Genomic DNA, 139,549 nt, shown 5'->3' with positions numbered 1-139,549 from the left:
TGTGCTTAGAACTGATTTTGGAACTTGGTATGCAATATATGAGTTAAGTATTAATGTTTTAACTCCTGAAGGTAAGAGTTTTTTTTCAGACATAGTAATCAACCAGTAAATATGAAGAAACCACTAACACACATCAATTTGCTCGTGTTTAGCTGAAAAACAGTTAAACACAGGTAAAAAAAATGGAGATAAAAACACAAAAAGGCTGAAAACAAAATAGTGGGTCCAATAGAGTAAACTAAGGGCATAGATCAATGAAGACGATAGGGTGTTTGAAATACATCTTTATGTTTTGCAGTCTATTCCTTTATTCTTGTCCAGGGCCCTAAGTAGAAATTCAAAGATTGTAAGCATTCAGTTTTGGTATTTAATTTCAGTTGGCATATTAACCATTCCCTTTTGGATTTCTCACAAATCGTTTTCTGTTTGCACACATTTCCTTGGTATCTCAGTATCAGTGGGCACCATGGAATTGCCTTGAAAGGCTGCATTCTCCAGAAGAGAAACAGATGATCTCTGTTCACTACAAGGGTCTTGGGAAGTGTATCACAGTGTTACTGTCCGTGGGGGGTCCTCTGCTCACTGCAAGACATGTCAATAGTCAAGAGGCAAGGTGGTAGGAGAGAAAGTGTTTCTTTATTACAGCTTTCTAGCAAGAGGGAAAATGGTTAACTAATGCCCAAAAGAATCATCTTACAGAACAAAGACTATAGGCCAGTTATATAAGAGGTTGGTCTCCAGGTAGGGGAGGCAGCTGGTCTCTGGGTGGGGGCAGACATCTGGTCCCAGTTCCTGAAAGTACTTTGTTTTACTGGATATACATCAGAGATCAGAGCAGCTGCCCTACACCCTGATCCTTCAGTTATCATTGGTGATAGCTATCAGCATAGGCCCGGAGGTCATCACATTCCAAGAGAACTCAAAAGAACAAAGTTATCATTTTATTGCAGCTGGGAGGGGCCATAAAATCTACAGAGCCTGCCTGGGATACTTAATCAGAGATCATTTAAAGTTATGATACGGTTTCTTTCTACAATATGGCTTCCCTTATGTCACCCTTGTGTTGAGCCGGTATCAATAGTGCAGGTGTTCCATGAGTCACTGATGCCACTCTGGACATGTCCTTCCCGCAGGCTTGCTTCATGTCTCCTTTGTCTTCCAAAAGTAAGCTATGGGCTTTGATTTTTTCTATACATTAGAAAACCCCTTTGGAAAGCATTCTTCCACATCATTTTTATCCATGCACAATTTACACCTTATAATCAACACTCTCATATGCTAACAATAAGTGTCTGAAATCAGACACTGGCTAAGGTAAAGTGAATGATGAATTTGTGGACACTCTGTTGCACTTTATTGTGATCTGAAATGTCTCAGCTAAGAGATTAATAAAAACTGATGAAATAATATTGGAAAAAATCTCTTGTTTAAGCTAGTATTAGCTACTATTAATAATAAACACTTATTACATTGGCTTTGAATAATTTATCACAAACGTAATAGAATGTAGGTATTCCTACATGTTTTAACTTGGGAAAACGCTCCTTCTTTCATGTGGACCTGCCATGCTAACAGAAATTAAAATAATCAGTTTTCAGCATGCCGATAAGAGAAAAATATGTGGAGAAATCTTAGCCTCTTTTAAAAAGTATTACCTGAAAGAAACATACATTATTTCTACTCATTCCATTGGTGAAATAACTAGTCATGGTCACGGCTGAATTAATGGAGTGTGACTGGGAAATATTTTTCATAAATGCGGATTCACTTTTCAGTGCAAAATACACATTTTAATAGTATAGCTACTAATTTCTTCTCTAGGTAGACTTGTAAATAAACAAACTCTACTATATATTTAGAAGAAAGGAGAATATTGAAACCAGAGAGAAGGCAGCAAATAAATTCAAGAGTAGAATACTTGTTAGAGATCATATTATTTAATTTAGCATAAAAATAATTTTAAAAGGACCTATTCTAACATTTGAAGAAATCAGTACTTTGGTAAGTGTCATATGAAGGTAAACCTACTGTTTGTGAAGATAATGTAGCTTGAAGAATAGAATGAGAATCTGTGATGTTCTGCTCATGAGGACTAAAGAGAGCTATCAGTCATTCAAAATTTATTGATATATTTCATAATTCAATTTATTTACTTACAAGCTCATGTTGTAAAGTAACTATAAACTGATATGTGAATAAATAAATAATTACAAAGAAACATTAAGTAAGAAGTATTAAAAAAAGTAAGAAAATGCCTTTCCAATTTAGCAGCCATTGTTACCTTTGCAAGAGCAGTTTTGCAGTTCTTGCAAAAAATGGGTGTGATTGACTAAGTGGGCCAAGGAATGAATGCTAGATGAGGAAAGAGGATGAGATGAGGTTGTCAGATGACAGGGAAGTCAGTGTGATCACAAAAATGTAGTGGGAATTGTAACTGGAACAAGTGAGTAGTAAAATAGACAGGTTAACATGATGAAAACAATTTAATGTGTGCAAATTTTGAAGTCATTCAAAGAATAACAGGAATTCAAATGGAATTATAGAATGTGAGTCACGGGACAAAACCTTTAACAAACTTGGAATTGAGATCCTTTGAATTTGACATGACAATGTTAAAGAGAATTAAAGTTAGGAAAATGATATGGGAATGTAATAAGAAAAAGCACAAGAAAGAATATTTATAGGAATAATAGCACACGACAAACATTAGGAACATCCAGATTAAAGAAAAATATACAAAAGATATTCAGACATGTAGTGATTTTTGAGTGAGGAAAGGGACTTTGAGGGAGACCACAAGCATATCTCATTTTATTGTGCATCACTTTATTGTGCTGTGCAGACATTACATTTTTTATAAGACTTCCCAGCAAGATTATGACTCATTGAAGGCTCAGAGGATGCTTAGCATTTTTTAGCAATAAAGTACTTTTTTAACTGTTATGTGCATTGCTTTTTTTAGACATAATGCTATTGTACACAATAAACAACAGAATAGTGTAAACATATGTGGGTTTTTTTATGCTGAAGAAGACTAGTCCTGAGCTAACATCTGTGCCAATCTTCCTCCACTTTCTATGTGGATCACTGCCACAGCATGGTTGATAAGTGATATAGGTCTGCGCCCAAGATCCAAACCCAAAAACTTGGGCCACTGAGGCAGAGAGCACCAAACTTAAACACTACACCATGGGGCTGGCCCCTAAACATAATTTTTATATGCACTAGGAAAACAAAAACTTTGAGCGATAACTTTATTGTGATACTCGCTTTACTGCGGTGGGCTGGAACTGAACCCGCAACATCTCTATGGTATGCATGTGTTTTAGACTGAAGATGAGTGTGTAGTAGCAGTAGCAGTGGCAGTAGTAGCAGTAGTAGTAGTTAGTAGTAGTTGTATTTACTATTAGGGTGGAGGGAATTGATGTTCGTACAGAAGAAAATAAATTTCTGCTGAAGTTTTGCACATGAATAGTGCTTATTTAAGACACATGGATATTTTAGATGAAATTTTCCTCATTTTTTATTGCCAAATGTTCACACTCAATATCCTAGCTAAGTTGAAATCAAATACAAAATTTAGTTTGTCTCTCTTCATCATTATTGAGTACCTATATTGTCCCGCATTTACAACTTGGGCTGACTTTTCAATTATATTATCCATTTTCTTTATTGATTTAAAATTTTTCTCTCCTTATTATATTCAGGATATGTGTCTTTTTTGGATATACATATTAGAAATATTTTTACAAACCATGAATTGCCTATCACTCTGTTCATTATGTCTTGATGACAGAAATTTAATTTTGATATGGTTCCAATTATTGTTTTTTTCTTTTGTGGTTAATGTTGTCTGTATCCTATGATAGAAATATGGTATCCTACAAGATTTCTTATATTTTCCTCTAAAAATTTTATTTATCTATTTCACCTGTTATATTTATCTTTGCAGTGCGTCTGGAACTAATTTAGCACATATTGTGAGAGAGGAGTTCAGACTTTTTTCAAGCAGAGATTTAATAGACTCAGAAATGTTTCTTAAACAGATCATCTTTTTCCTTCTAGACTATCCTACCATTTTTTTACAATTTAATGTTGGTTATAGACATATAGAGAAATAAGAAAATAGTGAGATCTCATCAAGATGTCAGCATAGGCAGCCTCTAAATTCACCTCCTCCCATGAACACAACTAGATTACAGCTATTTTTGGAAAAATTACCCCTGAGAGAGAACTGACAACTAGATAAAGTATCCCCAAAACAAGGGACAGTCCTGATTGAGGTGGAACAGGAAGAAATTGCTTTCTGAAGAGAAAAAAGCCACCTTTGCAAGCCATGGGGCTTCACAGCCAGCCAGCGGGGACAACTCTAAGGTATATAGCTTTCCCTGGAGGAGAGGGGGACCTGAGCAGGGGCGCAATGCCACTAAAAGCATACTTTGGGTTCAGCACAACTAAGATGAGCGTCATTATATCTTCCTTCACTGGCTACTAGCTACAACAAGGAATAACCCCAGAACAGTTACCAGACATGAGCAGAAAAACCCAGCTGTTAAAGGGCCCACATATAAATTCACCTGTCTCAGAAAGCAACCTAAAATAACAGAAAGAAAGATGCACAGTCCTTTGGTGAAAAGAGATTCACCTAGTAGGCTCTGGGTGTATCTCAGTGAGGGGTGAGACCTCTCTGGGGCCTGAGACATTGGCAGAAACCAGCATTGTGACCTAGTACAGGCATGATGACACAGATTCTGGCAGATGCCATTGGAGTTATTCTCCTGGCCTGTTAGCCCAGGGATCTGCCACAGCCACTAGTGCATCAATTTAATCCAGTTCAGCCAGCGTGGGCAGCCCTCTCTAGGGACTGGCCCTAGCCAACAATAAGCCCTCAGGCTACTTGTTGGCCTACATAGATAGGGTGCCTTGATCCTCTCCAGGCAGACAGATGTGTCTGCTTTGGTGGGGCAGGACCAGCATGAAGAGTAGGTGGAGTGTAGTGGGCGTTGGTGGAGAGTGTGGGGGCCTCTGCAGTGGGGTGACTGGGTATGCTCCAGGGGTCAGGGGGTGTGCATGGGCCAGGAGTGTGTTGATGGTGTCTATGGACTTTTGGAGGGTGGGGCTTATCATTGGCAGCAGACTTGTGCTTCTCAAACAGTCACAAAAGGGATTGGCCACACTTCCCAAAGCCTGTAACCATTAGGTGCTCCTGTGCCTGGGGCCAGCTCCACTCAGCTGTGATCCTAAGAGAGATGATAACAGCCTTGCAGGACTAAGGCCTACAGCAATTGTCAGCCCCACAGCCTAAGAACCAGCCACACTGAGTACCTACTCACTTAACAGAAAAACTGCAGTAGTAGTGTGTTATTAGACCTTGAAGCCAACTCTGCTGGGGCTTATCAAACCTGATTTACAAACAGCCAGCCAGAGGGAAGCCTAGACTCCCTGGGTACCTGCAGCAAAAGCAATCCTGCTTCAGCAGAAGGACACATGGAGCCCACACAGGGGTCACTCCTGGAACATTTGGACTGGTGATGAGAGGGAATCATACTGTTAAGCCTCAAAATGCATCACTTACATAAGGCCACTTCTCCAAGATCAGGAGACATAGCTGACCCACATTATACATAAGTAGAAGCACAGGAAAAGAGGCAAAATGAGGAGACAAAGAAATGTGTTCTAAGTAAGAGAACAAGACAAAATCCAAGAAAAAGAACTAAATGAAACTGAAATAAACTATCTACCTGACAAAGAATTCAAACAGAAGGTCATAAGGATGCTCAATGACCTTGGGAGAAGACTGAGTGAAAACAGTGAGAACATCAACAAAGAATTGGAAAATATAAAAAAGAACCAATCAGAAATGAGGAATACAATACTGGAAATGAAAAATTCACTACAGTGACTCAATAGCAGAGTACATGATACAGAAGAGGGATCAGCAAACTGGATGGCAGACTAGAGGAAAACATCCCAGCTGAACAGATAAAAGAAAAAAGAATTAAACAGAACAAGAACAGTTTAAGGTAACTTTGGGACAATATCAAGAGCACTAACATTCATATCATAGATGTCCCAGAAGAAGAGAGAGGCAAAGGGCCAGAGAATCTATTTGAAGAAGTAATAGCTGAAAAATTCCTAATCTAAGGAAGGAAACAAACATGCAATTACGTGAAACACAGAGAGCATCAAACGAGGTAAACCCAAAGTGGCCCACACCAAGAAATAATATAATTAAAATGTCTAAAATTAAAGATAAAGAATGAATCCTAAAAGCTGAAAGAGAAAGGCAAGAAGTGACATACAAAGGAAACCCCAAAAGCTATCAGCTGACTTTTCAGGGGAACCCTACAGGCTAAGAGAGAGTGCCACGTTATATTTAAAGTGTTGAAAGGAAAAAACCTACAGCCAAGAATACTCTACCCAGCAAGGTTATCATTCAGGATGGAAAGAGAGATAGAGAGTTTGCTAGATGAGCAAAAATTAAAGGGGCTTATCACCAAGAAACCAGTTCTACAAGAAATGCTGAAGGGACTTATTTAAGTGGGAAAGAGAAGACCACATATAGGAACAAGAAAATTATCAAAAAAAAAAAAAGGACAATAAAATCACTGGTAAAAGCAAAAGTACAATAAAGGTAGCAGATCAACCACCTATGAAGATAATATGAAGGTTAAAAGACAAAAGTACTAAAATTACCTATTTCAATGATAAGAAGGTAATGGATACACACACACACAAAATAAGAGGTGAGATATGATATCAAAAACATAAAATGTGAGAAGGGGGAGTAAAAGAGTGGAGCTTTTAGAAAGAAGTCAAACTAAAGAGACTATCAACTCAATATAGATTGCTATATGCATAGATTATTATGTATGAACCTCATGGTAATTGCAAACCAGAAACCTATAATAAATACACAACTATGAGAAAAGAACCCAAACATAATACTAAAGAAAGCCATCAATCCACAAGAGAGAGCAAGAGAAGAAAAGAACAGAGAAGAAAGAAGAAAATGCCCAGAAACAAAAATAACAAAATGGCAGTAAGTACATACATATCAATAGCTACTTTAAATGACAAAGGACTAAATGGTCCAATCAAAAGGAATAGGGTGTCTGATTAGATATAAAAACAAAACCCATATTTATGCTGCATACAAGAGACACACTTTAGAACTAAAGACACTCACAAACTGAAAGTGAAGGGACAGAAAAAGATACGCCATGCAAATGTCAAATAAAAGAAAGCTGGGTGAGCAATACTTGTATCAGAAAAAATAGACTTTAAAACAAAAACTGTAACAAGAAACCAAGAAGGGCACTACATAATGGTGCAGAGAATAATCCAGCAAGAAGATATAACTCTTGCACATATATATGCACCAACATAAGAGCACCTAAGTATATAAAGCAATTATTAACATACATAAAAGGGAAAATTGGCAATAGCACAATAATAGTGGGGGACTTCACACTCCAATTACACCAATGGATGGATCATCCAAATGGAAAATCAATAACTCATGGGACTAAGACAGACAGAAATAAAGGGAGAAATAGAAAAGGTAACAATTATCAGTGGAGATTTTAACATTCTTCTCTCAGTAATTGATAGAACAAGAAAATTAGCAACGATACAGAATTTTGAACAAAACTTTCTATCAACTTAACATATTGGAGATTAAGAGAGCACAATAATAAACAATATGTAAAATACATTTGTTTTAAGTTTAGTATTCAAATACCGAAATAGTCTACTTGGTAGTCTTATAAAGAGATAAAAGAAATAGCACATGTAAGAATTGGATGAGAAGAAATTAAGCTGCCATTTATGTGTAATATGTTAACTTGTTTAGCAAAACCAATTCATGCATAGTCAAAATGTTGTAACTAATGTGAGAGTTTAACAATTATTTTTGAGGAGACAACTTAAAAAATATATATATTTAAGAAATATATAATTTTAAATTATAATTAAAAAAATAAGATTCTATTTTAACAGAAACAAATGTTATAAAGTATCTAGAAATCAGCCAAAAAACATTAAATATCTGTACAGATAATTTTTTAGTTTAATTTGATTAACAGACATAGAAGTGATCCAAATGAATAAAATTGTTTTAACGTTCTCTTCTTTTTTTTTTTTTTTAGGAAAATTAGCCCTGAGCTAACATCTGCTGCCAATCCTCCTCTTTTTGCTGAGGAAGACCAGCCCTGAGCTCACATTTGTTCCTATCTTCCTCCACTTTATATGTGGGATGCCTACCACAGCATGGCCTGCCAAGCAGTGCCATGTCTGGACCCAGGATCCAAGCTGACAAACCCCGGGCTGCCAAAGAGGAATGTGCACACTTAACCACTGTGCCACTGGGCTGGCCCCACAGTGAACTATATCTTCAATTGTCTTCTCAGGCATCTCCTTTTCCTGGGCATCATGGAACAGTCTTTCAAGACTGTATTCTCCAAAGGAGAAACACTTGAGTACTTTCCAGATACAAGATCTGAGGAGTTTACAATGTTAACATAACTGTTCTAGAAAGACGATGTTAACTGTTTTGTGCTTAGTCCTGGCTCAGTCCTTTTTTACCTTCAATCTTGTCTCTTGAGAGACCCATCAGCCTTCAAAACAGACGGGCCTCCTGAGCATTGCAATAGGCCAGTACAAAGCAAGCACAACTACCAACACAGTCCTTACTGCTCCAATGGCAACAACTGTCATACTTTTTAACCATTTCCACAAATGCATATTGGTCCAGATGCTGCAGTAGAAAATGATCATTTGCGGATTTGCAGAGAACAATAGTTATGTTTTATTATCGTCTACAATGTATCATGACTTGCGAGATAGAATTCAAGATAAAGCAGATGTAGGAGAGGAAGATTTGTAAATATATAATGTTATAAGAGACATGATGATGGGTGTTTGAGTAATTTGATTCAGTAATGGAGAAGAGGAACCAAATAAAATCCTAAATATATATACAAGTATATATATATTTTTCCTAGTCACTATCTTACTGTTTATGGAAGAACATCTTGGAAATTTCTATGACAGAGGACTTTCTTGTTATGTAACTCATAACCAGAAATAATTTCGAAAGAACATAGTCTAAGTAAGCAGTTGAAATAAATGAAGGGTGGACAATAACGATGAAAAGACTGACCATCTCAAGAAGATCAGAAGCCTTGGGAGTAAGATAAAAATCTGTGAAATTCTTCAGAGATTGTACTGGATGTGGAGAAACATCTGATCTTCCCTCAGAATCTACTGAGATTAAGTACCTTCTTTCGAGTTTTCACAGTCCAGAGAAAGAAACTGACAGAAGAGGAGCTTAAATAGAATAAAGACTGAGTGATTCCTTGACTAAATGAAGAGATAAATAGATAGAGGAAGCAAGGCTAATTCTGAGATTTCCTAATTCATGGCTAGGAGGCTGTTGTTGCCAGCAAATAAGACACAATCGGATGGAAGAAAATGAGAGAACTTAACTGAATTTATTCGGGGGTAACTTTATGTGTTATTATTATGATATCTTAATATAAAATATGCAATGCCTTCCAGAAAAGCCACATAGAAAATGCCATGGTATCCCAATAGAATCCTCTACTCTGAAGTGGCAAATTCCAGGCAAGGGACCTTGCTGACTGACTCAGAACCAGGCAAAATATCAAAGCCCGAAGGTGTCTGAAGGAAGAAGGCAATTATATGGTTCAGAAATAGATAGAATGATAGTGCCAACAGAAAATTGGAGAGGTCTGTGCAGGTATTCCAAGTGCCCTGGCAAACTGTCTGCTGAAGGTAATATAAAGAATGACCTTATTTAAACAAATGGATTTCTCCAAATTTCTTTCAAAATGAGCCTCAGAGAAGACTCTGCAGGTGAGAAACATGACTGTACAAGCAGACCACGATTTGGAGAGAGTTTTCTGTCGCTTCCTCCCCTAGAATGTGTCACAGTCTAGGGCTCTGACAGGAAGCTTTCCTCATTTAAAGGGAAATCACTTTACTTCTCCTCCTTCGGTATAGATTAGACATGTTACCATCTTATAAGTAAATTTGTTAAAAACTATAAGATGATTTTTAAATATTACATATATTTACCATGAGCAGTTATGCTTATTTGTAATCATAAGTAATGTTTCCCAGCTAAAATTTCTATCTGTATTTCCTGGTGGGTGAGCCTTTTGTTTGTTTGATTCTCCCAGAAGCAGATATAAGAATGGAACCTGGCAAACCAAATTTCCAAGTGGAAAACAATCATTTGAGTATTTGTGAAGAACAAAACTTGAACAAATACTTAAAAATCTTTCATACTTTGAATGCTCATTATTTGTAGATTTTTGTCTTAAGTTCTTATCTGTCTGGGGTTATAGGCTTCATTCCTCATGTAGTGATTTCCACAACTCAGGTTCTATGCTGTGGCTAAAATTTATCTGATTTTTTCTGAAATATTTTATGACTGATTTGATATTTTTGAATTCTTTACAAGGAAACACCTCACAAACTTACTCACACAAGTCCAGAGTAGCATATATTTAATAGTAGAATGCAGATACCACAACCAGACAGTTTTTTCCCCACACAGATATTATTTACACATCCACATAAGGAATCATTGCCATTAAGAATACTTATCAATGTATCTTGAGCTTTCACATAAGTGGCGTTCTGGAGAAGAAGTTGAGTTGCAGAAAGCAATTATAAATTAAAAAGCATGGTAAGAAGAGTGGAATGCTTATTCCAGAATTGTGATGCTAAATGTAAACAGAATGCTAGGAAGGATAGAAGTCAGTTATCAAAGTTAAAGGTGGTGCTCACAACAAGAGTCATGAGAAACTACTCTTGCTCTTAAAAACAAAAGAACTGAATTGTACTTACTTTGCTCTTCACCATCATTAGCCAAGATGGATGCCAGAACCAGAGGTAGGGCTGTCTGCAGCAGGGAGTCATGGCTTTGCAGAAAATAGACTGAGCTTGTTAGCAACTGATGTGCTTATTTGCAACAACTTTAAATCATTTGATAGCTTGAAGAAATAAAATCTTCCATATCTTTTTCTGTTTGTATGGTTGTGTTATGCTGTCCATCTTTAGATTTTCTTAAGGAGCCAATCTAAAATAAGTACAAATTTGACATTTGTTAATGATAAGGCATTTGTTTTTAATTTTTAGGAGCTTTGTACTTGTGTTTTAGGATTAGGAGATCTTATTCTGAGTTCCTGATGACTTTGTTATGCTGTCTATGGATATGAGTATTATTAAAATAATGATAGTGTTTTGAAATACTTGTTAATTATTGTGAGTGTATTGATGCATGTATATCCTTACTTGATCCCAGTTTCCTTGAAAAGACAACTTGACTATTTTTCTAAAACTATTTTTAGCACAAATTCAACACTGGCTTTAACACAATGATGAGGTTATTATACTATTAACTGATCCTCTACTAGGAAATAAATATTACAGAGCAGAATTTCACAAAATTTCAAAACTCAGAAAAAAAATCTTAAATAAATGAACTCAGTCTTCTCATTTGCAGGTGAAGATGCTGAAACTAAGAATGTTGAAGCGGCTTACCTGATGATTGACAGAGGTTTAGAAGGAGCCGGCCCTTCAAGTGGGCTATTAAATTGTCTGAATCCCCACATGCAGGGCCACAGAAAAATCACTCTGTCATCCTGCTTTTGCCCATAGGGGATTTGACTGGCTACTTTGTCTCTGAGCGTGCAACTTACTGGTTTTAACATGGCAGACAATTCTACGCATCACTACATTTCATCTTTCTTCCTGGTTGGTATTCCTGGTTTGCAAGATTTTCACTGCTGGATTGGCTTGCCTGTGTGCCTCCTGTTTGTCCTGACCCTGCTGGGGAACAGTGTAATCACCATTACCATCAAATTAGAGCCAAGCCTACACCAGCCTATGTATTTCTTCCTTTGCATGCTGGCAATGAATGACATGGCTCTTGCCTCTTCCACAGCCCCCAAGATGCTTGGCATCTTCTGGTTGGATGCTCACAGGTTTGACTTTAATATCTGCCTAGCACAAATGTATTTCATCCACACATTTTGCATAATTGAATCAGCCCTCCTAGTTGCCATGGCCTTTGACCGCTATGTAGCTATTTGCATTCCACTGCGTTATACCACCGTCCTGACAACAACAATGGTCATTAAAATGGGTCTAGCTGGCACGATCCGAGCTATACTTATGGTTCTGCCCTGTCCTCTTCTCATTAAGAGGCTACCATATTACACCAAACATGTCATTAATCATGCCTATTGTGAGCACATGGCTGTTGTGAAGTTAGCCAGTGCCAACACCCTCATTAACAGAGCATATGGAATCTCTGTAGCCCTTTCGGTGATGGTATTGGACCTAGGGCTCATAGCCACATCCTATATCAAAATCCTCCAGTCAGTCTTCCGGCTCTCCTCCCAGAATGCCCGCTCTAAAGCACTGAGCACCTGTGCTGCCCATGTCTGCACTATACTTGTCTCCTACACACCTGCACTGTTTAGCTTCCTAACTCACCGCATTGGCAAGAAGGTACCTCCAAGCGTCCATATAATTTTTGCAAGTTTTTACCTTCTGGTGCCTCCCACAGTCAATCCCCTGGTGTATGGTGTCAAGACCAAGCAGATTCGTGACCGAGTGGTTGGTCTCTTCTTCCCAAACAAGGAAATTTCTGAAAATTAAAATATTTAAATACAAACACATGTTGATAGAATCTGTTTTTGGAAGTCAAGTTTCATTAACAATAGGTGCAACCTTGTTCCCAACATGCCGCTTCTCAATTCAGCTGTGCCTTTTTGCAGGGATATTTGTTGCTGCACATTTATTTGTTTTTTCTTTCTATTTTCAATTTTTTATATTCTCTCTTTCTTTCCTTAGAAATAAAGTAATGCCTCTTCGTGGGAAGCTTTCATTAAATGTTGGCAATAATTGTTATTTATTACTGACATTATTTCATATTCTATATTAATCAATATTACTTTGTGATATCTACAAATCTGAAATGAGTGTGCTAATTATTGAAACAATTTAAAACTTCTCAATGTTTTGGACAATGCAGTTTATAAAGACAGGCATTTTTTTCATTTTGAATTGTTATATGCTCTGTTTAAAAATTCTGGAGTAAAAAACCACTATTTTGAGGGGTTTTTTTTACTTATTATAAGAGTAATAATAATAGTTAACATTCAAATAGTGATCAGTGTGTGTTTGTCTGTTTACTAAGCCTCTTACATGTATTTATTCCTTTAGTCCACAGAACTATACTGTGAGATAGATGCTATTATTATTCTCATTTTATCAATGAGGAAACCGAGACTCAGAGGGGTTATATAAGTTGCACAAGGTAACTCAGCTAGGAAGTGGCCATGTCGAAGTTGAACCCAGGGATTTTGGCTTTAGAATATATGCTCTGTACCATGCTACATTGTCCACTATGAGAGCAGTCTTTCACTAATTATTCACTTTAAGAATGTTATAACTTATTTCTCTAAATATTTTATATTTTATACCCCTGTATCTCTTCTTCTTTTAGATATTTTGGTAGATTTTTTGAGTCTCCTTCAAACTCCTCATACCTTATAAATTTCATTATAAGATTTTGGCAAACCTGCAAGCAAGAACTGCTTCTATTTTACCAGAGAAAAGTCCAATCGGTGCAGCCAAGGGACATTATGACTATGATTTCCAGACTTGAGTAAAACTGGAAGACGCTGACCATCCCGCTTATCTAAACGCAGTTCCCTTTCTGTTAGCTTCAGAGGATATGAATTTTTTGATCACTTCCCTTAAGTGATGCAACTGAAAATAATTCACTTCTTAATTAAGAATATGAATTTATTATTCATGGATCACAAAGGAAACTACTTTGGGCATATCTATAAATACTCTGTGCAAAACATCCTTTTATTTTTAGATCATTTCCTGGGATGAGGGTTCACTGAGTTGGAAATTGTTGATTTTGGACCAAGGTTGGCATATAATTTTCAAATATTTAATGGACATCTGTGTGTTTTCAAATGAGTTAGCTCCTCAAATCTTTGGCTTTTTATGAATTTCTGCTATAGTCATATTCTGGTTTGTTGATGACCATATATGTATTAACTTTTATATGTCTTATATCACAACTAGTTGTGTTTCCATACAATATGTAGTTCTTCTATTTATTAAATGAGTATATCTTGAATGGCTCTGTCAGATATTTTAGAACTAGAGTTCTGGGGAGAGAAAAGTCAAGTTCAAATACTGCTTTCATCACTAATAGCAGGGTGAGTTTCATTTTTAACTTTGTAAATTTTGAGTTTCATCTTTGATTAAATGTGTAAAATAGCTTTTATACTTTATAGTGTCAGAGTAAGATTGAGATAATGAATGAAACGCAATTATCACAATAGTTAACAAAATCTTCTTCCATATATACCAGTGTCAATGTAATGATAGGCATTGGAAATATGAAGATCAATTAGCAAAGCTATTTTTCCAAATGCCTAAATAGAGATCCCAACTGGCTATTTCTACTAGGAGATCCTATTTCTTTACTCAACATGTCCAAATCTAGACATTTTGCACTTATTCTCCCACCCAAACCATCCTACAATAATTTCATATCTCAGTGATTAACACACCATCACTGAAATCAGTAAAAGAGAATCAGTTAATATCGTAGAGTATTTATTGTGTCAAATATACACCAAAAATATATTAAAAAAGTAAGCGACAAATAATGAATTAAGTAAAAAAAATTTCAGCATTTATCCCAGATAACGTAGAAAAATTCAGTGTAATATAGTTTAAAAATTGTGTAGATGACTATGGAACACCAAAATAACACTGTGTTCGAGAAAAAATTTTAATTAAGGCATATTGGAGGAGATATCAAGAAAAGGCTGAACTGAGTCTTGAAGAGTGATGATAATATTACCAGGTAAGAGGGCAAGGGTTTCCAAGTAGAGGTAACATCACAAAGAAGTGAATAGACATGATGAGAAAAGTGAAAATATATCCAGAATAGAGTGATGTCATAAAAACAAAAGGATAACAAGTCTTCCAGGAAAAACATAATTAGAAAAGCCAGCAGGTACATCCAATAAGGAAAGGTCTGGTTTTTGGCACTGTGAAGGTCATTGGTCAACTCGGGAAATTAAGGACAGTACAAAGCGAATGATGGAAGGTCTATACAATCTGGTATACAAATAAAGACCTTGGCTCCAAGTGATAAATCTGGTCCAAAGCCTGAACTTACTTAATTAAATAGCTACACTTATTTTGCACTTATGGAGCCTAATGCTACTTTTGATCAACCAGGCAGAATATGAATCTGTCAGGCCCATGGGACAACCTATAGCACACAGGCTAAATCCAGCTTGCTGCCTCTTTCTGTAAATAAAGGTTTATTCGGGCACCACCACGTCCATTAATTTATGTATTGTCTGTGGAAGCTTTTGCCCTGTGGTGTCAAAGTTGAATAATTGGGACAAAGAGCACATGATCAAAATAGTTTAAAACACTTACTGTCTGTCCCTTTACATAAAATGTGGGCTGATCTATAATTTAGAGCAACAATTCAATACATTATAATGTGTTAGTCATTATATTCCTACACATTTGTCTTTGTTGTCCTTCCTTTAAGTTTTAAAACTTCTATCAAAATTTTCTGTAAGAACCGTGGTATAAAAGCCACAAAAACACATATAGCTAAACTCTTGATAAGATATAGGTCTACTTTATCATTCTTTATCATTCAGTGTTTTCTGTATATACATGGTCATATATGAAGTTTATTTTATAGTTTAGTTCCAAGAGTATGCATAAAATTTCAGTGACCAAAATGAGCATATATAATACAGGAAAAAGTGTCTCCTTGGAGGAATTAATAGTTTGTCCCTTTAACTGATAATTATAGCCATGGCACTTTAAAATTCATTATATTTGGATATCAGATCTTAGTTCAAACAAAATAAATATGTAAACCACTAATGGGAATTTATTGATTTATTTCATCCATTGTCCACAGAAATTTTATGATGATGGCTCAAATTTATCTATATCTATTTATATAAAGTTATCCATCTATCTATGGTATATATATAGCTATAGATTAAATATACGTATTAAGCAGTCTGGGTATTTAGCAGGAAAATTGGGATTAAAATACATTCAATAATTTTGGTTTCAGTTCTGTCATATAAAAAGTTTGGAAGTTTTTATTCCCATCCTTACTGTAAGAGAAACTGAAAAAACTCAAAAATCAATAAATTTCTTTTGATTCCTCAGAGAAATGAGATTGCAAGTTTAAGTCAGGCAAATACAGACAATCATAACCACTGTCAACCTTCTTAGAACAGACACTGCTGGAAACTTTAACTGTCTTGCCCTGCAGGAATATTAAAAGAAATTCTTCAGAAAGAAGGAGAGCTATATAGGTCAGAGACTCAAATCTACATAAAGAAAGAATATCAGAAAAGACTAAATGAAGATAAAATAGTTTCTTTTTCTTGTTCTTAATTAGCTTAGTAGATAACTCATTGCTCACAGTAATAATAGTAACTGTTGATTATGGAACACGGATAAATGAAATGAATGGCAGGGATATAAGAGATGGGAGGGAATAATTGGAAAAACTCCATTATAAGTTACCTGAACTACCTGTGAAGCGATATAGTGTTATTTTTAATTTGGCTTATATTAGTTGCAAATGTATAGTTAAAACTCTAGAGCAAATATTAAAAATTTTTAAAGGTGTATAATTGACATTCTAAGAGAGGAGAGAAAATGGAGTGATAACAAATCCTCAATTAAATGCAGAGAACAGAAAAGGGAAGGAAAAATAAAGAAAGAACAAATATAATGAATGAAAACAGTTGCAAACATGGTAGATGTTATTCCAACTATATCAATATTCACTTTAAATGTAAATTGTCAAAATGCACCAAACAAAATACAGAAATTTTTGAAGTGGATAAAAAACCAGGCCCCAGCTGTATATTGTGCAGAAGAAATCTACTTTAAATATACAGACACCTATAGGTTAAAAGTAAAGGTATGGAAAATATATGCAATGCTAACTAACCAAAAGAAAGTTGGATCAACTATATTAATTTCAGACAAAGCAGATTTCAGACCAAGGAAAATGATCAGGAGTAAAGTAACCATTTTGTAATGATAAGTGGTCAATCCTTCAAAGAGATAAATATCCTTAATGTGTATAAACCTAATGACACAGCGTCAAAATTTATGGGCAAAACTGCCAGAACTGCAAGGAGATGTGGACAATTCCACTACTGCAATTAGGGACTTGAACTTCCCTCTTTCAATAATGCATCAAGAAGGCAGAAAATCAGTGAGGATACAGGAGTTGAAGAGCACCATCAATCAACTTGATTTCATTGACGTTTGTAGAATATTCTATCCAACATCACAATAAATATTCTCCTCAAGCCCACATTGAACATTTACAAAGACATGTCACATTCTAGGCCACAAAATGTGGTGATAGTTGCACAAATCTGTGAATATATAAGAAACTATTAAATTGTGCAATTTAAATGGGTGAATTTTTATCATATGTGAAATATAGCTCTACAAAGCTATTAAACTATGAACACAGAAATGTATTAATTTTGGTGATGTGGATAGGATTTTGTGACATGCATGATTTGATGGAAGAGAAAGACAAAGGCTTTATAGACCAGTTAGTGTTTGAGGAAAGTCCATCGGAACTAGTAGCAAACATGAGTAATATATGTTCCTCCACTTCGTTGCCCATTAAAAAACTTGAAAATGGTTGTTTTCTGGTAACTGGTAGAAAAGTTGGAGAAAGTAGCCAAAATAATGCTTTTGGTTTTTGCTCTCTCCTTTAGGAGACAGGAGAAATGACCTAAGAATTCCCAATTTGGGCTTCTGTGGGCCCCATATAATCTATTTGTATGTTTGTTGCTCTCCCTTCTAGGCAGAAGGGTTAATTTGTTCCCAAAACTGCGGCAAAGCTTTGGGAAAATCAGCTGATAAACTGCAGGACTCTGAAGAGAAATAAATGTGTCTTGCTCACTGGTACAGAGACACTGTCTCCCTATGCTACAGATACCTGGACTCTTCTTTATTCACATTTCCCCTGCTTTAAAGACTAAGGGTAGGGCTGAGATCTCTGTGCCCTCAAGGAAGACCAGAGGGCTTATCCACTCCTCTGTTTATGCCCGGGAACATCAGGGAGGTAAAGGACACAAATATTAATACCTCTGGTGATTACAGGCATGTAAATGACTGGTCCCCTGGGGAAAAAGGGCCACAAGACAAAGAGATAACAAAGATTCTGAGGAATGTGAAGTAGAAATGCAGGGCTATATGAGGGGATGGAAATAAAAAGCCCCGGAGCCCTGAGCAACCCCAGAAACTGGTTAGTGTACTAAAGCAGACAAAGAGAAAAAAAGATGGGGAGCTGCTCCAGCCATTCTCAGTTGCCTCAGCCCCACCCTTGCATTTGCTCAACCTTGTCTGGAGATAACAGGATCTCTGAGCAGCTGGGATTTTAATCTTGGAGTTAGTAATTTAACTGCAAGGGCTTTGAGCAAAATGTGCTGTTGAGGGGGAAAAAGAGGTTATAAAAAATGACGCTGTATTGTTTTTGTTGCTATAATATCTGAATACGTGGTAGACATTGAGCAGGATCTTCACTATCTTGTCATTTCCCATTTCATAGTGCTAAAGGAGACTACCCAATGGGGACAGCTGCAATTACAATAGTGTGCTAGTGGACAAACCTCCTGGTGATTCTCACCAGTGGACAGGTGAAGATTTAGCCAGGGTTCCTCTAATCTCTGAGATTAGGTCAGATTTGGAAAAATCACTGTTTATTTGACATACGAAATAAAGTAGTCACCAGCTGGAGATACTCTGTTTTGGCATTTTAGAATTAAGGGTATGACATGTCTACTAGAGATGACCTTTTGAAAGATTTTAGCTTGCTAATGAGCTCTTGTTGAATTTGGATGTCTGAATTATAAAGACCCGGTGATTCATTTATGGGCAATTGCTTTCTGATAAATAATATTTATAGGAAAATCAATAATCTTCAATAAACTCTGCTGGACAATTGTTATCTATATACAAGAAAAAAGGTGTATTAAGCCCCTGCATATATACACTATTCCACAAAAGTTTACTTCAAATGGATCACAGACCTAAATGTAAGACCTAACTAAACTGTAAAACCTTTATAAGAAAGCATAGATATAAATCTTGGTGAACTTGGATTAGGCAATGATATTTTAGTACAACACCAAAAGTATGAGCAATAAGAGAAAAAAATAGATGAATTAGACAATGAAAATTAAAGTACTTTGTACTTCAAAAAACACCCCAAGGGTGCCAGCCCTGGTGGCCCCTGGTTAATTTCTTCAGTCTCTGCTTCAGTGGCCTGGGTTTGGTTCTGAGGGCAGAACTACACCACTCATCTGTCAGTGCCCATGCTGTGGCAGTTAATCACACCTACAAAAAACAGAGGAAGATTGGCAATAGATGTTAGATCTGGGTGAATCTTTCTCGGCAAAAAAATAAAAACAAAAAGTAAAACATTATCAGGATGTGGAAGTGATGTGGGGTTGGTGAGCCGAGGAGTCGAAAGAAAGATTTCTTGGACTCTCAAGGTCTGGCAGTAGTGTTCTTGTATTTAGAGAATAGTGTGGAATAGTATGGGGATGGGACCCATGGGCAGTTGTTGCTACAAGCATGGGTTGAGAGTAGGGCTAAATTTAAGGCATAGGTATGCGAGTTATCTCTTTACAAGACAAAGGAAAGAATATGTAAAAAAAGTTGTTAAAATGGTATCAGTGCAGGTGGGATCTGGTTATTGAGTGGTCCTATAATTTTTAGATAAGAATCAAACCGTATTAAGCAAATGGCTGAAGCCACCACCTTAAATATTATTTTTAGCTAAAGACAAAGGAGGATGTTGGGAGTGGAGGGGGAGTTGATCATGGGAGATTACCACACAAGTACAGTAAACAAATGCTGATTTAAGTCCTTGCCTTTGGCATTGATTAAGAGTTTCTAGAGATAAAGTCATCCCTCCTTCTTTCTGGTACAGAGAGGTACAGAGAGGGAGACACGTTTGCAGATGGAGATTTCCTTTACAATGTAAATGTCTCTTAACAAAGGGTAAGTAAATTCTACACCTCAGGGCCTCCTTCCCATCTGCAGTTTTTAGAAGTAACCAGTCTAAAATAATCTTCATCAAAAAGACAACCCATAGACTGGGAGAAAATATTTACAAATCATATCTGATAAGGGACTTATATCCAAAAGATCTAAATAACTGTTAAAACTCAATAATAAAAAAAAAGGGGGGGCTGGCCTCTGAGCAGGTGGTTAAATTTCCACATGCTCTGCTTTGGCAGCCCCAGGATTCACCTGTTGGATCCCAGGTGTGGACCTAATCCACTCATCAGCCATGCTGTGGAGACATCACACAGACGAAGTAGAGGAAGGCTGGCACAGATGTTAGCTCAGGGCAAATCTTCCTCAAAAAAAAAATAAATAATAATAGATGAGACAAATACAACCACAACACCATCAGTTAATAATCATTAAGGAAATGCAAATCAAAACCACCACACCACTCACACCCATTAGAATGGCTACACTCAAAGGACAAAGAGTAAGTGTGGAGGAGATCCTGGAGAAATCACAACCATCACATGTTGATGGTGGGTTTGTAAATATTTCAGCAGCTTTGGAAAATAGTTTATCATTATCTTAAAATGTTAGAAAATAGAGTCATTATATGATCCATTCTTAGGTATCTACCCGAGAGAATTGAAACATATGTCTACTCAAAATCTTGTATGTGAATGCTCATCACAGTATTATTCATAATAGCCAAAAAAAGAGGAAACAATGGTCCTCAGTTAATGACAAGATGACAGTATTGGAGTTAAAGAAGAGAAGCAGTAGAATGCCAGATGGAAATACAACACTGTGCATGCAGGCCCTTGGAGAAGGATGAGAAAAGGAACTTTGTCTATGAGAGTTTCACTAGAAAATGGTTACTGCTTTTGACAGATAAATATTAACCCTTTAATCTTCAAAAAAAAAGGTGTTTCATATACCTAAAATAGCAGACTTTTCAGCAGTAAAAAGGAATGAAGCACTACTAATATGTGCTACAACATGGACGAATCTCAAAAACATTATGCTCAAAGAAGTCAGACACAAAAGAAGACGTCTACTATTTATTCTATTTCTATGAAATATCCAGATTGGAAAATCTGTGGAGACAGAAAGTAGATAAGTGGTTGCCTAGGATAGGGAGTGGGAATAGAGAATGTCTCTAAACAGGCACAAGATTTCTTTTTGGGGTGATTGGGATTTTCAAAATTAAATTGTGGTGATGTTTGTACAATTCTGAAAATAAACTGAAAATGGGTAAAGTCTATGGTGTGTTAATCATATTTAAATAAATTTCATGAACAAAAAAACCACTTAATTCGATGATGTGCTGCTTTCCTATGTCTTAGGGCTTTGAAAGTCTTAAAATGAAAAGTGAGACAAATTCGTGTAAGAGATTTGCCCTATGTTTATGAAGTGCTCTCCAAAATATTTATAGATAACTATTGTTATACTTCACAGGAAAAACCAATGAAAGGAGGCAGATATAAAACAAATGTTTAAGGAATCTAAGTGATGGGTATACAGAAATCCTTTTTTTAAATTTTTATACATTTTCTGAAAAGTAAGTCTGAAATTACTTTAAAATCAAAAAGTTTAAAATAGTCAGTAAAATAGAAAAAGATAAATTACATTGTAAATATAAGTGATCAGCAACCTAATGGTTATCACTTTTGGATCATGAATTTACTTTTCCACTGTCCCTCGTGGCAAGGAGAAAAGCCTTTACTTTCAGGAAGCAGGGAGATGAAAAAAAGAATGAAACTCAAAGTCTATACACTTTCAAAACTAATTTAGTAATATTTCTCTTTGTGGCCCCGTTAATGAGTTATTAATTGTTTCTGATCGCATCAAGGCAGAAGCTCATAGGTAGAAGATGGTAATTACCTACGCAAGGCATTTACTTTTTTGTCCTGTGACCATTAGGAAATGATCCTGAATGGTTAATTTCTCAGGAACATTTATCTTTGGGAGGCAGATATCTTAACATGACAATAACAAGAAAACAATGAAAGGAAATACAATTAAGGTTTAATCGTGTATCTGTTATACAAATAAAAACAAAAAGAGAGAGGGAGAAGGAGAGAGGGACAGGGAAAGAGGACGGCGAAAGAGAGGGAAGGATAAAGGAAGGAAGAAAGGGAAGGTGGGAGGGAGGAATAGAAGGAGAGAAGGAAACAAAAAAGGAGGGAAAAAAGGAGGAAGGAAGGGAGGAAAAAAGGAAGGATGAAGGAAGGAAGGGAGGGCTCTTGATCACCCTCTGACTACTATACTTTTTATGTTCTACCCTCTATGGCCAAATTCTCCAAACAAAATACATCCATTTTATTTTCATCTACCAATTGAACTTTCCTTCGTGAACTTTTAAAATATGGATTCCAGTTCCACCATTTCACAAATACTGTTCATGATCTTTTTTTTCTAAAATTAGTAGTATTTTGTATCCAATCTAAGCCATTCTCACATGATTTTGACATACTCATTCCCCCTTTAAAACATCTTTTTGTTTGGAATCATTGACATTATGCTTCCCTCATATTTTTATTGCTTCCTTTTCAGACTCTTTTTGGTGATTCTATTGTACTTTATTTTATTTATTTATTTATTTATTTTTAGTGGGGAAGATTGGCCCTGAGCTAGCACCTGTTGCCAATCTTCTTTTTTTGCTCGAGAAAGACCAGCCCTGAGCAAACATCTGTGCCCATCTTCCTCTGTTTTGTATATGGGATGCTGCCACAGTATGGCTAGATGAGTAGTGTAGGTCTGTGCCCAGGATCTGAACCCATGAAACCCAGGCCACCAAAGTGGACCACACTGAACTTACCCATTGCATTACCAGCCTGGCCCCTACTATACCTTATTTTAATGTTCAAATTTTTTAATATACCCATATGATATCATTTACTTGATCAAGTCATCTAACCTTATGATCTCAAATACCATGTTTATGACCATCACTTCCAAATTCATTATCCAAGTCCACTGTTCTCATCAGAGCCCTGATACATACATCAAACTCAAGGCTGAACTTCTCTTCTTAAATGTATCTTTGGAAGAACTAATAAATCAAAAAGAACATGTCTAAAACAAATCTTATTAATATCTTCCTTATCTCAGTACATTCTATATGATCTCTGAAGTTTCTCCTTCCAAAAATCTAAGCATAATTGGCACCTCCTTATTTTTACCCCTCGTAGCCAATAAATCACCAAATCTTTTGATCCCACCTATTAAATATATCTCATATGCATCCATTTCTTACAAATCACTGAGCTGACATCTGCTCAAATACTTCTGTATTCTTTTGTTAATACGCCTTTATCTAGTCTTCTGTTGCCAACGCTTGTCCTTTTTATTACTTCTGCAGCAAGACTGATGTTCTTAAATCATATGTTTGGTCTTTTCACCATTCTAATTGCAATTCATTAGGAGCTCCACATTGCCCTAAGAATGAAAACTACATTAAAATCTTATCTTATACAACCTTGTTCTTGTCTGCTTTGCAACTTTTCCACCTGGAGTTTCACAGTCACTTATTCACCTATGCTTTATACAGTCCAATGTAGTCTCAATTTTTCTTTCTCGTCTTTTATTTTGCCAGAAAATTTCTCCTCTTTTATCTTCACCAGGTTATTTACCTTCAGTCTTTAAACCTCAACTACATATCACTTTCTCAGGGAAGTCATTACTCAATTCCTCTACTTGATTAGAGTATCTCTGTTTGGCTGTCAATGAACTTTTTTTTTGTTGGAAGATTGGCCCTAAGCTAACATCTGTTGCCAATCTAACTCTTTTTTTTTTCCTCCTCAAAGCCCCAGTACATTGTTGTATATCCTATTTGGAAATCATTCTAGTTCTTCTTTGTGGGATGCCACCACAGCATGACTTGATGAGCAGTATGCAGGTCCTCACCCAGGATCAGAACCAGGGCAACCTAGTCTGCTGAAGCAGAGTATGAGAACTTAACCACTCATCCGTGGGGCAGCCCCTGCACTCGTTATTAGTTAAAAGTGGCATTTGCCAAATTGTAAATGTAGATGTATACCTAGTAATGTTTGTCTGAATCACCTGGTATACTGCAGGCAAAGTCCTCTTTTGGTTCCCTGTTCTTTTCCTGTACTTTAGCAGTGTCCAGTACTGGGCCTGAAGCCCTGGGGGTACTTACTCAATATTTTCAGTGGATTTTTATAAATGTCCCACAGATACCTCAGCTCAATGTGTTTAAAGTAGGTTCTACTATCTTCTTGTGTAAACAAAACTCTTACTTTATCACTACCTCATTGAATGATACACAATCAATTCAATTTCACAAACCAGAAACCTGAGCATCAACTATGAAACCACTCTATTCACCAACCCACAATCAGTTATTATGGTGTGTTCATATATTCTAAAAATTATTCAAATAACTTTATTTGAATCATTTATTTTTTTTTAAAAAAAATATTCTCATTATATTTCCCTTCTCACAACCATTATCCTAAGAGATTCCACCATCACTTCTCAACTGTGCTTTTACAATTGTTTCTAATCTAAATTCTGTTCCTGTGGACTTTATGAAGAACTTGAAATGCTATAAAGAAATCCTAATGCTATAATATTCAGTGGAAAAGATGCAGAATGAAAAATTTATATGACATAAGGTTACAACTTAATGGAAAGGAAAGAAATTAAGAAAAAAATCTTTGGATTAGAAGGATTATAAATCTATTTATCAAAAGTCCCTTTAATGGACCCCCATTAAAAAAGAATACAGTAGAGGGAGGCTCAGCATCATAGCTTCAGATGTTACTCACCTCACCTCTAGGGAGGAAAGTCTAATTTCACTGTATCATATATTTTGATTTAAGGGTTATAACTTGAACTATCTAAACAATAGATAAGTTTCAAAAATTTTAGGTAGAAGTGTGTCAAAATAGAATGATAATATTGATGATGAATTCAGGGTAACACAATTTTCATATGGCAACCATGCTGCAAGAATATGTCAATAATATGTAAAGACACTTATTGTCATGCTATAATTATCCTACAGCAAAGTTTCAGAAATCTTTTCTGGAATGTGTATTGGCAAATCTTAGTTCTGTTACGTCTCTGGCATTTAGAAAGCCAATTAAGTTTTTTGATATTCAAGTCTTCACAAAAGAATAAAAAATTATAGAAAGTATTATTCAAATCATATCTTGCTGCACACATGGGGACTAGCATTATTATTTTGACCTTAAAATACTCTTACTGATAAAACCCGAGGGTTTCACCCCATTTTCAGGGAAAACCACTTCTTCATCCTGCTTCGGATCTGCTGGGTCTTTACACTGTAGATGATTGGATTCATCAGGGGTAGAAAGAGAATATAGACATTGCCCATAAGGACATGAACCAAAGGTGAGAGATGCTTTCCAAAGCGGTGCACCATGGTGAGACCAATGATGGGAATATAAAATACCAGGACAGCACAGATGTGGGAAACACAGGTCTGCAAGGACTTGAGCCTCTCCTCCCGGGATGCAATTGGCAGCACCGTATGCAAGATGAAAATATAGGAGATAAGAATGAGGACGGCATCCAACAACACGGTACAAATCACCAGAGCCAGGGCATAGAAGCTGTTGAAGCGGATGTCAGAGCAGGCCAGCCAGAGTAGGTCCTGGTGAAGGGAGAAAGAGTGAGAGAGGATGTGGGGATGGCAGTAAGGGAAGAACTTCAAACGAATGATGACGGGAAGAATAGACAAAGCACTTCTCATCAAAATGGTCACCATAAAATGAATGACTCTATTATTAGTCAGGATGGACGTATACATCAGAGGATTGCAAATTGCTATAAAGCGATCAAACGCCATGGCAAGAAGGACTCCAGACTCTGTGCAGGAAAGTCCATGAATAAAATGAGTCTGTGAAATGCAAGTATCCAAACCAATCTCCCGGCTGAGCCCCCAGAGGATCCCCAGTACCGTGTGCACTGTGGACAGCCCCATGCACAGGTCGGTGAGGGCCAGCATGGCCAGAAAATAGAACATGGGCTGGTGCAGGCTTGACTCAGCACCACGCAGTTTCTCAGGAAAACCATAGCATAGATGGAGGAGAAGGGAATTGAAAACCAGGGATAGTACTGGTCTAGGCCAGGGAACACTGTGAGAATAAATATCGAGGAGTTAATAACAGAAGAAGAATAAGTAGACATGAATATTTGAAGGTGATTTCCTAGATTAGATAAATATTTATCTACAGTTTTGTTTACACTGTCTGCTGTTTTTGAAGACAGTGAAATATTGCACGTCCACTCAGAATATAGCACCGGTAAAGTTACCTGTAGAATCCAAGGGAAGTAAGTGTGTAGGAGTAACTATAGCACAAAATGATTTCACAGGAAGTCTCCTTCATATCAGGTCTCAGAGGTTATAGAAGTAAATCAACGTCCTGACCATTTCAGGCAAATTAGATCATTAACTTCCTTCCCTTTTAGTCTCTCCCAGCCACTCGCACCACACACCAGGTGACAGTGACTATAGTTATTGAGAGCATAAGGCTGCTCCTGCTCTGCTCCTGAGTAACCTCTGAACGCTCTCTCCTTCCCCAGTCCTTGTGTACAGGGCGTCAGAACTCTGAGAGTTATGAGGAAGGAATGAAGAGGATTGTGTGAGCTGGTGAACCCGGGCTCCAGGGAGAGCACTATTCTCTCTTGGAAGATGATGCAAGTCAAAGATTCTTCCTGGTTCTTCCAGACCAGCAGTTTCCTGGGATTGTGAGGAATGGATAAATAGCAGCATTTTCGCCAGAGTCCACAAATCTTTTCTAATCTTAGAGGGAGGGTGACGCATGGCATTGACTGAAAATTCAATACTTAATCAAAAGAGGAAGGTAAGAAGTAAACACCCAAGGGAAAAGGAAACACCAATGGGAAATCTGAAGAATTTTTGTGTCCATTTCAGTCTGAAATCAACAGAAATGTTTAGATAAGATTTATTTATTGTTCTCCACTTAAGTAAACTTTTATTTTTCACTGAATTCCTCAGTCAAACTTTCTCCCTGTTCTGAACTCCAGAGAAATGTGTCTCCTTCATGATAGGTGTAATATAAGAGCAGTAAATAGAAAGGTTTCATAAAAATATTATAAAAATGACACATACGATATTGCTAAAACATTCACTGATGTGTTAGTTGTACATAGTTAATTATGTATTTATCTGTGAAATATTTAAAATATTTTCTCCTCTTCATACATATAATTATAAAGTGCTATATATAAAATTATAGATAACTATTTTATTCAAATTTCATTTCTTTTTCCTTTGAAACATGTTCAACAAACTTTTTCTTATGGAACAGTTTCAAATATAGCATGAAGAATATTTTTCCTGAATCATTTGAGAATGTTTCCTACCTGATGCTCCATTACTCCCAAATCCTTTAGTGTGTGTTTTCTACAAAGATAGTCTCCTACACAACTATAATACAATCATCAAATCGTGAAGTTAATATTGACACATTACTACAATCAACTTTTTAGAACCCAGATAACTTTCTCCAGTTGTACCATTAACTTGATAGCAAAAAATATCTAATTCAGGATGATGTATACATTAGTAACCCTGTCTTTTTAATCTCTTTCCCTCTGCAAGTTCTGCAAACTTTCCTTGATTTGTATGATATTTAAAATTTTGAAAAATACAGACCAATATTTTATAGAATGCCCCTCATTTAGGTTTGTTTGATTCATCCTCATGGTTGGATTCAGATTATGCAGGAATGTCATGGAAGCAAGGCTTTGTTCTTAAATTGTGTGTCGTTTGAGTTTGTCCCATTACTGATGATGGTCACTGTGATTATTTATTAAGGTGGGGTATGTCAGGATTGGTCACTATAAAGTTATATATTTTTCTTTGGCATTTATTGTGTGTTTTGTGGGAGAGACTTTGGAACTATGGAAATATTATAATTGTCGTTGTTTCATATTTTATTATGGTTATCAGTCGCTATCATTTTTTTTTTTTTGAGGAAGATTAGCCCTGAGCTAACATCTTCTGCCAATCCTCCTCTTTTTGCTCAGGAAGACTGGCCCTGAGCTAACATCAGTGCCCATCTTCCTCTACTTTATATGTGGGATGCCTACCACAGCATGGCATGCCAAGTGGTGCCATGTCCTCATCCAGGATCCGAACTGGCGAACCCCAGGCTACTGAAGTGGAACATGTGAACTTAACCACTGTGCCACCAGGCCAGCCCCCTTACTATCACTTTTTTAATGTTCAATCTGCTCCAGATTTGGCCCATGAGAGCATCATAATTTGGCTTTTGCGTCTTTTTGATATGTACTATCATTCTTTTAGCACTTATTATCGTTCCCGTAGCATTTCATTCCTTTTTTGGTGCAACAGTATGTTCAATGTACTTTCACCAGCCTGGCCATGTAATCATCCATTTTTCCAAGAAACTAAATCTCCTTTTCATACAGGTTACTACTGAGAGACTAAGCTTTGCATGCTACATGGGTCATTTCTATTGGAGAATCAATGGTCCAGGCTCTCAGAGAACTGAGAACTGAGAACTGAGCTCGAGTCAGCTCAATGATCCCAGCCCAGACAACTGAGCTCGAGTATTACATCTGTAGTTATTTCTCTAACTATCTACATATATCGGATATCTTAAGTACACACTTACACAGGTAATTCTCATTAATTCATGGTAGTTGTCTTCTGTAAAGTTGCCATAAATGCTGAATTAGTGAATACAGAACTACTGCTGCTAGGAAAATATAAGGTTAGGTTTCTACAAGCCTGGGTCACAACATTTTTGCATTTAACAGCATTTTGCATTTAGTAGCATCTAATAGAAATGCTGTTGTAGTCTATAGTTCCACTTGCCAGTGTCCCCATAAAACAAGCCAGTCTCACCAGTGTTGAAAACCTGTGCATGCACAAACTCTTTTCCTCTATAATATTTTGCAGCTATTTAAAAAAAATTTCTCCCCCAGCTCCCTGATCTTTAGAACCTGCCCTGCCTGAAGTTTAACATTTTCCCTGCCATGTCTTCCTTTGAAGCATGTGAGCTAGCCAGCACTACCTGAGAAGGATTAGCATGTTCTTAATGCTGGTCATTGTGATCATAAATTTCTTTGGCTTTCAGCCTCAGAACAGTGACATCCACTATGCAGTTTTTGTCTGAAGTCATCTCATAAATCTACAAATTCAGCTGCTTTTCCATCTTTTCCATAACTTCATCACACACTACAGATGTTACTTTAGCGCTTCTCAGAGAGTCCTCAGATACATATCAGGAAATTGTCTCTTCCTTTCTCTGGATGTACTGTGTTGTTGATTCATAAACAACAATCTCATGTATAGCAGCACTATAAATCATGCCTGAAGGAAGCTAATCTAACACATGCATTTTCTCTGTAAGGTCCATGATAGCCTTTTTTGAGCTTAGGAACACAACACTTCAGTACTATGCCTGGGGGCCATTTCAAAAAGTACAGCTACCACCAAACATACAAAAATGTTTAAAACGTGGCACTAAATAGACCATAAGGACAATAGTTTAAGGTATGAGACCTGAAACAAGAAAGAAGAGTACCACCTTTATTGACCTCAGTTGTGAACATGCATATCAGGAGAAATATTTTTTGCCATTCTGTGCATGTCCACAAATGGCCACAAAAGCTCTGAATATGAATTTTGAGATTACAAATAAATTTCAGTGAGTAGGTGAATTTGCAAATATAGAATCTGTGAATAATGTCAGGTAGACAATACATTCAGAAGGTTTTTGGCAAAAGTTTAAAGACAACTGAATTGAAAACAAAGAGTCTTTTCAAAAAACGCTACCAGAAGACAAAAAATAATCTTGACACCTTATATAAAAAATAAATCCAAATGAATCATAGACCTAAAAGTAAAATGTAAAACTTCTAGAAGAAAGCATATGAGAAAATCATGTGATCTTGGGTTTAACAATGAATTTATAGGTATAAAATAATAGCATAAATCCTAAAAGAAAAAAAGATAAATTGGATCTATAAAAATTAGAAAAAAAAAACAACTTTGCTTTGCAAAAGTCACTGTTAAGAGAAAGGAAGGACAATTTACAAACTGAAAATAACTATCTGCAAATCTCATATCTGCTAAGGGTTTTGTAATTAAAATATACAAAGAACTCTCCAAATTCAACAAGAAGAAAACAACCTTATCACAAAAGAGAAATTTATGTGAATAGGCACTTTACCAAGAAGATGAATATATGACAAATAAGCATATAGAAAGATGGGAAAACAGTATTTTTCATATGGGAAGTACAAATGAAAACCACAATGATACATCACTACACACCTATTAACATAACAAAACAAAAGAAAACACAGAAATAAGAAATCTGGCTATATCAAGTATTGGTCAGGTTGTGGAAGACTTATAATTCTCATACACTACTGGTCAGAATGTCAAATGGTAGAGTTGATTTGGAGACACTTTGACAGTATTTTCGAAAGTTGGATACATATCTACAACCAATATATCCATTCTATTCCTGGCTGTTATCTGACATCAAATATTGGATTAGCACTTTCCAGTTTAAAATGCATGCTATTTATTTTATATAGAAAGATGGAAGAGGTTAAATATTTTGAGAGTCAGAAAAGGTAGAAATAGGGTACAGTATAGAGATGTACGAAAATAGAGAAGAAAAATATAGACTATAGAGAAAAAGTAAAACTGAAATAATTAAATAATTGTACAAAGGTAAATAATTGAGAGGGATGCTAAACAATGTGGGATGTGCCAAAAAGTTCTGATTCCACTTAGTTCGTTTGGTGTCTGTTAGGTAACTTTAATGTTCAACAAAGTTTAAAGATTACCTTAACCAGTTCATTTCCTTTGAGATCTTATGATCCTTTGCAATTAGTGAAACGAACAGCTGTGGTACCCAAGAGAAAAATTACCCATGCATTTCACATTTTCCTGAGGATGCTGCCAGCCATGGAAGCAGTACACACCTGTGATCATACATTATCTTCCTTTAGAGATAAACAGAGATTCCCAGAAGTCCAGCCCCAAATTCAAGTCCCCTGTGCCCATTAACATTACTGTTTCCGCATAAAACTCCCTAGTTTTCTGGCATTCCTAGCAGCTAGTACTGGAAAATCTATTTCTAGATGATGTTTTTTGCCCTAAAATATGAAAAATCAGGTCTCTATTTGGTTAAGTTTATAATGCTAAAGGAAATTGTATTATATTATATTTTCTTCTCAAAAGCAGACAAACAGCACTAGAAATGAAGGGATCATAAACTGATCTAATTTGCAACATCTCTCTAGAAATATTTTTAATCCTGTATTAATGTCTGCTATCTCTACCTTAAATTTCAATAGTTCCAGATTTATTCTCACTGGTTTTCCTGGCTTAGAAGTTGACTACTTCTGGCTCTCCATCCCTTTCTCCTCCATCTATGCTATGATTTTCCTGGGAAACTGCATGGTGCTCCATGTGATCCGGACTGAGTCGAGCCTGCACCAGCCCATGTTCTACTTTCTGGCCATGCTGGCTTTCACAGACCTGTGCATGGGACTGTCCACCATATACACGGTACTGGGAGTCTTGTGGGGATTTATTCAAGACATCAGCCTGGATTCCTGCATTTCCCAGTCCTATTTCATCCATGGTTTGTCCTTCATGGAGTCCTCTGTCCTCCTCGCTATGGCTTTTGACCGCTACATTGCCATTTGTAACCCACTGCGCTACTCCTCCATCCTAACTAGTGACAAAATTATGAAAATTGGTGTGACGATCTTATGTAGGAGTTCTTTGCTCATACCTCCAGTCATCATTCGCCTAAAGTTCTTAAATTATTGTCGTCCCCACATCCTTTCTCACTCTTTCTGCCTGCATCAAGACTTAATTCGAATGGCCTGTTCAGGCATCCGCTTCAACAGCACCTATGGTCTGGCCCTGGTGATCAGCAACCTGTTGTTGGATGCAGTGCTCATACTTATCTCCTATATCATGATCTTGCATGCGGTCTTAGCTATTGCATCACGAGAGGAAAGAATCAAGTCCTTACAGACCTGTGTATCTCACATCTGTGCTGTTTTGGTTTTCTACATCCCGATCATTGGTCTGACCATGGTGCATCGCTTTGGGAGACATCTCTCACCATTGGTTCATGTCCTCATGGGCAACATCTATATCCTTTTTCCACCCTTGATGAACCCCATTATTTATAGTATCAAGACTCAGCAAATACGAAGGAGAGTCCAGAGATTGTTCTGCTTGAAAGGAATGTAAGTCTTGAGATCAACGTGAATGTATGTAAAAATCAACAAATGAAGCTCAAAAGGGTGAGAGTCAGTAAATAATTACACACATATTTAATGACTTCTATTTGTATAATGTTTTACATGTTACAAATACCTTCTATTTTTTTCACAACAATCACAAGTCAGTGAAATTGACATGGGTTATATTGTGATCAATTTTATCAATCAGAAAATACATATATAAATGGCTGAAAGTCATATTAATTTATGAGGGAGGTTACCTTTTAAAATTCATATTTTATTATGGCCAGTTGAGTGAAGATAGCTTGGGATCTACCCATTATGGAAAAAGTAAATTTTGCTGGTTAAAATCTTCAAGTAATTACTAATGGATCAATAATTGTGTTAGTCCATTTTCACTACTCTGGGCAACACTCCTGTTTATTGTTTAGCCGTCATACCTGCTATCTAGATTAGCCACACAGTCATGTAATGGAGTAAGCATCATAGGGAGATTGGACTATTCGGAGCATTTAAAAAGTAATAAAACAACAAAAAACTAATCTTGATGCTAGGTTGCCCACGAGCCAAATGATCTTTCTCCACTCCTATCTAATGAACAGTAATTGAACTGGAGATATAGACAACCAATAATTGCCAAAATAGAAAGAAATAGACTTTTTGTGATTAGTTTGTTTATCCAAATAATAATACATTTAGCAGCTATTTTTTGAAAACCATTTGAATATGTTTCCTATGAGTTCATATCTCATTTAAATCCCTTGCCTCAGTTTGAAAAAGAAAAAAAGAAGTGGTAGCATACAGTCTTATTTTGGTCAAATCCTGTAAATATGTTTCTAATTTATCACCCTATCAAGACTCTGTGGTAGTTATTATTTTCTAATACATAGATGGGTAGTTAAAAATGCACAAAAGTTAAATTATATGTCAAATTTTTAGGAGGTAGTAGGTGACAGGATCTGGATATACTCTCTTAGTTTCAAATCATTGCAGAGCTCTTTCTTTCCTACCTTCCCTTTGTATTTTTTAGTATGAAGTTTATTAAATGGTTATGCAACCATCATAAAGCATTTATATAATAAATAAAAATGGAAAAATCACCAAATTAAATTATGGATGATAGTATACAGCACGCATTTGAATTTGTTGGTATGTGTATGTTTCCTCAAAATATTATTGCCACAATGATATTTACATAATCTACTTAAAACATTTAAGGCAAATTTCTGAGGTATAATTACAAACAGTAATTCATTCTGCTTATATGCACATGCTCATCATTTGATGAGCTTTGAAAAATATTTGCAGTCATTGCAATCACCACCACAATCAAGTATAGAGTATTTCCATTGCCCCCCAAACTGCCCTTTTACATCTTTGTGGTCAGGCTCCTCCCACAACCCCAAATTCCTGGCAACCACTAATCTGATTTCTGTCATACAGTTTTGCACTTAAGAGAAGGCCATATAAATTAAATCATAAATCATGTAATCTTTTATGTCTGGGTTCTTTCGCTTGCAGTAAGGCTGTTGAGATTCATTCTTGTTGCTGTTTGTACCCACAGTTTATTTTCATTGTTGAATCCTGTCCCATACACCTACACATAACACATACAGCAAACTCTTTCCTCTGTCATCAGTTCCTTGATATTTTAATGTTTTATAGTTTTGATTTTGAATAAAGCTGTTATAAACATGCACACGATTTGATTATAAAAACATTTTCCCCAAATTTGTGGAATTTATTTTTAATGTTTATACCATTATCATTAATAATACAACAAACATTACAGTAACAATCATAACAATAATAATCATAAAAAGGATACTTAGTTTGTATTTGTCAGATGCCTGTTGACTGCCAGTCAGCTTGGAAGCACTTGGTATTGATTCTTGCTATTAATTTCCAGAGCAAATCAGTGGGGTAAATCATAATCAATTTTGCAGTTGAGGGAATTGAGGTAAAGGGGTTTTAAATTACTAGAAAATAACAGTGAGGTAATTTAATTTCATAGCATTTTATCACTGTTGCTAATGTTCCATTTTAGATCTCAGTTATTTCCCCATTGTCCATTTGTTTTTGTTGGTGGCAGTGTTCACGGTGTGAGTTAAGAATTTTAAATTGTACCTTGATGTAAATATAGGTTTGCAAATGAGTTATCAGTTAAAACGATGATTTAATAAACCATTCCTTACTCAGGCAGCATTATGATATACCAAATTCCTATGTAATAGATATTGTACTTTATTCTCGAAAACTCAGATGTGATGAGTTTTGTTTTTTAGTGTTATCTTGTTCCAAGAGACCCTATCTATGTCAATTGTTTTCTGAAACTCCAACCTTCCTGTTAAAGGTTAAAGGTCAATTAAAATTTCAATCGTCATCCAGGCCCCTTATCACCTGCATTCAACTGGAGACCCACATGTCCCTGAGGAATTGGATGAGAAAACTGAATGAGCCTCTGGTTGAAGTCTGTAATACTTAGCTGACCCCTGTTGAATGAATCTCATCTTGCCTCCTCGCTCTGCATAGGATTCTATTCTTTCTGCACCCTTTGCCAAATGTTGTCTGATTATTTTCTCTTGAATTCACTTAGTGATCCATCCATAATTTTGGATTTTGCTCTACAAGCCCTGAAACTTAATCCATTTTCTCTAACTTCCTTGACTCTAACATTTGTTTTTATGTCCCTTGGAATCACTTTTTTCTAGCTAAAGCAATTCCCTTGTCTACTTCACTAGTCAGCATTTGCCGTGATTTTTGTGTTCCCCACGTGCTGTAAAGAACTCCTAGATTCATTTGCCACCTTGTGGAAGAGAAATCAACATGCCACATGGTCATTCTTACTCTAATGCAGTTGAGGGGGAGCAGAAAATGCCATCCCAGCATGTGTCATTTTGGCATGTGGATTGTTTTGAGCTGAAAGCCATTAAGACCTAGCAGACTCAGGAAGAGTGTTTTAGTTTTCCCTTAACTGGCTAAAATAATTTAGATAGGATGCCTGTTCCAGGAAAAGAATTATTACCAGAGATAAATTTTTATATCAGAAAGACTTATCCACATGGCATGGCAAACATTTGTTTACCAAAACTTTGCTCTTCCCATCTTCCTGTGAATTGTCTTCCTCCTCTTTGAAGCCCAGATCCTAATCCCTTCTCTTTAGCTCAAGATGGTATCTAAGCCTCAGTTGCCTGCCTATCTTTGAGTTTCAAGTCTTTGGGGTTCCCGTACCTATGAAAGTTGTATTTCTCCTGTTAATCTGTCATATGTCAATTTAATTATTAGACCTGCCAAATGACCCGGAAGGGAAGAAGGGAAAAGTTTTCCTCCCTATATTGTTCCCCCATGTTGGCATCAACGTCTTCCAAAGCAATCTCCCTGAGATATTTAAGCAGGAAATAGAGTATTAATCTCTCTCTGCTTTTAGCTTCCTCCTTAAAACACATTGGGTTTTTATCTTCTTGTGTCCTGACACTTTGAATGAGGGCCAGAGAATGTGTAACCGAACCTGGACCTTGAAGACTATATCTGCCCTTTCCTCCTTTCCTGTCTATGCCCCTTCCCATCTCATGCTAAAAGAGTTCTATGACTCCCCGTTAGTGTCCAAAAGGAAATTCCCCTGCATCCAAAACTCCTTCCTCCCTATGCTAGTTGTGCTTGGTCCCCTCTAACAGAAGCACATAATGACAGTAGGATTCTAGTGAAAGAAAAGAAAAATGAAGAGTATTCAAAAGCCAAATTATGGCAACCTCTACTTGTTATAAAATAATGCTAATACGGTTTTGGCATGATAAAATTTTACCCACTTTAACACATTTAAATGAATTCCCAACTCAACATGACCCTGAAAATGTGCAAGCTAAATTTATCACTAAAATTACATATATATGACTACTAACCTTTACTGAACATTATGTTCCAGATTTTATTATGTGTTTTAATTATACTTTCTGAATTTATTTTAAACAGGATACTTAGATACAATAAATTCCCTAAGATTTTATACTTAGAAGCAGCGGAGCAGAGGTTTGATCATTGTCAGTCTCCCTCCAGAGATTGCCCTCTTAGTCACAAGCCTATACTATGTCCCATCAGGATGAGGGAAAAACCCCTTTTCTTTCCTTGTTAGGTTGTTATAACTGGACAAGTAATAAAATTGATGCAATATCAGATTAACAAGAGAACAACCCAGTTTAATATGTGCATATTGGGGATCACAGAGAAATGATGCTTGGAAGGTGAACACAACAGGCAGTATCTAAATCTTTTACACAAAGAAACAATGTATATCAGGAATGACAGGACAAAGAAAGTTAGATTTGAGGTATGTAGTCAGTAAGGAATTTAAGCAGTGTTTAGCCTTGAGGGAGTAAATTAGCAAGGTGTGTTTGTGCAGGCTTCTCAGCCCTGACTTCCCCAGCTCTGATGATAAGAATGCGAGAGAGCATCTTTCACGGGGGAGATTTATGTCCTGCTTTGAGGGGAAACAGAGACAGTAGGGTCAGGCCCTTTTTATTTCTCAAGTAACTTGAATTCAAAATAACGAGTGTGCTATTATGGGATATTTTGGGGTGGCCTGCCCTGCGCCCCAACATTCCTAATGCCTAAAACTGGCATTTCCTTATTAATTACATGAAAATGATTGCACTCTATAAAATTATTTAAAGTTTTAGTTTTTCCACTCTTAAGTTTTACTGTGATCCTACATATTCTCTGACCTATTTTGTCTTATAATCTCCTGTTGATGCAAATAATCCATAATCAATCTATAAATCAAAATCGAGGTGAGTGTTTCTTATCTTGTAATGATAAAGTCTCAATTTCATATCAGCATAGAACTTCTGTTTTAAAATGATTTGTGAATGGTTTTCTCCTGTACCACTTTCTGAGAAAAGTTTGTGTAGAAACCATATTCTTTTCCTTCTAAATATTTGGTTATATTCACCTAGTAAATCTATCTGGGCCTGAGAAATTCCTCATTACAAGGTTTCCAATTATAATTTATTTAGCAGATATGACACTACTTAGATTATCTATTTTTTCTGGAATGAGCTTTAGTAGTTTTTGTATTCCAAGGAGTTTTCCCATTTTGTCTGGGTTATTAAATATATTGGAGTAAGTTTGATCATAATACTCCCTAATTACATAATTGGAAATTTATATCTTTTTAAAACAATTTCCTAAGTTTTTGATTAAACTTGTCAATTATATTGATCTTTTCAAAGAGCCAGTTCATACTCTAATTCCTGTAAATTCTGGGGACATATGTGTAATATCCAACAGTTAATGAATAGTATTATCTTATATGAATATATATCAACATCGGCCTAAAACAGAACAATGAAACACAAACACAAGTCCCAGAGCAATATTTCGGCCAAATAGCATTTATGCAAGTAAAGAAAATTCACAAACACATTATACAAGAGTATACATGAATACAGATAAGATTTTAAAAGTCTAAAAAGGGGTTTCAAAGATAAAACTTACAGAACTTTTTCTTCTACAGAGGAGAAAGAAGAATAGAGAATTATATGGAGTATAATATATTTAATAAGCTTAAAATATTACATAATCTTAATTTTGTGGGGCCGGCCTTGTTGTGTAGTGGTTAAGTCCATATGCTCCACTTCAGCATCCCAGGTTCTCGGGTTCAGATCTTGGACAAGGACGTATACTCCTCATCAGCCATGCTGTGGCAGAGGCTCACATACAGATTGAGGAAGATTGACACAGATGTCAGCTCAGGGCTAGTCTTCCTCAAAAAAAAAAGGAGGAAGATTGGCAACAGATGTTAGCTCAGGGTGAATCTTCCTCAGCAAAAGAAAAAAAAAAACCCGGAAGTTTTTTATGTGTGTTCAGAAGACAAATGTTTACCATAATCATCTCTCCATACTTTTTATATTTTTTGTCAATTCTTAGAGAAACTAGCACAGAATTTAAGCAAAATTTTGAATATAAAAAAATTGGAGACACTAATCAGTAGTCAGATAAAAGTTTGAAAATCATGATAAACTTAGATTTCTCTTCATCATTGCCAACTTGTAGAATAAAACAGAAATTGTTTTTGTCACATTTGTTAAATACTATACACACACAAAACTGTACTTTTTTTAAACAAAATATCTCATTGTAGACTTAGGGTTACAGTGGAGAGCATAGTTCCTGATGTCATGGAGTGTAAGCAAAAGCTATGCCTCACAACCAATATGCTGCAGATAAACAAAAGTCTCATGCTAAATATGGCATCCCTAAGAGGTTTGTGAACTTTATTTGACGATTTTAGAGAGAATTGTCCAAGAATTTAACTTATGGATAATATAAAATATTCCTGTGACATTTAAACAAGTTAGTTCTTCACAATGTAGCTTCATTGAGGTTAAATACAAAAAAAAAGGGAGGAATCTATTTATTTAACAGATTGAATGATTCTGTGAGATCAATTCCATCATAGATAGTGGGGTATAAAGCTCAGCAAGTTAAACATGGTTTATCCGTATGAAATTTACATTTTGAGGGTGATGGAGAAGATGAAGGAAGGTGATAAACAATTAACTAAATACATAAAATAATTATACATTTGGACCAGTTTTATGGAGGACACAAACAGTGCATTAAGATAAAGTAACAGATATAAACATTGGATGTGAGAGAAGTTCTTTCAAAATATTATTAATTCCAAGTGATTGGCAGGCTGATGTGAGCTTTGTCTCCAGACTATGATAGGTACATTTCAACCAATTCTGCCATTTGGACACTTGAGCAAATTTCTTTCAAGAACCTATATGTAGCATTTTGAAAAAGAGATTGTGAACTAAGAATTCTATAACCAGACAAGTGTTTTTTTGCTCATGCTTGACAGTGACCTGATTATGTCTCAAGCAGGCATAACACTATTCTCTAGCAACTCTACTATAAAAGTGCCCCAAATAGCCTCCATCAGAGTGATAGAAAAATCAGAATAAAGAGGTAAAAAATAATTTCAGGAGAGAGTACAGTGGTTAAATAAAAAGCCTGAATACGTTCTTAAACAATTAATTATTGGATGATAATTTACATAATATAATAATAACTTGGATACAAGATTCTACATTATATAAAGAAAACAATAGAGATATCTGTAGGACAGGTGGAATAATATAAAGTAGTACTAATACTAAATATCTCATCTTCAACAGCAGAGAAGTGATAAACATTATTTATTTTAAATTTTTTAAATTTATTTTTAATTAAAATGTTTATTTTAAAAATTTACGCAAAGTTCTGTATATTCCTCCAGAATTGCTATGCAAACATGCATGCATATATGGTTCTATAAATGAATATATGTGTGTGTGTACATCCACTTATTTGAGATCATCTAACATGTATCATTCTACAATCTGTAGTTTCTCTTTAAAATATTTTGTTTATTTCCATATTAACTTTTTGTCATAAGTTATTCTTAATAACCACACTAAATATTTTTAGAATGTATAGTAATACATTCATCCTGTGCATTTACAATGTTTTTAGTTTTCACTTTCATCATCAATGTTATGACCATATAAATACATGTCTGTGATTTTGCATGAGGACTTGTACAAGTGAACATGTAAAATTTCTTTATTATTTAATTATTATTTAGTTTTGATTAACTATCTATGTTCTCTGACATCCCACTGTTACTTTTATCCCCTGATGAATACCTTTTACTGTTGCCAGAAACAGGAATAATTATTGCCCCTATGGTGAAAAAATGCAGTCCATAGTGCCATCCTACAGGGACCAAGAAGATAAATGCTACTTTATATTCATCCAAGGAGCAGATATGGATTTTTGATCCTTTCTAATGGCTTTAAGTAACATTTATGCTAATAATCCTTACATTTCTATCTCTGCTAAATCTCTCTCCTATCTCCACCCTGAGAAATTAAAATGGTTTGATGCCCCAAGATTACCTAAAATCCTCATATTCCATAATGTCTGACATTATGTGTAAGAAAGAAGAAATATAATAAAAGAAAGAGCCTCCCTTCTCTGTCCTGCAGAACCAGTGTTTGTGGGATGCAGACTGATTAGACTACTGCTAATAAAAATAACAAGAGGCAGCATTCTTTGATTTTCATTGTGTACTATGCACTGTTTTTACAGTTTTATGTAAGTCATTTTATTAAATCTTTTCAACAACCTTTTAAAATATGTAATATTTTTTGCCCATTATAAAGGTAAATTCTGTTTTTGCATCTTTTTTAGTGTATTTGGGCTATTCTTTACTTTCCTTGTTTTAATGTGTTAACATGAAATTAAAATTGATTATTGAATTATTATGCTGTAAGCCTGTTGTAACACAGCTAAATATTATACAGAATATAAGGCGTCCTTGGTCTGATACTGTCCTGAAAAAAATCAGCAAAAAGAGTAAATTTTAACATGATCTCATTTACTGAAAAATTTACTTCTACCATCCTTTCCTAATGCTGGAGTGATATAAGATGAGCAAGATAATTTAGGTACTCTCCCATTAGTGGAGTTATACAGAAAAGTGAAGAGCTAAGCTGATTAGTCTACATCAGCAAAATTTCCTGCTCAAAGAAAAGACCTGGAGAAACTTCTCCTGAATTTGCTTGGTCTTAATGCCATAAATGATGGGGTTGAGAGAGGGTGGTACCACCACATAAAGATTGGCAAGGAGGATATGTACGTGGAGTGGTATATTGTGGCCCCCAAATCGGTGAGCAAAGAATGAGAAAAAGGCTGGGGTATAGAACAGTAAGATAACACAGACATGGGAGCCACAAGTACCCAAAGCCTTGAGTCGGGCGTCTTGGGAAGCAATTCTAAACACAGAACAGAGTATAAAGATATAGGAGATAATGATAAGTACCACATCCAGGCATGTGGAAAATAGGGGCCCAATCACCCCATAGTAGATGTTGACTTTGATACTATCACAGGCGAGCCTGGCAATGCCCATGTGTTCACAATATGAGTGACGAATAATGTTCTTCCCACAGTAAGTAAGCCGATAAACCAGAAAAACCAAGGGGAAGCAGATGAAGAAACTCCTAATCACAGATGCAACACCTATTTTTCCAATGACTGAAGGAGTTAGAACAGTAGTATATCTTAGTGGATAACAGATGGCTATATAGCGGTCAAATGCCATGGCCAACAATATGGCAGACTCTGCCACATAGATGAAGTGGAGGAAAAACATCTGGGACACACAACTACCAAAAGAAATTCCTCCATCTTGGAACCAGAAGATTGCTAGCATCTTTGGTGTGGTGACTGTGGAGAGAAAAATATCTGCAAGGGCCAACATGGAGAGGAAAAGGTACATGGGTTCATGAAGACTGCGCTCAGTGAAGATTAGGAATAATAACAGGGTGTTGCCTACAACAGCAACTATGTACATGGAACAGATGGGGATGGAGATCCATGTGTGTGCATCTTCCAGACCTGGGATCCCAATCATGGTGTACCAGATGTCTCTAAGATTGGTATGGTTTGAAGAGCTTGTCATCTTTTACTCTGTCCTCTGATATTGGATCCTGGAATGGAAAAAAAAAGAGAGAGAGAAGAATGAGGAATCAGGGTTATTTTATTAGGTTGAGTACGAATCTTGGCATTGCAATAAAGTTACTGCCTTAAGAAAGGATTGGTAATCAGTAATAATTCAAGAATGATAAGCCAGACAGGCTTCATTGACATGAATGTTATCATGATTTTATACAGCTAATACTACTGGTAGTGATAACGGTTATAGCAATAATGATAATAAACATTTAATGGGTTTATAGTTTGGTTTAGGCACTTTGGTCAATACAATATACTTATTGACTTAGCATCATACACGAATGTCTCATGTAAGCTCTTGCACGTCATAGTTTTTCTCCTTGTCTGACTGGTATCCAGTGATTATTCACACTCTCTTTCCTGAAGCTCAAGAAATAAAGTGTTCAGAATACTAGTGTGCTCTTAGTGACAATTATTTTTCTTGTAATTTAATATGAAGCCTTTCGTCATCAAATGAAAATAACTTGTAGAGAAAGAGAAATAAAAGTCTAGACAGTCCTTGCTTTACACAGTTCTGTAGTCACTTAATATTGTGCATTTTGGAGCCACATTGTCCCTTTGCATGGTTTCAATATGCATGTGTTTCAGTTAAACCAATACTGTGCCAAGAGAACACTCATATAACATCATTCTAACCCAGCAGTGTCCTCTCCTCTTCCACACACATTCCTCCTTCCATTCTCCATTGCCTACACTGCTTTTCCCTCTGATTTATTATTCCAGCTTGTGTTCAAATGATTTTTTCCTTCTTTTCTTTTTTTTTTCTTTTTTGCTTGAACTTGAATATTATGACCAGAGAAAAGAAAAAGGAAACTCATAGGTAACAAAATAACAACAGAAACAACAACTGAGTTGCAAAATGCATGCAAGAATTAGATAAGTTAATGAACATTTTTTTTAAGGTCACTCTGTGTATAGTACTCTACTAAAGAAGGAATCATATATAAACCAAAAATATCCTCTATTTCAAGGATCTCCTAAACTTGTGAGAATCATGAAATGTGGACACAAACAACCACCCCTCAAATCAGATCAGGATAAGAATGATGCAAGATATCCAATCATATATGTATAGCACAGAAGAGACATTACTTTTAACTAGGGGGTGGTGCAAGGATTCACAGAGTTGTTGTCATTAGATGTGTTTGTCAAAAAACTTTAGCCTTTCAAGAGGTTAATTTTGGAAAGAATATGCAAGACAAGTAAAAAGCTAAAATAAAAATCAAGTCATTTAGCATAGTGAGGGCTTAGAGACATGAGAAATACAATCAGACAAGCAGATTTTACCTTGAAGATTCAGAGATTTAAAAGTCAAGCTAAGGGGCTGGCCATGTGGTGTAGTGGTTGAGTTCAGTGCATTCTGCTTCACGGCCTGGGTTCACAGGTTTGGATCCCAGGCACAGATCCACACCACTCATCAGCCGTGCTGGGCAGCAACCCATGTGTAAAGTGGAGGAAGATTGGTAAGGATGTTAGCTCAGGGTTAATCTTCTATAAGCAATAAAAAAAAGAAAAAAAAATGAGAATTAGCAAGAGATGTCTCAAGCTGAAGGCTTTGGGTTTAGTTTTCTATACTAAGAATAAATTTATTATTCAACAATATTTATTGGGTCTCTAATATTTACCAAAGTTTGAAGGGAGCATAACATGATGAAAATTTAAGATTTATCTTTTCAGAGAAGTTTCTGCTGATGGGCAGTATGCTTATTTTTCATTCCTTATTCCCCAATAACACACCTATATAATGCCTAGTTACATATTTTGTATTATTCTTCACCAATATGTCTTAACTTCCACGATGGTCATGAGTTTACCTTCAGCATGTAGTATAATACATTTTTTTGGGGTAAATATGGTTTAAAAGTCACCACGATGGATTGAAGAGGAGGAAGACAACTTCCTAGAGTTGCTCTAAGGAGCTTTTACAGCAGACCAAGGCAGACCAGGGATATGGCCTTAAGAGGGGAAATAGGGGATAGAAAAGAAATGTGTTTAAAAAATTAAACAAAATGGAGAACTCCAACTGATAGGGTAGATGAGGGATACATGAAAGGCAATAAAAAATAGTGACATCACTAACCAATATAAGGAATAGAGTAGGAGATACAGGATTCAGAGAAAGTTAATGCAATTGTTTTGAAACTATTAATATCACATCTATGGAACTGCTAAGGAAATAAATTTGCCAGATTCTCAAATCTGCATAATACGCTGGAAAGAGAACTGAACTAACTATGAGGCACGATCCGCACTGTAGCCTCAGCTATACCCCCAAGCAACTAGGAACTTGGTAGAGACATTTCAGCACTCTGAACTCTGGCCACGTAGGTTGTAATGGAACTAGTACATAGCTATGCTCTCTTCTAGATACAAAAATCTAAAATTCAATCATAGATCTGGTGCTCAAAGCAAAGAAAAGGCAAAGAAAATATATATATATCAGGCTGTACATTTTAGTTCTACCATAAGTCTATCTATAGGACTCAAAAAAGAAAGAATGAAGAAAAGAAGAGTTCTGGGAATTAAATCTTTTCCTTAGCTGCATCTGCAACACATAGCCTATTTGATCACAGTGACAGCCTTCCAGTCGCTTGGGCTTGTTAATCCAAAGGACACATTTTAATCCCCATATTATTTAGATTGTTAAATTCCATTTTTTGAGCATTTACCATGAGCTATATCCTTTGTTAATCACTTTACATAATTTAATTCTCACTAAATACCATTTACTTACACTAATAACCCAACAAAATGGCTACTAGTATGTTATCCATTTCACACATTAGGAAACTATGGCATGAGTAGGTTGACTAACTTGTCCAAGGTCACACAGTATCTAACGAAGCAGAGATTCAAACTCAGCTCACCTTGCTCCAAAACCCAATGCTTTTAACACACTGCTTCATTTGCCACACAAGAAGCAATCCTTTCTTCAAACTTTATTCTCTTTTGGTTTCCTTGATCGCATTATATTCTTGTCTTCCTACTACATTTTCACAGTTCTGAGTATTTTTTTCAAGCTCTATTCTTTTTCTTCTAATTTCCAGTGCTTTTGTAGTTGTTGCTATTATTCAGTGACACTTCCCAACTCTTGTGCTGAGAATAAGATGTGAAATAAAAATATTAGACTTTCACTAGTATCTAGTACAATTTCAGGGAGTTAGTGATCACAGACTGCAAGATGTTAGATGTGTAACAGCTGAAAACAACAGTGGTAAGCAATTCTTGAGAAGAGTGGCACTGAAGAAAAAAAACAATAGCTAGAAAGATCAAAAGGTACTAGGAAGTTTTCTTTTGAACAAAAGAGATGAACATGTTGGTTTAGGTCAGAGAAGTTTGGTAGTGAAGAAGAATTTGAAGCAAGAAAGTGAATAATTTTTGGAGTTAAGCTCTCAGCAAGACAAAAGACAGTTCAGTCAAGTTATTATATATAGGTGCTCTGCTTCTTCCCTTGAGGCAAAAAATAGCCAGAAAAATATTATGGGGTATATGGAAGATTTTCAAGAGACTTGCATTTGATCCAGATCATTAGAGTAAAAGAAAAGGCAATGTTTGTTAGAGTCAGCACCAAAGCTCATGTGAAAAAAAAAGGAGATCTCTAGAAGAGATATCATTTAGGACAATGTGTGTAGAGCAGAAAGTAAGATGAATAAACAATTGTCTAACAGTAGTGAGGGCTATTGAGGTAAGCAGATAGATGGATTTTATGGTAGAGCTAAGGGTACCCTTGCAGAAGGACAGGCTGCAGATGACCAGAGGGTCAACTGATTTTTCATTAGGAAAGTCCAATTTTCCAGGATCAAAGAATAGTCAAAAAGAAAGAGAGAGGGGATCTAATCACAGGAAGAGCATTGTTGTCCTGCAGTTAAAGGAAATGCTGAATGGATGGGCAAGTGGTTCCCAAAGATCGGTGAGACTTCAAGAACCAAAAGACAAAGAGCGGGCTTAGTCAGGGAGGGAATTTTTCCCTCTTTATCTGATGCCTGTCAAGTAAGAGAGTCTGTCCTTAGCCCTTCCAACCTTTTCCTTCCCTGACTCTATGTCTGTGGTTGAGCTTCCCCATTCACATCTTCTTCTCTTGTGCCCACTCTATTCACTTTCCTTTCAGAGACACTGAGGATTGTATATTTTAAATGAATGCACATTAATATATTAAAATAAAACCCATAAAGACACAGAAATGAACTGACTTGGGAAAGCAGATTTGATATCAACTCAACTGCAGTTTATAAGATTAGCAGAAATGGCATGGTCCTCATAGTCCATGGTCTGGGTTTCCTTTGTCACCTTCAGCCATTCAGTCCTATTCAAAGAATCATCCAGAACCTCAATATCTTCTGTTATACATCAGATCATTTCTTTTTATCCCAAATAGTCATTACTTATCTCACTCCAAACAACATCTCATTGCAGCTGCGGGAATGTATCCACAAACCATGGCAGAAGGAGAGGCCATCAGGAGTGAGCCAACTGATTTGAAAATCCAAAAACCTCTTCTTAGAGATACCCAGAACTTTGTCAGACACATGCAGTCCAACAGGACTCATGGATTTGTTACTTACCAAGAAGGAAGTTTCATTAAATGTTCGCCTTTGAATTTTTTTGCTCCTTCTTCCAAGCCAATTGTATCTCTCTTTCTCATAACCTTGGATTCTGATTTATGTCGTATTTTATTGTTTCATTTTCTTTACTACCATAACTCCACCCTGCCCAAAAGAGGTAGATAAATATCTCCCCCAAAATAAAAAAAAAGCAATAAGTAAAACATGCCATCACACCTCCCCATATTCCAGTTCTTGCTGTTCCGTGAAACTGGCTTTTACACCCACTATGCATGTCTGTGTCTTAACTTCTTTTCTGTTTTGGATGAAATGAGGTAAACCCCTTCTGCCCTAAACTGTCCACAAAAGAGTTTTAACTAGCAAGCTGAAAGTAGAGAAAGAAAACCACACAAAAGACTGTGAGGTAGAACCTAAAAATACTCAGTGATCTCTCCAGCCTATAGGACTTCTTACCTGGGACTGACTATAGTTGGGGCAACAAAACCCCAGGTGTTTTTCTTCTGCTGAGCCCCATTTTGGAATTATTTCAAATTTTACATTGTGAAATAATTCTTCCTCACAGATATTGGCTGTTTCGAGAGCCATAAACCAATCTTCAATGAACCCTTCACTGGCTCAAAAGAGCATAGTATGGCCAGGTAACCAGACGTTCCGATCAGTAAGGTAACAAATATCATTTCACAAGAAAGGACATGCCTCCACCCTCAGTCTTTGATCTGCTTAAGCCATAGCCCTGGTCAGGTGCTACAGCATGGGCATAGATGACAGGAGGAAAGTCACAGGTCCTTTCTTCCATACCAGGAATGCATCTAATGTGAAACCTGAGACACACATGTTAACCCAGCAGTCACCTACTGTCCCACATGGAATATCAGGTGCATGTCACCTCCTCTATTCTGCTACTCTAGACTCTCTGAGGCCCTGCAAGATAGGCTGTTTCTCCTTGGTCTTAGTTCCAACTCTGGCTCAGAGGTTGGTTCTATAGCTTTCTCTATTCCAGGAGCCCTAACACTCAGGAAAATTGACGATTCCTGCAAGAGTCTGTGGTCTTCTGAGCCCTTGATCCTTTTAGCAAGGCCAGGAAAGACCCAGTGAATTGGTAAATAGGCTTGTGGGAAGAGCATAATTCTTAGGCAATCCTGGGAAATTATCAGTGGCAACCCACACTGAGACTACTCTGACAGATACAAACAAATTATAGGAATATGAGATGTAATTGAGATCTGCACTTATCAAATATATGCAGTTTCATGAGTGTTTGATTGTCAGAGCAGGAGGAAGCATGCTCCTTAGGAATCTACTTCCTCCTGAAAAATGCACAAAATCCATAGAGGGGGAAAGATGAGCAATTTATCATCAAATATTTCTAAAACCCTTTTTTCTGTGTCAAATCTGAGTCAAAATATAAGTATATAAAGGAATATACAACCTTGAATCCCTGCTCCTTGTCTAGTACAGGAAGGGGAGTACGTATGTGGGAAAAAAATATCCTTTAATATCAACTACCATTGCCATAGTACTTTTCAAGTTTAAAACATGTTTTCCAATGTATCATTTCTTTTAAATCCACAAAGATTCCTGGTATTATTACATTCCCATTGGCTAGATGAGGACATTGAGGTCTAGAAAGTTGAGTCACTTTGTTCACCTGCACATATAGTAAATGATCAAGCTGAAAATTGAATGCAGATTCCCTGTTGCCCATTTGCATGCTCTTCTTAGACAACACACTGTTAATAAAAATTGAGTGATCAGGTACAAAAAGAAGTGCTTCTCCAGCAGAATCATAAAACCATTCATGCGAAGCCAAAAAGTGCTCAGTGTAATTTATTGTTTTTTGTATGTGAAATGCCGTGCAGAGAGTATAGGACTGTGTGGATTATACTTACACTAGATCGCAAAGATCCACCACTCCATTATGCACCCACCTCATCCACAACTGTAAAATTAAGAGAATGGACCTCAATTTGGAAGGAGTGGGATAAAGAAGTATGAAAATGGATCTATCTATGTATCTTTCTATACGTATTGACATAGATATAAATACAGATACAGACATAGAACACTATATAGCGTCACTCAGGTGTAATGGGACAGAGCTTGTCTCCGCTGTGTGCCAGAACTTTGACTCTGGTTCTTTCTCATGGTCACATGATGTTTGCCCTCAGGAATCCAGTCTATCATAGCAACACAATGGATGATTCAGGGTCACGACTGATGACGTAACCAACATTAAATAGTGGTTTCAGGGAACTGAAAAGGCAGCAAGACCTATAGTTCCTCAATACAAAGAGGTTCTTTAAGAGCCATGGCATTACAAGTTGTAATTGTTTTGTTACCTTTCCTTTTTCTTCTGGTGGAAGATGTGAATTTAGCAAAGAGTGCATGTGATAGTAACCACACAAAGACAGAGTTCTTGGAGCTGGACAGAAAGAGATAAAGCTTAAGCACTATGACGAATCTTCATATGTATTGATGTGGACAATAAACAATATATAATTACTTTTTTCTTTACCCATTATTCTAAGTCTTCACTGATAAATAACTATACCTCAGGTGGGCCCATGGATTTTTATTGCTTCTTTTTTCTTTTTTGTTTTTTTGCTGAAGGAGATTAATCTTGAGCTAATGATATCGACCCTGATACCAGTTTCTCCACATTAAAACCAGCATATATGGGGTTACAAACAAAACACTCATCCCCTGCTTACTCTCTGGCTTCCTGGCTCCAGAATCCACTATCCTCCACGGAGACAGACACTGTCAAGGACAAGCACCTGGACTATCTCGTCCTGCAAAGAGATATGGGCTGGTGGGAAAGCTGCTGACCAGCAAGGTCACGGGCTCCCTCCTCTCTGCAAGTGTCTCAAGGCCAAAGACAGGCTGGTGGGAAAGCTCCCACCAGCAAGGCCATATGCTCCTCCTCCCCTACCTAAAACCCCAAATAAAAACCCTTCCTTTTAGCTTTTCGGGGACTTTGGGATTTCAGCGTTAGCTGCCCTCTCTCCTTGCTCAGCTCTGTGCAAAAATAAAATTCCTACTTTCTTGCACCACCCCCAGTGTCAGAGATTGGCTTGTTGCGCAACGGGTGAGTGAACTCACTTCAGGTTCGGTAACACTAACAACTGTTGTCACTCTTCCTCTTTTTTTGCTCGAGAAAGATTAGCCTTGAGTTAACATCTATGCCACTCCTCCGCCACTTTTTATACGTGAGTTGCCACCACAACATGGCTGATGACTGTTGTAGGTCCATGACTGGGATCCAAACCTGCAAACCTAGGCTGCCGAAGCAGAGTGTGCTGAACTTAACCACTACACCTTGGGGCCAGCTCCTGTGTTGCATTTTTTAAATCAAATTGTTTATACCAACAAAGCTCCACACAAATAAAATGTACTTTTGTAGCAACTTTTATATTTAGGAGTGGCCCCAATGAAGACCATTGGTATGGTGTATATACTACCCTCTAGTGAAAACCAGGAATTCCCTGAACAGAATAATTCTGTATAGTAAGGCCAGAAACATTATGTAATCTGCTTGGCTCCTGCCCGGCTGGCATTGAATATTGTCAGAGATGAGATGAGCCTGTTGAGAAGCTGGATTAAGGTGTAATGAAGGAGAAAGAAAGCTCTGAGTCAATGACCTCAATGATTTTTTACTATCCTTGGACAAGATACACTAACTACAGAAAAATCAGCAGTGGTTGCATTTAATAATCCAAGGAAGCATCAAGCAGTAAAGCTAATATTTTATTTTGGTTTTTTCTTTCAGTGTAATAAAATTTTCAGTTGGAAAGGGTTTCAATATAGGGATCAACTCTGAGTTGATTGAAGCTACTCATAGTAAGACCATGTAAGATAAACTCAGACTTTTTTAACTCAAGGGAGTTGATTTACCCTTAAAAAGGACATTGTTTCACGAAAACCTCCACTTGCTACTTATACCCATATACTGCCGTCAACAGCAGCCAAGTTGAGAACAGTATGATAAATTTTGAAAGAAAAAAATGATCTTTGTAATTATTTGAGATGTAGTTGGACATGTTTAATACTATTCAATATAGGAATTTAGTTTATGATACAATTAGTATTAGACTCTTAAATAACTTGTTAAATTGTTAAACAGTTTGACAAGACAAATTGTTAAACAGTTTGTATAAATTAAGATTTTTAATTTATGCTTTAAACAAAAATGAGACTTATATGCAGTTATAAGGACATAATAAATCTAAGAAGACAGAATATAAAGGCTATAAAAACTGGTTCTGAAACCAGACTGCTTGGGTTAATATTCCTTTACCATCATCAATTAGTGGTTTACATAACCTACCTAGTCCTCAAATTTCTTTTCTGTAATGATACTAGTAAAAACTCCACGAGGATTAAATGAGAAAAAAATGCAAAATATTATAATAACATTTGATATGTAAAAATCATCAATTGATATTTACTATCAATATTAATAAAATTTCTGAACCTAGAGGTTAACTATAAAATCAGTGGACTGTATAGGAGTTTAGTTTTATAACTACTGGAAACCTCTTTCAATTCAGGATATAAGCCCAGGAGCTCTAGTTCAAAAACAACATAGATTTTTATTTCTAAAGATATATGAGAGCTCATGCTTGGTTCAAGGCAACATAGAAAAAATGTTAATTTTAAGGAGATGATTCTCAGAATATATTAGCACATATCTAACACATGATGCATTAATTGCCATAGTTTATACAGTTATTCTTCAAATCAAAATCAATCTAATAGGAAAATGGACAGTAAAATTAATGATGTTACATTTAATGTAAACAAAATTGGTTCTTCCCCTTCCTCTTCCGCTTTTGTCCCCTTTCCTTTCCTTCCTTTTATTCTCTGTCTCATCCTGAATGATTTAGTCCTAAATCCATTGGTTGAAGCACAGCAATGTTGATAACTATGCTGATGTGTATGGGGTTGGGAAGTCTGTATCACCAATGGACCAAAACAGGGTTTTGGACCCTGATAGTTGTGACATGGGTGTCCATGCAAGGAGTATACCAGCATGCAATGTGGGAACAAGGCAACATGAAGAGGATGTTCACATGAGAGTGCAGGTGAGGGTGACAGCCTGGCATGGAGGGTTCCATTCTAGATGTAGTCTCAGTGGAGGGCAAGTTTAGTAAGGAGAGACAGAGCCTGAGCAGAGTGGAAAGGATGTACACACAAGAGGGTGTCCCAAATAAGGTGGCAGACTGGGTGAGGTGTTCCCATATGGGAAGATAGCAGCCTGACGTGAAGTGCTATAACCCAAGTAGAGTAAGGAGTCACCCAGACGGTTAGCAGGGAGCCCCAAGCTGAAGGTCAAAGCCCAACTTGAGTAAGGAGACAAAGGACGTTGGCAATGCTAGGTGGGTTACACGCAGTAAAATTGATCAGATAAGGAATGTTATTAAAGCTAATGGGTACAGTATGTTTCACTGACAGATGAGTCACAAATATGAAGTGGGGAAAATTAGATTGAACCCTATGGTATTGGATTAGACAATGTTTCATCTGTGTGCACTCATGATTTTCAATATAAGTAGATAGATATAGAAAGTCATAGAGATGTACATTTGTGTGGATATGTATCTATTATATACTTATCATTTATCTATCTATATCTATCAATCTATCTACTTATGTGTATCTATTTCTATCACCTTATCTATCTCTACATTTATCAATATCTATCATCCATCTATCTATCTATCTGTCTGTCTAGATCTCTCTACCTATCTACCTATCATCTATCTGTATTTCCTAGCTCTGTTCACTGAAAGTGCCTGGGAACAGTTACACGTCAATGGCAGTGACCCATTTAGCACTCAGATTTAGCTTATAAACTCTAATCTTGTCTATAAACAGCAAGAGCTTTCTAAAGAAATGGCTGATTCCTGGACTAGTTTAGGGAAAGTACAAGATGTACATAGATTATCTTGTGAAAAAAGCAAGGGAGTGCACAAATAATGATGGGCATGTGCAAAACTATGGGCAAGTCAGTCTGAGGGGCTTTCCCTGGCCAAATCTGGTTCAAATTGTGATTGGAAAATAATAGTATTACTTGATAATAAAACATGGAATAAAATAGTAATGGAAAATATATTTACATATTTTTTATTACAGGTGGAAAAACAAAATATCCATTATAAAATCAATGTTTCCTTTGTGTGCTTTTTACCTTTTCATCTCTTAATTTTTAAAAATTTTATTTATTTCAACGATATGCTGATTCGTTATAGTATCTTATGACCATCTCTTCCATTTCATTTCTTGTATTGGTTAAACTTTTAAATGTTCATTTCTCTTTACAAGAAATATCTTGCTTTTGTTTTAGAATTTATGTTCTTCTTAAAATTGCTTTCTGTATTATAAAATCTGATGTGATGTCTTGCATTATTTTCTTATTCTATTTTCCCTCTTAATCTAACCCACCTTTAAAATCTCTTTCAGTTACCCTAAATATTGTTGTTTTGTAAACAATCTGAAATCTTGTTCTTAGAACAATTTCTAAGGCATCTTCTTCTTTGCTATGTCTCTTAAATGTAGTTATTTCTCTCTGTTGTAACATTAATCACTAACAATACTCCTTCGAGTGACCCCCTTTTCTCTAATGTAATTTCAACTATTTACAATTTACCACTTCTGTGTTAATGGTGGATAAAATTTAAATCAAGAAATGATATCTCTTGTATATCTCTGGTAAATGTGTCACAGTCACCTCAAGTTGGCATACTACTCTCTCTATTCTGAATTTTGTCTTTCTTTATGGTCTCCTTTACTATATACACGTATGCATATACAGATTAGATATAGACACAGATATAGATATAATCACACACAAACATATTCACACAAGATAACACTTTCTGCTTTTTCTTAAAATTTTCTTTGTTTGATATATTATTCTCACTCTGAATGTGCTTGATGTATGATGACTCACATGTCTATACATCCAATCAAAATCTCTTTCCAAAGATGATACAAATATAGTTATCAAATGTACCTCTCCATTTGTCCTCATATCTATACTTCAGACTAAACACTACTTCCATGTCTCTATTTAATTTTTTTCACATGTGAGATACAGTGATAACAACTGTTTTAATATCTGTGTCTGCTATTTCTAAAATCTATGTCAGATCTTGGTCAGTTTCTATTGATTAATTTTTCTCTTCATTTGGATCATATTTTCCTTCTTCTTTGCATGCATAGTTTTGATTTGATGGTAGACAATATGAATTTTACCTTGTTGAGAATGAATGTAATTTATATTTACTGTAACTTATTCCTTAATACAAATATTTATATACCTGTTAATATTCTTAAGATTTGTTCTGATATTATATATAAATTACCTAGAAATAGTTTGATCCTTAAGGTCTTCATTTAAAAAATTATTAGGTATGACTAGAGACCATTTACCCTAGGTCTAATTACTAATTACTCCCCACTACTGGGACCTTATTTTTTCTAAATACTCTACTCAATATCCTGTGAACTACAAGTTACTCCAGTCTTTCTTGGAACAGGCACTTGTTCAGTTCATGTGTGAACGCTGAGCCTGTTTCCTCTCATTCTTTTGGACAGTGGTTTCTTTGGCCTCAGTTTCTTTACACACATACAGCATTCAGTACTCTGATGAATATTTTAGGGAGCCCTCTGTAGATTTCCAAGGTTCTCTCTTGGTGTAGTTCTTTTTTCTCCAGTACTCTGTCTCATGAATTCTAACTTCTTTGGTCTCCTTGGGTCCTCAGCAATGGTTCCTCAACTCAGGGAGTTCACAGGCTCTGTCTAGGTTTCTGCTCCCTTTACCGTGGCCTGGAAACTCTCAAAGCAGTGATCTGGGGCAATTGTGAGATTTAATTTGTATGTTTCCCTCTCTCTCAGGCATTCAGCTCTTCTTGCCAGATATTTATTGTCTTTAAAACTGTTGTTTCATACATTTGTCTAATTACTTTGGCTGTGTTAGATTGAAAGCTGAATTCAATCCCTCTTACTCCATTTAGGCCCAATGTGGAAATCCTCGTCACCATTGATCAAGTGTATGCTGAATGCCTTCTGTATATTAGGTATCATCCTAGGCATTTGGGATAAAGTATGAAATAAAGATTAAAATTTTGAAAGGAGAGAAAAAAGTTACAGCCACAGAAAAGACAAAACCTTAAAAGGAAAGGAAATGACTCACAACTAATAGCTTTATAGGAAGAAAAGGAAGATAAAACTAAAATTAAAATAAGGCCATACTAACTCAGACTAATGTAAATGATCTTGTATCTCTCAAAAAACTACAGCATTAAAATGTTGTGAAACAATATAATAATGGACAGTCATAACAATGGTAATGAAAGAAATAGTTTCTCAAATTCTCAAAAGAAAGTAGAGAATTACATTTCAAAATGATTTGCCTAAAAAATGATCCAAACTAAGTCTGGATACTTAAGGCTCACTCATCAGGAAAAATCACTTCTAAAGAAGAGCTTATCTAGTGTTTGTGGTGAACAGTAGAGATACAACTGGTTTCATGGTTGAATGTGTGATTAATTATAAGGACTCTGGAGTATTGAGAAAAGCAAGTTTGACATGGCTTTGCTTCCAAGTAATTTGTTTTTGTGACATGGAATGTGTAAGACATTGAAACCACTATCTCATGAGAATATTTTGAAAATCTCCCTCTGGCACCCTCTGTCTAAGATTCCCTACTTGTTGCAATAAATAACTCTGGTGCCAGGCAGATACCTCTATGACAGGTTTCTAACATCTCATAAGAAATCCCCCATTCTCTGCCTATGACACGGAGAGCGAGACTAAAAGAGAACTGTACTGCTGAACTCCTTTGTCACTCTGTACTGAACATTGCTGGTTTCACGGTGAGAAGATGGCAGAACACATAAAAATGACTGTTGAATTTATTTTCTTTAAAAGAACAGAGATGCAGTATCATCTTTAAGAGCTGCTTAACTGAAGTTTTCCATAGATTAAGAATGACAGCCATGAAAGTTCAGTGTCCTTAGAAAGGGAACAAAAAGGAGAGTTGGTAAAAGATGAGAGTGCAGACACCTATTTGGGGAACCAAGAAGAGTGTTATGAAGCTCAAGGTTAACTGATGGGGGTTCATAGCACATAAGTCAGAGACCAATATTTTGTTTTGGTCTCTGGGGGAAGACTGGAGAAATTATATCTCTTCAAAGGATTTTTTAAGGGGTTGACAGTGGGACACACATACTAGGAGAAATTAAATTTCTTTTTGATGTCCAGGATTAGTGTGTGGAATATCTTTCTGGCTAGGATGGGTAATACACCACAGATAAAAGGAAATCCAGTACTGATTGAGTCAGTGCCAAAAATAGAAGGGAAAGATGCACATAAAGGTGAGCAGAGTGAATTCTAAGACATTATGGAAGATAATTAAAGCAAAAGGAAGAAAGCTGATTATATGTGTTTATATGAACCTGTAGTATATGAATTTGTGTATGTTTAAATGAAGTGCAATGATGTGTTGTGGACAACGCTCAATGTGTTCCTCATGAATTTTACGTTTATAAGAAAGTCTCACATCTTAGTGTCGTAGAATACAGTGTGTTGAGTGACTGTGAGTGTGGGCTCTATCTGTAGTGTGTTTGCATGCCCCAAGCTATTGTGAACCACAATTTTCTTCTTTTTGTTTTTATCAACATGAGTGTCTCTGATACTCCACATGTACATCTGAAAAAATTATATAGAATTTAGTATTCTAAGTCCCTAAGAAGTCAGCCATAAGGAACTGACTCAGTCCCTCAGATAAAAGGACATGCTTGGTAGAACACTCTTTACTAGGCATACTATGAAAGAATGTAGTAAGATATAGTAGCCTTTCACTGTCAAGTGTGTGTGAATGCAAATGAACAAGCATAAGTCTATACATCAATGGATGAAAATGTATACATTGTGATTCATCTAGAATCTGCTTTTCAAAGATATACTTAGATCTATAAAAAGATGAATTTGTTTATTTACATTTACATGGTTTTAAAACAGCACAGTAGTTCTAATTCTGGCTGAGGGAAAAAAATATATATACATATATTTTATTCCAATCCTCCCTGTCTCTATTCTTTTTCTTGAGAAGGAATCCTTCATTAGTTTCTGTTTTTCTTCTGGTGTTTTTATTTGGGGTCACACTTTTAAATAATATGATTTTACAAAAGATTCCATAGTTTTGACTTCATACTCTTCCAGATAAGGGTTTAGCTTGGTTCTATTCCCACCCCTCCTCCCCCATCCCACATATCCAAATGTAGTTACATCGCTATTTTGTTTTTGCTTCAACTTTAAACAAAACACTTGGATCTAATTGTATTCAATCAGTCATATACAATCTCCTCCTACCTTTCTATGTAGCATAATGACATAAGCACTAACACCATTTCCTCCAAATATGCTATTTGTAAGATATTTACTGATATATTCATATGCATTATTTCATAATATATTTGTGTTTTGAAATAGAAATATTTAAAATTTTATTAAAGAAATTATTTATTAATGTTTGATACTATCATAGCATCAGCTAAGATGTAATGACAATACCTACTTTAGTGATTTTATCAGTCATATTTTGAAAAATAAACATATTTAAAAAGAAAAAATCAAACAGCATAGAAATTAATTTTAAAAGTGACGGTATCATGTGAAGTATTTTTTAAATGACATGGAGTTTATGTGAGTTATTGAAATATCTTATGCTTTATTTCTGCAGGTGTAAATAACAGGGAACATGCCTGGGTTTCCAGATGCCTGAATATTTCTAGGTATGGTGTTGACACAGGGAAAGTGCAGGAACTTCTTTCAGAGTTTCTGCTAAGGTCACTAAAAATAAAAGTAGGTGAAAAATTATGAAATAGAAAGAGTTCTGAGAATGAAATTTTTCTAAACATTGGGGTAAAAAATAAAATTATGTGCTTAATTTTCATGTTACTTGATGAATGATTGGAATGTTCTAGGCCAAAAGAATTCTAGTAACTCTTCCATTTTAATAGCAGTTATCCATTGCCCTAACTCCAGATTGTTATTCAGATAAATCTGGAAACATTATAAGGATCAATTCCTTGATGTAAAGATGCCTAGGATTGGGGCTGCCCCCCAGGAGTAAGATGCGTTATATTCTCCTATCTTAAAATCTTTATTTGTCTTCCAATAGGAACATTTAGAAGCTGATCTGGATTTGCTCCCAAGAAATATCCTTATGGGGTTTACAAACCACAGCTGGTTCCAGCCACCCACTGTCTAACAGGCATTCCTGGACTGGAGGCTGTACAAATATGGATCTCTATTCCACTCTGCATCATGTATTTAATCACCTTCTTAGGTAACTGCACTATCCTCTTTGTTATTAAAAGCACTTCCAGCCTTCACGAGCCTCAGTACATGTTCCTGTCTATGCTAGCAGGCACAGATCTGGGTCTGTCTTTATCAACTTTACCTACGGTACTCCAAGTTTTCCTCCTGAATCACAGAGAGATTGAGTTCCACTCTTGCCTAACACAGATGTTCTTCATCCATACCTTCTCCTCCATGGAGTCAGCCATCCTGTTGGCCATGGCCTTTGACAGATTTGTAGCTATTTGCAACCCGCTGCTCTACACTGTGGTCTTAACCCCTCCTCGGATTATTGGGATGGGGATTGCTGCTGTGGTTAGGGGTGTGGTGTTGATGGTACCCTTGCCAGTCCTTCTTCAGAGATTGTCCTTCTGCAAAGATGTTATTCTATCACATTGTTACTGCTATCACCCTGATGTTATGAAGCTGGCCTGTGGTCCTGTCAGAGTCAACATCATCTATGGGCTGTCTCTTGTTCTTTGCTCCTTTGGAGTTGACTCCATGTTCATTGTCATTTCGTACATCCTTATTTTGAAAACTGTGATGAGTATTGCCTCAGAAGATGGTCAGCTCAAGGCATTTAATACTTGTGCTTCCCACATTTTCACTGTCTGCATCTTTTATGTGCCCCTTATTGTGCTGGCTCTAATTCATAGGTTTGGTACATTCACGTCTCCTCTTCTCCATGTCACCATGGCCAATCTCTTCCTCTTCTTAACTCCAGTCCTTAATCCCTTGGTTTATAGCCTAAAAACCAAACAGATAAGGTCTGCAGTGCACAAGGTATTCAAGAGCAGGGGAAACTTGCTCAAGTAGTCAAGTGTGGCTTAGTGAAAAAACACCTTGACTCTCTCTTCCCCTTTTACCTATTTCCCTCTGGGGAATATGTCATTAATTCAAGGTATAATTTTGTGATAGTTCAGGTATTTTCTTCTCATATGCCAAGAAGATGGTGACATTTTGGTTCTTGTCTTGATCGAATTCATTATGCACACTCTTGAATGAGGGATCTTGCTGAAATAATTTTTTCATCTCTTTTGTATTTAAATATTTAAGTTTAAATAATTAAGTGGCTTATAGTTAGCTGCAGGATAAAGATCAAGTTACTAACATATTTTAGAATCTTTTCTGTTTTCTTATCCCTGCCTTCCCCCCAGCATCAACTCTGTCTATAGAATGCCACTTCTCTTTGAACTGGATGATTCAATACATTTGTACACATGTATTCCTGCCTTCATATGACTCCAAGCTTTTACCAATTGCTTGGCTTCAAATTTCAACACCTACCTTAAACACAACTTCCTCTATTATGAATGTTTCCAACATTCTGGTAGAACTGGCACTTTCCTTTTCCCCTCAATATACTCCATAAATAATTTTATTATAATACTCACAGGACAATTTTACTTACGTCTTCATGGCTGTCTTCCTCCATTGACTGAGAATTATTGTCAGCAGCCACTGTGTTGCTTTATTTTCAATCTCTGGTATATACCTTATTCAGCAGCACAATAAATTGCAATCGTTTCCTTTAGTAAATGAATAAATGGTCATGTGCCTAGATAATTACACTTGACAATCACAACTCTTACTTGCCAATGTAACTACTGTTTAATGATCCTTCCCTTCTAAACAATCAGGGACCAAGTGTGTTGTCTTTGCCTTTGCATCTTCATTACCTTATGGAGTATCTGCATATTGTGCACAATAAATGCATATTGACTCATAAATGGGTAAATTAATAAATATGTGAACTGAGAGATGTCATTGGTAATATGTTCTACGTGTAAAGTGTGATTTTTGCACATTAAAATGTAACTATAAAGCAAGTGAGGGGAATCTTTAAAATACTTTATTCTTAAAAGGAGAAAGGAAATTGAGTTGTTTAATGTCTGCCTCCACGTCCAAACTTTCATTACATTACCAAAAATAGCCTGTCTTAAACCAAAAGAGACGAATTTTATTAGCTCTATTTTAAAGGAAAAGAGAGAGTTAAAAGATACTAAGTAATTTGTCAGTATCTCCCCAATCAAAAATGATTAGACTCGGGATTAAAAATCACCACATATTATGTAAAAAATACATAAATTCTGGTAAATCCAACTTTTTTCCCCATATGAGATTTAAAGATATGCAAACACATAGGTGTCATTGAACCCCATTATTTAATTATGGTATTTTAAGCAAATTTTATTTTTACTCATGTTCACTAACATTAAATGCATTATGAATTTACTGATTCCAGCAAACATTTGTCATGTTCAAAGAGATACTAGTTTGATTATCAACCTATGTCTGCATGAAACATACAGTGCCCAAGAAAGCTGCTAGTTGTAGAACTAAGACAAACTTACATCTGTACATCTTTAAGTGTCATGCTCGTAACTCTACTTCATATTTCCTGCCTGCAAAAGCTGAAGTCTAAGAAGAAAATTTCCAAAATTCATATCTTTAGCACATTGTGAAATGAGAGTATAAGTAGAGGCCAAAGTGGAGTACATATATTTTTATTTTGTTTTCTTTTTTAAAGAAACACTTGGAAAAAGTCAAATTCAAAGACTGTAGGGACCAACCGGTTGACAGTCATCTTCTAGAAAACAGGAATGAAACCACAATTAGCCAACACTAGGGGAAAAATTATCTTGTTCCTATAAATTCCTATTTATCTATGAAAAGAATCATTCACTGAGACAAAACATTTTGCTTGGAAGAAATGCAAGTAAAGTACAACAGAAGAAGATATTCTGAGGAAGGGTGACAAAGGACAATGGCAAGGTAATGTTAATCGATATGTTAACATATTGATTATATTAATCAATTAAGGTTACTTAGTCTTCTATTAGCCATTTCTATATTTTTCCAGGGCATTGACATGCTCTGCTTAGGATAAGCTGATGCTGTCTCGCCTCATACTACAGCAATACAATAACTATTTCATAATAGCCAAGGTTACACTCATGATGTGTTAGGAAGTAATATCACATACACCTTTTTGAAATTATTCAGCAATCAGCAGTCAGTAGAGTTCTCATTTTTTAAAGTCCTTGCCTTGAAATGGAGAGGATTTCAGTTTATTATTTTTTCTGTTATTTTTCATAAGTTCTCTCTCTCTCTCTCTCACACACACACGCACGCACACACACACACTCCATGACACAATACTCCCAATGAGAATTCTTTAAATTCAGTATGGCCACTGCATTTCATGACCTCACTGTTAATATTTATTTTCTATAAATTTTATTTGGCAAAATTAATGTATGCAAAGTAGTAGACGGATGAGTACTGTAAATGTTTAGAACAATATTTTTCATTCTGTTATTTTAAATACTGTTAGGGAGTAACTAATGAGTCAAATATGAAATGCCTTTTTTTTCCAACTGCACTTGGTGATTTCAGACAGCTCAACAGAGAAGATGTGCCGTAAAGTTTCATCCACATGCTGGACTTAAGCTGAGAATTTTCTTTTGTATTATGCAGATGCTTTCTTTAACTATATTTCCTGTCATCAACATAGAGCTCTTTTATGTGAATTCTATCTACTGATTCTTACCTTAGGTTTTCTCTATTTCATTTTTCCATAGTTTCTTCTAATGAAATACCCCACAAGTCCATCCATATGATTCGGAGACCAAAACATAATTTATTGATTTACTGTTTCTTCTTGCTGCATGTGTTCATGCTGTGTATCAGTTATGCATACATGTCTTTGTTTAAGAATCCAGTTCCCTTTTGTACCATTAATAAATATATATAAAAAGAAATTGTTTGAATAAGGAAGACTGCACATCCTTAAAGTCATCATTAAATGAGCTTTTTATCATCTTCCACATTCCATTTCTGTACAAATCTTTCTTTATTGCTGCTGCTATTGCATTAGTTAGAGCTTTTTAATCTCTAACCTAGACTGTATATTTATCCAGTAACTCAACTGTATCTCAGAGCAAATCCCCCAAATATTTAGAGGAATACTAAAATATATAGTAGCCATATTTACAACAATTTGGATTCAATAAACAAATTCCAGGCTTACAAGGAGTGAAAATATAGCCTGCAATAAAGAGGAAAAAAATAATCAAAAGTGACCAAGCTGGATGACTGATAGGATGTCATAAAAAAAATATGCTTAGGGATCATTGGTCCAATGAAGAGGTTGGATTCATTGAAATTTTGGATGTTACAGATGGTTTAATATAAGAGATCATAATTAATCTAGTTATTAAAAATGAGCAAAAATTTTCTCAATGAAAGATGAAAAGTGCATATTAGGTACAGGAAGTAGCAAGTCAAAAACATTTTAGAACCAACACACACTATTCAGAGTACTGAAAATTGTCTAGTAAGTCTCGGGCATGGAAGAAAAGTACACAGGTCAGATCATGGAGAGTCTCTCATATCATGTGCATTATATTAAAGTTGTCATACCAAACATGGGTCCAGCCCCGTGGCCAAGTGTAGAGTTCTGTGTGCTTTCTTTTGGTGGCCCGGGTTCATGTGTTCCAACCTCAGGTGCAGATGTACTCCACTCACCAGCCACGGTGTGGAGGTGTCCCACATACAAAAACATAGAGGAAGATTGGCACAGATGTTAGCTCAGACGTAATCTTCCTCAAACAAAAAAAAAGGAGGATTGGCAGTGAATGTTAGCATGTTAGCTCAGGGCAAATCTTCCTCAACAACAAAAACAACAAAAATTCTAAATAAAGATTCAACATGATCATATTTGTTTTACAAAGTTTATACAGCAGTGTAAATAATAGATGGGGCATGGGGTAACATTGCATGATGAAAATGCAGCTACTGTAGTAGATAATAGGGAGATAATAAAAGTTTGAATTAGTGAAGGGCCTATAGACATGTAAACAAATGAACTCGCTTAATACATATTTAGGAGATATAAGTGAATAAAATTAGTGAAGATTAAAAATGGGGAGATGTAAGAGAAATCTATAGAGATTATAGGATTATTTTTTTCTCTATACCAACATAGAAGATCCAATTCATGTACAGAGGGAACTTAGAAGAAAGCAGCTTTTGGAGCAGAAGTTCATGAATTTGAGGACTGCTTTCAAAAGAACAGATGTATGTACACAAGCCTATCTGGAGATCAAAAAGGAGTAGAAAATTTTTCAATGATTATATATAATGTACTCCATAACTGTATCAAAGGTAATATATAAACTAAAAATGGTATAGTCTATAGGAAACTGGGGTAAATATCCTTTTCTACAAAATATGGATTTTCATATATTGGGAGGGAGTGGGAAGAGTTTTCTCGAATATGACTCAACTCTTGGATAAAAAAGTATAATAAAATAAAAAACAATTTAATAATTTACTACTGTAACTCAGGCAGTCTGCAATTTGACAGAGTTAAACTAGTTTAGAAAATATAAATGTTTGTTCTCATGGAGATTTTAATGAAGGAAAGAAGAAAGATAATTAAAAAATAAACTATATAAAACACAGTGGAAAGAAGAGAAATAAACTAGAAAGTTAGAGAATGGGGTGAGAGATTTGTTGAACTCCTTAGACTCTTTGCAAAGTTGCTGAATAACAAACTATATTTGGAAATATAGAAGATATTAGATCTGAATATAACAATGGGATTATCATGAATTCTCTGCCCAAGGACCTTTCATTTGTCCCAATTTTGTTCTCAAGAGGGTTGAAACCACATTGAGAAAAAAAGTGGGAACAAATAATATATTACAAATATATAATTTATATCTTTATTCATAAAACCCATAATTTATAGCATTTCATCCTATCCTTCTCTATATCCACATGTTACATCTAAAATGACAACAAACGTCAACTATTATTAAATAACTATAGAATTGGGAGTTCATTTTTTCCCCTACCTAAATCTCCATTAACTTGCCTAATTCTTCACCTTCTCTGTTTCTTGAAAGATTTCCTCAGAGAAGAACGGATCTGCTTGGTCTTTAAGCTATATACAATTGGGTTAAGCATTGGGGGCATAAAGAGGTACATATTTCCCAGGACAGCATGTGCTAATGGAGAGCTTCTGTGGCTGATTCGATGCATGACAGTTATTGCCAGGAGAGGCCCATAATAAATTAGAACAATAAAGATATGAGACAAACAGGTGTTGAGTGCTTTCCTCTGGCCTTCTCTGGAAGCAATGCCTATCACTGCTTGGAATATCAGAGCATAAGAAATGGCTATTAACAGAAAATCAAACCCAAAAGAAAAGATAACCAAAACCAGTCCATAGAAAATATTAATTTTGACTTGGCCACAAGCTAACTTCATGACATTTGGATGGAGGCAGTAGGAATAGGAAAGTGTCTGGCCCTTGCAGAAAGGTAGCCTCTTGAGCAGGATAGGCAATGGAGTCATGAGTGCTACCCCTCTCAGCAGGGCTGCCAGCCCCATTTTGGTGACTCGTGAGTTGGTGAGTATGGTGGTGTATTGCAAGGGGTGACTGATGGCCACAAAGCGGTCAAAGGCCATGGCTAACAAGATTCCTGAGCCTGTGGAAGAGAACGTATGGATGAAGAAGAGTTGAATGAGGCAATCATCAAATGCAATGTGATAGAGGCCAAGGATAAAGACCTTGAGCACAGAGAAAAGTGTAGAAACAGACAGGACAATATCTGCTCCAGCTAGCATTGACAAGAAAAGGTACTGGGGCTCCTGTAGACTATGCTCAGTCTTCACCAAGTACAACACTGTACAATTTCCCACGATTGTAGTGATGTACATCAGGCACAGGAGTGGTCCCAGCCACAGGTGGGCACCCACCAGCTTTCGGAGGCCCGTGAGAATGAAGAGAGAAGGCTGAAATTTTGTGGTGTTGGACTCAGACATGGAAAACTGTGAGAAGCCCTACTCAAAACATTTTCCAAGAAATGGATCCTAAGAGGGAAGAGAAAATGAAAGATCAAATTCAGGAGACTCTACGGATTTGGCAAAATGCTCCCAATGAATGCTAAAGACTGAGCATTATAGACTTACCGAAAGGAAAATGACATTAATAATTTTTATGCCTGGAAAGGAAAGTTCTCTCTTCTGAAGTTGCGGTGGTATCAGGCAATTTCTTACTATTATAATTAGATTATAACAATATCGCTCAGTGGTGTAACTAAATTCTTTGGACCTTAATAACATTTAATCTTTTAAATTATTTTGTCCTTGCAAAGTTGTCTTTCTTTTATTTCCATAAAACTACCCCTCTTGATCTTTTTTTACTTTCATAGATATTCCCTACATATTTTTAAAAGGTTTGCCATTCTCCATGTGTCAATAAATACTAGTATTATATTTTTCTCACTCTCTGTTCCTCAGGATTGATTATATTTATTTTTTTAATTTTCTTTGCCTTTAAATATATATCTTCTTTCTAGTTCTCTCACATTAGTTCCAGGTACCTCAAGCTTAACACTTCCAAACCTCAACTCACTTTCCACACGTAGTTAGATGTCTTCAATGTCTCTGTTAAGTATTCATGCAATAATCTCACCATATTGTCCTGAGAGAATCAATTTGTCCAGACTAGATTAATTAAATGTATTACTTCTAGTCTTAGATCAATTTAATCTGATGAAAATAGCAATCTCTATAAGCTTAAAAATGTGTATAACATTTGATCCTGAATTTCACTTCATTCTTTATTAAAGAATAAGGTAAGGGCACACAAAATTCAGCAAACAGTATTCTTTTAATAAGGATTATTAAAAGATATTTATTATTTTTATTATTATTAAAAGGATATTTAATCTAATTATCCAAAAATATAGATGGATAAATAAAATGATGTACCGCCTAATACTAGAACACTAAAGAACCTCAAAAATGAATATTATAGAAATTCTTAAGTCAAGAAAGTTGTCTGTACAAAAAAGTTTTTATTTCTTCTTAATCTTTTTTATAACTATATATAGCTCTTTGTTTCTTGTCCTTCCAAAGATTCCAGTAAAATAAAAGCTAATTAACATAATCTAAAAAGTTAAGCAAAAAGGAGAAAGTAAATTAGTTGAAATAGCAAGTTCAACAAATGTCCGGGGCAAGAAGAAATAAAAGCTGTTAAGAGATAAAACTAATTGTGCAATGACCATGCTCAAATACGCATGAGGAAAATGCTGTTAAAAGATGACGTATCTGCTCCACAGAACCTTAGAGAGTCCTCAAGAACAGAATGGCATGCACAAAGATTGTTGAGAGCAAGAGGAGAAAATAGAATCAGAGGCTAGGAGCATTTGAAATTCTGTTTACTAAATTTCCTTGCCAATTGGTTTACTGTATTAATTTCCATTTTCCTCTCTTCCCATATTTCCCTTAGTCTAGTCATGTAGAGATACACAGAATATAAGACAGGGACGGTACTGAAGTCTTTTCTGTAAAGATACACAGAATATAAGACAGGGACGGTACTGAAGTCTTTTCTGTAAAGATATTAAAGAAACTACCTGGAGAGGATTAATAGCACTAATATCTATTGTCATTCAGGCGTAGTAAAGGACTTACGCATAATGGATAATCACTTAAAGTCAGTTTCCACACAGGGAACCCTCAAATTGACTGCTGTCAATCGACTAGATCAACCCTGACACAAAGGGTTCCAATATTGCCTTCTATCCCTGAAAGAGAAATGTCAAAATTAATAGTAAAAGAAAACAGAAATAGTAGAATAAATTTCTGTCACCTACTTAGTAAAAACAGTCCTTTAATGATAAGTATAAATAGATAATAAAGCTTTCAGATCTATCAATAAAACAAAAAGCATAGAGAAGCATATCACTTAACTCTCGGATAAAGATAATCTGTGTACTAAAAAACAAATTTAATAGGTAAATTAATATAACCTGCAATATTTATAAACTTACTGCATTTATAAAACAACAGGTTATGATGCAAAGCAGATGTTCTGAAACTTTGGCTTGCATCAGAATTGCCTGCAGTGCTTCCTAAAACACTTATTGCTGAGCCTCAAACCTGGAATTTCTGATTCAGTAGGTATCAGTGAGGCCTGAGAATTTATAGTTATATTTCTAGCAACTTTCCAGGTGATGCTGATGCTGCAGGCCAAGGGACCCAACTTTGAATACCATTGACGTAAAGGACTAACGTGAGGATAAGAAAAATTCTATAAATTAATCTTTGACAGTCATAATAAAAATAAATAAAATACAAAGAAGAAACACAAGAGAAAGTAAATAAATATTTGGGGGAAAGGTAAATAAAATGAAAATCAAACACATAATAACATGAAGGGTCAAGTAGAGAGATACACCATGTGACACTTGGGTTTCCAAAAATAAAAAAAGGAGGAGAGACATTGAGAGAAGGATTATACAAGAAAGTATGTAATACCTTTTTTGAGGGGAGCTGAAAAGATATTGTTGTCATTAGTTTGAAAGGATACATGGGGATAACAAAGAGAATTATTATAATAAACCCACCCTTATCACTATGCCATTTGAGAACACAGTGGAAAATGAGAATATCTTAACTGCTTATTAATAGACAAAAAGAAAAAAACAAAACAAAGAAAAGGAAAAAGTTCACAAAACAGAGAGGACAAGATAGGCGTTATATTTCTAATTATTAAACCTGGAATGTATAAACAGAGAAACAATGCTACCCTGATATTAAAGAACTATTTTTTTCTTCTTATTTTTGAGTCTGTAACTCCACAGATATCTTAACTAACAACTAAATTCCACTTACAACAGTAGAAAAAATAAAATACTTAGGAATAAATTTAACCAACTTAATTTCAACAAGGATGTGAAAGATCTATACAGTGAAAAACATGACTTTGAAGAATGAAATTGAAGAAAACACAAATAAATGGAAAGATGTCCCATATTCATGGATCAGGAAACTTAATATTGTTAAAATATCCATACTACACAAAGCTATCTATAGAGTCAAGCAATACCTGAAAAAATTCCAATGGCAGTTTTCGTAGAAATAGAAAAAAGAATTCTAAAATTTGTATAGAACAACAAAAGATGCAAGAGAGTCAAAGCAATCCTAACAAAGAAGAGGAAAGCCAGGGGTATCATACTTCGTGATTTCAAAGTATATTATGAAGACGTGGTAATTAAACAGTATGGTATGGGCATAAAAATAGACTCATGGACCAAGGCAACAAGATCAGGAGCCCAAAAGTGAATCATCACATATACAGTCACCTAATATTTGACAAGGTAGCCAAAAATACTCAATGGAGAAAAGAGAGTCTCTTTAATAAATGGTCTTGGGAAAACTGGATAATCATATGCAGAAGAATGAAACTAGACTACTATCTTTCATTACTCAAAAATTAACTTGAGCTGGGGCTGGCCCCGTGGCCGAGTGGTTAAGTTCTCATACTCCGCTGCAGGCGGCCCAGTGTTTCGTTGGTTCGAACCCTGGGCGCAGACATGGCACTACTCATCAGACCACGCTGAGGCGGCATCCCACATGCCACAACTAGAAGGACCCACAACGAAGAATATACAACTATGTACCAGGGGGCTTTGGGGAGAAAAAAAAAAGGAAAAAAAAATTAAAATCTTTAAAAAAAAAAAAAAAATTAACTTGAGGTGGATTAAGAGCTTAAACATAAGACCTGAAACTGTAAAACTCCTAGAAGAAAATACAGGAAAAATTCTCTTTGAAATTGGTCTTGGAAACAACTTTTTAGATATGACACTAAAAGCATGAATGACAAAAGCATAAATAAATAAATGAGACTACATCAAACTAAAGAACTGCACAGCAAAAGAAATAATCAACAAAATGAAAGACAACCCACTGAATGGGAGAAAATATTTGCAAATCGTGTATCTGATAAAGGGTTAATATCCAAAATATATAAGGAATTCATACAACTCAAGAGCAAATAAACAATTTGATTAAAGAATGGGCTGAAGACTTGAATAGATATTTCTCAAAGATGACATGCAAATGGACAACAGATACATTGAAAGATGCTCAACATCACTAATCATCAGGCAATAAATGAGAGATCACAATGAGATTTCACCTCACACCAATTAGAATGGCTATTATGAAAAAGATAAGCAATAACAAGTATTGATGAGGATGTAAACAAAAGGGAACTCTTGTGCACTGTTGGTGAAAATGTAAATTGGTGCAGCCATTATGGAGAACGGTATGGATGTTCTTCACAAAATTAAAAATGGAGCTACCATATGATCCAGCAATCCCACTTTCTGGCATATACCCATAAGAAATTAATATCTTGTAGAAATATTAGAACTTTCCTGTTCCTTGCAGCATTCTTCATAATAGCAAAGATACAGAAACAACTACATCTACAGATACACACATACACACACACACACACACGCACAATGAGATATTATTCAGCCATGAGGAAGAAGAAAATACTATCATTTGCTAAAATATAGATAGAACTTGAGAGCATTACACTAATTGAAATGAGCCAGAGAGAGAAAGACAAATGCTGTATATTACTTATATGTGGAATCCAAAAAGGCTGAACTTATAAAAACAAAGAGTAGAATGGAGCTTGTCAGGGCCTGCAGAATGGGGGAAATAGGGAGAGGTTGGCCAAAGTGTACAAACTTCCAGTTAAAAGATGGATAAGTTCTGGTGATCTAATGTACACCAAGGTGATTATAGTCAACAATATTGTATTATATATTTGAACGTTGCTAGAAGTAGAGTTTAGATGCCCTCATCACACACACAAAAATGATAATATGGGGTTGGCCCCATGGCATAGTAGTTAAGTTCATGTGCTCTGCTTTGGCAGCCCAGGTCTGTGGGTTCGGATCCCAGGGGCAGACATGCACTACTCATCAGCCATGCTGTGTTGTCAGCCGACATAGAAAATAGAGGATTGGCAAGGTTGTTAGCTCAGGGCTAATCTTTCTCAAGTAAAAAAAAAATAAAAAAGGTAATGTGTAACATGATGGAAGGGGTAACTAACCCTACTACGATAATTATTTTGCAACATGTGTGTATCAAATAAACACTTTGTACACCTCAAGCTAACACAATGTTAAATGTCAATGGTATCCCAGTAAAACTGGGAAAATTTTGTTTGTTATCAAAAAGAAGAGCTGAAAGAAGCAACCTAAATAATAGAATGAAGGGCACAATTGGCAGACAGCATCAGGGTCACGACAAAGAAAGTTGATGTTTATTCTTCAACAAGAGGAAATATTCTATTAGAAATTCCACAGAAAATAACTTTTAAAGTACAGATAAAGTCAATGCTAAAACATGAAGCACGCTAAAATATGTCATGACTTTAAGTAACTGTTGGAATTTTAGAAAAACGGGTGATTTTACCTGGACTTTAAAGCTTTCTCCTTCAAGTTGCACAGTGATTGTTATATTAGAACTCCAAAGAAGAAAGTGTATTCCTAGATAAGATTTGGCTGTATCTAGAAGTAATAACGGTTAAAGAGCTGGCTCAGTGGCACTGTGGTTGAGTTCAGCGCACCCTGCTTCAGCGACCTGGTTTCATGGGTTTGGATCTCAGGTATGGACTTACACCCCTTGTCAGCCAAGCTGTGACGGGGACCAATAGGCAAGGTAGAGGAAGATTGGCCCACATGTTAGCTCAGGGTGCATCTTCCTCAGAAAAAATAAATAATAATAATAGTAACGGTTTTAAATGTAGATTCAATCTGGAGATAATACGGAATGCTTCAAAAATATTTATAAAAAATGCAAATATCAGCATTGGCAATACAAAACTAAGATTAAAAAATAAGATGAGTGGGAAGAAGGGTTAAAAGAGGAGAAATGGAAAGAATTTTAGAGGTGAAACCCCTTCTATCTTGGCGAAGAATTAAAATGTACTATTACATAAATAGAACAAGAAATAAAGGTTTGCTTCCGTTTTTTAAATGTATGACCAAATCAATAGAAAAAAATTAAAATATTAAAGATATAAAAATATTTTTGAGAGAAGAAAAGGGAGATAAATCTGTATGTCATAATTTTATGATTCCAAAAGCTGCAAGGTCATTCTTGTCTCCTTGCTTCCTTTGTTTAAATGGAAAATTCTCAAATTTTACTTATTTCAGCTAACTAGTATTAATAGGTTAGTATATTAAAAGAATGATATTTTCCAATTTACAAACAGGGAAGAAGTCAAAGAAAGGCAAACTATTGGGCTGGAGGTGTATATTTCCTTAAGTTCTGCTCCACTAAACTTCCACTTTTTCAGAAATGAAAAATTTGAACCCTTCCCAACGTTCTCCATTCTATAAGAAGCAGGTTTACCATTTTTCTCATGCATCTCAATGTCCCACACATAATCCCTCTCCTGTAAACCATATGTGTCTCTTTGCTTTTGGAATCCATTTATTCATTATTTCAGTCACTCAATAAATTTTTATTGGACACACTCACTACACTATGCAGAGGCTTGCTCTGTGCTCTGGGGATGCATTAGAAAAGTGTATTTTTTGCTTCCAATATAGTGTATATAATATTATAAATCTATTAGAAATCATTTCATCAAATCTATTATAAATCATTTCATCAAAACATCATTACTGTAAATAATTTATATTAAAATCTGGAAGTCTAGTGATATTAATTTTTCCAGAAGGTGAGACAAATGGCCCTTTCTCAATCTTATCTTGAAAGATTTCAAAATCTCTGAAGAGAAAACTAACAAAATTTTCATTCATCATACAATCATTGTCACAAAGAAGAGAAGATTTCTGGCTAGACAAATATGATTATTGTCCTAAAATGTACTGAAAGGCTAAAAGAGAAATTGGAAAGGATGCAGATGCTATTTGGATAATTCCAACAATCTTTAGGAGAAAACCACATATTTTTGTCTCTACTTCAGTATTCCTGGTATCCAAAGTTTTATTAAGCCAACATGTAGAACCGAGATATTGTTCTCACTTTTCTGAAGAGTGTACAGACCTAGATTTTAAGAAAATAAGTACCAACGATAATTTCCAGTCTTTTAATTATGTATTCAATCTAGAAGAACCCAGAAGAACTCACACAGGTGTTAATATAAGTGCGTGGAACAGAAGGGTAAATAAGTGACACAGAAGAGTACGTAGGGAAGGTAAGTCCACTCAAAAGAGAGACTACAAGGGTGGCCTCTGATGTGTGCGTGAGAGAAAAAAATTAAAAGCAAAATCCAGGTTACTAAAACATCTCTATTCTGGTATTTTGGTTGAAATAGTGGTGAAATGTGGCTGGATCTATTTTGCAAGGTTCAGGTGGTGAAGGACCATGGAAAGTCACCAAAGATTTTTAAATACAGTGCTAATGTAATCATATATTCATTTTAGGAAATTCACTCTGGCTACATTGTGAAGAATGGCTTGAAAGGGAAGAACTGGTTGAAAAAAAAAATGTTTTGAGCCTATTTCAGTTTCCCAGGAAATAACCTGGATTGGGGTTGTTTTTGATTATATGAATCAAAGTGAACAGGCTCAAGCTCTATTTTGGAAGAGCATCAACATGATGTTTTTCTTTGATCTCTAGTAAAACACAAAGTTGGCTGTTAACTCAGGAATAGACTAAGACTAAGAAGACGACATTTATGCCTTAACAGTAAAAAGCTTTTCAGTGCTCAGAAAAAGAAAAGAGTAACTTCTGACCATTTCTATTACCTTTTCTTATTAGTGATTATTTATTCTCCATCCATATCCCATATCCGTTCTCAAGCACTCAAATATTTAGGTTTGCCTCGATGTCTAAGGCTGGAGAACTTGAGTGGTGCTGGCACTCTAGTTCCAGTGCCCCAATTTTGATGGAAGTACTTATTTGCTTGGCTAATGGTCCCAGTAGCATTGGGGGGAAAATTTCAAAATTTCAGTTTCTCTGTCCCTTGTCCTCCTCCTCCCCCACATTCTCCTCCTCCTCCCCCACATTCTCCTCCTCCCCCAAATTCTCCTCCTCCTCCTTCTCCGCCTCCTTCTGCTTGTCTGAATTTTGTTGTTATTGTTATTCTTGTTTGACCTCTTCTCATAATCAAGAAATGTGGAGGTGGAAAATGGGGATCAACCTTCTCTGTCAAGCTAAACTGCAGTGATTACTGAGCCCTGTGACTGTCTAAGGCCGATAGCTTCATTATCAGGACTAAGAACAAAGGTCAGCTACACCTACATGATTTAGCTGATTGTTTCAGGAATCACTTACTCTTCCAAACAAGACTCTAAATCAGTAAATTGTTTGTTTGTTTCAGGAACATCCGCAAATCTATTTGTTGAAAAAAACAAAACAAAACTTCTCAATAATCCCCCATCTCGGGACACTAAATTTCTCAATTAGATAAATAGGCCCCTTAGAATAATATATCACTTAACTGGGTGTACCTACTTGCTTAGCAAATAACTGTCACCTCATTAAGGCTCTCGTCAAGACCCTCACCTCACAGTATCTATCAATCCTAATTTATCATATGATGAATTTTGCTCAATCTCAATTAGATTCTTTAATTGAAAGATCCGCTTAAGCCATGTGAAGCAAGACCTCATAACATCCATCCCCCTTGAGCTCCCCATGCAGACATCCTACCAAGTCCCAGTCAAGACGTTATTCTTATTTACTGAAATAAGTAATGTATTTGGGTTTGCTTAATGAACATTTGTACTGCTGGACTTCTGCTGGAGTCAGAAGTTGGTGTCACTATTATGTGACATCTGAGTAAGAAGAGGCCACTCTTCTTCTACTTGGGACCTTTTTCATTTATCCTGTCCCCAGCCCTTCAAATGACTACTTGAATTATTCCTCCACCCAAGGGATAGAGAAACTCTGTGAGGTTATGCAAGTTTTCTCTGTTTATTAAAGCCCTGCTTATGCCCATGATTTATTATTAGAAAATACTACTGGAAAAAAAAATCTGTTCAAAATTATTCAAAACATGGAAGTAAAGCAAAATATGATTTCATGTTCTTTCAATGTCATATTGAATAAATTAACAGGCCTATTTAAAGACTGTTTAATCTCTAGGAAATTGTAACTTTAATTTTGCTATTTACTATTTGACTAGACTTTCAGACCCTGTGAAGTAAAAAAAACATTTGTTGTTGTCCAGTAAGCAATGCAAATGTTTTCTATCTGGTAGAGAAGATAACCCTAAAGCTTAGGAGTTTTGTTGTACAGTACATTAACCAGTTTTGTATCTGGCAGTCTTTTTAGAGTTCTTTCTCAATTGCCTATTAATATGCAGTGCTCTTTGTACACCTTTACAGTCCATAGTTTCCCTCCTCAACAAGTTGCAAAAGCATCAGAAGATTACCGGCTATATATTTGCATAAGATTAATTAACATTAAAAAGTATAATCATTGACAACTTTTTATATTCATGCATATCAATTATTTGTGACGTTGTAATGGACTAGGACTTCAAGCAGTTTCTATTTTCAAGAAAAGCCTAAAAGTAACAGATATTGCCTTTGAACAATGATCACTAACAACGCATTTTAAGTAGTTTTAGCATTAGGTGAGGAAAAATAGTTGAGTCATAGAGTATGTCAGGGAGGGGGTAATTTTACCTTGTTCCTCTTGAGTTCTTCTGGACATACTGATAAAAAAAACCTTGAGACAGATTAACAGGTGAAATACCTGTCTAATATCTACGTATTGGAGATCGTAGAGAAAGGACTCAGAAAGTCAACAAACAGACAGTATACATATATATATATATTTGTTTTACACCCAAAAAAACCCAGTAGGTTTGTGAGGAATGACAGAACAAAAAACTTAGGTTTGGGTTACATAACAAAAGAGGAATTTAAACAGAGTTTAGGCTTGATGTGGAAATTAGCAAGGTGTGTTTATACAGGCTTCCCGGCCCTGACTTCCCAAGCTCTGGTGATAAGGATGCAGGGAGAACATCTTTCACATGGGAGATTTATTTCCTGCTTTCAGGGGGAAAAGATTGAAGAGGATCAACATTTTTCTTTTTGCATTGGCTGCTTCTCAAGTAACTTTAATTCAAAATAATCAATATGCCATTGTGGGATATTTTGGGGTGGCCTGCCCTGGGCCCCAAGATACTCTCCTAACAATTCACACATGCATATAATCACACTCAGACATGACAGTAAATCTTACTATGGATCTAGTTATTTCCATTTTCTGTTCACAGAAGTGTTTTTACTAAAAATGACTGTGTACAAGGAGAATGAAGAGATATTTTACTGGGTGTTGTTTTTCACTTCTAGCTTCCTGACCCCTCTTTCTGAGGGAGACTGGGATCTCCTAAGACGTTGCAAGGCCTGGCCAGTCCTCAGGGAAGGGAGAAGAGACAAACAGCCTTTTAGCTTTTTCAGCTGGTGGAGGAATAAATGCTCCAAGTACTGTAGAGGGTCCCTGTAGATGCTACTGTCTTTCCTAGGTCCCTTGGTCCCAAATGTGATTGAGGACTTTTCTGACAATAGTTTACTTAAGAAGACCTGAAAGAAGTAAGTTATTACAGCTCATAGGAAGTTCATGGAAGATGGATATAGGTTGATTAAAGCTAGAAATAAAAACAATGTTAAAGTGGCTGAATTGAAGGCAACCAAACCATTAAGGTTGCTCACTCTCTGTTTTATCAGTTTTAGCCTATACTTTTCATTTCTTGCCATAACCTGAAGTACTGTTCTGAAGCTGAGGTACTTCCTACTCTGTTTTCTTTCTTTTTTTTTTTCTTTTCAAATATCTCCATTTCCACAGGCTCCCCATTATCCATTTTCTCTTTCTCAAACACTTTTATCTTTCCAATAGTTAACTCCTTACCATGGCAAGAACTGAGTTAAATCATTTAACTAAATTATATAAATGTTAAATGTCGCACAGATTGTTTACAATAGTACTATTTATCCTCTCCTGAAAGTGCAGTGGAGTCTTACGTACTTTATTCTGTTGGAATATTTGAAGATAACACATGCGATGAGAGTTACTAGATAATTTAGTCTTATTGCTCCTCAGGGCTTGTCCACGGAGTCTTCTCTCCCTTCTAACAACCAGTAAAGCCTCCTCTCTAGCCCCCAACCCGAGAGGAATCCAGAGACACTCCTGCTCCTCAGCCCCAAATTGACTTGCAAACAGTAAGATTCCATACCTAAGTGGGTCCTTTCTTGTCAGGCTCCCACAGAGAAAATATATGATATGCTGTGTATTTCTGAAAGTGCAGGTGTACTTTAGAAGAAAACACAGTTCCTGGTATGTGTGTTGTGCAGTGACAAGAAATAGTTCATAACGTTAATAATGCAGTTGTTATCTTGTATCTACAATTGGAGGGATTTTCAGATTTAGAGATTTGAAAGGAAAATATTCCATCATTCCATGCCCCCCTCTTCCTTGCTAAGACCTATCCACCTTACTCCTTTCTTACCGTTCTCTACTGCCAATAGTGCACACTCTGCTTGCCTTTTTAGTTTGAAATCTTCCACTAATGACAGTATGATAGATTCCAGTTGATCCATTTCACAGGAGAGAATACTACGGAACAGAAGCGTTAATTACCGGGTCCAAGATCACAAATTCAGCAAATTAGAAGGGTGATAGTAGCTCGATTCTGATCTGGGCATCTCTTACTCCAAAGCTTAAGCTCATTTCAAATTGTCTTTCTTTCTTTATCTTGTTAAAAATATAACATTGTTTCTACTGTAACTTATGTTTTATGGTATATATTTTTCCACTACTAGTCTCTCACTACCCGTTCACTCCTAGATGCCTCCTCTCATTCTTGCTTTCTGGTGTTCTAGTCTCCTAAAACCACTTTTATCAACAACATTTCTAATCACCAAGTGCAATATGGGGATTTCTCAGTTCTCCAGTTTTAATTATAGAGCATTTATTTCCATTGACTACCTATTTGTTGAAACTCTCTCATTTTTTTATTTCCAGGACAGTCCACTATTCAGTTCTCTCTTTTTTCTCAATTTGCTATTGTATATTCTCTGCTTCAATGCTCTTTTCCCTTCTCCATTAGAGTGAGAATAGCCATTAGAGACAATGCTAGCAAATAAATTAAAATGTTTCCAAATGGACTTTTCTCTGTAACCCTCTCTTTGGAAAGTATGGCTCCTGCTATGAACTGGTTGAAATACCCTTTCATGTCGTTACCTAAGGCAAGAAACCAGGCTTAAAATCTGGGTGTAAAGTGAGAGGTGGGAGGCTTTGTCCCCTTTATCTAGTTAATTAAATCTTGTTGGTTGGTTGCATTTCTTTTCCTTAAAAATGCTCTTGCCTACATCTCTCTCTAGTGAATCAAACCCTCTTGCTTAGATTCTCACCACTTGATATCTTAGTCACATAAGAGTTACCAAAGAGTTTGTTCTGAATCCAAACTGCCTTTCATGCTAATGAGTTTGCCTTCTGACACTTGGTAGAACCTTCATTATACCACTTATATCCACCATTATATCCTTTTACCCCTGACCTTCTTTCCGACAAGGTTCCATACTACCTCTTCCATCTCATTTTACCTTCCTTCCCTTTTACAACACTTCGTTCTATTCAGGAGAATATTCTTAGTGCCCTTCCCTAATAAGCCTTACTCGATTTCCATTACTCTGCTCTTTGAGTCAACCAGCCTGGAATTATTGCTGATTTCGCCTCTTCTAATTAAAGTTTTTCATCACCCAATTATGAGCTCACATTTCATTCTCTCCTTAAATTCTTCAAGACTTTTTAAGTCATCATGCAGTACTCATTCACTGTATCCTACTATTTGTTCATTTATTTTATATAACATCACAAAAGAGTGTCATTTAAAGAGCACAGCAGTAGGACAAAAAATTAGGTTTTAGTACTGGCTGACTCGAAGTTATGTGACCTTAGGAACTTTTTTACCTTTCTAAGATTTTAAAGGCTTCACGTGTTTTGTTTTTTGTTTTGCTTTGTTTTACTAATTAATTTACTTTGGTTTTGGTTTTGACATAATAAGTCTGGCTTCCTTCCTTGATGGGGTAAAATTATGACCAAATGAAATTATATTTAAAGAAAAAATACTTAGTAAAGTTCTGTTATTTGTGAGGTCATTATATAATGTGTTTCCTTATTCATAGAAAATGAATATTTACCTAACACTGCCTTATATGGAGGTAGAAATCATATCTTAGTAGACATCATGTCCCCAAAGTAGTAATGTATATTTGTTGTATTATTTGAGAATATTCCATTCAAGTAAACAAGAAAAGAAATGGAGAAGATGAAATTCATGAGATGCATTAAACATAGTGAACAAACTAGTAGTTTTTGAGATATATGCAGAATGTGTGGTATTTATTAAGGATAGTTGTGAAGGGCAAACAAATAGCATATCCGACATAGGTAACGTTCATAAATTATGGTGAATAGAGATAATAGGTAAGTTGTAGGACATGTTAAAGGATGTGATAAAGATAAAACTTATGAGTTGTATGATAGAATGAACAGCAATATTATTTATAGATAAAAAGATAGAGAAAAACAAGTCTTAAGATATGATAATGCCCTGTATAGAACGACAGCTGTGTTATGCCTAAATCAGTAACCTATTAACGATATAGAATGACAGCTGTGTTATGCCTAAATCAGTAACCTATTAATGATACCTATTGTGGTTTCATTCTGGTCCCACATGTTCTCAGCACAGGAAATATGGGTAAAATGCATTGATGTTCAGCAGTGTTACTGGTGAGTTCGAGATGTGAGCATACACACATGATGCTGTGTGTCTGATAGAGTAAGTGTGAGTATTGGCCCTAGGTACGTTACACCTGTTGGGTCTCCTTGCTCAAACCTCAGCTCTGGTCTTTCTAACATCATCAGAAGAGACAGAACATATGAGTAATGCATAATCCAGCATTCGGATACCATGGTCCTTCCTCCTCACTTGCACACTCTTTTAAGTGTCTGAACCAATCCTCTCTCTGTCCTCCTGCTTCTCACTGCGTGTTTTAAATTTGCTGAGTTAATCATATGCTTTGTGAATCTTAATTTGTTCTATGAACACTTCTGTTCAGAATCCTTTGCTATAGTTTATCTAGAAGTGTATTTGGAGGAACCATTGCATCAACAAAATTGCTCACAAGATAGCAGTTATAAATCACCTAAAAATTATCTATATAAACTTTGTGAATTAAGCTGAATTCAACCGTATTCAGTTCTCTCTGCATGCAACAGATATTTAGTTTGCTTCTGCCTCTAGACTCTCTCTTCAACTATTGAATGAGCTTGACTTGACTTTATTGCTTAACTTTCCTATACATGTTCTCTTTTTTAGGTTTAACCATCATGTCTATATTCAATGGCACCACTACCAACCACCCTTCTTCCTTCTTTCAGGAATCCCAGGGCTGGAGGAGTGTCGTATCTGGATCTCCATCCCATTGAGCACGATGTATGTGATTTCCATCCTGGGGAACAGCATCATCATTCACATAATACACAAGAATCCCAGCCTTCATGAGCCTCAGTATGTATTCTTGTCCATGTTGGCAGCCACTGACACAGGTATGTCAGCATCTACACTGGTTACTGTACTTAATGTCTTCCTTCTCAACCACCGAGAGATTGAATTCCATGGTTGCCTGGTCAAGATGTTCTTCATCCACACCTTCTCTTCCATGGAGTCAGCCATCCTTCTGGCCATGGCCTTTGACCACTTTGTGGCCATACGCAACCCACTGCGCTACACGATGATCCTGACCCATTCACGCATTACTCAGATGGGATTGGCTGCTGTGGCTTGAGGAGTGACGCTGATGGCCCCTTTGCCCATCCTGCTCAAACGGCTTCCCTTCTGCAAGAACATCATCCTATCTCACTCATTCTGCTTCCACCCTGACGTGATGAAGCTAGCTTGTGGGTCTACTCGTGTGAACATTATCTATGGGCTGACCTTGGTTCTCTGCTCCTTTGGTGTTGACTCTGTCTTTATTGTCCTGTCTTATGCTTTGATCTTGAAGACAGTTCTAGGCATTGCTTCCAGAGAGGGGAAGCTTAAGGCACTCAACACTTGTGTCTCCCATATTGTCACTGTCCTCATTTTCTACGTCCCACTTATTGCCTTAGCCCTGATCCACAGAATAGGCAGGTACCACTCCCCTCTCCCCCATGTCACCATGTCCAACATTTTCCTTTTCCTCACACCTGTACACAATCCTTTGGTTTATAGTGTTAAAACAAAACAGATTAGAAATGTGCTATGTAGACTGCAGTTAAGGTAAGATGATAGAACAAAGTGAGAGCTCTTCGAGGAACTGATTGAAAGATACCGGGGATATGGAAAATAGAAGGAGGAACAGACATTCTTTTCCTCTGTGCTAAAGTGCCTCTTTTGGTATACCTCTGTATGGTATTACTACAATCTTTCTGGAAATATAAGATATAAGATTCCCTTCTAGTTTTAAATATTATATCAGGAAAGATATTTCTAAAACCACTTTCACCCTCACTTTATCTTTCTCATTCCTAGAGTTCACGCCACTTACCTATGAGCCCCACTTCAAACTAAATGGTCCTACAAATATTTTCTACACAAGAATCCCTCATATACAGCTATAGGGTTCAAAGTTGATTTAAAATAAGATATTTATATTGTTATACAGACATTTATTATCTTTGGGAACTTTGAGATATTGTAGAGGAAATATTCCAAATTAGAGAAAAGAGGGTTTATTTACATAGTTTTTATTTAAATCTATTTATATTTTATGTTTTTTTTCTGAAACTGTCCCAATATAAGCCTCATCTAACACAAAAATTCAGTGAGATATTAAAGCAAAAGTATAACAAAGCAATGTACCTAAAATTTGTCATTTATGTAATGTATACTAGATTTCCCCAGGTTGTATTAAATTGTACCTCAAATTTAGTTGAAGGTAAGTATGCACTGATTAAACAAAGGTCAGGACTCTGTAACTTATCTGCTATGTTTTCAGGAAACACAGATACTCAGCCTATCTGTGCCTCAATGTCCCCATCAGTGAAAAGCAGTTAATAACGATATCTTCTTTCTAAGGACATGATAAGAAAAACGTGTGATAATTTATGTAATACATTTATAACAATGATGGTATATCAAAATATTAGCCATTATATTACAAATTAAAAGTATAGTAGACAAGGGCTAAGACAGGTTTTAAAGATAAATACAAAAGAATAAATGCTTCTGTCACTCAGATAGTGGTACCAAAGGTGACCACAGAATAATATAGTGGTTCTCCAGTTTGAATACATATTTAGACTTCCCTTTTTATATATTTTTTATAAAATGTATATTTGCAAGTATCAAGAATGTATCATACACCATATTTATCTTCTCAATGTTGTCATTGAAGATCAGGGACAGTCACCAAATTCTTTATATATACTAATGATGCCTCCAAATTAATTACCAAAGAGCAGAGCCAGACATTATTGGCTGAGCCATTTTTAAATGAGCTATTTGGACATTAACTCATGATTCAGTAATTTATTGATTCAATAATCATGTATAATCCTTATTTTTCACCTTTTGCGCTTTGTCGCTCCTTATTTTACATCTTTACACAACTTTTTGGCATTCACTATATGCCATACTGTAGGCGACAGATGAATAAAAAAATGCCATCATTTACAGAGTTACAGTAGTCACCCATTATCCACATGGGACAAATTCCAAGCCCCTTGGTGGATGCCTGAAACTGTGGATAATACCAAACCCAAATGCTGTATATGCAATGTCTTTCTGCTATACATACATACCTATGCTAACTTTTAATTTATGAATTAGGCACATTAAGAGATTAACAAAAATAATGAAATATAGCAATTGTAACAAGATACTTTAATAAAAGTTACGGTAGATCTTAGCAACCTCAACATATGATTTTTCTTATTGAGAACTTTCACCTATTCACTTAAAGGAAGCCCTTTATGGATTCTTTTTGGCATATTCAAATTGTAAGCATCACTACTATTGCTTTTTTGGGGCCATTATTAAGCAAAATAAGGATGACTTGAACACAAGCACTGTGACACCCCAGCAGTGGATCTGATAACTGAAACGGCTACTAAATGACGAACAGGCGAGCAGTGTACACAGCATGGATACGCTGGACAAAGGGATGATTTACATCCTGGGTGAGACTGCGTGGCATGGCAGAAGATTTCACACTACTCAGAACAGTGTGAAATTTAAAACTTGCAAATTGTTTTTTCTGGAATTTTCCATGTAATATTTTTGTCCTACGGCTGACGGCAGGTAACTGAAACTGTGGAAAATGAAACTGTGGATAAAGGAGCATTACTGTACTACTCAGTGAGACAAGATGGGGATAAATTTGCCATACTTTAAGATGGAATTAAATAAATGTTTCAAATCACCTCATAAGAGAAAAAACATCCCGTTAGGTTGCCTCATTATTTAATTTATAAGCAAAGAAATGTAAAGAAATATATCAGAATAGGTCACAAATTCAAAGGGAGGATCTCAGTGACCCAAGTTTAAGGACTCAATATTGTCATGTCACTTTTTCTTTCTGAAGCAATCTCTCTTATCTGCTTCTGCTTTGTTTTGTACTCATTTTCTTCTATGTAGACTGGCATTGCTTCCACGTAACTAGGGAAGATGATGACCACAAGTGGTTTGGGGTCCTTCCAGTGTTCCAAATAGAAAGGGGAATCTTTCACACTAGCTCTACCATAAAATATGAAGGAGGATAATTTTTCTTTAGGTTCTTAATCTCTGCAGCTGAAAGTTCAGGGGAAATTTCTTAGAATTTTGATATTTTGGTCTCGCCCAAACTGTACACCGAAGTAAGGAGTTCCTCAAAGGAAAATTGTCTGCTGGCCTCAAAAAATTAAACAATTGATGAGAAATGGTCCTCAGTTCGCTATACTCATGCTTAGGGAAGTTAAAGTTAAGAAGCTTTTGATCAGAAAGAGTCAGAATAAAGAAAATTATTAAACTGGGCCTTAAAATATGGAGAAACAGTTTAAGAATCAGAATTTTATTTCATTTTTGAGGGTATTCCTTATATTTCTCAAATGATCTTTCAGTACGGACAAAGACCATGCTCTTTTTATAAAAAAAAAAAAAAGTAAAAACTTGCTCTCTCCTGTTGATACCTAACAGATCAAAGCTTGCTGAATAATTTCAGAATCAAAATAGTTTTCAAGCTTCCAGGATCTGTTTCCTCGTGGTCTCCTCAGTGTTGCTGGCAAAAGTTCCTAACAAACACAGCCCTCACTGACTGACGAGCTTCTGAATTCATAGAACAATTCAAAGCAAGCCCCAACCTCACTAATTATATTCTGTGATATAATTTGCTGCTATTCCATGATTTCTACTAGTAAAATGTAAGCTATCTGAAAATTACACTTATGTCTTCTGTATGACTCCGCCTACTAAAAAACTATTTTCTGATTAATTACTTGAGCTATCTTTTAGAAATTTATTTAAACCTTCCCTTAAAGTAGCTTGAAATTTGTGCTAATGCTACCACATGTTTATTTATTGCCATGGGCAATTAAATCTCTCTCTTAACTTGCCTTCTATGCTGATCCCAGCAGGATGATCTTCATTTGCTTCTGACTCTAACTTTATGAGTTGACCCTAGAAGAGAATAAACTAATTCATTTTTTCTTTTGCAAAGTTAGAGAAAAGAGATCCATTCATGTTTCGGAAGTCAAGATATAACGCTATGTATTCTTAGTATGGAATGGGAAACAAAAGAAAATCTAAATAATGTGTGAATGAAGGAAAAAGATGAGTAAGAATAACCATTTCTCAGATCCTTATATATTATTTCTTTTCAGATAGCTCCTTTATCTTTTGTTACTAGCTAGAATGTTCAGACATCAGCCAGTATGGAATTACAAAAAATGGTCAGAAATATTAAGCATACAGTTGGCTCTCCATATATGGGTGTCTACATCCGCAGATTCAACCAACTGCAGATGGAAAGACCTACAATGATTACATCTGTACTGAACATGTACAGATTTTTTTCTCTTGTCATTATTCCATGAATAATATAGTACACCAACCATTTACATAGAATTTACATTGGATTAGATATTATAAGTAATCTGGAGATGATTTGAAGTACACAGGAAGATATGTGAAGGTTATGAGCAAAAATTAATCCAATTTATATAAATGACTTGATCATCTGTGGATTTTTATATCCTTGGGGGCCTGGGAACCAATTCCTCATGGATACTGAGGGACAAGGGTATATTAGTAAATTTATCATCAATTTTGAATTTTAATGCCTCCACTTAAACAACATGGTCAGTCAAGAATCAGGTGACATCTTGTTTTCTCTAGAAAATCAGCTCCTCATTGATCTTTTACAGTCTACAGTCAGACTCCTCCTCCTTTAACAGTTGGAACAATGTGATTTTCATCCAATCCATACGCTAAAACCACTGAGCTTGGGTTTCTGTTGCCGTTTCTCCTTACCACTACCAAACAATCATCCTTTATGAACACAGTTTTGATCATTTATTTAAGCATTCTGTCTCTCTCTCCTTCCTTCATTAGGTTAGGTACTTCTGGAGGGGAAGACCTGAGTATTTTTTATTTTTGAACTTGTGGTGCCTAGCACACTGCTTGGCATGTAGTAGATCCTGAGCAGCACTTTTAAATTGGTTGTCCCTTCTGATATAGAGACGATATCATTCCCCAGCAATGACACGCTGCACCCAAAATCGCTTGCGCAGGGCAGCCTGGATCTGCCGGGATTTGAGACTGTAGACAAGAGGGTTGAGCAGTGGTGTCATGAGGAGGTAGGCATTACTCATTGTGGTGTATACAACTGGGGAGATGTCCTGGGTGTAATGATGCAGCACAGCCAAGCTGATGAGGGGCAGGTAAAAGACAAGCACTGTGCATAAGTGACAGGCACAGGTATGCAGTGTTCTCCAGTTTCTGTCTTGAGTCCCCATCCTCATAATAGTGCCCAAGATCTTCATATATGAAGCTAGGATGAAGATAACATCCACTACAAATGTGCAGAGTACAAAAACCCATCCATAGGCACTGCTGAAAGTGACATCCCCACAGGCCAAGTTCAGCATATCTGGGTAGTAGCAGTAGGAGTGTGAGAGGATATTGGCCCCACAGAAGGGAAAAGTCCTGAGGAAAAAAGGCAAAGGGGCCAGCAAAGTGGTAGCTCGTAGGAGAGCAGCTCCACTAAGGCAAGCAACAGTGTAGTGCGTCAGGATCCTGGTATAGTGTAGCGGAGCACAGACAGCTATCAAGCAATCAAAGGCCATGGCCACGAGGACACCTGATTCCACTGAAGAGAGTATGTGGATGAAGAACATTTGAGTTAGGCAGGCATCCAGGCTGATGTGGTGGACATCAAACCAGAAGATAGCCAAGACGCTGGGCATTGTGGATAATGAAAGGCCGAGGTCAGTAAGGGCAAGCATGGCCAAGAAATAGAACTGAGGTTCATGAAGATTCTGTTCTGCTCTAACCAGGATGAGCAGAAGTGAATTACCCACAAGGGATACAAAGTACAGGAGACAGAAGGGGATGGAGATCCACATATGTGCAGCCTCCAGACCAGGAATACCAATGAAAGAGAAGGTGGGCCGATCAGAGGCAGTGTTATTAAAAGCCAACATGGTAAGAGGTAGGTAGAACTGTAGTCCAGGGTGCTTACAGACCTATAAAAGAGAAATCATGTGTCAGGAAAGTTGAAAACCAAGTGTAAAGTAAATAAATTTTTACTTCACAGAGTTATGAAATTAAGATGGGCAACTCAAAATTGAGATTATATTTTTAACTTCATAATTATTTCTTTTGACATGTGGATGGCATCTAAGCCCATGAAGAGATGCTCAGTATCATTAATTATTAGGTAAATGTAAATGAGAAAAAAATAAGATACCATTAGAACAGCTGGAATTAAAAAGACTGAAAACATCACGTGTTGGGTGAGGATAGAGAGCAACTAGAACTCTCATTCATTTGCTGATGGAAGGTGAGGGGTACGGCCTTTTTGAAAAGCAAGTTTGGCTGTTTCTCATAAAGCTACACATGCACTTACCATGCAGTTAGCACTACCTAGCAATTTCATTCCTAAGAACTTGCCCAAGAGTAATACAACACATGTCCACACAAAGACTTGTACACATTTATTCATAGCCGCTTTATTCATAACAGCAAAAAATTGGAAAGAAACCAAATACGCATCCACTATTGAATGGATAAACAAATTGTGGCAGATCCATAAAATTTAAATTAAAAAGGAAGAAATTACTGATAGATGATACAGCATGAATGGATCATTTATGCTATATGAAAGAAGGCAAATACAAAAGATCAAATACTGTATGATCTCATCTATGTGATTTCTAGAAAGAACAAAATCATAGCAATAGTTGATCAGATGTTTCAGAGGTGAATAGAGAGTTTGAAGATATGGGCACCAAACAAGCATTTTTTTGGGAGATGAAAATGTTTCATACTGTAGCTGATGTACTGATTACATGACTATATATTTTTAAAACTCATCAAATTGTACTACCAAAATTGATAAATTTTATTGTATATAACTTATACCTCAATAAACCTAACCAAAATAGTAAAGGTGTTATTTTTTTCTTTTTTAATTTTTAAGAAGATTATCCCTGAGCTAACTGCTGTCAATCTTCCTCTTTTCACTGAGGAAGACTGGCCCTGAGCTAACATCCATGCCCATCTTCCTCTACTTTATATGTGAGACGTCTACCACAGCATGGCTTTTTGCCAAGTAGTGCCATGTCCGCACCTGGGATCCGAGCTGGCGAGCCCCAGGCCACCGAAGCGGAACGTGCGCACCTAACTGCTGCGCCACCGGGCTGGCACCTAAAGATGTTTTTTTTGTCTGACTAATGGCTTTTTAATTATTCTAAATCTGTACTTCATCAAGATATATCTCTTTAGGATATCTTCCCTAAATCCTTCCTTTCGACTCATTCATAAAGGAATGTCACTGTAGATTGTGACATAACGACTTCCCTGACCAGAAATTCATTATATATGGGATGAGTATGTAAGTTATCTCCCTGTGCTGACTTCCCTATTGGTAAAATGAGAATATTAGTGTCTACTCTCTCTACAAATCTAATGAGAAATAGCAAAGAATAATACCTCACCATAGTAAATGCTGCCTAACTATTAAACCTCACTGTTAGTCTTCAACTTAATTACAGCAACTTTAAAACAAACTCCAGCAATTTCTTATCTGAAAGCTTTAACTCAAGTATTTCTCCATAAATCCACTGTTGATATATTTTTCATAGTGACTTTCTAAAATGTCAATATTACTACATTACACTCTTTTTAATATTTCCCCATAAGCTACCAAACAAACGTAAGTTCCTTTGCGTCCATACACAAGGCACAGGACTTTTATGATCTGGACCCTGCATATTTCTCTAAGCTCATCACAAGTACTAAATGACCTGCCTCTGCTCTATATTTTGTTACAGTAATTCTGAAGATATTTGGAGCTCTATCCTTATATATTGTCATTTTATGTCTTTACACTTCTGCTCAAGCCAAGCTGTCTGACTGGCTGACTGACTCTGACTGTGTCATTTGATCATCCCTCTCTCTTACAAATGTAGTGAATTTCTCTTCAGTCTTCAAAACTTAATCTCAGGTTTCATGTCTTCTAGGAAGTATGCCCTAATCCTTTCAAATAGAATTGAACAAATTTTCTTCTTTGATACCTTTTAATCTTTCTATCACTGCACCCATAAAGTTCTGAATTTTTGATTATTTTTCTGCTCTTTCGACTAGTCTGGAAGTACTTGAGATTACAAGCCTCTTTGTTTCTCTAAAACAGATTTTTTTTCTGAAAAATCTTATGTACTATGATAAATAATTTTTGTATAAGTGAATGATTGACTTCATTAAGAATGACTGAGATGGGGCTGGCCCCGTGGCCCAGTGGCTAAGCTTGCATGCCCTGCTTAGGCAGCCCAGGGTTTCATAGGTTCGGATCCTGGGCACGGACATGGCACTGCTCATTAAGCCATGCTGAGGCAGCGTCCCACATGCCACAACCAAAGAGACCCACAACTAGAATATACAGCTATCTACTGGGGGGCTTTGGGGAGAAGAAGGAGAAAGAAGAAAAAAGAAGATTGGCAACATTTCTTAGCTCAGGTGCCAATCTCTTAAAAAAAATAAAAAAGAATGACTGAGGTAAGTTGCTTGATTTCACTAAATCAGTTTCCTTTTTAGTAAATTTGTAATAATGATACTACACTGAACGTTGCTGTGAGGATTAATTGTATGAGACAGAGCAACAGCACAGAGCACAAGGCCTAAAAGTTATTAATCAGCATTTGTTTCTGAGCTTTCATAATATTCAACTCACATAAAAGTATGCATAAGTGAATTGTAGACATTATAAAATAAAATTCCATATTAACTTAACCAGAAAACACACTGATCATTAAGAAATTTGAAAATATTTCTGTAAAATAATAATATGTTATTTGTATAGTCTAACATTTCACATTAAAATCATATATGGATTTTATTAAAAATCATACTACATGAAAGAAGGTGTATATATATATATACGAATGAGATTATATAAACATATGCACATGCATTCAGATTATATATACATATATGTGCACATATATACATATATAACTATCTATATCTATCAAACCTCTTTCATGTGTTATTTATATTTTTAAAAGAATTATAAAAAAAAGTAAGGGCATAGTTGATCAAGGCAATATTCCAGGTCAATAATAGCAGCTTCAATAATAGCAGCTTAAATATATATTGGATAAAGAAAAGAGACAGCAGAATCAGTGATAACAAGAGAGGCAGAAAAAGACAGAAACACAGAGGGAGGAAAGAAGGAAAGAAAGGAATATAGGGAGGGAGGGAAGAGGAAAAGAGGAAGTACAGAAGAAAAGAAAGAAGGAAGAGAAAGGAAAGGAAGGGAGGAAAGAAAATTTTAGGAAAAGCGACTTAAAGAACAGTTGATGCCCTGCCTATCTTCATGTACCAGTGGTGAAATTAGTACGTGTTTCCTGGACCCTAGCACTTGAATTTCTATAAGAAAAGAAGCTACATTATTAATATAAATATATGTAAGATAATGTTCATCTAAATGATATATAAGTATTGAGTGCATTATATTACGTGTGTGTATTTTGTTCCCCTCGAAGTCTAACCAGAAGATGTGTCCTTATACAAATTTTTAAAAGGCGTCACTTTGATTCACTAAAGACTCTATTGTATACATATATAAATGAGAAATCCCCCTGATAGAGATAAGTTAAAAATACATACATCTTGTTATAAAAATATCCTGCACTTACACAGACACATACACACTCATTCACATACACATATCTGAGTGCAACTTAGATATCAGTACAAAAACTTCTTTCTTTACCATAAATTCAGCTTCAAACAATAAATTGAATATAATCCCTTTCATTCCCACTCATTAGCCCTGCTTCTTTTGTTTTATTACTGTTTTTTAATTTATATTTATTTATTTAATTTCTTTTATTTATTTTTTTGAGGAAAATTAGCCCTGAGTTAACATCAGCCACCAATCCTCTTTTTGCTGAGGAAGACTGGCCCTGAGCTAACATCCGTGCCCATCTTCCTCTACTTTATTTGTGGGATGCCTGCCACAGCATGGATTGCCAATTGGTGCCATGTCCATACCCAGGATCCGAACCCCTAGCCACCGAAGCGGAACATGGGAACTTTGCTGCACCACTGGGCAGGCCCATATTTTTATTTTTTATTGGTCAAGTCAGAGACCAAACTCTAAACCAATTCTTATATCAGCTGTGGGAAGGAAAGTTCTATTTCCCCTGCTTCTTCTTTGAATTTATATTATGTTAGGTTAGGTTATATAACCTAACATCAACTATAAAATTTTTGATGAGAACCATGTTTGTGTCAAATGCGATTCTAAACACTGGAGATTCAGCATGTGTGAGAAATAAAACAGCATTAAGGAAGAAAGTTTATTGTGGTTTAAAAATTAGCTTTGTCACTGTTGGCCCCATGGTTCAGTGGTTAAGTTCTCACGTTCTGCTTCAGCAGCCCAGGGTTCTCAGGTTCAGATCCCGGGTGTGGACCTAGCACTGCTTGTCCACCCATGCTGTGGTAGATGTCCCACGTATAAAATAGAGGAAGATGGGCACAGATGTTAGCTCAGGGCCAGTCTTCCTCAGCAAAAAGAGGAGGATTGGCGACAGATGTTAGCTCAGGGCTAATCTTCCTCAAAAAGAACAAAGAGGAAAAAGAAAAAAAAATCGGCTTTATCACTTCATCCTTATACGATTCAGTCATTTAATCTTTCGGAGAACTAAAATTTCTTCTCAAAATATGAGTAATCATACCTAATTTAACGGATATTTAGAAAGATTAAACATAAAACAGAAAAGAGTTTATTATAATGCTGACAGAATTGAAAAACAAAACTTATATAAAAGTTACTCTAAAGAAATACATTGAGGTCTGATTCAGACGTGCATACCAAATTTATGTCTATATCGCCATCACTCTATATATTTTAACTTGGGAATGTAGGAAAAGGCTTCACTGGTAAGTTGCAATTTAAGGAGAATACCGAAGAAGCGTTAGTTGGGGAAAGGCAAATACATTTTCAACAAGAAAAACGACATCTGCAAAATTACAGTGACTTTAAAGAAAGTCAGTTCAGGAATATTATGGCATCTAGTATTATTAATACAGGGTTGAAATTGCATATCAGCAAGTCTCAAAACAATAGCAGAATAGTTCTTCACTCAGGTCAGTTCTATTTTTTCTATTTGAAAACTTAAGTTTGGATTTGAATGGTTATTTTTTCTAAAACACAAATTCCTATTTGAATATGTTGGAACTTATAAAGAATATGACAAACATTACTAATAGGCATGAGCTAAACACTCTGATTGGGAAAAGCTCTTTTGCTTAATTGGGTGGGGGGACTCTCCAAAATGTGCCAAAGCATTTGATGTTCCCCTTGATTCAGCACTTAAAAACAGAATTTACTGATTTAGTCAAATCTAATGCATGTTTGCAAATGAAATTCATGAGATGTTGGTTTCAGGACTCACAGGAAAGTTATCAAAACAAGAAACACAGTCCGTGAAACTTATGAATCTAAAATCCAGCTGTGCAAACACAATATGCACATATAGTATTAACATATATTCTTTAACCTGGTCATAGCTACAATAATCATTACTTAGCAGAAAACGTAGATCAAATAAAACCAATCATTCAAATTTAAAATGTGCTACTTATCAAACAAGATTCTCTAAGCAAATTAACTTCGGAATCTCAAACATCTGAACTCAACAGCACTGGCCATTTCTGTTGGTCTCTTTACCCTGGAAAGCTGGTTATTATTAAACCAATTTACTTGAATGAACCTTCACAAGTTTACAACAGGCGATGATATTACTTATCTCTGAAATACTTTACTCACTGCACAGTGAAGGACCTTTTCACTTTCAGATGTGTCTGTTGGCAGGATTGTCTTTCCCTGTAAGACACAGAACTCCGTAGCTCAGTGTGGAGTAGAGCCTTACTTCAAGGACGTGGTTCTCTAACAGTGCTTTACAAGCCACAAGAGAGGGTTTCCCAGGTGTCTGGAAGGCTGTGCTGGGATTAACAGAGCCCTGGTGTTTCCCAAATATCATAGGCAAGAACATAAGTTTATTTTCACCCCAAAGGATCTGAGAAAGGAGGGAGCATATCTTAGGTATTATACATCTTAGCACATCATTTTGTACTGGAAAAACCAAAAGCTCTCATTTTATTGAAACACAGAAGGTCTGAGAGATTTTTTCCTTTATTGTATGAAAAGCAATCTAGAATGAAAACATATAAATCAGAACTATGTTTAGACAATATCAACTATTAGAAATGTTAAGATATTTAGCAAATAGAATAATAACTACCTAAAAGTATTTAATACAAATATATAAATGCATGTTATGAAAACTTAAAATATGCAGAATTATTTCATGTAATTTGGGAGCAAAGACTAATTCTTTTTCCCAGAAGTAACAAAAAACTGTGTCTAAATTTATCTTTCTGAATAGAAAATAAAATAATTTAGTGCATGACATCAGATTATACCCTTCTATACCTTGTGTTTTTCTCTCAAGAATTTATTAAAGGCATATTTCCATGACAGTACAAAAATATCCCTCTGTGTTTAAAAAGAAATACTTAATATTGCCTAATAGGAATGTAATAGAATGCATTAAGCATTTATCTGATTTTTAAAATTTTTTGGTGGGGAAGATTGTCCCTGAGCTAACATCCTTGCCAATCTTCCTCTACTTTGTATGTGGGATGCTGCCACAGCATGGCTTGATAAGTCATGTGTAGGTCTGTGCCCAGGATTTGAACCTGTGAAACCTGGGCAGCAGAAGCAGAGTGCACGAACTTAACCTCTATGCCACTGAGCCAGCCTTTCTCTGAATTTTTAGATTGTTTATATTTTACAGTTACAAATAATTATTCCATCTTAGTACATATCACTTTGTATGTGTATTTCTATGGGAGAGAATGCTCAAGTTAAATTGCTGGATCAAAGTATATTCATTTTAGATATTTAATTCCTGTCAAACTTCGAAAAATGTTGAATAAATTTACATCCACAAAGTTGTAAAGATTTGTCTTCTTTTGCTTCACACTTGCCAATGTCTTAAATTCTGACATGCTAGACAAAAACAAACAAGTGCTGGGCCAGCTCAGTGGCTGGTGTAGTGGTTAAGTTTTTGTGCTCCGCTTTTGTAGCCCAGGATTTGTAGCTTTGGATCCCAGGTGTGGACCTGTGTACCACTTATCAAGCCATGCTGTGGCAGGTGTCCCACATGTAAAATAGAGAAAGATGGGCATAAATGTTCGCTCAGGGCCAATCTTCCTCAGCAAAAAGAGGAGGATTGGAGGCAGATGTTTGCTCAGGGCTAATCTTCCTTACCAAAAAAATAAATAAATAAAAAAGTGCATTGCTATTAATTTATATTGTTATAATTGATTATTAGTAAAGACAAAAATCTTTTTTATCTATTGTTGGGCAATTTGTTCATTTTCATTTGTAAATTGACCAACCAGGTATTTCTAAACATTCAAATGGTTATTTACAGAGACAGTCTTAGCTCAAGTCTACCTTTATTTTGTAAAATAGGTGCAACCCAATTCTTTTTCAGCAAATAAGTTTATGTAGGCACTTGTTTAGGGGACAGTATGAAATCCACACTTCTAAACCAGGAGCCCATTCACAGTAGCCCTCAAAACCATTTTATCTCTTTGTATCCTTGTTCTGATTCCGCCTACACTGTGACAAAATATTTCTATCTAAGATTATGCTGAGGAAGACTAGATGGTAAAACTCATAGTATTTACCCCTTTCTTTTGTTTTTATGCAAAGCAGCTTATTGAAGTATAGCAATATAGTAAATTTCACCATTTTTAGGTGTACAGTTTTCAGTTTTAACAAATATGTATACCTTCATGTGAACATCACTAAGATCAAAATGTACATATTTTAATCACTCCAAAAATTTCCCATATGCTGCTTTGAGGAACTCTTTCCCCACCAACTTTAGGCCCTGGAAACCATTTTTGTAATCTCTGTCTCTATAGTTTTCCAGAATGCCATAAAACCCAAATTATACAGTAATAGTTATTGTGTTTTAATGCCTTGACTTAGCATTATGCTCTTGAGATTCAGCCATGTTGTTGCATGTATAGGAAATTCATTGATTTTTACTAAAAGCAAATAGTGTTATGATACAAAGCTACATTATAATTTGTTTATTCATTCACCATTTGATGGATATTTGTGTTTTGAGTTTTGGGCAGTTATGAATACAGTTCATTCAGGTAACAGGTATATCTGTGGACATGATTATATTTTAGTTGGTTAAAGACCTATGAGTAAGGATGCTGCGTCTAACATACCATTTTGCATTCTCATCATCAATACGTAAGTGTGAAAGTTGCTCCAAATTCTTGTGAGAGTTTATTTTCAGATACTCTAAAAGCTTTGTAGGTGCAGACAGGTAGCAGTTTTAATTTGCATCTCTTTGATGATTGATGGTATTGAATATCTTTTCATAAATTTTGTCAGTATTTTTTCTTTGGTAAAGTGTTCAATATTTTCCCTTTTTTATGCTGGTATTTATTTTCTAATTATTACGTTGAGAGATTTTGTTGTATATTCTGGACACGTCTTTTTGGAGATATGCCTTGTGCAAATACTTTGTCCAGTCTGTGAACTGCTATTTCATTGTCTTAACTGCATCATTAGAAAAGTACTTTTAATTTTGTAGAAGTAAAATTTATGGTTTTCTTTTTCTTTCAAGGTGATGTGTTTTGACTAATGAGAAGTAATAACCCTTTCCTCTTGTTTTCTTCTAGAAGTTTTACAGTTTTAGAGTTCATATCCATGTCTGTGATCTGGTTTTAATTAATTTCTGTAAAGACAGTCATTCTCTATTGAATTACACAGCCATCTGTGTTAAAAACAAAATGACCATAAAAGTATGTCTCTTTTGGGAATCTTTATTCTTTTTTATTAGTATGTATACCTATTCTTTCACCATTACTACAGTCTTGATTACAGTATTTAAAAATATTCTTGAAATCAATTAGCATAAATCTTCAACTTTCTCTTTCTTCTAAATTGTTTACATATCTTATTTCTTTTGTTTGTCCATTTAAATTTTACAGCCAGTTTGCTGATTTCTAAAAATTCATCTGTTGGTATTTAGAGTGGTATGTCATTAAATCTGGAGAACAATTTTGGGAGAATTGATTAAAACATTAATAACTCTTCTGATTTATATAGGAAGTATATCTTCTCATTTTCTCAGGTATTTGATTCCTTATATCACTTTTTAAAACAGATTTCAGCTATAAATCTTGTATGTATTTTGGATGCATTATAACTAAAATTTTAATGCATCATACTACTGATGCAATTGAATTTTTATTACAATTTTCAGTTGCTCATTTCTAGTACGTAGAAATGCATTGTTTTTTTAATTTCCCATAAACTTGCTAAACTTACTTATCAGTTTCAATGACTTTTTGTGTAGACCTCTTGAGATTTTACACACAGAAAATCACAACATTATGCGTAGTGATACATAAATGTCAATTAGGTCAAATTGGCTAATAGTGTTGTTCGTGTCTTCTATATTCTCAATATCGTAAATTTGCACCAAGGGAAAGCTTTCTAAGCCAATCAAGTATGAAAGGGTTGCTTAAAAACAAGTGTTCCTCTGGGCACAGCTGGGTGGTGTAGTCATTAAGTTCACTTGCTCGCTTCGGAGGCCAGGGGTTTGAAGGTTGGGATCCCAGACACGGACCTAGCACTGCTTGTCAAGCCATGCTGTAGGGGTATCCACATAAAATAGAGGAAGATTGGCACAGATGTTAGCTCAGTGACAATCTTCCTCAAGCAAAAATAGGAAGATTGGCAACAGATGATGGATGCCCGAAACTTTGGATAGTACTAAACCCTATATATATTATGTTTTTCTCTATGCATACGTATCTATGATAAAGTTTAATTGGCAAGGGCCAAGCTTCCTCACAAAAAAAAACAAAAACCAAATAAAAAAACAAGGGTTCCTCATTCATGATAAAATACAATCTCACTATTTGGGAGCTCAATGTCGACATGAGATTTATCTCACTGTTGCCTCATGGAGATACCTAAGCAGGAGACTCAAGAAACCTGTGTCTCGAACCACAGTGTGAAGGCATCGTTCTTGGAACGTATCCCCTGCAGGTAAGGAAGGACTACTGTATTCAAATAAACTAGAAAATTGGCCAGCTACTGCCCCTCTATGCATTGAATAGCAACCTCAAGAGGGCCTGAAAACTTTGCTTCAGGTATTTTATCTCATATACATTAGTGCCTTCATACTTTCTGAGTACTGTTCCCAAATGGATATAAAAAGCTTCAGGTTGAGAAGAACTCAAGGTGACAGCTGGTCTACCTACATATACACTCAAGTGTTCATATAATTGAATCCCCTGCATAGCAATAAATTAACTGTTTTAGGGAAGAAACAAATTAATTCAAATCAGACCCTATACAACTTATAACTTTGCTCTTAATTTTAAGTACGTTGAATTAGAAGGAGACTATACTCTGGAACCAGAATGACCATTGAATCCTAGATTATTTACCTACCTAGATTAACTGTTTTATTTGAGGTCAGCAGTTTATTTTTACATCAGTTTCTTCAAAGATAAAAGAAGTTAAAACTAGTTAGCTTAGTTGTTGTGAGAGATAAATGCCATAATATATGTAAAAAAAACCCATTTGTAGTACTTTTTAAAATTCCTTAGCCCAAATGTATTTAAGGAAACTCTTCTGAAGCAGCCATAACATTTATTGCTACTTTAATTTGTATTGAAATTTTATTTGTTGTGATAACTGCAGATTCACATACAGTTGTCAGAAATAAGTTGAAAGGAGTAAGATACTGTGAGCACTTTATGCATTTTTTTCTAACAGTAGCATTGAAAACTATAGTACAATATGGAAATCACAATACTATCTTGGATACGTTTACTATTTTATTCAGGTTCCCCAGTTTTACTTGTACTTATATGTGTATATCTGTATTTGCTACTACCCGATTTTTACTTTCATTGAATTTTGGCCAGTACTATAAGTATCTTTGATCTTTGTGTCGTGATCCTAAAAGATTATATTCCTGTTGACAAAACTACATGTCAAAAAAGGCCCACTGCCATATATTTATGTATTTATGTAAAGTAGTGGTGTATTAGGGGGATGAAGGATGATGGCGGGGAAGCAAAGAAGTTTACCATTTCTGAATACTAAGGTAATTTCTATTTATACTGAAGAGCGTTTTATGTCTGAAGCATATTGTATGAATTGCACTAATATTAAAATTTGTTGAGGGGCCTTTGATGAGATAAACTTTTCATATTTTCTTAAATATATTACAGAAAATATGGATGTTCCCAAAGTGTACATAATTAATTTTTAAATTGATTTTGAACAGAATTGAGCTCATGCTATCGATTATTGACATCTACCATGTGAAACTCTGTGTGGATTGGTTTGATTTTCAGCTTATCAGACACAAAAATTACCCAGAACTTGGGCTATTCTTGGAGCACTTCTAGGAAGTAAAAAGGGTTAATGATAATTCTCAGATCCAGAAGAGATGGAGGCCCAGGGGATTCCTATTTTCAGGGGAGAGCTGTATGAATAATAAAGCAGCTCAAATGAGGCTGCAGGCATTCTTGATCTTGGACATGGAAGAAAAAGCTGTCACAGTAGGACTTTAGCAACCATGCTGTCTTAAGATGCCAAGTGAGAGAGAAATAAGGTTTACCTTAACTGAATTTGAAATATAACTCAGATAGAAGAGACTTGGATGAATTAGTGAGTAGAGAAACCATAGCCTGGAATACAAGGAAGCACAGCCATCTTGGGATTGTTTCTCTGTGCAAAACTATTCGTAATTTGTTTTCTTTAAAACCCTGAGATGTTTGGACAATAATACTGAACCACATAGAAGGAAGTGGGCTTAAAGTATTCTTGAATTAGGGAAGTGGAGCACCATCCCTGCCTACGGCAACATGGAATATGAGGTTCAGCCTCATCCCTGAACATGAACATCTCTTAAGATCAGGAGAAATATATTCTGAAAACACCAAAGAAATCGTGGATGGGAAAAGGCATTGAAAAGAACTGGGGCAGCAGACGCTTAACTCTAAGTGGCACAACAATTAGAGTAGGCAGCCTATGCTCTCATCAAATGGAGAGAGAGTTTTCTATACCATCTTCCATCTTCTCTGTCCCAGCTTAATTCTGGATTTAAAAACAAAACAAAACAACCTGTTAAAGCCTCTGAGATTTTACTTTATTTCCCTCATTCTTTTTTTTTTTTTTAGGTTGCATGTAGGATATTAATTAATCACTTTGATCACTTCTGAAAGTCTCACCCAAAATGATCCAGATTGAGAATTTGAAAAGTTGAATATTATTCCAAATGAAAGCCAAAAGCAGCGGACAGGATCCTTATGCTTCCTATCTTTACTATCAGGGCAAGGAGGGTGAGAGTGGGAGGAAGAGTTGTTTATTTTTATTATTTTCTCTAGTACTCTTCTCTCTTCAAGAATTGGACTCAAGGGACATTTTAACTGAAACACTTGGGAAGTGCTTAGGCTACTACAGCTAGAGTCTGTAAGCTTCCACGCAGACAGTGAAGATTTTGAAGTGCCTATCTCGATAAAGATCTACAAAAAATACCAGTAATGACACTAGTGAGTGAGGAGAGGTGAGAAATTGGGATGATTAGTATATACAAACATTTATCGTTTGTGAGGATGACTGTGAATGGGTGTGAAGAGTGCGTATGTAATATTTATTTAGTTTCTTTGTAAAATAGAAATAGAAATAAATTAGTACAAACTAATAAAAATGCACTCAAAATAAAAAGCTTAAATTTTATTAAAGAAACAGATTATGTCAAATGCATATAAAGTTTTCTAAATGATTATATTCAATGTCTGCATGCATCAATTTGCAGAAAAATAGTAGATCACGACACGCTATTGTTCAGGAGTCTGAATCATTGTTGATCAAGGCAAAGAAATTCCATAAAAGAGGATTCTACTATAATTACAGGGTAAGGTGTGATCTACCTTACTTTTATTGAGGATTTCTCTTAAAATGATTTGTTTTTAATTTTGCATTTTAAAACACCTTTATACCAATTTTACGACCTAGGTAAATTACAGGATAAATGCCCCTCGATAAACAGGTGGATAAAGGAAATGTGGTATATACATACACGAAATATTATTCAGCCTTTAAAAAGAAGGAAATCCTGCCATTTGCAACAGTATGGAGGAACCTGGAAGATATTATGCTAAGTGAAAACAACCACATACAGAAGGACAAATACTACATGATACCACTTATTTAAGGAATCTAAAATTGTCAAACTAATAGAAACAGAGAGTAGAATGTGCTTTTTCTTCCATCCACTGGGCTAACACCTGGATTATTTGATCCATAGAGGAAGAATTTTCTAGTTTAGACTCAGATTATATGTAGATGAGTGTTATAGGTCAGTGTTGGTTTAAAATAAAAGCTTTTGTAAGGTTAGTAATCACTTATTCCAAGGTATATACACTCAAAGTGTAAAAATTACAGAGTCAAATTTTGACATCTGTGTCTGGGATAATGCACTTCATTCTAGGAAAGGCATGCGACCCTGGCATGATGCTTTATATCAATAACAACACCTCCGCAATCTCCACCTTCCTAGTGACAGGCATACCTGGGCTGGAGGGGGTGCATGTCTGGATCTCCATACCCTTCTGTGTGATGTTCTTCATTACCTTGGTGGGCAACATGTCCATCATGACAGTGATCTTGCAGGAACAGACTCTCCATGCACCTATGTACCTCTTCCTGGCCATGCTAGCTGCCTCTGATCTAGGTCTGTCCCTCTTCACTTTCCCCACAATGCTGAGGATCTTCTGGCTAGATGCTCGAGAGCTCACCTTCTCTGTTTGCTTCACTCAAATGTTTTTTATTCACTCCTTCCAAGATTTTGAGTCAGCTGTGATACTGGCGATGGCCTTTGACCGCTATGTGGCCATTTCTCATCCATTGCACTATTGCTCCATCTTTACTAACAGTGTAATTGCCAGGATAGGTTTAGCTATTGTTGTGCGCACCTTGACTCTACAAGTGCCCCTCCCCATCCTCTTGAGGAGGCTGTGCTTCTGTAACTCCAATGTACTTTCTCATTCCTACTGCCTGCATCCTGACCTCATAAAACTCTCCTGCTCCAACACTGAGATCAATAGCATCTTTGGACTGTTTGTGGTGCTGTCCACTATGGGACTTGATTTTGTCCTCATTATCATTTCATATGTTCTGATACTGAAAACTGTACTGACCATTGCATCCCATGGTGGCCGCCTCAAGGCTCTCAACACCTGTATTTCCCACCTCTGTGCTGTGATCCTCTTCTTCACACCCATGATCTGCCTGTCTATGTTGCACCGCTTTGGCCCAAAGCTTCCCTCACACATCTACATGACCATGGCCAACATGCATTTTCTCATTCCTCCTCTGATGAACCCCATTGTGTATGTGGTGAAAACCAAGCAGATACGAGACAAAATTCTGAAACTTTTATCAAAAAAGGACAAGAGGAATCCCAAGTTACGTTTATTTCATAAATGAGTGCGTTCAAACAAAGAAAGAATGCTTTCTGAAACAAAAACAAAGTGCCTGATGATATTTCAAATGCACGCAAAGCTTCTGTTTGACCACTGACTCTTCTGAATTGTATAGGATATTAGGTTGGAAGAACTTTAAAACAATTTCTATTCATTTTTTTGCCACAGCATGGCTGCCAACGAGTGGTGTAGGTCCATGCCCAAGAACCAAACCCAGGCCGCCAAACGTAGCACGTGGAACTTAACCACTATGCCATGGGGTTGGCCCAAAACTGTTTCTATTCTATGACTTGAACCAATATACATTGAACAATAAAAATTATTCAGTAAATTAAAAATTTGAAATAATTAGCTTTTTCTTAGCCCAATGGTTGATATATTTTGGGCAGAGAAATTTGTATTCTTATAACTTATCTTGGACAGGGTGAATAAAGTAACTGTTGTTATCATCTGTATATATTTGATAGGGTGATAGTTATTTAGTGAATATGTACTTTATCCTTGACTTTTTGTGGAGCTGGAAATACACAGTGAACTAAACAAAGTTCTTGCCGTCGCAGTGGTTTGATTTCGTGATTTTATTGTTGTTGAAGTAGGGAAAAACAGGAAACAAACCCATAAACGAATGAGTATCTAATATTGCTATTGAAAAGAACTATAAAACCATGAAATTTACAATGTCAATAATCTCTACCTAAATTTGATGTATCAGCATTTCTATTGCCAGACTCGAAGAATCATCATCATCTGGAAACAGTGCAATTTTCTAATCTGGGATGTCAATCTGTAGCATAATGTTCTATCTTTCAAACATGCTCACTCCTGGACTTCACAGTCTCTAACCTTTGTCCTTCAGATCTCCAATCTCGGTTCTCACCTTTCTAAGTCTATGGCAACCATCATTATTTCATTGTCTTTCATATTCACTATCGACCATGCATACTTCAGGAAAAGCTTCATCAGAATTCCTCTTTTCTTGTTTTTTGTACTTTTTAACTCTAAACTTAAGTTTGGAACCAATTTAAATATCTTCACATTTTCTGCTCTAACACCTGTATTTTTGAGTTCTAATTAAGAATAACACTAGATTTTTGAATAAAGGAAATTATTATATTTTTATACTTAGCATATGTGTGTATAAATATGTTATATACGTATAAGCATAGATAATAAGTATATTGAAGAGATTCTAGAACTGCATATTCTACCCATCTCCTCTACATCCTCAGACTTAACTCCAGTCTCTGCGTGAGACCTGATGGAATCATTTCATGATAACTTTTATCCGTATGTATATGACACTCTCATCTCATCCCTTGAATTTAACCCTCATATAGCTGCATACAATTCCTTTTGACCTTCATTCTGCTGTTTCAATCAAATCTTTATCCTCTCTCTTCTTATATCTTTATTTCCTCCTTGGTAGGCTAAATACAGGCCCACCAAATATCTCCATGTCTTAACCTGTGAATAGGTTACCTTATGTGGCAGAAGAAACTTTGTAGATGTGATTAAATTAAGGATCTTGACATGGGGAGACTATCTTGAATTTTCTGAGTGGGCCTGATGGAATCACAGGGTCCTTGTACGAGGGAGGCAGGAGGTCAGTGGGGAGGGAAGAGACTATGTTGATGGTTTTGAAGATTCAGGAACGAGGTCACGGGCAAAGGAACACAAATATGCCTTAGAAGCTGGAAAAGGCAAGACAACAGATTCCTCCCCGTAGACTACAGAAATAACCTGCCCTGTAGTTACCTTGATATTAGCCTGGTAAGCCTCGTTTTTGATATTTAAACTCCAGAACTGTAAAATAACAATATTGTGCTGTTTTAAGCCACTGGGTTTGTGGTAAATTGTTGTAGCAACAATAGAAAGTAAATACATCTCCCTTACTAAGCATGAATTTACTATACTTCTTTAATAGGAAATAATTTTCTCCAGCCACTCTTTCTCCACTAGGTACTTTACAACAGTTTAAAAATTTTCTCAAGATGCTCACTTCACAAAATAAACTCTTACTAACCATATGGCTGTCACTAGGTACTTAGTCTCTTGTTTCCCTTGGCTCATAATTAAGCTATTTGAAAAATTATATGCATTAATTTTCTTAATATTCTCCCTCTTGTAAAATTTTTTTAAAATTGTGGTGAAATATAAAACACACACAGAAAACTGCAAGGAAATAAATGTATAATTTAAAAACTTTTGCAAAATGAACACCCATATAAATATCACCTAAATATTGAAGTAATAAATTACCAACACTCAAATTTCCTTTTCAGACTTTCCTGAACATAACCTCACGATTGCCAGTAATCTGATGTTTATTTCCCCTGAGGAAGATTTGCCCTGAGGTAACGTCTGTTGCTAATCTTTCTCTTTTTTTCACTTGAGGAAGATTAGCCCTGAGATAACATCTGTGCCAATCTTCCTCTACTTTGTATGTGGGTTGCTGCCACAGCATGGCTGAAGAGTAGTGTAGGTCCACATCCAGGATCCAAACCTGTGAACCCAGGCCGGCAAACTGGAGCACTTGAATTTAACTACTATGCCATAAGGCTGGCCCCGGTAATCTGAGTTTTATAGTATTAATTTCATTGCTTTTCTTTATATTGTGATTATGTAGCTAGGCAGTCCTAAAAAACATCATTTACTTGTAATTAAGCTGAACTAAAAATTGCTTCCATTATAATCATTTACCAATATTGTAGATTTTACTTTCTTAAGATTTTCCCATCAATCACTATTTTTACACTTCCACTGCTCCTTCCTGAATTTAGACCTTAATAATTAAGTAGATGATTTAACCACTTTACTAGTTGGCTTCTCTGCCTTTATTCTCAAACAACTCCAAACAGAACTGAAAATAGCTTTCAAAATCTAAATATAATTATGCCACACACTTGTTTAAGCCTTTTCATTCTTCCTCTTCACTTACAGGTTAGTTTTTGCTCACAACTACCACTATTATTTTTTGATGATTTTCTAGCTCAAAATGTTCACTTCTGGTTACATGCTCCATGCTCTAAAATGAATAACTTCCTATTTAATCACCTACTGTACTTCCAACAAGTTATTCCAATTGTTCCAGCTATACTCTCTTCCTTAAATATTCTCCTTATTATTTAAAGGCCCCAAATAGTGGTCATCTAGTTTTGAATTTATAATTCTTGTCTTTTTTGTTATTTTCTGTCACCTAGGATTAGAATTACTTTTAAGCCACATTAGAAGCTAGTCATATTTCACAGATCCTTAATGAAAACCTTTCTAACACATGTCCAATGAGATCATGGAATGCCTGGAAGATTCCTACAAGAAAAGAGTCAAAGCAACACATCTGCATTACTCAATTCTTGCTCATCTCTGTAGCCATGTTGATTGATGGCCCGTGACCAAACTGTGAGAACTAACCTTCTGGAATGTTCACATAGTTACTGAGTAATGATGCTATTATTTATGCCCAAAGCAGTAGGTCAAGATGAACCAGGTTGACAGCATGTGTGAAATAAACATAAAACTTATTATGTGTACCTGTTGCCTGGTTTGCAGTCTACACATACTGGTCATGTGACAGATATATGCCTAGGCAACCAGCTCCGTTTAAGAACTCCAAACTCCAAAACTCAAGCAGGTTTCCTTGGATAGAGACATCTCTCATGTGTCTCTGAGATTTGCAGCTACAGCAACCATTGCAGAAAGAGAGGAAATACTTGGAAGCTTGTATGTGACTTCCTTAGCCTTCACCTTTGTATGTATGTTTTCCTGCTGCTCCTGCACAGTGTCCTTTGCTATATTAAATCATAGCCATGAGTATAGCTTTATGTTGAGTTGTGTGAATCACCAATCTAGCGAGTGGTTGTGGTACCCTGAGATGATTCCTCTGCCTCGTGCCCAATCTGGTCCCTACCTTAATCTCCCCGGCCATTCCTGTCCAGCTCCACACCTACTATGACCAGAATTTGTGTCTTATATCACTCTCTCTTCAGCTTCAAGACAAAAATCTGGGCCCTTTTCATGTGCTCCAGGTGAATGTTTTTTAATCTGCTCTACCCATTATAATCATTCCTCAGTAAATATGAAGACCTCACTTTGAGGAAGAAGGGAGGAGGAAAAGGAACAAAACTAGGGAAAAGTAAGCAGTACATTATTGTAAAAGAAGACCAATCAGTGTAGAATGAATTTATCTTGGAGGAAATTTATTATTATTCATGGAAATAGTGTTCAGATATTTAACTCTCACTCCACAACATATTACCATTTAAGTAAAACCTACTGGATTTGGAGGAGGAGGGCTGGAGGACATAAGAGATTGCATGTCCTGGAGATCTAAATATAATTCGAGATGTTTCTGGGGAACAGCTATGATATATATGATGACTTCTCTCTCTAAGGAACTGAGAAGGTCTTAGGCTGGGAACAGAAGAAAGGAAGCTTGAAGCAGAACAGACTGCATGTTCTAAGCTTATATCACATATCATCTGAAGAGTTGGCAAAGACTCACAAGGATTAGCAATAGACAGCTCTGGCTGGCATATGCACATCTGATGTTTCTCTGACAGCCTATACCACAGAGATTGGATGTAAGCCACCAGGGAGACCTGGAACCAGTGCCTTATAAACCTGGTCACTTGGCACTATGTTCAAAGCAGGGAGCCTCAAGAGGCCCCAGCTGCATCACGATCCATCCAGCTTATCCCTGCCCTCGGGTCTGGTGAGTGATAGAAACATCTCTGGCTAGGTTATCTCAAATCATGTTGCATGTGTACTTGGGATGGAAGTCAAGAGAAGTCGTGGGCTGTCTTAGATCTGGTTTCAAACTCTGTATGAGGATGTCTGAGGCAGAAAGGACATCTGTTGGAGTTATACAGCACCTCTAAGCCTCTTATATGATATATTCTACAGTTTTGGAAAATAATCCCTGGCCCTTCTTTCCTCACCCAACAATCACTCAATTCTTGCCCTTAGAGTTTAAGATCAACTGTAAGTCAAACTACATTTTATGTGTGATACATATTAGATAATTGGTGAATAATTGATGAAAGAAAGACAAATGGGGAAGAAGTAAGGAGGAAAGGTAGAAATATGATTTCTAATTTTCTCACAACATTGTGATAGAGGGCACATCAAACATTTACCAATGAACCTCCTACGATGAAGAGCTATGTAGAGTTCTTGCCTTAAAAGAAGTGGTTTAAAAGGACTGATAATATTGAACTTAGGCTGTAATATATTTTTAAAAATATAATAACTCTGCATTTACTTTCTGAAGAACTGATATGGCTTAGTTTATGTAGTTTCTCAGGGCAGGGCCAAAAATACCAGGACTTCATTCTTATAGCTTTAGTGCCTATAACAACATTAATAAGTTTAAAGATCTGTGCCAAAGAGCCAAAGAACCATGTAGAGGATGAGCAATGTAGAAGTGTTTGTCAGAAGGTTGTATATTTTTGAAAAAAGACGTCTTGACTTCGAAGTTGCACTATCTTCTAGAAATATTAGACACTGTTCAACAAAATGGCATAAGTACTTGGTTTATAATGATGAGAGACATAGGGAAGAAAGTGCGGAGGGAATTGTTATCAAGAGAGAAGCATGCATTGGTTTAAACTGCAAGCTCTGGCCTTTGTCCACAAGTCTCCTGTCTTCCATTCTTTGTTGACTGTTGTCAATTTAGCATTTTTATGTGAGAAAATCCAGATATTTATAATGTGCATCTCTTCTCCACATGTAGATGAATGTCAAAATTGTATAGTTGCTCCTTGCTAAATATTAAACATACAAAAATTTTTGAAGACTATGGAAGTAAAGAAAATACCCAGGTGCCTCATTTTATCAGACAAGAATGCAGGCTGGAATGCTTTAACACAGGTAAAATCTAGACACTCAGTTATTAAGTGAGACTTAGAACACTTCTCCAGCATACACACAAGGCAATGCAGGAAGGTAGATTCCTTAATTACTTAAATATCATCATAGAATGAATTGTATTCCAAGACATGGAGTTTCACATTCTTTTAAGGGATGTTGCAGAGTTAATTTATCAGGAGTTGGACAAGATAACCTTGAAAAATATTAAAATTTTGTTTCTATGTTTTTTTCTGACAAAGCTCAAATAAAGACGATAGCATTTTTGCTTCTCACTTTGTGCTTGAAAACATTTTGTCAAAGGTCCATGGGTGAGGGATAATTCCCCCATCTGCTCCCGGTTAGCAGTGGACAGCCTGAGGAGAAATAGACAGAGAAATACACGCTTCTAACCTCTGCTTGATATTGTTTAGTCAGTTCTTAAACACTCAGAACCATGACTGCACCTCCTGCGAGTACCTCTCTCCCCTCTCATCATTGATCACCACAGCTAACTGGTGAAATGCTGTTCTTTTGACAACTCTGTTTAATCAGAATTTTTTTTATACACCATTGCCTCTCTGCAAAGTCCAGCTATGTGGCAGATCCATAATAGTCACTGAATTATGCTGAAAGAATTAGTTCATACCATTCACAAAATGCAGTGCCCTCTGCTGATTTTCTTTCTTTGTTTTGCTGTCTCAGGTAAGTCCCTGCATCTCTACTGTCCCTGATTCTTCCCACCCAGCCTAATATTCTGGGGGATCCCTTCTCCTTGGGAAGATGGAAGTTGCATTTCTGATGTGACTGGGCCTTGCACGGTTCAATGCCTATCTCTGGACAGACTCAGGCGCATGGGCTGAATCTATTCTCTCTGTCTAAGCTTAAGAGTCTGAGAGTAGCAGGTTCTCCTTTCCGACATCTCTACAAGGTGGAGTCAAGACAAAGACTTCCAGTAGCCCCCTAGACTCTTCTCATCTGTGAATTGATCACCACTTGGTCACATATCACCTTGGGCATGTCTTCTGAATATAAAATTATCTTTTTTTCCTACTATTCTCGTGTTTCAACAATGGATTTGCTATTTTATTCATATCACTTTGTTAAATATTCTCCCAGAAATAATTAATGCTGAATCTCAAATATTTTCTTTTTATTAATAATGATAAACTTCCTACATTTATGAGAACTTCAGTCTATTACATTTTGGTAGGTGGGAATGCTTTATCTTTCTTTTGAAAACAGACTGTAATTAACAGCCTATAGGTAAAACTTGTCAGAGGTAGGTTGATGGATGCAACATCTATTCACTGACCACCTCTTCCTCTGTAACCAAAATTCAGAGATGGTTTTTATTAGAACAACATTGACAACTCCTAATACTCATCCACCCTCACCTCTCCACAGGTATATCCACACAAAAACCGAGTTCTCTTTCTATTACAGATCTTTTCTCAACTCTGATAGGCCTGCCTCTGATTTTTGCCTTCCTTACAGATGGTTATTGTTTTTCTTCCTCCATGACTTGTCCTATAATTACTGCCCATATCTGTTTACTGTTCAATCACCATGCTTGTTTCAAACCTTACACAGATACTCATCCTTCACAGAATTTCTTCTGTGGATTTTCCTTAGACTAACAGTTAACATGTGGAATGGGGATTGTAGGTATTCTTCACAGCTTTACAGGGAAACTTACAGTCAGTTTGTGAAACAGAATTAGAATAAAATGAAGCTGCCTCATAAATGACTGCCCAAGAATATGTCAAGGTCTCCACTGTTAAGAGAAATTTCCCAAGATATTAAGAAAGGAAATCATCATTCAATGTGGACCTTAGATATGTAACCGAAGTTTCCTTTAAATTCTATGTACTCAGATTTCACACTTTATTGCTTTCTTTAATAATTGTCCTTGAATGTATCCAGGATCATTCTTTAAAAGGAAAGTTGTGGAAAGCAGTATGTGGATTCTCCATTGGGACTTTTTATCTGCCCCATGACCAATGCCCTCATGAACTGGTATATGGATGTATTCTACGTTGACCCGTGTGTTACTAGAACTTAAAAGGCAGAAGCTGTATATTGTCTGTCATTATATTACTTACATTGAATACATCACAGGAAGTCAGTAAATATGTGATGCCATTGAGAATACTTTGTGTTTCCAACTACAAATATTATCTAGTCTTCGTCTTCTTCCTCTCACACATCTGTACCAGCTCTCCAAACATTTTGTAGAAAACACCCTGTAATAGATATTGAGAAGGGATTTAAATCCAGTAAACATACACATCAAACTCAAACCCCTCCTGATGTCTTCTTGTCACATGTATTACTTTTGATGTCCTGAATTCCTTTCCAAGCAAAAGATATACCTAATAACATTGGGAGTTCAGAGTCAGTATTAACATTCTTATAAATTATTTTCTAACACTGAAGCAGCCATTAAATATAATTTTCCTGATCTATATTACTTTAGAATCCTATATTCTGGTACTAAAACTAATATAGCTTATGCATATTGGCCCTATGCTCCTAACACAGTTTCTTTTTGTATTTTTCAAACCTGAAACATCTTCAAATGAGGCAATAATTTTCTATATCTGAATGGCCCAAAAATGCTTCTGAAAAGTAGGATGAACCAGCAAAAGGAGAGGCAACATCGTACCCTAGTGAAAAGATGTAAAGAAATGAGTTTCAGTACTGTGGGAAAAGGAGAAAAGCAAGAGCAATATTATTCTGCAGGCACAGGCCACCAACGCCATGTGGTATGAGATGATAGGAAAATTCATGAATGAATAACTTTCTGCTTTCTTTATAATTTATCCAGAGTGAGACTTCCTCAGAGTTATGGCAATTCCTAACAACAATAATGCCAGCAGCTTCTTCTTCATACTGATGGATGTCCCAGGACTAGAGGCTTCTCATTGCTGGACAGCTATTCCTGTCTGCTCTATCTATGTTCTCTCTTTGCTGGGCAACATCACCATAATGTACATCGTCAAGTCTGTGCCCAACCTCCATACGCCCATGTACCTCTTCCTTTCCGTGCTTTCAACAGCTGACCTGGGTCTCTCAGCTTCTACACTGCCTTCAATGGCCGCTGTCTTTCTCCTGGGCCAGAGGAAGGTGGGAGCTGCAACCTGCTTTTTGCAACTCTTCTTCATCCACACTTTCTCAGTCATTGAATCAGCTGTGCTGTTGGCTATGGCTTTTGACCGCTGTGTGGCTATCCGAGAGCCCTTACGCTATGCTACCATTCTCACAACCAAGCGCGTTGGGGCCCTCGGGCTGGCCATTGAGATCCGTAGTGTTGCCCTTCATCTGCCTCTGCCTGTGCTCCTTGTAAGACTGCAATTCCAGCTTTTAAATGCTCTGTCTCATTTTTATTGTGTTCACCCTGATGTGCTAAGGCTGGCCAGTTCCAGCACTCTTGTGAACAGTGGCTTGGGGCTCTTCATCATGCTCTCCACATTAGGGATGGACGCTGTGCTCATTCTCCTCTCCTATGTGCTAATCTTGAAGACAGTGTTGAGCATTGCTTCCAATGTTGAGCAGCTCAAAGCCTTCAACACTTGTGTTTCCCACATCTGTGCGGTACTACTATTTTATACCCCACTAGTCAGCCTGTCCATGATCCATCGCTTTGGGAAGAAGAAGTTACCAGCTCAGGTATACATGCTTCTCTCCTATCTGCACTTTCTTATACCTCCAGTGCTCAACCCAATTGTCTACAGTGTCAAAACCAAAGAGATTCGGGCACGCATTCTGAAGTTGGTCTACCCCAAAAAGCACTGAGCCACTTGGATAAATTCTTAGTTGTGACAGTCAGCTTGCTGACTAAAGACACATCAGGGAGAAAGCGGAGTGTAGCTTCCATCTGATCTCTCATTTAATTATTCAAAAACACTAACTGAAATATATTATGATGTTTCTTCAGTCATTAGAACAGTCCTTGTTAATGTGAAAAACCATGTTTCTCATTCTGTGAAAGTCATTACCAGCCTGTGAAAACTCAGACTACTATAAGGGAAACAGCTTCCTGAGAGAGTCTCATTTACAGGTAAAAGCCAGCATATTGGAAAAGTGGGACTCCATGGCATCTAAAATCTATTCCAACTAAAAACCTAGAATCCTACAAAATTAAACTCAAAAGGACCTCACTTGGTTGTACTTTCTGAAAATTGGCAAATATGTAAAATCAAAATTTGTTTTTATTCTGATTTGTGTAATAACCATAGGTGTGGATTACATTGCAAAATATAAACCAAATAAAATATTTCAAAAATTTTAAATGCATTTAAAGAAATAAAGATTTTAATCATTGTAATAAAGTGTGTCACAATGTGAAGTTTATGCAGCTCAATATTCCTCTAAGCTCCATGACATTTGAAGGGTGGACACAGCCTCCAAAATTCTCCAGCCCTCTGAATGTAGTTGAAGCTCTACTCCTCACTTCCTAACGGATACATGGGGTATTCTGTGCCCTCATAAGCTACCAGGAGATGCTATAGTTTTTGAATGATGGATCCCACGTATAATTCAATTTTACCTCATTCCTTTAGGGAAGATTTAAAAAATAAGCAAAATAGACATCCTGGAAGGCCACTTTATGGGAATTGACAAAGCTTTCATAAACAAGTTAAAACTAGAGAAATTAATTTTCTCACTTTGTCATGGTGCTGGACTAAATCTTTAACTTCTCTAATAGAATTCCTCTATTAAAACATAACCAGTGAGAGATCACATAAGTCTTTCACTTACATGCTCATATTTTGGATTGATTGTATTGGAAAGTTACTCACAATGTTGAGATAGAATTGAGAAAGGAAGCATAGTACCACTATTTGATTTCTCCCCTACAGAGTAATTCATTTAAATCATATTTATTCACCTATGCTGGGCCACCTCCTAATTCAAAGTATAAAGAAAACAAATTGAATATTGTTTCCTTGGTGTGAAAAGTTGAAATCATCAGGGAAAATAGGATTGCAAACATATAATTCTCCAGTAAGTCACAGGTGCTTCGGTGACAGACAGCACAGCTTAGAGTGAGGACACAAAGAAGGATGGGTTATTTGATTGATGGGATTTCAAGAGATACTTCTTGGAGTGACGAGTTTTAAGTGGAGACTAGAAAGATGAAATATTTAAGCATGGCAAATAAAGCCTTTCTTGATCTGACCTCATCTCTCGACAGACCCTGCATTCCAGAAACACAAAAATAGTTGAAGTACCCCATCAACACTTGGTAGTTTCTGGCATCTGTCCAATAGTTCATCCTGTACCTCCGCCTGTAATACCCAGTGCTTTCTCCTTTGACATCTCTATACCACTCTCCACCCCACAGATTACAGATCTACTATCAAGGCAGTGAGATAGCTTTTGTTACCCTCCTACCACACTCTGTGTTAGGGAACCCTTCTCATGATCTCATAATATCTCAGGCATGTCTATTTTACTAACATTTAATTTTAATTTTAACAGCTTTATTGAGATTTGACATATTAAAATTGCACACATTTACAGTGTATGATTTGATAAATGTCACATATGTATACATGCATGAAATCATCACCACAATAAAGACAATGAAAATATCCATTACCCCCAAAAGTCTCTTGTTACTCTTTGTACTCCTTCCCTAGTACCTTTTTCCACCCAACCTGTCTCAAACACTGACATGGCTTTGTTACTACAGATTTAGTTTACCTCTTTCTATAGCTTTACATAAATGTATTCATAAATATATACTTTTTTCCTATTGGTCTGGCTTCTTTCTCTCAGCATGATTATATTGAGATGTATCCATGTGGCTTGTATATTATTACTTTTTATTGTTTAATAATAGTTTACTTTATGAATATACCATGATATGCTTTATACAGTAAATTCCCATGTAAATAAATTATTAAATGAGAAAAATTATATTTACCTTCATATTTATTCCATATAATACTGTTATTCCTTAGCATATGTCCAAACTTATACCTGGTATCATTTCCTTTCAGCCTGAAAAACTTTAACATTATTTTCTAGTGTAGTTTTGATCATCTGAAAGGTCTTTATTTCTTCCTTAATTTTGAAGAAAAATTTTACTGGATTAGAATTATATAATCTATATTCAAAATCTAATCTAATTTTACTAGATTAGAAATATATTAGTCTGAGCTTGTAAAGTGTTATCTGGCAGCATGCCTGGATGGACATGGAGTTCATCTCGTGTTTCCTTTATCACAAGGAATCATAGCTCTGCACTGTCTGTCTTTCAATATCTATTTTATATATCTGCCCAGAGATAAAATCATTTATTTGTTGGAATATGTTCTCTATCCATTAGTTCTTTATGACAACGTTGAGGTGGAAACCTTTTGGGCTTCTCTATTTTCTTGTCTTTATGCTTAGAGGTTTGATAAATAAGTCTGCCCCCAATAAACTGAGTTTGTTGTTTTCCTTTGCATCTATATTGGGAAACAAAGAATTTTACAAGACATTATTTTTGAGAGGCATGAGTTGTCTACCTTGGATTTCAATACTGGGGCTAAGTTTGCAATTTCTATTTAGCTGCAGATGTGTCCTCAAAGTTGGAAAGTCCTTCATTTTATTGAACTTTTATTATTTCTGTTGCAACAATAGAAAGTTTCTTTGTTGCATTTGTGTGAAAATACTAATAATAATATAATTTACTAAATATTTAAAGTGTGATTTTCAAGGAATGCTAGTAAGTGATTTGCATATATTATATTAAAAACAATATTATTCTTTTTGCTTTGTTTTGTTTTGTTTTTTTAAAGATTGGCAGCTGAGCTAACAACTGTTGTCAATCTTCTTTTTTTTTTTCTTTCTGCTTTTCTCCCCAAATCCCCCCAGTACATAGTTATAATATTTTAGTTGTGGGTCCTTCTAGTTGTAGTACGTGGGACGCTGCCTCAGCGTGGCCTGATGAGCTGTGCCATGTCCTCTCCCAGGATCCGAACCAGAGAAACCCTGGGCCACTGTAGTGGAGGGCGCAAACTTAACCACTCGGCCGTGGGGCCAGCCCCAAAAATATTATTCTGAAAGAATAATAATATTAAAATAACAGGTACTTCCTTGAGTATTGACAAACATTATTATAAGTTTTTAAATGGAGTACTCCATTTCATACTCACAACAATGCTGTGTGTTAGTTTCTTTCAATATTCCAATTTCACCAACAAGGAAACTGAGTCAATGAGAGATTAAGTAACATACCAAAATATTCAGAGCTACTAAGTGATAGAGTTGAGATTCAAATCTACAAAGTTTAACCCCAGGGCCATTTATTATTAACCACATATCTATTACTTCCCAATGGTTGTATTATTATATTTTACAGACATAAAAAATGAGGCTCAAAAAGCTTGTGCAACTTATATAATTACCAGTGTAGACCGTCTTCAACTCAGGTCTTTCTGATTTTGAAGCTTGTACTCTCAAAAAGTCCAATTACTTTTTAATAACAGTATAAGGGGACACAGTAACTAAAAAATTCAGGATTGCCAAGGCTAAAGGATTTTCAATCACAACAGAGTCTCTGCATTGCCATTGCAAAACTTGATTGGCATTGACAGGGTTAAAAACAATTGCTGCCCCAAAGCCCATGGTGCCTGCTGTGTTCATCAAGGGATGATGTCCAGGAAGTGGCTGATTTGCTGGAGAACTGTTCTTCATTGAGAACTCCCTTCTGTTGTACCCTGGAGGAGGGTGCGAAGTGTTCTCAGCTCTTGTCTCCTTCTGGATGAGTCAATAACACGGGATATGGAGAGGAAAGGCGTAAAGCCATTTTTAGGGTTCTTATTAGTAATCATTTAAGAATAGTGTTAATAATACGTTTTGTGTTACGATCTTGAAAAGGAACAGTATCGTGAAGATTTAAAGGAAGAAAATAGGCTCTTCATCTTCAGAGCCTATCTGGGAGCTATTGGAATGAGTTACCTGAAGAATTCCTCAAATGTACTGTCATAATAGATAAAACCAATTAAATGGCCAATTAGGAAATAGGCTGGTAACTCACCTGCCACTTTCCTCCTTGCCTTAAATACAGCCTGGAATATGTGTAACTGAAACTCTAAGCAGATGGATTCTACGCCCCTCAAAGGGAGACAAGCTGAGATGAGGAAGTTTGAGGAGCAGAATGGTATGGGGAGTTGCTGGTTTGTGAAGACAGTTTGAAAAGACAGTCTGTTTCTTCTTGCAAGATGGAAGGTAATAGAATAATAATGTGAATCAATAAACCCTGGGTGATCAAGAATAATGACAATTATTCCTGAATGCTCAAGGAATCATTTTTTAAAAAGGCCCTTGAACTTTGAGAATGGTTAGTAAATTTAGGAAAAAATTAAAGGACAGACAAATAATGAGTTATTTACTTTCTAAGTACTTTATAAAATGCTAGGAACTCTTCCATCCACTATCTAATTTTATCATCATTTAAACCTATGAAGTTGGCATGCTTTGTGAAGTAGGACAATTTACCCATTTCCATTTCTTAGTAGAAGGGAAAACTGAAATTAGCATAGTATATATGAGCGTATGTATACAGTGTGAGAGGAGAATGCTTTGTGAACATGAAATATATTTTCTTACTTTTTCATATTACTGTCATGACAGAACATTGGCTCTTAATGCTGTTAGACTGAATCCTAAGGCGGTTGCAGAAGAAAATAAACATTGGTATTAGGAAATCCAGCATGCTTCCCACTTTGTCTGCTCCATGATGCCACTGGTTCTCGTCTGACTGAAATTCTGCTGACGAGTCAAGAGAAGGAGTTCCTGTAAGGAAGAAGCTGAGAGTGAGTTCTTAAGACTTTGGAGAAACAGCATTTACTTAAGGCCAAGCCTTGCCCAGTTCTTTTTTCTTTCAGTGTTTTTGTACTGAAGCCAGGTCCCAAAACAAGTACCTTGCCTTTTCAGTTATATTCTTCTGCTTCTTAACGCTAAATCCCTTCTCAACACGAATTTTTTAAAAACTTAAAACAAGGAAAACCATCACACACAAACACAGGCACACATACAAACTCACAAACCTCCTCCTTTTCTAGGCATCAGCTAAGTGCAATATACACAAAAATCATATGCTCCACATATATTAATATCTCAACGCCTTTTTTCATAGATCCATTTTCGAAAAAACTAAATAAGTGAAATAAAGTCAGAAATTCTGACTGCTTACACCGTGGACATCCATTGTGCTCGTGTCTCTGCACTTGAAATATATGGGTGAAGACAGGGAACTTTGAGTTTTTTAAAGAAATATTAAATATTTTTCTCTAATTTAAATTTAAACAGGGCAAGGTGAATGCAAAATGAAGAATTCATAGATAGAGAGCATTCAGACACTTGATTTGAAGGCACAGTTCTTCCCAATCAATGGCCTCAAGTATTTCTTCACTTTATTTCACATTTGTTCCATCTTTCAGTAACTGAATAGAAATGAACAAATCTATCCATAGAAGGGGTAAAACAGCTCGTCCCGTTTCCTGCAGTAGCAGCATTTAGCTAACATACAGATTACCTTGTTAACAATTTGATATTTTGCACAATAAATTATAAGGAAAAACAGTGTCCTAATTTATTATAATTGCCATATGCATTTGGGTCTTGAATGATCTATGGTAAGATCATTTGGGGCGTCTCAATGAAAGAATCTGTGCTTGTGACTGAGCATCCTTGCTGGCCCCATCTCAGAGCTTGGCACTGAGGTGCAAGTTTTCTTTCTTTGTCTAAGGTTGTTCTTTTTTCTTTATTCATAACCTTTGCTTCTCCCCTACTGTCTTGCTTTACTAGGTCCTCAATAGCATTGCACACATGTGTTTACAAAGCAATACTCTACCTGCCTATGTACTGCAGTGATCCTCAGACTTTGGTTTGCATCAGAATCACCTGGAGGGTTGTTAAAACACAATGCTGTGCTTGAACCGAAGAAATCCTGATCCAGTAGGTTTGGGGTGGGACCTAATGATCTTCATTTATTACAAGTTCTCAAGTGCAGCTGATGCCACTCCTGATGCCCAGAGTCCACACTTTCAGAGCCACTAGGTATCTATTCATCACAGAAGAGAATATCTCCCCACTCCAGGGCAGGTGCAATGCAGTTTTCTTAAATGATTGTGTTGGAGCTAGAAGGTTGTCTCTGCTCTCTTAACACTCTTACTTCTATCACAATTCTAGCTAAAACAGGCACCCATCTCCTAGTTAACTTGTGCAATAATACTGGAGTTTTCCTGACACATCTCTACACACTCCCTACGATCACTGACACACTCACCCACACACACACAGCTCTCCAACCGTCTCACTCCTTCTTGCTGTTTTGCTTGTTCTTCAATTGTCTCCTCCTCACAGAGCTATTACCTGAACTCTCAATCTGAAATAGCACCCCCTTCTCTTTCCACATTATTTTATTAATTTTCACATATTTTAAATGATATTGACTCATGTCCCCCTTATTTTGGGGACCTTATTATTTTCTTCATAGCTCTATTTGCTCTATCTAGAACGGTTCCTAGGACAGTTTACTTGTTGAATGAAAATGCAGGCACCTAAGCTGGACGTAATAAAGTGGAATACAAGAGGAAAAACAGAAGTGGCCGTCATATAAGAAATTTAAAAAAAAAGAAATTCATGGGAGTTTTCAGCTTCCTTTGATTTAAGGATAAGCCTTGTGAGTGTCCTGAGTCTGTGGGCTAATAGCTGGCATTTGTCTTCAACTACAAACAACAGCATCCGAGTAAAGAGCCTTAAGTGAGACAGAATTATTTCCAGTCTTGGATCCTCCAATTACAACCCATGTGACTAGCAAAGTTATATACTTGAATCCTTACTGATTAAATTTCTTAGTCTGGAAAAACTAATCAGCCAACGTATGAGGATTGAGATGCTTTAAAATGGTATATGTGAAATTGTTTTGTAAAGTACTTTAAATGAAATAAAAAAGTAATGAATTGCACTTGCACATTTTTACCTGCAGAAAAAGGGGACAGAATTCATTATTAATTGGACTTATTTTTCAAAGAGAGAGGAATACTGGATTGTATTCCCCAAGAATGCAGGGAACAAGAATATGAGAGGGAATATGACAAAATCAAGAGAAAATCGAGATCATCTAAAAGAAAAGCGAAACAAAAAACCTCTGAATATATGATTAAATAAAATTCCTCAAAACTAAGTTGTCCTTCTTAGTCATTATTCCTTAGCGTTTTGTATTTCTGGGAAACTCCAGAAATCTCCTATCTTTGTTTAAGATTAGGAGGGAAGATGTAACACTTTCAAATCAAGTTCTCTTTCACTGAGTTCTCAAAAAATAGAACTCATAATGGAGCAGATACAGGGAGGTAGCTGAGGTGGCAGAAAGTGGAGCAGTGGCTAATGTTCAAGGGAGAGAACACAGCGGCAGAAGATCTGTTCTCAGAGTGTTGTATTTCTCTGGAACTTACTTTATATAAGTGGATCGAAGTCCTGATTCCTTGGCAAGTAAGTGTCTTTTTCTAGTCTCTATATCCTCATCAGTATAATGCTGAATAATTACAGGTAAGCTTTAAGGTATCTGCTTAATGTTCTATGAGTTAAGAATCCATCTATTTAATGTTCCATATGCACAGCTCCATTAGAGAATGAATGGTATTTGTGTAAATGTCTATTTTTGCCATAGCTTGGCATTTTAAATTTTGTGACAAAATTGTGTTTGTGTGCTCACAGAAGTGGGCTGATACGTTGAGGAATCATTTTGTATTGTTTTAATTATGAAAGAAGATGTCTCCGAAAAATTCTCATATTCACCACATTGGAGAAGTACCCATTGAAAGCAGTATGAATGAGAACTCGACAGGAAGTGAGTAACCTAGATTCTGGTCCCAGACCAGACACACTAACCATATTGGAACCTGGAGTTCATTTCCCAATATGTATACTGAAGAGTTAAGACCAGTACTCCCTCTGCCCCTTTCCAGAGCTGTGTTTGAAACTCTGACTTGGAGTAAATTTTGTTGTGTGGCTCCTGACCGAAGCTTACTAGGTATGCAAGGTTTGTTCTAATATTTCAAACTAACTTTTCTTTAAGGGCTCCTTGTCTATGAATTAGAGGAAATATTTAGGCAAATTGCATGGCCGTGGCTATCAAAAAGACACTTTGGTGAGTTTTTATAAGGTCTTGCTTTATAGGACAGGTTTTGACTCAGAAACTGATTTGATTCTAGGGTCTATGATTGCCCCTCTGCCTGGAGTTCGACTCCTGATGATTATGTCAGTCTCCAACCAAAGCAGCACCTCCTTCTTCCTAACAGGCTTCCCAGGCCTTGAGACTGTGCATACCTGGCTCTCTATCCCTCTGTGTGTCATGTATTTGGCATCCCTGGCAGGGAACAGCCTGATTCTGTGGGTGGTGAGGTCAGAGCCCTCCCTGCACCAGCCCATGTACTACTTTCTGTCCATGCTGGCAGTGACCGACCTGGGCCTGTCTGCCTCCACGCTGCCCACCATGCTCACCATCTACATGCTGGGTCTCAGGGAAGTGGCAATGGATGTGTGCCTGGCACAGCTCTTCTTCATTCATACCTTCTCCATCATGGAATCCTCTGTTCTGCTGACCATGGCCTTTGACCGTTTTGTGGCCATCAGCAACCCCCTGCGCTATGGCACCATCCTCACAAGTTCCCGGATTGCCAGCTTGGGCCTGGCCATAATGGTGCGCAGCATTGGTCTCCACATCCCAGCCCCCATCATGCTGAAGAAGCTGCCTTACTGCGGGAATCGCCTGCTTTCCCACTCCTACTGCCTGCACCCAGATGTCATGAAGCTGGCCTGTGCTGACACCCATATCAACAGTGCCTATGGTCTCTTTGTAGTGCTCTCTACTCTCGGAGTGGACTCAGTGCTCATTGTCCTCTCCTATGTGCTGATCCTCCAAACAGTGCTGTTCATTGCCTCCAAGGCTGAGCGCCTCAAAGCCCTCAATACTTGTGTTTCCCACATCTGTGCTGTGTTGCTCTTCTATACACCTATGATTGGCCTGTCTATGATCCATAGATTTGGGAGACGGGCTTCCCCAGGCACCCGTGTACTGCTTTCCTATCTTCACTTTTTCACACCCCCGGTTCTCAGTCCAGTGGTTTACACCATTAAGACCAAGCAGATTCGACTGAGGATGCTGCGCCTCTTCTGGTTGCATAAGGCTGGCATCAGAGACGGTCAGGATCATTAAGTCTTTGGTAGAGAGATAAAAGGCAGGAGGGACTTCAGTCACAGTCTTTAATGAGCCACTGAACATAAAGTGAGTCCGGTAGTGAAGAGAAAAATGTAAGATAGACAGGGAAATGCAAATCAAAACTGCATTAAATACTCACCATGTTAAATACACTATTATAGACCCTGCAAATAGAAATATAACTAAGATACAACCTCTGTCTTAGAGGAAAAGTTCATACTATTTAAGACTCATGAAGGGAACCGCTATTCTAAAAGGAAAAAGAACTCTAAAGAATAGCTTAGGACCTTTACAAATTTATAAAAGTGCACAAAAAGCTTTGCCTTAGAGTTTAGGAGAAAAAAATTTTGACAGATGGAGTGATGGGTATGTTTGGAATTCAATGATATTAGAAGCATTTTGGAAAATCCCTACTAAATATAATCCCCGTGAGGAAACATATTCTTTCTCTCATTGACCATTGCATCACCTTTCCTGAATTTAGAGGTTTCCACATATTAGGTATTTGGTTTGTACAGAATGAAGGAATGAATGAGTGGGTGACATTTTTGAGGAAGATTTCTGGCAAGGGTGAAATGAGGCAATGAATGTAATTCCAGATATGTGGAAAATCATGCCTACAAGAACTTCTTAATTTAACTTTTAGAGCATTCCAGGATTTTGCTGTTTTTCTTTCCTTCTCAATATAAATTTCAAAGATGCTGTGGCTATCCAGCTCTTAAATTGCAAATAGCTTTGGCCAGAATTACCAACATATTTTTTTAAATAAGAAAAACAATTTTGAGCAAAATTCTTTTAGCTTTGAGCTTATTTTTGTTTTAAATCTCATCAGTCTTGAACAGAAGTAGTCGCCCAACTATAAATGAAAGAGGCTTTGAAAATAAAATGTGTGAGTTTTATTACTATAGCCCTCACACTGAATGCAGTAGTTATTTCTTTGTATATACTTCATAACACCTTTACTTTTGGCTTCCTCACACATATTAGGAGGGGAACTTAGAGATACAGCAGTGGGAGGGAAGTAGTGAGTTACAGATGTTATAACAGGATGGGAAAACAAGATAAAAATTTTTGAGAAATCTAACACAAGTGAAAGAAGAGCTAACAGAGCAGGGACTAAATAGTCTCATATTGTTTACTTATCTCTTGAAATATCAGTAGGCACACTACAGTAATACCATAACTGGAGTTATAGAGACAAAACAAAATCTTAATGAAAAACTCGAAACAGTGGTTGTCCTTGAGTTTACATTATACCTTTTGAAATAATCTAAATCTACTTTCAAGTGTCTCTACACCATGCTCATGTAACGCAATTATCTGACAACAAGGTAGTCCCAATTCCTCCCTGCTGTGCCTTGTGACATTGCTGACATTTGTTTCAATGATTCATATGCTTTAAGTAAACAGTACTTTTTAGATCAATTAAGATTTATAGAAATAAGAGACTTTATTTTACGTTCATTTATTCCTTCTTTGACATTCTTCCTTTCATAATGGAGAGCTAAGTTTCTGACATATAATGTTCCTTTTGTCTGAAAGATTTCTTTTAACATCTCATTCAGGGAAGGTCAGCTAGTTCGCATGAATTCATGAATTGCTTCTTTTTTTTTTAAAGATTGGCACCTGAGCTAACATCTGTTGCCAATCTTCTTTTTTATTTTATCATTTTTTTTCTTCTTCTCCCCAAAGCCCCCGTCTCGTATACAGCTGTATATTCTAGTCCTAAGTGCCTCTGGTGGTGCTGTGTGGGACACCGCCTCAGCATCGCCTGATGAGCAGTGCCATGTCCACGCCCAGGATCCGAACCAGTGAAACCCTGGGCCACAGATGCAAAGCGCACAAACTTAGCCACTCAGCCACGGGGGGGCCGGCCCCATGCTTATTTATTATTATTACATTTTGGGGTTTGCTGAAATCTGCATCTGCATTTCTCCTTAATATTTGAAGAATATTTTCACTGAAAATGAAATTCTGGGTTGGTGGGGTTTTTTTCTTTAAATATGTAAAATATTTCATTCCACTCTCCTCTTGCTTGCATTGTTTCTGAAGAAGATTTTGCTATAAATCTTCTTCTTCCTTTATCGGTAAGTCTTCCCTCCACACAATGGATTCTTTCAAGATTTTTCTCTTTGTGAATTCTCCACTTGAATAAACTTTGACTGACGCATTTATTTCAGCATTGCTCCTTCTTCTGTCAGATGGGATTCCTGGATCTGTGGTTTGTTTTCAGTCACCAACCATGGAAAATTCTCCGCCACTATTGCTTCATATATTTCTTCGACTTTGTTCTCTTTTTCTTCTTCTGGCATTCAAATTACGTATATGTTACATCTTTCTACACTGTTCCATAGGTCTTGGGAGTTCTATTTTTCATTCATTTTTTTTCTCTTTTCACTTTAGTTTGGGAAGTTTCTACTGACTGACCTTCAAGTTGGTTTATTCTCATTTATTCTTGTTTGAATCCACCAGTTAGTTCATCAAAGGCATTCTTCATTTCTATAACAGGGGTTTTTCATTTCTAGCCTGTCCTTTTGATTCTCTCTTAGCATTTCTGTCTGTCTGCTTACAATGCCATTCATTTTTTCATGTTTAGTAATTCCATTAGAGCCTATAACATGTTATTCATAGATATATAAATTCCCATTTGATAGTTACATATTCTGTGATATATCTGATTCTATGTGATGGATTGTTTTGTCTCCCTGGAGTGTGTTTTCATCTTTCCTTTTTGCACACCTTATAATTTTTGTTGACAATAAGGCATGTTTTATTGCACAATAGGAGGTAGGTCATTATGCCTTTAGCATGAGAATTTATGTTAATATGACTAGAAATAGGGTTGTGTTTGTTGTAGTTATAGATAGGAGAAGGTACTGTCCTTGTTCTTTTGTCTCTCTTGACTTTAGTTATCCCAATATATTCTTCTTCAGAGAAAATCTGTGTTTTGCAGCTCTTTTAGCTGCAATCCATTATTATTATACTGGAAACTTTTTGGGTTAGTGGTAAGATGTGGCATGTGGAAGAGTCAAGCATACAATAATCTACTAATTAAACCTTAGTGGGTCTAAGATTTTACTGGATCTATTTCCCAGAGCTGTGACCTTCACAAGGATTTCTACAGAGGTCTTTCCCCCCACACCAGGCTCCTTTCCTTCCCTGATAGCAGCATTCTCAATCTATTGAATTGTGATCCATTTTCCCCCTTAGATGAGACATGAAGAATGAAGGAGCTGGAGAGGAGAGGAATGCCCTTCCCTCAGTTGGGATAAGGTTATGACTGTCTTTTTTTCTAGAAATGTTAGTCTGTGCTATGGAAAGGCCTCTGGGTATATTTCATGATGGTTGCCCCTCCATTCTCTTGGCCAGAGCCACAAGTATATCTTTCTTTGTTTCTCATCTATAATATATCGAAGTTTACGGAGAAAAGAAATATTGTGGATGACCTCGGAATGGAGTCTACTCCTTCAGAATTTTGGTTGCAAGCAATAAAACATAGTTAAATCAAAATTAAGCAACACATAGAAACTTATTTTAATTGTGTAAGGACAGGCTGTGAAAGACAAGAGCAGGGACGCAGCCTGACTTTCTGAGCACCAGAATTTTGGAGCAGGAAAGAAATCAGGAATGAAATTAAGCCAAGTCCTCCCGTCCCCATCCTACACACATAGACATCCTCAAGGACACATAGTTTCTTTTCTTTGCATATTTTTTCATGCCTGTTAGGTTTTACTGTATCTTTAGATCTGCAGATACATGAGAATATTGACTGCCGCCCAATTGTAATAAAACATCCCATTCACATTGGAGAAAGTCTGCTTTGAGCAAAATTGTGCACATACATGAGGGGTACTGACTCCAGGATTACTCTTTCAGTCATTCATTGTCTCATTAGAAAGGTAATAAATATTTTTAGGAGAATAAATTCACCCAAGAAAATCAAAACTCATCTATGTATTCTCTGACTTGTTCCAGGGCTGACCATACAAACAGTGGCTATAAAATGGAATAAATTTTTTCTAAATTGAAAGATACAGACATATAGGAATATTGAAAATTCCCTACTGACATCATGGGAAAATGACATAGACAACTGAACACGGTGATAATTGTTTAGGGGGTTTCAAGACAGACTTCATTAATTAAATTCCATCTAAGGTAAATTTTGAATAGGTATTTCTCCAAAGAAGACACACAAATGGTCACTAGATAAATGAAAATGGGTTCAACGTCAAGAATCATCGGGGAAATGTAAACCAAAACCACAATAAGAGATCATCTCACACCCTTTGGTATGGCTATTATCAAACAACCCCCACAAAAGATAGCAAGTATTGGCCAGTGTGTGGAGAAAAGGGAACTCTCTACATTCTTGGGAATATAAATTGGTGCAGCCATTATGGAAAACTATGGAGATCTCTCCAAAATTAAAATAGAACCATCATATGATCCAGCAATACCACTTCTGAGCATATATCCAAAGGAAATAAAAAGAGGATTTCAAGGAGGTATCTGCATTCTTATGTTCACTGCAGCATTATTCACAATAGCCAAAACAGGGAAGCCACCTAAATGTCTATCAACAAACAAATGGATAAATAAATTGTAGTATATACTTATAATGGAATATTTTTCCGTCTTAGCAAAAGAAGGAAATCCTGTCATTTGTGACAACATGAATGAATCTAGAAGACATTATGCTAAGTTAAATATGCCAGATACGGAAGACAAATGCTGCATAATACCACTTCTATGAAGGTTGAAATTTCTTAGCATGACACACAAAATCCTTCTCTCTCATATTTCTATAATTCTGCCTTAGATATTAATTTCCAGAAACACAAAACTTGTCCTGTAGTGCCTCAGGTCTATCTTACTGTTTCTAGAATTTGTGCTTTATTTTATCCTGACTCACTGGCTGGAACAACCTTCACAGTCCAAATATTTGTTCTAACACACAGATCATAGACTTTCCCCTCATTTGAGTTCTAAATGGTCAGTTCTAGCCATCAGGATGAGAGAATTCTTTAAAGAAACTCTTTTTTGCCCAGGCATTTTAGGCTTGCCTCAGCCCAGGATGGAGCATTCAGAATCTGAAGAATTGACACTTGGACAGGGCCAAAAAGTTCTTAGTCACAAAAGTCTTTCTACAGCCCATCGCAGAACTTGTTTGGCAATGACTTCTCCTAACCCCTGGAGGGAAGCTTCTGTGTTCTGCAAGGCAGGGATGTTTAGAGCATTGCCCAAGATGCTGTGAAATTACTCTCCACTGAGAACCCCCTGATGTTTTCCTCTTACAGAAGGAAGACGTATTTTCAGCATTGACCTTCTTAAGGGTAAGTCAATATTGTGGGGCTTGGAAAGGAAAGAAGAAACAGCCACATGTTTGAGGATGGTACCAATAAGTTTTGTGATGCAGCCCTGCATATCAGTGCATTGGATGTCTAGAGAGACGAAAGAGGATCCGTTCCCCAAGGTGACATTTAGGAGCTATTGGGAGACATAGTTTCCTTAAGCCTTCCCCAAGTGTACTGCTATAAGAGAGAACAACAGTAGAATGCATAATTAGGAAAGCATGGAAACCCACTGACAAATCCTCTCTTCTTAAACAAATCTTGATGTGTATGTATCTGAATCTATGTGTGGTTGATTGCCCCTCAAATAAGCCAAGGTAAAACTGAGGAAGGACTGTGGAAGAGAACTGCATAGGGAGAAAGCTGTGCTATGAAGAGATTTGAAAAATGTAGGGTCTCTCACCTCTTGGAAAAAAAAAAGTGATAATCTCAGTCAATAAACTCAGGGTTCTTAAGGTCAAAGTCAATTATTTCTAAATCGTTGACTTACCAACTTTGAAAACATACTTGAAGCTTAAAATTGTAAAAATTTGAGGAATAAATAAATGAGTCTAAATTTACAAAATTGCTTGACTTAACTTTGTTATTAAATATTACTTCTTTTTGAAGCATACCACCTTGATATTGCATGTGTATATATGGTGGTATGAAATTTATTTGGGGGATGAGAACCATCATCTTTTGACTATCCGGTAGTATGAGTTTCATTGATCCTCTGGTGTAAATCCTAATATAGTTGCAGAAAGAATGCATACTGATTCAATGAAAAATACAGTGCTGCCTCCAACTTTGCTCTTGCTTTGATACCACTTTTGAACAGCTGTTTTACCATCTACCTACTAGTGCTACTAAGAGCTCCTCTAAGCAGTCAGCTTACAGTCTATGCTTAAAATTGTTCAAATGAACTTCTGCTCACTTCTCTCTCTGGCAAAAATAAGAAATGTTTCATGTTGCGGCAGACAAAATAATGTTGACAATCTCTTGATATTGGATTATATATTTCACAATATACTTGCACTGAATAATTTCTAGGAATCGCAAGTTAAAAAATCAAGTAAAGAGGGATGAGATTGCTTTATTTACAAGAAACCCAGAATGAATAAGAGGTTTGAACAAATTTATTCAGTGAGTTTGTGATAAAGTTATGGTCAAAAACCATAGCCTTTGCTTTTTGCCCTGAAACAATTTTTATCACTTTCTATCACTAAATTTCTTTTCACAACAAATAGTCATTTATAACAACAAAAAAATCCTCTTCCAGGTACTTGGATAAATGTAAGAAATAAGAAGTAAATAGGACGTGTTCCATGTATTGACGAATCTCAAATCCTTGTCACATAATACTCATTTTATTGCCCTGGTTAGGAAAATAAAAGTCATATTGCTGAATCTGTCTACCACAAGAGCATCTCCTGTGCTTGTATCTTCATGTTAGAAGTCTTTGATGGACTATTTAATTAGTTATAAAAGTCTTGAAATAGCTCTTTTTAGTGTAAGATATGTGCAGAGTTGAAAGATGTGGTAATGAGAGTCCACAGGTACGTACATTGAATGCATACTGTTATTCTGAAAGCAGCCTTCTCCTCAATGAGAGTCTCCAACAATTCTCTTATCTTATGATTTCTTATACTCCCTCCATTTTTCAGCACATTATTGGAAATTCATAAAACCATTTATAGAAGGAGTAAAAGCATTTTCCCAGCTTCTCACCACAGCAGAGACAAGCCTAAAATAGGGATTATCTGATCAGTTGGTCTTCTTTGCATTGTATCACCACTGATAAAATGATGGCCTTGGGTTATTATGGCATCCCCTTCTTTTTTACATTTAATGCTTGTCTGTATAAACATGTTGGATCATCTCAGTATATGTGCATTCCTGATCATCATTGCCACCATCGTTTGTCTCAAAACTTAGCTTTTGGGAAGAACTTTTCCCACTTCACCTAAGGACTCAGGGTTACAAACCTTGTCTCTTAATTCTTAACCTCTTCCTCTCCTCCCTTGCCCACTTTAATCGCCATTTAGAGAGCAATAATGTATTTCGCTGCATAAACAGTGTTCTCTTTGAAGATCAGAATTGTGTAGGTAGTAAGCACAGATGTATAGAATTCAAAATTTTAAGATGGATGAGTGAACTTTTCTTAGTGATTGCTTGGGTTTTGGATTCTCTGTTGTCTACAACTTTTCTTGTTGGCATCCTCACACTAGCTACAGCTGGTTTATGTCTGCCAGCTGCCCCAGGTATTAACAATTCAAGGTTCTTTCCTTTGCCTGATGCTTCTCTTTGCACCTACCCCATTAAACACTCACACACACACACACACACACACACACAGAGGTCCAGGCAATGCACTCCCTCAAAGTCACACATATATATGCACGTCTTTAAATGGCTGCTTTTTTTCAATTCTAATCTTACTCCAACTGTTTCCTCCTTGAGAGTTATATCCAGAACACTTTATATAAAATGCTATCACATGCAGCCCTTCTATCAGCATTATTTATTTCACAATATTTACCTTTATTAGCATCCATCGTGTTCATGATGCTTCATTGTAGGTGTAATTTTGTCTATCCTGTAGACGCTATAACGCTAGCACCTATAAATAAGAGTCCTTAACGCTACTTACTTACTGAAAAAAATTATTTAAGCAAATACTAGGATTTTAAAACTGACTCTCTGACTGTAATAAGGAAACATGTGAAGCTACCATCACATTTGTAGCTTTTTAAAAATCAGAATTTTAAGGGAGTATTTAGCTTATGCCGATATGCAGGTAGAAGTCACACCAGGCTTCTGATTCTCCAAAGTCTTTCCTTATCACAGCAGAGATCTTCCTCTGTTTTTTCTTTTCCTTCTTTTTTTTTTTTTTACCATAAGCTAAAATGCTCAGAAGCTAAATAACAAACACCAAGCATTGTATTCTCCTCGTGCATCCACTCTTTATTAAATAGGAGGCTCTGGGCAAATTATTTTCTTCATTTGCTGCAGTCTATCTCTTAATTTAGAAACCAGGCATAATAAAATCTCATTTCTCAGTCTTAGAGAATTGAGGTGATTATCTGAGATTATAGACGAAAAAGTGATTTTAAAGTATTTAAAGTGAAAATGCAAATATGAAGGGTTACACCTGCACTTTGCTACCTTCAGAGGAGGGCAGGATCCATAAGGGGGATCTCTTTTGGAAAGGAGTTGAATACTAGTGTACATATCTCCAGACAAATTAGTTTTCATCACAACAGTTTTCAACTCAAGACAATGTCTGTGAAAAACAAACAAACCCATTACTCCTCAAAATTCAGTTGCTCTTACCAGCTATTGTTATTCTTATGTTGGATCATTGTGGATTTGCAGAAAGCTCCTGGCTGGGTTTTGTTGAAGAGGGATTGAGAAATACTTTAAAATAGAGTCATCTTCTACTAGGGTCTGGGACAAAATAGCACACCTTAGGAAATACATGGATTGGCAGCTGAGAGACCCACAAGGTTCAGGGGACAGAAAATGTGGAGAAATGGTGGACAGTGGTTCTATTCCCAAATGTGGTTTATCCTGCTGTTTACAGGAGATCTGATTCTTGACAAGTTCTTGGCTTTTTGGAGTCACTGGAACCTCATCAATACAAGGCTGGGGATGCTGCAGGGTCTATAAGCTTCGTTCTAATTCTGACGTACTTGAGTTTGAGTTTACACTCGTGCTCTTAGATCTCCCTGCACCAGCCCATGTACTACTTTCTGTCTGCTGGCAGTGTCCCACCTGCGCCTGTGTGCCTCCATGCTGCCCACCATAAGTACATAATTAACTATGTACAACTAACACATAAGTGAATGTTTTAGCAGTATGGTGTGTGTCACTTTATAGTATTTTTATGAAACCTTTTTGTATATAGCTCTTATACTATACCTGTCAGAAAGGAGACACATTTCTCTGGAGTTCAAAAAAGGAAGAGAGTTTGACTGAGGAATTCAGTGAAAAATAAAAATTTCCTTAAGTGGAAAACAATAAATAACTCTTATGTAAACATTATAGTTTATTTCAGACTGAAATGGACACAAAAATTCCTCAGATTTCTGATACTATCTTTCCCTTTGGATCTTTGCTTCTTAGCTTCTTCTGAGCACAGTCAGTCAATCCAGTCCATTTTCAGTCAATGCCATGAGTCACCCTCCCTCTAAGATTAGAAAAGTTGTGGACTCTGGGGAAAATGCTGCTATTTATCCTTTCCTCAGAATACCAGGAAACTGCTAGCCTGGAAGAACCAGGAAGAATCTTTCACTTGCATCATCCTTCACGAGAGAATAGTGCTCTCCCTGGATCCCGGGTTCACCAGCTTCCACAATCCTCTTCATTCCTTCCTCCTAACTCTGAGCCTTCTGACTCCCTGTACACAAGGACTGGGGAAGGAGAGAGCGTTCAGAGGTTAGCCAGGAGCAGCAGAGCAGGAGCAGCCTTATGCTCTCAATAACTTGAGTCACTGTCACCTGGTGAGTGTGGTGCAAGTGGCTGAGAGAGACTACAAGGGAAGGAAGTTAATGATCCAATTTGCCTAAAATGGTCAGGACGTTGATTTGCTTCTATAAACTCTGAGACCTGACATCAAGGACGTTCTCTGTGAAACCATCTTGTGCTGTAGCTTCTCCTACAGTTGACTTCCCTGGGGTTCTACAATTAGCTTAACTTGTGCTACATAAGCTCTGGGCACTGTGTTATGTTAAACTGTTCTCAAAGCCAGATAGTATAAACAAAACTGTGAATATTTACCTTACCTTGGGAATTAGCTCCAAATGCTCATGTCTGCTTCTTCTGCTTCCATTATTAATTCCTCGATATTTATTCTCACAGGGTTCCCTGGCCTAGACCAGTACTATCTCTGGTTTTCAATTCCCGTCTCCTGCATCTATGCTATGGTTTTCCTGGGAAACTGCATGGTGTTCCATGTGATCCAGGCTGAGTCGAGCCTGCACCAGCCCATGTTCTATTTTCTGGCCATGCTGGCCCTCACCGACCTGTGCATGGGGCTGTCCACAGTGCACACGGTACTGGGGATCTTCTGGGGGCTCAGCCGGGCGATTGGTTTGGATACTTGTATTTCACAGACTTTATTTTATCCATGGACTCTCCTGCACAGAGTCTGGAGTCCTTCTTGCCATGGCCTTTGATCGCTTTATAGCAATTTGCAATCCTCTGATGTATACGTCCATCCTGACTAATAATAGAGTCATTCATTTTATGGTGACCATTTTGATGAGAAGTGCTTTGTCTATTCTTCCCGTCATCATTCGTTTGAAGTTCTTCTCTTACTGCCGTCCCCACATCCTCTCTCACTCTTTCTGCCTTCACCAGGACCTACTCCGGCTGGCCTGCTCTGACATCCGCTTCAACAGCTTCTATGCCCTGGCTCTGGTGATTTGTACCGTGTTGTTGGATGCCGTCCTCATTCTTATCTCCTATATTGTCATCTTGCATACGGTGCTGGCAATTGCATCCCGGGAGGAGAGGCTCAAGTCTTTGCAGACCTGTGTCTCCCACATCTGTGCTGTCCTGGTTTTTTATATTCCCATGATTGGTCTCACCATAGTGCATCGCTTTGGAAAGCATCTCTCACCTTTGGTTCATGTCCTTATGGGCAATATCTATATTCTCTTTCCACCCCTGATGAATCCAATCATCTACAGTGTAAAGACCCAGCAGATCTGAAGCAGGATGAAGAAGTGGTTTTCCCTGAAAATGGGGTGAAACCCTTGGGTTTTATCAGTTAGAATGTTTTAAGGTAAAAATAATAATGCTAGTCCCCATGTGTGCAACAAGATACAATTTGAATACTATTTTCTATAAGGTTTTATTCTTTTATAAGGACTTGAGCATTAAAGAACTTAAGTGACTTGCTAATGCAAGAGAGGTAATGAACTAAGTTTTGTTGATACAGAATCCAGAGCAGGTTTCTCAAAGTTTACTGTAGGATACTCAAACCATTATGGATGAAACAATGAGGAGCTTTGTATTTTATTGTATATCCTTGCAGCATGATTGCCATATGAAAATTGTGTTATCCTGAGTTAATCAATATTTTCATTCCATTTAGTCACACCTCTACCTAAAATTTCAAAAACACACCTAATTTTTATGTTATTCAAGTAATGGACCTTATATCAAAATATATTATACAGTGAAATTGCACTTCCCTCACTCCTACAGGTGAGTTGAGTTACTATGATGTTGAGGCTTCCCTCTGCTCTATTCTCTTTCCTCTATTACTGACTTAATGCAAGTCCATTAAAGATGTTTTGGAATAAAAAGATGTATAACCCCTCTATTCCAAAGGTTTTCTCCTTAATTTTTTTCAGTGTTATGAAGCTGCGACCTTATTGCATTCAATTTTTCACTCTACATTTTTTCACTAAATATTATATCATTAGGACTTCCTTGTGGCATTGTAAATTATCCATAAAGTCTGCAGAAAAGAGTTTAGTTTAGAAACTATTGCAAAGGCTCAATTGAGAACTGATCGTGGCCTCTCTTAGAGCAATGGTTGTGAAAATGGAAATATGATAAGAGATATGAATGATATTTAGGATATACAAATAAACTTTAATAACATTATGGGTTGCTGAACTGTTTTCACCCTGAATGTTTAATATTATGCAGAAATGTGCTGTGTGTCTGTTTCATCCTTCTTCAAATAGATGGGAACCATCTCAAGGAAAAATATAATTTCTGATTCATCTCTGTGTTTTCAGTGCTTTAGAATCGAATTACCAAGTTCTCCTTGAAAATATCTTCGGGGATAGGGCTCAGTTGATATTGCACCCATTCCAGAATTGCTGCAAAGACTTAAATCTCCAAGTTTTAAAATATCTTTCATCAATGTAGCAATCTCTACAGGATTAATCTTGCCGTGTCCTGAAAGCCACACCTGCTTCCTCAGCTGATGAGAAGATATCTCTGTATTAGTTTTCTACAGCTGCTATAAAAAATAACTGCAAGTCTAGCAGCTTAATACAAATTCATTATCTTACAATTCTGAGGGTTAGAAGTCAAAATAAATCATCAGGGTTCTGTTCTTCTAGAGGATCTAAGGGTGCATCTGTTTCCCTGTCTTTTTAAGCTTGTAGAGCCTGTCTTCATTCCTTGGTTGTGGCCTCAATGTGACCTCTAATTCTGTTGTCCCATTATCTTCTTTGATTCTGACCCTCAGCCCTCCCTCTTATAAGGACCCCGTGATTACATTAGTTCCACTTGGATAGTGCATAAAATTTTCTGTATCGAAAGATGATTAATTTAATCACATGTGTAAAGTCCCTTATATCATGCAAGCTAACACATTCACAGGTCCTGGAGATTAGGACATAAACATTTTTGGGGGGGCTAATTATTCAATCTTCTACAATCTCTATTTTGAAATTTCTGTAATGAACTCATTTTGATTTGGAATCCATAGAGTTTTCTGTTTGCTTGTTTTTAGTTTAAGGAGTATGATGTGATAAGGACTTTATTTTTGTTGTGGTAAAACATATATAACATAAAATTTATAATTTTAACCATTTTACATGCACAGCTCAGTGGCATTAATATATTCACATTGTTGTGCAACCATCACCATCATCTCTTTCCAAAACATTTTCACCATCCTAAACTGAAAGTTTGTACCAATTAAACAATTACTCCCTACCTGCTCAATTTTTCCCTACCGCCAGCCTTTGGCAACCACCATTCTACTTTTCATCTCTATGATCCTGACAGTTCTAGGTACCTCATTTAAGGGAAATCATACAATAATTTCCCCTTTTTGTCTGGTTTATTTCACTTATTATATATCCTTGAGGTTCATTCATTCTGTAACGTGTGTCAGAATTTCATTCCGTTTTAAGATTAAATAATATTCTTTTGTAAGTATAGATCACTTTTTGTTTATTCAGTCATCCTCCAATGCACTTTTGGGTTGATTTCATCTTTCAGTTATTGTGAATAACATTGCAGTGAACATTAGAGCACAAATATTTTTCAAGTCCCTACTTTCCACTCTTTTGGGTATACATCCAGAAGTGGAATTACTAGATCACACAGTAATACTACTTTGAATGTTTTCAGGAATTGCATACTGTTTTCCACAGCATTTTACATTCCCACTAGCAGTGTGCAGGGGTTACGATTTTTCAACATCTTTGACATCACTTGTTATTTTCTGTTTTTTGCCAATAGCCAACCTAATGGTGTAAAGTAGTATCTCATTGTGGTTTTGATTTTTACTTCACCAATTATTAGTGTTTTGAGTATCTTGTCATGCGATAATTGAATACCTTTTCATTATCTATCTTCTTTGGAGAAGTCTATTCAAGTCCTCTGTCCATTTTTTGATTTGCTAGTTTTTTTTGCTGTTGAGTTATAGAATAGAATCCCTAGTTTTCTTCATTCATCCCTAAATTCTCTCTCATCTAAATCTGATGACAGAAAGTTTCCTTTATGTTATTTTATTTTCCACTTATGTGAAACTCTGCCCAAATGCGGTGATAAATTCCAAAGTCGGACCAAGGATCTATTTTCTCCTATGTTCAGTCTGGTACATTTGTGGTTCTCTTTGAGAGAAGTACAAGATATAGGATAAGTTGTTCTTTATCAGGTAATAGCTTGGAGTATCTGTGACCACATTGATTAACTATAACTTGGATGATGTTTGGAAAATGTTGGACAAATTATTCTATATGTTAGCCTAAAGTGGTTTGCTGTGTGGCAATGGGTAAGTAAGCAAACTTTGGGGAAATATGGTATAATGTACAGTCTAAGGAGAATAAAGATTTTACGCATTGAAGAAAAGGAATATCAGTTCAGTTCAAAAAATGTCCTGTCCAAAGACATAGCAGCATGAAAATACATATTCACTTTGGAAAAAAACTAGTACAAATAATGATTTTGTTATTTTCAAGTTGAAGTATATGCTCATCAAGAGTCATATATTTTGTTAGTTATATCTGTTACTCATTTTTTGTAATGTCATTTAATGAAATATCATATAAACTAATAAGTGTGAAAATAAAGGGAATTACTTTATAAAAATTAAGTTGGCTCAATGCACCCACGCTGTCCAGGAAGAGAGGCTGCAGTGTCTGAACTCTGGCCTGAGGCACCGGGGCACCTGCATGCCCAGAGTCAGCGTTATTCAGGGCCACTGTCCAGGATGTGAGCGAGAGCAAGCTGCGGCCCATTTGGACCACCCTCGGCCTGACATCTCTGGCAGCAAACAAGATGAAATAGCTACTTAGAGATGAACTTGAACACGTGGGTGTGAAATTTGGTGTCTACACTGAGGATCGTAATGGCCTCTCTTATGCTTTAGAATCTATGAAGACCAGAGAAGATCCTGATAAAGTTGTGCAAGATGAAATCAGAGTGTTCATAAAAAGGAAGCATAGTTGATACTTTTAGAAATAGAAACTAGAAATGTTCAAGGCAAATTACCCAGCGATTAAATAAGCCAAACCTCAAAGGAATTTGTGGTTGTGGGAAAAGATTTAATATTTGAGACCTCAGGACCACTCCTCAGGCTGTAAGCTCCGGGAATGCTCAGAGAAATCTTGGGGCTTACTAAAGAAATCACGTGACTGCTACATTCTAAAGTTTACAATGTGTGGCTACTTTAAGTAGAAAATAAAGTAATGCATTTTGAAAGAGGAAAAAATGCCACTAAGTTGAATATTTCAAAGATGTACAAATACATCCTGATATATTTTCATCTTTGGTGTTGAATTTGCCTGAGAGACATTATTGCAAATGATTGAAAAAAGAGATAATAAACTTTGGAAGGATTCTATACCTTGATTCAGAACATCTATAATTTTTATTCCACTTAAAATGAGAAAAATAATTTTAAATACTGAATTTTTGATGCAATTTGTGCATGAGAATACATATGTAGAAGCTGAGAATATTCCAAGAACAAATTTTGGCTGCCTTTAAATGAACAGATTGGCAGATGAATATACATTTATGTTTCAAGACATAATAAATTCTATGTGGGATATGTGTATGTTCTTTCAACAATTCTACACTTACTGAATCTTTATAATAACTGAGTAATAGATGGGTTTTACTTTATTAGATTAGAGGTCTTCTAGGATATTCATAATTAAAGAAATGTAAATTAAAGAGGGTAGCAAGGGATGACACTGAAAGATGAGGACAGCCCACATAATAGACGATTTTAAATCTCGCATGCATTTTAGCTGCCATTTATTCTGTACTGTATGTCATGATCTTTTCATAGATTACATATCATTGTTTTTACAACTTTATTATTGTTTTCATAGATGAGAGAAATATTGTAACAAAATTTAAGTCATTTGGCCAATATCTTACAACCGGAGAACTCTAGATATAAAACACTGTTTGATAAGAAAAAACTAAGTTTTATTTTGCCTCCTTATCTCTACCAGAAATACAATAGATTGTTTTTAAAGGAAGAATCCCAATCTTAAAGTTCTGTCCATGCAGTCAGTATTTTCTTCTAAGATTACCCTTCCTCTCTGACTCCAATGTCCTCACTCCATACAGAATCTAAGGCCAAGTCTGTGTTCCACATCTGTTCTCAGTTTACATTAGTAACAATGGGAGTTAGGAAAAAACAATAACCAAGGAATTTGTCATTTACATAAATTTAAAAATACAGAACGTATTCTATTCACACCTTCTTTCCTTACACAATGAAGATGAAGACCCTTGCCTATAGACTTCTATCACACTCCCACTGGAGAGTTCTTGTTCATGTTCTTTGTGTACAAAGTGTCGTATCCATGTCAGCTCACAGAGTTATAGTTGAGACAGGCTAAGTGTTTCAAAATTAAGAAGCCAAATACCATCACTTCATAGATAGGGAAAACAAGAGCCAAGGAAGGCATGGTCAATTGGAAGTACATTTGCCTAAGATTTTGCTAGAAATGACTCTGAATGCACAGATTAGAACAGTGCTCCCTGCCAACCAGCAAGTCAGAAACATAAGGCAATTATCAGTTTGTCAGGACTATTTCTAAAAGAAAGGGTTTAGATAGCTGCGGGGTTCCCAATTCATAGTTTGATTGATTTTTTTTTTTTTTTTAAGATTTTATTTTTTCCTTTTTCTCCCCAAAGCCCCCCGGTACATAGTTGTGTATTCTTCGTTGTGGGTTCCTCTAGTTGTGGCATGTGGGACGCTGCCTCAGCGTGGTCTGACGAGCAGTGCCATGTCTGCGCCCAGGATTCGAACCGACGAAACACTGGGCCGCCTGCAGCGGAGCGCGCGAACTTAACCACTCGGCCACGGGGCCAGCCCCCATAGCTTGATTGATTTTGTAGCAATATTACTAGTAATAATAATGTATTTATGAGGAAATCTTCATTCTTTCAGGAACTAGAACATACCCTCCTAAGGTCAACACCCCGTTTCCTATGTAAAACAAGCAGTGCTATGTTAATCAATCTTTGATGCTTCAGGATATTATAGGTAAAATAGTTTTAAATACATTTGTTTTGGAATGTACAGGGATTGTGAATCAGTGTAACTCCATTTTACGTAAAATGCCACTTCTTCAGTAAACCATAGTAAAAAATGTTTCTATGAGCCAGCTCATATGGAAGACAGAATAGTTGATTCTGATTGTGAGTTACCTAGCATCCATTGGTCAAAACTGACAACCACCAGAGCTGATTTCTAGACATAGGGATAGTTATTTGTGAAAAGTCCAAGGGTCCCGATAGGTATCTCAAGAAGTTAGATCTTCTCTTCTTGGGAAGAAGAATTCTTTTCCACAGCTCACTTTCAGTTTTATGAAGTTATAAATTATGAGTCCCTGTGTATGCTGGAAATGGTGTCCTGGATTTGGAGATGATGCCTTCTCAGTATTGAGGCATTCAATTTTAGCAGTCATTCAAAGCCATAAAAAATATTATTTGGCTTATTATACCATTTCTTGACTTCTCATTTATTAACTCAATTGTTAAGGGCAGTCCAACTGTGAGACTTAGTCTCCTAAAGCATTATGGGGACAACTGGAGTCAATAAGATTTAGAGAGGGAGACCCGGGATCCTTGCAATACTTCTTTTGTGTGGTTTCTCCACAGAGAAACAGTAATAATAATAATAAAGGGGGAATTGGATACAATTTGTGGCCTATAGAGAAGATAATTTCATCACTGGTCCATTCCTCAGGAGAATAGCCTCCTAGCCCTTGTCCAAGTGCTGATGCTATTTTTGTTCCATGTTTGCCTCTGGGAATGGCTTTCTTTATCTTCGGACAATGCTACACCAACATGAGTAGGCACATGCACATAAGAAGGCTGGGGAATTAAACTTGGGCGTATGTATCACAGGTGCCTGTGAAATCTAGAGGGAAATATTTAGAGAAATATAAAGGGAGTGTAGGAAATTGAAAATGTAATTGTATAAATTGGATTGACTCCGAGTAAGTGTCAGCTCTGTATAGACATTCTTAAAAGGAGATTAATATTTCATTTAGGATTTGAGCTAGGACATGAGAGGTGCTTAAAACTACTATTGATTTCCTCCTGGTCTAGTAGGTATTTCCTTTTTATTTTCTTTGCTCAGCAAATCTTCAACTAAGACGGGTATGCATCCCTGCTCAGGTCAACATAGGAAGGTAAAGCTGTGATAAAAACAGATGAAGCTTATACATTAAGATGCAAAGATTCTTAGCATTTTTCCTAGATTGAGTCTTCATTTTTACTAATTCTAGCCCTCTGTTCCTCCTACAAATATACACATGGCAGGAGGGCCAATAGATTTCCATCTGTATTAAAATTTGTGTATTTTTGATATTTAATTAATTCAGGGCAAATTAAACTTGAGTTGATTCATTAATTTTCAAAGGGATATAATCAGTAAAAATTCCATCTCTTCCATTGAGGACACAAAGGAGGAATATGGACTTCTGCTTAAGGAAACCAAGAGGTGTTTCATAGAGGTGGTGAGGGTTGAGCTGAGAGTTGCATGATAAACAGATATGTGTTAGATGGTAAAATCATGGGGACAGGAGAGAATCTAAAAGAAACAGAATATAAGCATAAGAAAGTATAAGATACATGCTGGAGCACTTCAATATATTTTTGAGTGTTCCAAAATACATTTCTTAATGAATAGTAAGAAGTTTGTAAGGAAGGTTGAATTGAATGATGACAATGTTAATAGCATACGGTTGTGTGGTGCTTCCTATATTCCTAGCATTCTTGTAAGCATGTTGTCTTCAGATAATGCTTTCAAGCATTATTTTTCAAGTAACCCCCTTATTTTCCATGTGAAGAAGGATGCTTATGATCCCTATTGTTTAGTTGAGACAAATGAGGCCTGCAAAACATTTAGCAACTTGGCAGAGCCTGCACAGCTAGAAAGCACTGAGCTGAGACTCAGTTTCCCGAATCCATGATGTCAACCACTTCACTATGAAGTTTTCCATGTGGACGCAGTACAGATCTCAGGTAGTTTCATGTGACCTTCACCCTGGAAAGTATAAAATACTACAGCTACACAAGTTTTCATATTTCACTAAAAAAAAATCCAAAAACACAATTTTCAGTTGCATAGCAAGCCATGAATTAGGAAGTAGAAAGATCTATGTTAGAGAAAGCAATGAGGATAACATCCTAATGACATAGGTGAGCAAAAGAGACTGAAAAGAGTGAGACAAAGGAACAGAGAGGTGGTCAGAAGCTAAATCTCTGTCAGTTAGCCACTGAATAGATGAGAGACTTTGAAGGAATAGGAAAACATTCAGTTATTTTTTGTCTAGAGAAGTTTGGTATTTTGCTGTCATTTACAAAAATAGACATAAAAGTTTTCCCTATAGAAGTCCTAAACCCAGTGGTGTACATTATTTGTATTGTTGGTAATGTTGGATTGAAAAAGACTGATCAAATATAAAGCCAAATCAGCTTTTCACTAATTTCTTCTTAATTAGACAGACTTCCTTACCCTGCCACGTCATTTTACAGTGACATCACTCACCACATAATTAAAAGTAGATCCAGCCTTAAGAATGATAATTGTCTCTCAGACGTTTCTGTTTCTGTATCCCAGTTATAAAGTATGTTATGACCTTTTATACTGTTACCTCTTTTAATTCTGAAAATATAGATGAAAGATAATTTTGACACCAGAATCTCATTCATCAAGCTAAATTTGCCCCATTGCAAAGAGGGAAAGATACTGAAAGAATTTAATTGATGGGACATCAACATAGTTTCTGAGGTGGAATTTCTACTCTATATGAATGGCGTATCTAGTTCAACATGTAAAAGGAAAATAAACTTCCAAGGAATTGTAGTAGTGTCTTTTAAATGAAAATTGAAAGCAAGTCTATGAATTGGAACACCTACTAATACTCCATGTCAGAATGAATAAAGTCGACAAACAGGAAACTGAGTTAAGTAATGTTATCCAAAGGTAGCTTGTACAGGAAAAGGTAGTTGAAGGGGACAGAAAATACAAAAGAGACACATTAAGGATGTGGGAATAAACGTCGTTTTATTAAAAGGATAATTCTAACTAATTTGAATTTAGTGCATTATTTTAACACATTTCTGTGTCACCTTGTCCAGGAAAACCTTATTTTTTATAATTTCTTTAAGATTGGGTTAGATGAGAATTTTGAGACGTTTTACCCTATCTTATTAAGCCAGAAAAATTTAGATGTTATATGATGGCATTTCTTGACCTGTTTGTTACTCACTCGGGCTTCAATTTCAGCCAAAGACTGAGAATTCTGCTGTCAAACTCTGTGGGATAGGAACAGACATCACGAAGATTCAGGGAGGAGAGGTCAAAGAGCCTTGGCTTTATTTTTTTATATCCCATCCTTATACCAACGTTTTTTAAAAACCAGCTAGATTAAGTTGTGTTGACCACAGGGAATATAATTCATCACTTGTCTCTTCCTCAGAAGAATTGTGTCATAGTCCTGGCCAACTGCTGGTCTATATTTGTCTCATTGAAAACGATTTGTTCATAACTGCGTGTTTATAACTGCACTGTTCATAACTACACCAC

General features: G+C 36.4%; 9 protein-coding genes and 3 pseudogenes across 10 annotated transcripts; 8 read left to right on the top strand and 4 right to left on the bottom strand.

Moving 5' to 3' along the window:
- Positions 1–10,783: 10,783 nt before the first annotated feature.
- OR52AE13 (olfactory receptor family 52 subfamily AE member 13) lies at positions 10,784–12,716 on the top strand. Of its 2 annotated transcripts, XM_003365424.3 has the most exons (2): positions 10,784–10,923; positions 11,537–12,716. In XM_003365424.3, exon 2 carries the CDS (start codon positions 11,743–11,745, stop codon positions 12,694–12,696), a length of 954 nt encoding a protein of 317 aa, XP_003365472.1. In that variant the 5' UTR covers positions 10,784–10,923; positions 11,537–11,742; the 3' UTR covers positions 12,697–12,716. The 2 variants fall into 2 exon arrangements, with proteins under 2 accessions (XP_003365472.1, NP_001378642.1); NM_001391713.1 differs by lacking the exon at positions 10,784–10,923 and having other exon boundaries at positions 11,743–12,696.
- Positions 25,427–26,310, bottom strand: OR51V29P (olfactory receptor family 51 subfamily V member 29, pseudogene; annotated as a pseudogene).
- OR51V25 (olfactory receptor family 51 subfamily V member 25) lies at positions 31,505–32,449 on the top strand. The gene has a single exon (NM_001391711.1). The coding sequence runs from the start codon at positions 31,505–31,507 to the stop codon at positions 32,447–32,449; it is 945 nt and encodes a 314-aa protein (NP_001378640.1).
- An 8,544-nt stretch (positions 32,450–40,993) lies between these two features.
- OR52Z12 (olfactory receptor family 52 subfamily Z member 12) lies at positions 40,994–41,950 on the bottom strand. The gene has a single exon (NM_001391377.1). It carries the CDS (start codon positions 41,948–41,950, stop codon positions 40,994–40,996), a length of 957 nt encoding a protein of 318 aa, NP_001378306.1.
- Positions 41,951–57,798: 15,848 nt separating this feature from the next.
- On the top strand, positions 57,799–58,748 carry OR51AC8 (olfactory receptor family 51 subfamily AC member 8). The gene is given in 2 exon segments (XM_014741672.1): positions 57,799–57,835; positions 57,838–58,748. Coding segments are annotated over 2 exon segments (948 nt in total).
- Positions 58,749–63,824: 5,076 nt separating this feature from the next.
- OR51AH3 (olfactory receptor family 51 subfamily AH member 3) lies at positions 63,825–64,769 on the bottom strand. The gene has a single exon (NM_001390897.1). The coding sequence runs from the start codon at positions 64,767–64,769 to the stop codon at positions 63,825–63,827; it is 945 nt and encodes a 314-aa protein (NP_001377826.1).
- On the top strand, positions 79,163–80,074 carry OR51AC9P (olfactory receptor family 51 subfamily AC member 9, pseudogene; annotated as a pseudogene).
- Positions 84,513–85,469, bottom strand: OR51AB6 (olfactory receptor family 51 subfamily AB member 6). The gene is given in 1 exon segment (NM_001391370.1): positions 84,513–85,469. A coding segment is annotated over 1 exon segment (957 nt).
- A 13,664-nt stretch (positions 85,470–99,133) lies between these two features.
- OR51AA7 (olfactory receptor family 51 subfamily AA member 7) lies at positions 99,134–100,108 on the top strand. Its single transcript, XM_001498382.4, has one exon. The coding sequence runs from the start codon at positions 99,134–99,136 to the stop codon at positions 100,106–100,108; it is 975 nt and encodes a 324-aa protein (XP_001498432.4).
- Positions 100,109–108,798: 8,690 nt separating this feature from the next.
- On the top strand, positions 108,799–109,746 carry OR51AG1 (olfactory receptor family 51 subfamily AG member 1). Its single transcript, NM_001391730.1, has one exon. It carries the CDS (start codon positions 108,799–108,801, stop codon positions 109,744–109,746), a length of 948 nt encoding a protein of 315 aa, NP_001378659.1.
- Positions 109,747–118,201: 8,455 nt separating this feature from the next.
- On the top strand, positions 118,202–119,167 carry OR51G4 (olfactory receptor family 51 subfamily G member 4). Its single transcript, XM_005612309.3, has one exon. The coding sequence runs from the start codon at positions 118,202–118,204 to the stop codon at positions 119,165–119,167; it is 966 nt and encodes a 321-aa protein (XP_005612366.3).
- OR51V30P (olfactory receptor family 51 subfamily V member 30, pseudogene) lies at positions 129,309–130,260 on the top strand (annotated as a pseudogene).

The sequence above is a fragment of the Equus caballus genome, chromosome 7, assembly GCF_041296265.1.
Source record: "Equus caballus isolate H_3958 breed thoroughbred chromosome 7, TB-T2T, whole genome shotgun sequence".
NCBI lineage: Eukaryota > Metazoa > Chordata > Mammalia > Perissodactyla > Equidae > Equus > Equus caballus.
Note: the sequence above shows the minus strand (reverse complement) of the source record. Positions and strands in the feature narration are given on the sequence as shown.

Excerpts from the sequence above, each read along its gene's own strand:
- OR52AE13 (XM_003365424.3), top strand. The coding sequence starts at position 11,743 with ATGGCAGACAATTCTACGCATCACTACATTTCATCTTTCTTCCTGGTT.
- OR51V25 (NM_001391711.1), top strand. The coding sequence starts at position 31,505 with ATGTCTGCTATCTCTACCTTAAATTTCAATAGTTCCAGATTTATTCTC.
- OR52Z12 (NM_001391377.1), bottom strand. The coding sequence starts at position 41,950 with ATGACAAGCTCTTCAAACCATACCAATCTTAGAGACATCTGGTACACC.
- OR51AH3 (NM_001390897.1), bottom strand. The coding sequence starts at position 64,769 with ATGTCTGAGTCCAACACCACAAAATTTCAGCCTTCTCTCTTCATTCTC.
- OR51AA7 (XM_001498382.4), top strand. The coding sequence starts at position 99,134 with ATGCTTTATATCAATAACAACACCTCCGCAATCTCCACCTTCCTAGTG.
- OR51AG1 (NM_001391730.1), top strand. The coding sequence starts at position 108,799 with ATGGCAATTCCTAACAACAATAATGCCAGCAGCTTCTTCTTCATACTG.
- OR51G4 (XM_005612309.3), top strand. The coding sequence starts at position 118,202 with ATGATTATGTCAGTCTCCAACCAAAGCAGCACCTCCTTCTTCCTAACA.